The sequence below is a fragment of the Trachurus trachurus genome (assembly GCF_905171665.1).
Source record: "Trachurus trachurus genome assembly, chromosome: 22".
NCBI lineage: Eukaryota > Metazoa > Chordata > Actinopteri > Carangiformes > Carangidae > Trachurus > Trachurus trachurus.
In genome coordinates this window covers 6,524,487-6,646,382 of record NC_139907.1, presented here as the reverse complement: position 1 = coordinate 6,646,382, position 121,896 = coordinate 6,524,487, and the positions used below count along the sequence as shown (strand labels likewise).

The following is a 121,896-nucleotide window of genomic DNA, read 5'->3' as shown; positions in this document are numbered from 1 at the left end:
ATAGACCTATCAATATTAGATTAAAATTGGGTGTGAAATTCAAAGGTCTCCTCCTGGCTCAGCGTTAAAAATCTGATATGACTGTCTTTTTGTTCCAAGCAGATTGACATGATGAACACATGAGGAATATTTCAGTTTCTTTTATTTCAATTTTATTTTAATACACACAGTACAAATAAAATAGACATAACAAGACATAACACATAACATTCAGGTTCCACACGTAGTGCAATGTAGTAAAAGATCATTCAAATAAAAGATATCATGGGTTACATATAGTATCAATGTATTATGTCTTTGAGTTCTTCATAACTCTGCCAGTGTCCTTCAGGTCCCTCATAGTGCATAACTTACAAACATAACCAAGGGGAATGTTTGTTTCTCTAACCAATTTAGAGTACATAAGAGGGAAAAGGGGGAAAATATTAAATAAAAATAGAAATAAAGATTGCATTACAAGTAGAAAAGAAATTATGAAAGGTTTAACCCATTTCCTCCTGTATTTTTCACATTTTTCGGCAGCACACCTCAGAGTCATTCTTTCCATAGTGTACCCTACATTTCTTGAACTATTTCTATCCATTCCACTTCGACAGATTTTTTATTACTCATCATCAGTCATATTTACAACAAATATCTACCATGTTTTTTTTTCCAGTCCTGATGGCAAGTTACCCAGGTATATGGTGATAAAAATTGAAAGTAAGCTTAGGGCTGATTATAAATCTAATTTCTGTCATCGTCATCTGCCCAGAACAGGGCTACAAGCGGGACACTCCCAAAGGAATATTTCAGTTTCACGTTGCTTTATATTCTATCTCTAACTTTAGTTTGTTATTGGTTTGTTTGTTAATTTGTTCGCACCAAAAAAAAAAAAAAAAAAAAAAAAGACAGATTAAAATACATTGGCAGAAAAACAAGAGCTACAACAGGTGCAAGCTGAGACAAGAACCCAATGGGCCTACACAGGGCCTCAGCTCAGGAAATTCAGAGTTAAAAGTACATTACAAGAAAAAAAACGTATAAAACAAACATATATCATTAATGTAATATATTACTACAATACATCATTTATATATATATCACTCTATTAACACATATCAATAATATCTCATATCAAAACCATATAAATATAATACAATAATACTATCAATAATGGAAACTTTTATAATAAGAATTAAGTTAAAATAAAAACAATAATCAAAATATGCAATAAACAAGGCAACTCAATTCACTCCAGCAGTAACAAACAGTGTATAAAATCATCTAACATTGACCCGGAGATGTTCAACCCGAGCGAATTAACACTACAACACTCCAAATTCCGAGCAGCGTTGCGTGCTCCTGAACGCACCGCCGAGCTGCAGGAAGTAGCAGCGTGAGTTTCACACCAGGGGCCGGATGTTCAGTGAGCAGACAGGAACAACAAAGAAGGGAAAGCGCCCGGGTTTATTAAACCTACTTCAAAAAAGCACGAAACGCCAAGGAACTAATCAACTACTTGTTTTTTATTAGTAGGTGAGTTTAATTCCGTCTAACTCGCTCTTCATGTTGCTTTATTTTGTCCCGAGCTGCTGCGGCTCAGTAGCGTTAGCGTTGTTAGCCTCCCAGCGCCGCCGTTATAACATCACGGGCTAACTAACTAGCTAATGGGAGCAACAGATACAGTTAAATAATTATAAACTAAGGCTTTTATACAATATATTATTAAATAACCTTAGCAGATAAATCTCATGTAATGTTCAGCTGGTTCAAATAGAGATAACTAGATGTGATTTCCCGGCGTTCAATTTGACTGTTACTATATACTCCCGCTATAATGGTTAAAAAAATCTTATTTATTGATCAGCTTTTATCAAACTAATGTCCACAGCATTATACCTAACTGTATTTTTTGCGTAGGTTCATAAACGAATTATATATTCATATTTTATCAATGATACTTTCCCATTTTAGCTTGTTATAAAGCCCATTTACACATGTTCAAATCTCAGGTACTTGAACGTCACTTGAGTGTTTTTCAGATTTTGTCATTTTCTATTCCTACCACGTTACCTAATATGAGCCTTTTCTAATATATAACACTATAATATATAGTTGGAGGCCCACCAGTCCAATTTAATACAATTATCTCTATGAGAGACACATCAACAATAGTTAATTAAATTTGAATTATAGTTTAAAGCACAAAGATGAAAAATGACCCAGTGTGAATCTCAAATGTCAGGGGGGGGGGGAATTAGTGAAGAGGCCAAAATATAAAAACAGATGTTTTTCCAGAACTTTTTAGTCTCTTTTTTCCTTTCTGCCTCATTAATCACATTATCACCACCACAGAGATTTATTTTGTGTGAACCTTTCCAGTGGTTCTAGTTTGGGAGCCACTGGATTAATCCACCTATAATACAGATTAAAAGTAGGTCACTGCTCACACATTTGCAGCTGAAACAATAACTACATCTGCTTTTCAATCCAACCTTCTTCTTTTTTTAACATATTATATTAAGTATTGATACCTTTGCTCACATAAAACATCTGTGTTTACTTGTACTCCTCGCTCCACCCCGGCTCACATTATGTCCTTATGTGCACTGGTTTATCAGGTTTACCGTACTAATTATGCTTCTAATCAAGTTGTAAAATGCACTGTGGTAAGGTGTGTATTCAACAAAAGCAAAAAATAAGTTACATTAATAATAATATAATGATTGTATAAGAATTTACAGGATTTACGTTATGAATTAACGACTCTTACTGTCTGTTTAGTGCAGAATTTTTCACACTCACTGTCTTGTCTTCACTGCAGCAGCTTTGAAAGGAAACAGAGGGAATATCATGTTATGAAAAGGTCGCTCACCTAATTTGAGACTGCAGGAACTTGATAATGTCGCCACGTCACTGACACTGGCTCATCTTTTTTTATTTTAAATGCATTTCATAATCTGGACCGAGGAGTTACAGAGAACTGCGGGTTGTGCAGAAGTCGCCCGAGGGGAAAAAACACTTGATGAGGACAGTGGACCGGAGTAGGAGGAATGATTACACATAGATTTTTTCCCAGGGATTCAAAGAAGATTGTGAATTAGGCTAATCCTTATAAAATGCAACGCCCTGCTCTTTTTCTCTTTTTTATCAGTGGAATTTCTTGTAAAAACAACTCAGCTTTTATCCAGAATAAGATACTCTCTCATTATTTAACTGTCAATTGAATTATTGAATATGAGACCACAGCTTATTTTGCCTTTTGGAGGACCTCTCTGTTTAGTTTACACCCAGGATTTGATTTGTTGCCACTTGATACGTATCATTTTTTAAAACATTTTTTCATTGCATTGCTATTTCTGGTGCCATGAGCTTAATTTCTGTCCCCCTCTGCTCTCGTTTCATCAGGGTTTCATCAGGAATTTGGTTTGCATGTGAGGACAAGTGTCTGCCGGGCCCACGATGGCGAACAAAGCAGAGGATGTTGAAAACAATATGGTGAGTACGAAAGAATGTGTCACCACCACAACCACCATTAGTTGCTCTAACGCTATCTGTGTTAATGTATTGGGTAATGAATGATTAGCCAACGTTTTGACGACTGAGTCAGCCTGTGACGACACGCGGTCTCAGCCCGATAATAACCGTGTGGTTTTTTAGGCCTCTCATATAAAATAAATGATGTTTAAAGATGGTTATGAGCTGATAAGGAAATATGTTAGACTTTGATTTTTACTATTAGGATCATAAAAAGGAGTGTCGCCGCTCTGCTTCTCGCTCTTCCTGTAAATAAAGGTGTGGCCTTTTCCAGCATATTCCCAGGATCAAAGTCTCCTCTACTGTCCCAGTCTGTTCAGCAGCCCTGATCCCGGTCCAGTTTTTTTTTTGTTTAGCCCACAACAGCAGCGCAGCCAGCGCGGTTGTGTTTTCTCAGTCTCAAATGGCAGATTATTCTGAAGCGATCACTAACTCAGGCCAGTTTATGAGAGATGAGATGAAGTGAGTGTGTGACTATTTATTATTTAACGCACATTTTGTTTGATTTACTATCACACGAAAAAAAAAAAAAAAAAAACACAGAAAACTAATTCACTAAAGCGGTCTGTCGCTCGCTCGCTCGTCTCGTGTCCTTGGTTCTATAACGTTGGCCTTATTCCCAGGACGGAGAAACAATGCAGTGTACCGCTGCACACTGAGGTCATTTTGTGCAGCAGCTTGTTGTGAGAGCCGGCGAGCAGCTTCCACTATTCAGATCGGCCTCTGGAGACCCCCAACCCCTCTCCTCCTCCTCCTCCTCCTCCTCCTCCTCCTCCTCCTCCTCCTCCTCCTCCTCCTCCTCTTGTCTTCGTTTCTGTGTTGTACCTGGTGGTTGGTGAGATTTGCTGCCACGTGTCTCGACTCGCCAGGCTGTCTGTCTGACAGTTTTAGTTCACAAAGTCTCCTTGAATTTCCTCCTTTTTTTATTTTTTTATTGTGTTATCCTTGGAGGTGTAAATGTGCCAGTTTAACCCTGAAACATTGGACGATGATGGCCTGATAACAGCCTGTTCAGTGTTTGTTTGCTCAGTTTCTAGGAATCTTTTTGTGTTTCATCTCATAACACAGTGGCCTGACCTCACGTGTGTGTTTGTAGACGCCTTTTGCAGATGGATAGAAGAAAGAGAGAAAGATATGGACTATTATTTTTGGCAAATAGTGGGATTTAATTCTTTTTTTTTTCAATTATTCCAGGTTCTTAAAGGGATAGTTCAACATTTTAGCATTGGCCCATTGCCATAATCGCTGTAGTCATAGCAGTAGGTTCGTTACCTTTAATTGTCGGTGCAAGCTATTTTTAGAACGGTGGAGCAGAGCCGTGAGCTGCTCAGAGCTACGCTACCGGAGGCTCATGGGATTTCTTGGTTTCCCTCATCAAACTCATCAAATACACAATCCAACAACAACGGTTTTGCATGAATTCACCTCTAAAACAACTCTGTCTGGTAACGTTCTGTTATTGTCTCATAGCGTGGTGAATGTGCAGGTCACAACTTGACCACCAGAGCGTTTTGGAGTTGTTGGATTGTGTATTTGATGAGTTTGATGAGGGAAACCAAGAAATCCCATGAGCCTCCGTAGCGTAGCTCTGAGCAGCTCACGGCTCTGCTCCGCCGTTCTAAAAATAGCTTGCACCAACAATTAAAGGTAATAAAAACCTACTGCTATGACTATAGCCATTATGGCAATGGGCCAATTTGCCAAAATGTTGAACTATCCCTTTAAGCTTTACACAGCCTTAAACATCAAATATAAGGAGAAGATTTCAGTAAAAACAGGCACACTGGTGGTTTAAATGTGCAAGGGGCAAACTATTAACCACCGCTACATGTTTGATGGCACATTTCACAAGTTACTGTAAAAATTTGTGAGTCCTACAAAAGCTTTTATTCCTGCACGGCTCATCAGTACGCTGTTTTGTTCTGAGTAGTGAAACTTTGAGAAGTGAAATTGAGAGAAAGAGAAGTGGCAGAAATTAAATCTAGCAATTCTTGTAAATCCGATGATTTAATGTAGCCTGATGCATCAGCCGCTTATTTCATTACATTTCAAAAAGCGTCTGAACACGAGCCATAGGGATTCGTTTGCTTCCGGGAGGCGGTTGCTTACATTTGCTTCAACTAATCGCTGCTGCTTGGTGGTCACGTGTGCTATACACCGGTTAAGCTCATAGGTTAATCTTGAGCGCTTGAGTTCAACGTCATCGCCTTCACTTACCCGTCTGTTCGCTGATTGGTCCGTCCGCTCTGGCGGACGGAGCAAACCGAAACGCATTGCTAGTGTCCTGACTACATTGTTGAGGCAAATGAAATTTGCCGGAACCAGTAGGCGGCGCTAGCCTGGCTAGATTTAATCAGCCTTCAGCAGGGGAATTTTTCATTCTTCAATATCTGTCTTCTCATTTATTCATGCCCATACTTTCACATAAATGCCCCCAAATATTTTACACTCACAAATGGCAAATTATTCAATATTAGCAACGATTTGTGATTATTTATGAGGCTGCTTTTTAGTGATAGTTTAGTGCTTCAAGTGACTGGAGCATCACGACGACACAAAGTGTTTCTCTGTTCCCTTGTTTTGTTCTAGGGATCTGAGAACGGCAACTTTTCTTAATGTTTTTAAAACACAATAAAAAATCTATCTGTTTTTAACTTGGTTTTAACTCTGATTGCCTTTGTTTTATAGTTAATCGCTTGTCTTGTTGCCTTTGATTGTTTTTGATTCATATTGTTTTTCATTGTTTGATGTTTTGTTTAAACACCTTGAGATTTTTTGTATGAAAAGCGCGATATAGATACTTATATAATATATAAGTTATATATTGTAGAAACACACAGTTTAATCCGTCCCTTACATCAGTATCATTAAAGGTGTTCAGAAACGGCTGTTTGTCCTGTTTGTTGCGCCGAGTTTCAAATTTACCCGAGTAAGGAAAACAAATTTGATTGGTCGTTATCGAGCAGGCGAGATATTTGTTTGGGGCGAGACCGAGCTCCGTGTGTGTGTGTGTCTCTCAGACGTTTGGATGACGGATCCAATATCAGTGGCTGATGAATCGTGAGCAACGTGACGTATAATCCGTGCGCCTGCATTATCCAATGCGGAGAAAAAAAATACCACACTTTCATCCCGGATTTACTCGAAAATAGAATTTTGCACAAAGTTTGGGCTACATCGTCTGATAGAGTTATTACACTAATGTTAAGACCCACAGTGGGCTCAAATTCAATTTTCTTTTCTGTACAGCTTTAATGGTTTTAAAACACAATAAAAAATCGATCTGTTTTTAACTTGGTTTTAACTCTGCCTAACTTTAATTTGTATGATTGCCATTGTTTTATTGTTTATCACTTGTCTTATTGCCTTTGATCGTTTTTGATTCATATTGTTTTTAATTGTTTGGTTGCATTGAGATGCGTTTTTTTTGTATGAAAGGCGCTATATAAATACAATTATTATTATTATGTTTTGTTTTCATGAATTTAATTATAGAAACACACAGTTTAATCCGTCCCTACATCAGTATCGTTAAAATTTGTAAACTCTGAATAATATGATTGTCTCCTCTCACCGACAGAGCCAACAGGAGTCCAGTTCGGCCCCTCAGCCGCCGCAGCAGCCGCAAGAAGCCGGGGGACCGAGAGCACGGTCCAGGGGCGGCTCAGGCGCTGGAGGAGGAGGAGGAGGAGGAGGAGGAGGTGATGGAGATGGAGGAGGAGGAGGAGGAGGAGGAGGAGGAGGAGGAGGAGGAGGAGGAGGAGGAGGAGGAGGAGGAGGAGGAGGAGGAGGAGGAGGCGGAGGCGGCAGCGGGCCGGAGCAGAACGGGCAGCCTCCCGCCCCTCGTCCTCCTCCTCCTCGTGTCGTGGAGACCGACGACGAGGAGGAGGAGGAGCTGACCTTGAAGTACGGGGCCAAGCACGTCATCATGCTGTTCGTTCCCGTCACCCTGTGCATGGTGGTCGTCGTGGCAACCATAAAGTCTGTCAGCTTCTACACCCACAATGACGGGCAGCGATTGTGAGTGTTACCACTTTTTTTAAAATATATATATATACCAGGCAGATGTTGACAGATGAAATGATACAAGACTAGTGCCAGAATCACAGCAGCGCCGCAGTTCACCCTCAGTGCCACTAGGTGGAGATAATGATTTACTGTACATCTAGTGTCCTTCCTACATAGTTTTTTTTTTATTTTTTTTATAAATATGTTTATTGATTTTCAAGAGAAAAATTAAAAAGAGAGAAAAAGAAAGTAGAAAACATAGAAAAAAGCTCACAAAACATACAGAACACAGCACATCTTGAATACTATATGGTCATAGTTAAGATGGGTTAGGGTACTATAAATAAAAACGTCTATGAATGAGACATATGCAGAGTCATTATTCATTTTCTTTTAGTAACATACACAACTGGGCACAAAACATACAATATAACATAACATAATATAACATAACATAACAAAGGGAGGATTTTTGGCATTAGACAAAACATAGTCAGAGTCAACATAAGCACAGCACATATAAAACATAATAAGATGCTGCTTTGAAATAGGGAAACACATTTCCTATTAAAGGGTTTGACCTTATCTTTGCCATAGTTGACACATAACTGAGCCATTTTGACCGGTTCTCTTCAAAAATATCAGTTTGGTTCCTTAATTATATCAATTCACTCATTTATTATGTTGCTTTGTCTTTCTTAAGCCATTTTCTGGTCAAAGCCACTACCAACAACACCCTTAAAAGGTGTTTGTCCTGTTTTTGTATATTCAAGTCCATCCAGGTCACACACATAAGCTCACATTTTTTAAGATAATTCAATAATTTATCTCCTCTATCTTCGTTATAGAGTCTCAATCTCTTATTTCAAATGTATTAACAGAAGAAAAGACACTCAGAGAAACACAGAAAAATACACTTCCAATATGAAAAAGTTTACCACATGCCCAGAAGGAATGTGCTAGAGTACTGACTGCATTAGATCAATACAACAGAATACTTTAAACATTTACATATTTTCCAGAGCAGGTCACACAGATTATACAAGGGAAATGTTTGTGCATCTTTTGTCATTCCTGTTCGACTGAGGCCTGTCTTTGTGACGTGTTGTTGAAATGTCGCCCCCCTCAGGATCTACACGCCGTTCCCCGAGGACACAGACACAGTAGCACAGCGAGCGCTGAACTCCATCCTCAACGCCACCATCATGATCACTGTGATCATCGTCATGACTTTGGTGCTGGTGCTGTTATACAAGTACCGCTGCTACAAGGTACAGGCCGACGACACGTCACACTGCATCACACTTACTGATAAATAATATATTGTTTTAAACTGGGGTTAAACACAGGAGACTCTTCTTTTCTTTGTCTAGTAGAAAAGCTCATGTTTTATTTATAACATTAACATTGATTATAGATGGATTCAAGCACCTGTAGGAGGAAAATCTGGATCATATTAAGATTTTATCATCCATCACCAATGTATGAACACAGCCACATAAAAGCGGCCGCTTGTTAAGGGCCTACAATTCTGCTGAAAACATGCAATGCTTTACTTTTATAGCATGAACATATTAAAAGTTATGGTAACCAGGGATGCAAACAGCGCGCCGAAAAGCGAAACACGCTTTTTTCATGACCAATTAGGTGACTTGTGTGAATCGTTCAGATCCGAAGAGTTTTTGTTTTTGGGAGGGGGGGGGGGGTCTCAGCTGGGGTCAGTAAAATGTTTTTCTAACAGGCTGACAGTGACAATCACGTGAAACTGAGGCGAACTCATTCATGGTTGTCTCTGGTTATAGCACATTATATAGGCCTATATGTCCATTACACACTTTTAGGCCTTAAAATGTCTTAAATTTGTTGAATTATTGTGTTCAAGACTTAAATAAGACAGCTCTTAAATTTTCGTATGCCCACCATGGGCGAGCATTTCGCTCGCATTTGCCCCTAAAAAAAAACAAACATGTGTGAACCAGGAAAATCACAAAAAAGAAAGAGCACAACCTGCGATTGGTCAAAAACTACAAATCCCACAATCCTCTGGCCTCAACAATAACAGTAGTTAGTGTAAGTGGGAGAGTGGAGCTGTCGGTGAAAAGAGGAAAGAACGCCACGTCTGGTCCTGTTCTATGTTGTTCGTTCACACCGTCACCGTTTATTCGTTACGTCCGCGGTGTAAAAGGCCGTGACGCAAAGACGCGATTAGGCGCGAGACGCGGTAGACGCGACTTTTTTTTTTTGCGACGCTACACCCGATTCTTTTATGGCGACGGGACCCTCGCGTCTTCGTCTATTTCATCGTGTTTGGTGGGAAGACCCAAAGGGGCTTCCCACTCAAACACGAGGAACGCTTTTTTTTCGCGCGAGCTTTTACGCGCAACCAAACGCGAGATACGCGAGATAAGCGAATTAGCGCTCGTTTTCACTCGTTTCAAAAAAAATTCACGAGCCCGCCTATTTTCACTACAACAATTTTTTTTTTTTTTTCAAAGGAGGTTAAATCGAAAGCAACTGGACTTAGTTATTTACATATTATAACTAAGTCCAGTTGCTTTCGATTTAACCTCCTTTGAAAAAAAAGTCTAGGAAGACGTTTCACCTTCATCCAAGAGGCTTCATCAGTTCATGTAGCATCTGACCAGGCTGGGACTGGTCCAACTATCTGGTGTGGAGACTCAGTATAAGTCCAGTTGCTTTCGATTTAACCTCCTTTGAAATACTATGACCTGGACAAATGAGAATATGCACAGGCCTACAACAACATTTCTGCTCTCACCAACCATGGTTGAGGTCACAACGCTGCGCTGTAGCTGCTCTGGAAGTCCGAGACACTGAGGCCAAACGCCGTCGCTTCTGGTCCATGAGGCGAGTTCCGGGCTGATGAGCTACAGAGACTTTAGAGTCAAAGAGGAGCAGTGCGTCGCTGTGTCGGACTGTTTGGATTTAATGAAGAAGCTGCACAGAGTCAGGTGAGCAGAAGCTGCCCCCCCCCCCCCCCCCCCCCCCCCCCCTCACCGTGGAGCCGCTGCTGTCTCACAGCCGCCACCGACCCCTAGAATAAAACACCACCGACCCCTAGAATAAAACACCACTAAGCCGTGGACGGTCGCTGCGTGGATAAAATGCTGACGACCAAAACAGCCGCCACCAGGTCACTGACTGGAGAGTTTTAAAGTCGGCACATGAACGCAGCTCAGACCGGCCGGTGCCTCAGCGCGGTGATCAGCAGGACGCTATAGCCTACCCAGTACCGGCCAGCTCAGTACAGAGGGGGGGGGGGGGGCGATAACGTGACGCACAGTATACTGTTATGAGACACATTATGCATCCCAACTGTCTTTTTTTTTAGAGGATTTTTTTTTTTTTTTACCAAGAATGCGCCCAAAAAAATCATGATCCAGGGGCCAAAATTCGAAACAAATATATATATTTTTTAATCATAATTCTCATTATTCTCCTGATGTCGGTTTAATGTAAACAGATTGCGCTGATATGCGTCATGTGACAGCGGGGCAGAGCTGCAGCTGCTGTGCTGTGATGGACCTGATCAGACTGGTGGTGGTCCACAGTCAATCAGTCCCAGAGCCTTCCTATTCACCTCCAATGTAGACGCGACGTGCGCGCTCGTTACCCAAAGCGGCGCGTATCCGCGTGCATTCGGTGCGACGGCGCCGCCGTTTTCCCCCCCGTGCATGTCCGTTGCTGTGTCAGGCAGGTGTCTCCCACGGAGCTCTGCCCCGTTTCAGAGGTGAAGGAGAGACGTCGCCTCCGCGATGTAGAATGTGTTCAATTAAAGTGAAACTAACACATTATATAGGCCTATGTCCATTACACACTGAATGGGATGTTAAATCCCATGTCTTTATTTCTTAAGTTTATTTTAATAGTAATAATTATGACTTACATTCAGTGAAGACCTAAAAATAAGTATCTCCAAAATTGAAATATTGCAATGGTTTTTATTTTTTTAAAGCATTTTTAATATAGAAATGTTGGCCTTCTGAAAACTGTCCATCTATATGCACTCAATACTTGGTTGGGGTTGAACTACTGGAAATAGACTTTTCTGTGATATTGTTGACTTTTCTGTGATATTGTTAATATCCCCCCCCCCACGACAATTCCTCTCTTTTTTGGTCCTGACCCGTTTGCATCCCTGGGTAACACTTTATAATAAGTACACACTATTAAGCATTAGTTAAGCATTAAATATTGAATTCCTCATTTATAACACATGAATACTCATTAGTATGTAGTTAGGGTTACAGGAGTTGTTTTAGGAGAGACTGCTTGCCGAAAAACTGTCCCTGTGGGCAACGCGCATCAGCGCTTTTGCATGAATTTACCTCTAAAACAACTCTGTGTGGTAACGTTCTGTTATTATCTCATAGCGTGGTGAATGTGCAGGTCACAACTTGTCCACCAGAGCATTGTGGAGTTGTTGGATTGTGTATTTCATGAGTTTGATGAGGGAAACCAAGAAATCCCATGAGCTTCTGTAGCGTAGCTCTGAGCAGCTCACGGCTCTGCTCCGCTGTTCTAAAAACATCTTGCACCGACAAATAAAAGTAACAAACCTACTGCTATGACTATAGCGATTATGGCAATGGGCCAATTTGCCAAAATGTTGAACTATCCCTTTAATATCCAGATAAAAGAACAAGAAAAAAGGGGGGGGGAAATCACATCTGAGAGCTCTAGTGTCATACAGTACAACCATTTAAATAGGGAGGATGGCTGTGCTGCATCAACAAAAAACCTTAAGTTGGCTTAATAAATGTTTCAAGTGAGAAGAAAGTGTGCGGGAGTTTCTCTAAAAGTCTGATACTGCTCTCCTCCTTCGACGCACCTTTCTGAAAACTGGTGTGCAAAAGGTTACCACACACTTAAAAGCTCAGAATTTGGACTCTAACATAACAGAGGAGATGTAATGAACAGGGAGTGAACCCAGCCATGTTCATGTTCACAGGTGACGTTTTGAGTTGCCAAACACCGGTGCAGCGACCATTGAAATGTCTGCGTTACATTTAGGTGCGCCCGGCCCGTTCCAGCCCTCCCTCTGCTCTCACGTTCTCTCTACATGTCGGGACACTGTCGCTGCGACACTCAAATGGAACGGCCTCGTCATTAATGTTATTAGTACTAACACCTGAGCTCTTCCTGCTCTGACAAGCCAACATGTCTCCTGTGGGAAAAGAAAAGAAAAGGGGGGGAAAAAAGCTTCACAATGAATGATAGAGTTGTGTAAGTCGTCCTCTCAGCTCTTAACAGCTGCAGTTAAACTAATAGAGCGGAGGAAAAAAATGTCAATAAAGCACTTTTCTGTAAACCTGGACTGTTCATCTAAGTCCTGTGAAAACTGCACCACACCTGGAGCAGCAGACAGGTGGGGCGCAGCACATCAGGACAATGGATTTTCACTTTAACCAAACACTGCTGCACTCATTGTATTTATTATACTCTGTGGTAAACCCCACCCATCTGGGAGTCGTGGTAGTTTAAAACAAACACTATTAACAGGTATTTGCAAGTACTGACAGATTACTGATTAAACCAGGGCCTGATATTAGGAAGTAAAAAAAACCTCAGATAACTGATTAATCAGCAGATATCACTCTTATAGAGGAACTATACAGGATTTCTACCTTAATTAAACAGCTTCAGAGTAATTGTGATGGTTTAACGACTGGTTACAGTGAGAACGGAGGCTCAGTCTTCATCTCAGCATCTCTTGGCTAAAAACCAACCTTACAGGATCAGAGTCTCCGACCCAGTGTCCCAGATCTCGTCTCACATGGACTGCTTTACGGCACTACAACAAAAACACACTCCATAATATGGAATCTATGTATTAGAGCATTGACAAATACTGCATTATTCGTTGAATACTTTCCAATAGTCGACGAATAGTCAAATATTCGCCGGAAAGTTTGCCTCTGTTAATGACCATAAATACACATTGTATTTGGCCGGTGCATATTCTCATTTTTCCAGGTCATAGTATTTCAAAGGAGGTTAAATCGAAAGCAACTGGACTTAGTTATTTGTCTAGGAAGACGTTTCACCTCTCATCCAAGAGCTTCATCAGTTCATGTACACAACTGACCAGGCTGGGCTGTCATACATTGTGGATAAGCATTCAGAGTGAGAGATAGAGAAAGAAAGAAAAAGATACCATTCCACCGCTTTATTACAGCACCATGCTTTTGAAAAAAGAAAAACAAGAAAAAGACGAATACTCAAGTCGATTAGTAGTTTTGATTTGACTTGATTTCCTCGCATCCACTTTTACATCAATAGAATTTCAACATCCAGCAGGACAATTCATTTCACAAGTGGTCTTAGTTGACAAACTACAGGCAAGGCAAGGCAATTGTATTTGTATAGCCCGTTTTTACAAAAAGTTTGTCTCAAAGGGCTTTACATCGCATCGTAACAACATCCTCTGTCCTTAGACCCTCACATCGACAGTCAGCATTATTTCAAAAACCAAAATTTATAATAATCAAATACCTTAAGAAAAAAATAAGCAAACAAAAAAGAACGAAGAAACAACAACAAACAAATTTGTATTCCTCTGTAGAGGAAAAAAAGCGACCGACTTGCACAGTTCCCCTTTAAACAAACAGTTTTTTTGTCACAAAAATGCGACAATAAAAATCTTTTAATTATACAAAATGCAGAGTTGTCAGTGTAGCGGACAGTGTACCGTAAGTCCGGTGGTTTTTTCCGCTGTGTTGCCAACCCTCCTCCCGGCCATGTGCATTTGTTTCCAACAAAGCCGGCGAGAAATCAGTCAGTAGAGCGGTAGATAACGTTATTTATCATATAAAATGTGTATATTTGTGTAGTCTTATCTGTCATAAACAAGAGATTACAGGTTACGGGGCGCGTTACGTTCGTGTCACGGTGCCGCAGAGACGAGAGCTGGGACACCGGGTCAGAGGCTCCGATCTTGTAAAGTTGTATTTCAGCCAAGAGACGCTAAGTGGAAGGCAACAAGTTACAAGTCTTTTATTTAACCATCAGAATGACTCTGCAGCTATTTAATTAAAGCAGATATCAGCTTCACGGCCGTTTCGGCTAATGCTGCGTTCAAGGCAGGCTTTTGAAACCGTAAGTTACAGCTTCAAGTCACAACTACGACTTGGTAGCGTTCCAGGTAACCCCGTAGCTCGTGTTTTTACCATCCTGTTGTCTGTGAAAGTTCCCTATAACGGCCACTCGTAACTTCCGACCCGTGAACTCGTACCAGATCGAACTGGTATGACTTCACAGGAAGGAAAAACACAAAGTACGAGTTTCTTTGAACGCACCATGAGTTAGCAGCCCCCGCCCTTGTCAGGCATCAATTGGTCCTCGTGCTACGTCACCACATTCACGCGCATCCCTTGGCTGCACACACAGCCCTTCATGCCGTTCTCTCTCCTCATTGGATAACACTTGTATCCCACAAGGAAAATTTTCTCCTCGGGTTACAGCAGAGCAGAGTGACGGAGAGACTCGTGTTTAGGCTGAAATACTTCATGTAAGTGATTGCTGACGGAAAATAGGACTATTTAGGACTTATATTAACAAAAACATTCCACTGATATCTGCTTTAAGGTAAAAATGGAAGCTAAAAATCCTGCGTAGTTCACCTTTAAGTTAAACCCCATGTGTCCGTCTCCTCTGACAGGTGATCCAAGGCTGGCTCTTCCTCTCCTCCCTCCTCCTGCTGTTCTTCTTCTCCTACATCTACCTCAAGTAAGCCACAGCACTTAACATGTTTTATCTCCTTTCCTTTCTCCCCCCCCTCACCCCCACAAACTTGCCCTTGATTCTCATAAACCTCACATAAAAGTCGTCCGGTTGTTTTGTTTTTTTTACGACGATACTAGATACAGTCTAACCAAACACATCACGTCTCCACTTTTGTCCGACAGAGAGGTTTTCAAGACCTACAACGTGGCCATGGACTACTTCACGCTGGCCGTAATCATCTGGAACTTCGGGGTGGTGGGCATGATGTGTATTCACTGGAAAGGGCCGCTGCGGCTCCAGCAGGCCTACCTCATCATGATCAGCGCCCTCATGGCCCTGGTTTTCATCAAGTACCTGCCAGAGTGGACCGCCTGGCTTATATTAGCTGTCATCTCAGTCTACGGTAAATCCTCTACTATCATCGTCCTCTTTTCTTTCTTTTTTTTTGTGCTTTGACCCTTTGTGCTTTTAAGGAAGAAAGCCGAAGTCTCGACCTTGATGTGTTTTTTTTTTGTCTTCTTTGTGTGCACTAACAGTCGGTCATCTGGTTCCCGTTAGAGTTGCAGGAAAAAAGAGGGCGGGGCGGGGGGGGGGGGGACTCTAAATGTATAATCAAACTTTATTTGGAAATGACAGAGCTGATGTTCAGAAGTATTTCTAAAAAAGCGCTTTTTTAAGAATCATAAAAAAGCTATGACATTTGAACCCTCCCTAGTTAAGTGAAATTGCAGCGTAAATCCTTTAAATAGAAACATGCTCATTCATTGTAAACATGTAGTTTTCTCTCTAGCATATATAGTATATGCATACTCTGCAGAAAGTCAAAGTCCTACCAAGAATATATGTCTTATTTCTAGTCAAAATGTAATTTCTAGTCAAAACAAATCTCATTATACTTAAAATAAGACTCATCACATAAAAAATAGCTTGTTTTTAGACACTTCTACTTCTTTCAACCATATTTTTACTTGAAATAAGTAGAAAAGTTTTTCTTTCTTATTACAAGAACAAAAAAGTTGCTTTCACTGGCAGATTTTTCTACTTATTTCAAGTGAAAATGTGTTTGAAACAGGTGAAATTATCTAAAAACAAGTTGATTTTTAGGTGATGAGTCTTATTTTAAGTGGAAAGAGATTAGTTTTGATTAGAAATGAGACATTTTGACAAGAAATACAGCAAATATTCTTGGGTTTTTGCAGTGTATATATAAAGGAGGAGGGACAGATGTCATCATTAGGGGACAGCATGTCTCAAGATCTGAAGCCGTGACACAAATGCTCTCAGGAAATGTGCAATGAAAGACAAATCTGTGAGGAGAGGAAGTCTGGGGGAGACGAGGTTGAAAGCTGAACCCGAGTCGGTCGCTGTGCCAGCAACAACAGGCAGCGTCTCAACAGCTTCCCTCCGGTTGATGGACGGGGTCGATATAAGGGAGTGGGCAAATGATAATTGTTGGTAATTATAGTTGTTTGTCATCATTGAGCATTGAGCTTGTCAGACAGGTGAGGATTAACGAGCGTCTCAGATTAATTATCAGACTAGTAAATATTTTCACACATCCTCTCTGTTCTCGGTCAGAGCCAGAGACTGTGTGTTTTGACTGAACTCCCGGCCGCCTGTTGTCACAGATGTCGCGTCCAGCTGCTGTTTTTGGCCTCTTGAAGAAGTCGTCTGTGGCTCACATCACTTATCTCCCCTCTGTTTTCTCCTCTTCTCCTTCTTCTCCTTCTTGTTCTTCTCTCAGATCTGTTAGCGGTGCTCTGTCCCAAAGGACCTCTGAGGATCCTGGTGGAGACGGCTCAGGAGAGGAACGAACCCATCTTTCCAGCTCTCATCTACTCTTGTAAGATAAAAACCTAAACATGTTGGTATTTTATTTGAATAAAACAGAGGAGGGAAGTGAAATACTTGACTTTGACTCTTCACCTTCCTCTTGTGTTAGGGTCGGCACCAACACGTTTTTAGGTTTTTGAATGCATAAAAGTACCACATAAATTTGTTTATTGCATCAAGGCTTTTTGACTTTGTCAGTAACCTCTATTTAAACAAAATAAAACCAAACTTTTTCTTTTTTTTCCCCCACAAAATTCTAAATGCCCTAGATTAAAATTATGACATTTGTGTTGTTATGGTCGGTTTCAACCCGGTTATAACGATGAGAAGAGTAATAAAAGTTAAAACTGAAATCATAAGTGCAAAAACAACCTTTTCATGGATAAGGAAGCCTAAAAATGAAACGAAGAGACGAGAAACTCTCTAAAAATAATTGTTTTTAGGGACTCGGGTCAAAACCGACCCAAACATAAGAGATGGTAGCAGAAAGCTGCCAAGAGGAAGGTTAAAAGAAAAGGCTCAGGGGTCCACACCAAAAATATTAAAACCAACATTTCATGGATAAGGAATCCTAACAATGTAAACAAGAGTTAAAAAACTAATTGGATGGATGAAAAAAAAAAAGTTTTTAGTGTGTTTTACAGCTGATTCAAGACACGGGTCAAAACCAACCCTCATATAAGAGATGGTAGCAGAAAACTAACACAAGACTTGGACTTAGAATAAAGAAAAGAAAAGAAAAGAAAAAGACTAATCGTCTCCCGTTCTTCTTCCCCAGCTACGATGGTGTGGCTCGTCAACATGGCCGACACCGAATGGCCAAAGAGGAACTCGAACTCCGCAGAGGCAGCGACGTTTCAACAAGAGTCTCCACAAGGTGAGCGGACGACGGTCAAGGTGTTTTTATTATTTTACAATCGAGCGGCTGCATGCTTCATTCATTCAGTCTGACTGATTGTTGTCCCTCTTCAGCAGCCGTGGCGTCTCCCGACCCGTCGAGTCCGTCCCAGGACGACGGCGGCTTCAGCTCCAACTGGGTGAACCAGCAGGAGCACCAGCTGGGGCCGATGCAGTCCACCGACGAGACCCGGCGGGAGATCCAGCAGCTGCCGTCCGCTCGTCCTCCTCCTCCCGTCGACGACGACGATGAAGAGAGTGAGTGATGTCGACACCGTGGTGGTTTACGTTTTTAACATTTAGCCGATAACTTGTATCCAAACGAAGCTGTTGTAAAAGCACACTTTTAAACACTAAACCAGGGTCGTGTGACTTTGCAGTCATCCACCATATGTCCTGTTTCTGTGATAAACCTGAGCCGCATGAATCTGATATGTGTCATAACAAACATATATAACAAAGGTATAAACTGATATTGTTACAAGGGATCTCAAAAAACATCTTCTATAAGCTCTATTTCAGAATGTATTTTTCATTTCAAAGTGTTTATGTAGCATAAAAAGTAGAAGAAACAAAGAAACATTTAATTCTTCATATCCAAACACAGGCATCGTGTATTGTAGATTGATAAAAAACATACATTTAAATGATATAAACCAAATAATTCAGCTTGTAGGCCGCATTTAGCCATCAACAGCGTCTTTTTAATTATTCTGTTTAATGTTGTGATTCATATTATTTAATTTGCTAGCTAATTCAGGGCTCCAGACTAACTTTTTCCGAGGAGTGCACACTGTAAATCGATTTCCAAAGCAAAATATTCACATTTGTTTTTCATTCATGATCCTCACACACATCGGTCCAACACCTGTAATGACAAATACCAGATTCTTTGAGTCGCCTCTCAAATTTACTGGTTAAGAGTAGGTAGACACACGCACATCCATGTTACCAGGTACCGAGCCCAAAAAACGTGATCAAAAAGAGAGAAAAAGACTAGCGACACTATAACTGCTCCCAATAAAAAAAGAACTTTATTCTATCATAATATAATATAAGAATTTACTGGTTGCACATGCAAAATGCCCAAACTTAGGGGCAGTTTGGAGCCTTGTGATTGATTTATTATGTTTATAATGAAGGAGAGTTAAAGTGTTGCGTGTTGTGGGGGTGAAACAACAAAAATATTGTTTTCTCATCAAACACATGAGTAAAACTGGATGATGATGATGATGATTTTGGATTTTACCTCTCAGCCCTAATATGAAGCCTCGCTCTGTAATTCCACCTTGTGAATTCCCAGTTTGTCTCTCCTCCTCCTCCTCCTCCTCCTCCTCCTCCTCCTCCTCCTCTTCCTCACTGTGTAATCATCATCTCTCTGCTCCGAACCCATAAAACATGCCAACATGTTTTATGCGTTCCCCTGTCCTGTGAAATTAGTGTGTATCTGAGCTCTTGCTACATACGAGTCTGTCTGCGGACTGTTTTTAGTCAGTCAGAGCAGATTAGGAAACAATTATTCGAGGCAAATGCTAGGTTTCATAGTCTGTACTATTTGGGGGCCTTCCCTGCCCTGCGCCCTTTTTCTAACGTAAAGCTTCGGTAAATACGGGGTCGGAGCTCTTGTTTGTACAGTAATTACAGTAGAGGAGAGGTTTTTTTTTTTTTTTTTTTTTTCTTTCTACGGGCGGCTGAAGCGAATCTTGTGTTTGAATCGACTCCACCCTGACTGTGGTGTTGGTGTTTTCTCCCGTGTGTTTTTTCTCTCAGGGGGCGTCAAACTGGGCCTGGGAGACTTCATCTTCTACAGCATGCTGGTGGGAAAGGCCTCGGCCACAGCCAGCGGCGACTGGAACACCACGCTCGCCTGCTTCGTAGCCATCCTCATCGTGAGTCGACCGCCGATGCTTATTTTGGTGTCAGACTCGAGTCGACCGCAACCCTCATCTCTGTCTCTCTCTCTGAGCACATTATCTAACCCCCACGTTATGTGAACCACCACTTGATTGTATAATAGTATAACAGCAGCGCCCGTTCTGTTTTCTTTTTTTTTGACAATCGCTGAGTGTTTTGTTTCCTCTTGTTGCCGCCGCAGGGCCTGTGTCTGACCCTGCTCCTCCTCGCCATCTTCAAGAAAGCGCTCCCCGCTCTGCCCATCTCCATTTTCTTCGGGCTGGTCTTCTACTTCGCCACCGACAACTTGGTACAGCCCTTCATGGACAAACTGGCGCTACATCAGTTCTACATTTAGCAGGACGACGACGGCGGCGGTGTCCCCCCCCCTTCCCGATGACGCCTCCACCCACGTAGCTCTCTGGATAACAACAACACAGGAGCGCAAATAGGTTCTTAAAAAAAAAAAAAAACTCCTGATGGGGACACAAGTTGTTTTTGTTCTGCCGTTTTTCTCCTTCTGGCGCAGAGAGGGAGGCGTTCTTAGGTATTTTTTATTTCTGTTTTAAAAACCAAGAAGTGACATTTCTCGCTCAACTTGGGACCTCATGATCATCATCTTCTTCATCTTCCTCCTCGCCGCTCTCAGGCTCGGTCTGACGAGCCAAGTGAGAGCGATTTACCTTTATTTATCCAGGGAAGCTCCTTTTCCTCCAGCAGCAGCAGCAGCAGCAGCAGCAGCAGCAGCAGCAGCAGCTCCCTGCTTCACATCCACACACCTGCAGATCGACGAGCGACCACAGTTTTTCTGCCACTGGGGCTTTTTTTTGTTGTTGTTTTTTGTTTTTACAGCAGGTGCCTTGCTCATGGACACCTTTCGCCGGTAGCTGTTCAAGTCCCCCCCGTCGTTTTCACGGCTTGTGAAGCTGCCACCAGCCCCCCGCACACACTTAACCGAAGAGTTTAAAATGAAAAAAAAAATAAGAAGAAAGAAAGAAAGAAAGAAAAGCCTTCGTCAAAACTAACAGACACTCGAAATTGATATTGATTATATGTTGGTAAATGTGTTGTTTGATTATGTATGAGCTGTCAGTCACCAGAGCGTGCTTTCCTCACCGCTGTTAAAGGGATAGTTCAACATTTTGGCAAATTGGCCCGTTGCCATAATCCCTGTAATCATAGCAGTAGGTTTGTTACCTTTAATTGTCGGTGCAAGCTATTTTTAGAACGGCGGAGCAGAGCCGTGAGCTGCTCAGAGTTACGCTACGGAGGCTCATGGGATTTCTTGGTTTCCCTCATCAAACTCATCAAATACACAATCCAACAACTCCAAAACGCTCTGGTGGACAAGTTGTGACCTGCAGATTCACCACGCTATGAGATAATAACAGAACGTTACCAGACAGAGTTGTTTTAGAGGTAAATGCATGCAAAACCGCTCCATCGGGGGCAGTTTTTGGCAACAACTCTGTCTCGTAACGTTGTGTTATTATCTCATAGCGTGGTGAATGTGCAGGTCACAACTTGTCCACCAGAGCGTTTTGGAGTTGTTGGATTGTGTATTTGATGAGTTTGATGAGGGAAACCAAGAAATTCCATTAGCCTCTGTAGCGTAGCTCCACCGCCATTCTAAAAATAGCTTGCACCGACAATTAAAGGTAACAAACCTACTCCTAAAACTATAGGGATTATGGCAATGGGCCAATTTGCCAAAATGTTGAACTATCCCTTTAAGACACAAAAAGCTCCAGACATCAGAATCAGAACAAGAAGTTTTGAATGTGGATGTTACGCATGTGGAAAAATGGAAAAATTCATATCAAGAATTTAAAATATTGTGTTATTTTTACACAGATTGACTAATTTCACCATGATTTCTGCCCTTAGATTTGACCATGAGTCACATTTGAATTCACAGCCTGCAGGAGGAGGAAAGTCGACACACACATATGCACGCACACACACACACTCACAGCTGAGACTTGCCTGCCATGTTAGCCATGTACTGTCAGCCACTGAGCAGTTCTGCTGGAGCGGTCGGAGGTTCAGTGCCTTGCTCAAGGGCATTTCAGTCGTAGTTGTCGTCGTTTCTTCGATGTTATTGTGGGACAGAAATGTGCTTTTCATTCTCTACCCTGGCAGAGATTTGAGAGTTTTTATTATTATTATTTTTATTTTATTTTGTTGTGTTTTTCTTTTCCAACCTGTCCAGGGATTGTAACCTGTGATCATCTGGTCACAAACTCTGAACCTTTAGGCTCTAGCTGCCCTCATGATGCTCGCCTGGTGCTGTCTTGAAACTATGCTACATCCAACACTAAAGTAATTTAGTCTATATACACACACCACACAGATGTTGTTGTGTTTTTTTCAAGATATGCACAAGATACAAAAGAAAAAAAACTTTGTACTTTTTGAAACATGGGGGTTAAACGTATAACAAGGGTTCCTACACAGATAAAAAAAAAATGTTGCGAATACGAAACAAAACTTTTGACAAAAGCAGGTGTTGAGGAAAAAATAATAATCTAAGCACTCCTGTGTCCTGGTAAATGAGGGCGTTGTAGATCTAGTGAAATTTGATACTTGAATTTGTGAACATTTTTGGAAAGCATTATCTCCTGTCACCATGCATTATAGAGTTAGGGGGTTAGATCATTATCGCATTATTAGCTGCCGAAAAGCAAACAACTACTACACACCAGGAAGTTTAAGCTCAGAAAAATCAAGGAAGTGAATAATGTGTAGGAACCCAAACTCTATATGTGTGTGAGGTGGAGTAAAGACGAGCTGCACTGATTGCTCTTTTGTTGTTGCACTCGAGTTTCACGCTTGCAGAGAAAAGAAAAGAAAAAAAAAACAAGAGGGAACAAAATAATAATAATAATTTTTGTTCTGAGACTGTTTTTTTCCCTTTTTGTTTTTAGGGACCATGTTGGGTGACCGGCTTTTTTTTCTGTCCTTCACATGCATTACGTGTGTTATGCAAGGATATTAAATTCAGATTTTGTTCTCTTTTTCTTTTTTAAATAAATAATGAAACAGAAAATTGTTGTTTTTTTTCCCCCTCCTCCTCTTGTTTATGTCGTCGTTGCTCATCTCACATGTGCAGACTCAGCACCACAGTGTGGCACTTTAAAATGGCAGCCTGTGAAATCATAGCTCAGTTTGGATTTTTTTTTTTTTGGCTCCATCTATGATGCCAAGTGGTGACTGTGCATGTGTTTATGGGTTTTATGCTCCTCATCAGCTAAAGTTAGACTGTCAATCAAAGTATGAACGTGACTTTAGCTCAGTCACCTCCCTGTTGACACAGAAAGAAATCCACGTATCCATAGATTCACTGAAATGGATCACAGTTTCATCTCTGTTCAGTTAAAATGTTTAAAAATCAGTTATCACAGCCGTATATTTGTAAAACAGGCCGATAAATCTGTGATGACGTCGCCACATCTCCAAAGAGTCGACTATTCAAGAGCTACACAAGGAAAAATCCGTCATATATATCAAAAAGCGAAGCATAACAGGTAAAAGTGTGAAAAAATATGCAAATAAAAAACAAAAAGAATGTCTCTCACTCTCTTTTTGTTCTATATTTGCATATTTTTCTACCTTTTTACCTTCTTGTATGCTACTGTAACAACAAAATTTCTCATGTGTGGGATGAATAAACGGTCAAATGGCTTATGTCAGGCCGATAATCATATAATAAACTGTATTTTTGGGTGATTTCTATTGATAAATGAATGCAAAGAAGCATTTTAATGTTGTGATAGCTGAGATCGACACACTGTTGTAGCTTCCTGCACTGCATTGTTTAGAATAATTTGTATTTTGTGCAAGATTTTCCTTTAAAATTGAGTGAAATAGAAGCACAAACATCTTAAAGGGATAGTAGCATTTTTTTAAAGTGAGGTTGTATGATCTACAAATAGCCCCTAACACTTTAATTGCAGTAGAAGACTCTCTGCACCAACCAACTGCTGATCGGCGGGCGCTAACCCTGGGCAGAGGGATACGTGAGTTGGTTAGGTCCAAATAAAAACTGCGTTTTTCCTGCACTTTGAGGGGCTGGAAAAATTATATTATAGCAAACAATGGAACTGTGTATTTTTTTTCAGGTAAAACCTCTTTTAGGCCGCGAAAATAGGCCGTTTCTTTGGGTCTGTTCACAACACTGTATGTTGTAAATCTCTGGGCAGGGCTATGGGCTGGCGTTGCTAACGGGAGGAGTGCAGAGAGTCTTCTACTGCAATTAAAGTACTTAGGGGCTATTTGTAGATCATACAACCACACTTTAAAAAAAAATGCTACTCTCCCTTTAAAATCGGCCATAAAAAGTAAATTCACTCAGTTAAACTCCACTACTGCTCCTGATATGCAACGAAAACAACAGATAAAAGAGAACAGATTGTATTCATTTTAAACTACCCTGTTCTTTATTCTCTCCACCTTCTCCACAGAGGTCATAGGTCAAGCCCAGCTGGCCTGGACTTGCACGTTCAGTCCTTTCACACAGCGACAAGACGCCGTTCGTTTGTCTCTCATGCTTCTTCATCTGCACTGATTTCTGGTGAGCCGAGCCTCCTGGGAATTGACGCACACTCAGCATCTCTGCAGACGGTGGGAACATTGTGGGAATTCCTCGGCGTGCTGATGCACTGGCTGGCATCCCGCGCTCGCTCGCTCGCTCGCTCGGTTCACCCGCCCGCGCACCCACCGATGCCAACTGGCCTTTGACGGGCGCTGGTCTGTTGGCACCTCGCCTGGAGCGCTGGATGCATCCCTCCGCCGCCACCGTCGTCGTGAGGACTGTTTGGCCTGGCTGGCCGGGACAGTGGCACAGTATGGCACTTCACCCAGAATGTTTAGCCTCATACTGTGACTTACCTAACAAGCCCTTAGCGAGGCCTCATTCCCTCTCTGGCATGTGAATCCTGCTGCAGCTCGGCCCGTGAACCGCTAGTACCGAGTTAAAGCAGAAGTAAGCAGAATATTTGTGTTAATTTAAGTCTTAAATAGTTATATCTTCTGACAGCAATCACTTACATAGAGAGTTTGGTCTGAAACAGGGTCTGTCAGTCACTCTGCTCTGCTGTAAGCCGAGGAGAAAACTTTCCTTGTATCCTACAACCTTTATCCAATGAGGAGAGAGAACGGCATAAAGGGGCGGTCCTCTCTGTGTGTGCAGCCAAGGGATGCGCGTGAATGTGGTGACGTAGGGACGAGTGCGGGGACTGCTAACTCCATCGGCTGACAGGAAGTTAGCCAAAACCACCGGATCGCTTACTTCTGCTTTAATGCTATAAGGCCTCATCTCTTCTCTTGCACCGAGTCCAGACACCTGCTCTCCTCAGATTATGTTACACCACCACAGGCTTGAAACTCTGGCGTTCTCTCTCTCTCCGGGACCAGATTAAGAGACTTAAAGGGATAGTTCAACATTTTGGCAAATTCTCCTCTCACCATAATCCCTATAGTCATCACAGCAGTAGGTTCGTTACCTTTAATTATTGTTGCATGTTGTTTTGAGATCCGCGGGGCAGAGATGTGAGCTGCTCAGTGAACACGATGGAGGTGAACGGTACAGGTCCATCAAACTCATCAAATACACAATCCAACAACTCCAAAACGCTCTGGTGGACAAGTTGTGACCTGCACATTCACCACGCTATGAGATAATCATGTAACATTACAAGACAGAGTTGTTTTAGAGGCAAATGCAGCCCGAACTACATTCAGACACGGCTGCTGGTCGGAGTGACTTCAGAAGATAAATATTTCGAAGTATTTGCTTCATGTGCATAGTTATACATAATTATTTCATAGCGTGGTGAATGTGCAGGTCACAACTTGTCCACCAGAGTGTTTTGGAGTTGTTGGATTGTGTATTTGATGAGGGACAGGGGACCTGTACCGTTCACCTCCATTGTGTTCACTGAACAGCTCACGTCTCTGCCCCGCCGATCTCAAAACAACATGCACCGATAACTAAAGGTAACAAACCTATACTGCTATGACTATAGGGATTATGGCGATAGGTGAATTTGTCAAAATGTTGAACTATCCCTTTAATTTCCATGGAACGTGTCCCCTCTCTCTTGTTTCGTTCACTTTTTCAGATGTTAAATTAGATGTCTTATTTATTTTAAGGCCTTTAAACTCATTTGCTGACGAGTGGATGACACGACCACAGCGTTAATCTGCCAATCACTGTCATCCTCTGTAGAGAGGCTGGACTTGTGACTGTGTGTCACACCTGTGTGTGCGTTACAGTGTTTCCCAGGATAGCTCTGCTAAGGGGATTACTGCACAGGGTTAGGGATGTCTGCTCCATGTGAGTCTTGTAGGGAATTGAGGATTAGAAGTAAGTAATCACTGCAGACAGTCGACATTTACAGGCACGAACACTCAACCCACTTAAGGAGAGGAGAGAGGACGAAAGAGCAAAAAACTACAACAAAAAAACTCCCTGAAGGTGAATTAAACATCTCAAAGATGTCTAAGGACAAGCTGGAGAGCCTGGTGAAGCGCATGGAGGACACGCTGTCGGAGATGGAGCAGCTGAAGCTTCACTGCGGGAGGCAGAGCGAGGAGCTGAGCCAGCTGGTGGTGGAGCTGCGGAGAGAGAACCAGGAGCTGGTGGAGAAGTACAACCAGCTCACGGTGGAGATGAAGGAGGCCAAGGAGATCATAGAGCAGCTGCAGGACACAAAGTACGCCTTCAACGCCAAGGAGAGGCAGGCGCAGAAGCTCAGCCGGCAGCTCTGAGAGAAAGAAAGAAAGAAAGAGAAAGAAAGAAAGAGAAAGAGAGAGTGACTGAAGGTGGACAGAAGCTGGGAGGAAAACAAGAGCGAGACCGAGGCCGATGGAAAAAACAGCTTGTTGCAGAAGATTTCTAAAGACTGGGTGGGCACAGGAGCTAAACTGGGCACAGCTGTTTTCTTTAACATATAGAAAGAACGAGTTGGGTTTTTTCTCTTCTGGTCCCAGTTTGTGTACATTTTAAGTCCGGAAGAGCATGGGTGTAAGTTTAGTAATTTGAATGTTAACTTAAATCCTGTGGTTTAGGGCTCCTTTAAAAAAAAAAAAAGAAACCATGGCTACACTTAACAACCGGGAATCAAAACTTGGAGGTCTCCAAGAAATGTGGATGTGGAAAATGTGGAATCTGGTTGAAAAGGGGGGTTTATTCTGTTTTGTTTTGTTTCCAAAAGTGGAAGATGAAGATCTTGCATAAGACATTGTGCTTATTAGGTTTCTATAATTTAAAAAAACGTGGGCCTGGAAGAAAAGCTGCACTGCCCCCTGTAAAAGATTTCATTTGATTACGCACACTGGATATTATCATTATTATCGTTACTATTATTCTTTTTTTTTTGGTTCAGCGACCAGAAGTGGGTGGTCGCCTATTTTTGGACTTTGAAGAATCTAAAAATACCTGATTATCCAGCTCAGGTGCTTTCCTCCACACTTAGCCCATGGAAAAACAGAAAATGGAGCAAGTGTGGCTCAATGTGTATTATACCACAATAAAGTATTTATGTATTTAAGTGTTTATGAAACTGGAAATTAATCGTGTTGAACTCTTTCATGTTTCGGGTTAAGGTTCACTAGATCTGAGTCGACGTGGTTTTACGTTTTCTGCAAAGACAAATGAATGAAAGTAATAACGATAAGTCAAAGAACTGAAACTTAACTACAACCAAAATGTTACTATATCATTGTTTCTTTGAAGAGGAGGAGAGCGCACACCTGTATTGATGAGGTGCTCACAAGCGAAACAGAGGAAAAGAAAAGGGATGTGGCACACTCGTAGCCTCAGATGCAAAAATATTTATTGAAGCTGTGTTAAAAACCAACGTTTCGACCAACAATATGGTCTTCGTCAGGCTATATCATTGTTTGACATCTTCAGAGACTGTACAAATGTACAAAACTGATGATCAGGTGTTACAGGGATGGTGACTGATTGAGATCTACAAAGTTGTCGTTCCATGACACACCACACACTTGATGCTTTAACAGCTTTCACTTTCACTTAAGGCCACTTTAAGCCTCTTCTCCGCTGCAGCTCAGGTGGAAAGTTTTACCTTTCTACTCCGTTACATTACTCAGGTTCAGTGCAGGTTCAGGTTCAGTTTCAGATTCAGGTTACTCTTATTTATTTGTCCCCTCAGGTAGTTTTGATTTGAGATCGGAAAGTACACGGTTCCCACACACCACACCACACCACAGGCACCATGCATGATCAAACATGATGATAAGATAAAAAAGATTAAGCAATAAATGTGCTCCATTGCCAAACAAAAATGTTAACAAATCCCATTTAAAACACTTTAAGTACATAATCAAATCCTAAAAATGAAACTGACAGTTAGGCCTATTCCAGTAACAACTCTTTTATTCAAAGCCGTCTTTATTCTTTCATGCGCTAATTTTAAGGATGTGAGCTCTTCCTCCATCTTTGCCTCATACACTAATGTGACTGTCCTGTGGTGATTGAATATTGCACGAAACCACTTGGATGATGCTGCAGCAGCTTCTCAGAGACATTGGATGGACAAGATATACTTTTCATGGCAGTTATATATAGACGCTAAAATGTACTTCTTTATATGACGAGTCTGAGATGAAGCTGCAGGAGGTGACTGAGCTCGTGTTTGATGGTCTGTTGAACTTTAGTGGTGGTGACTCTGGTTCGCTGTTCACTAACCCCAGACTTGTGAGTCATGCAAACATGTGAAAAAAAAACCAGATAAACAAACATGTGGGTTGAATGTGTTTGGTTTTAATTTGGCGTTATAAAGCAGTTTTTTTTTTCCCTTTAGGTGCATTCACATGTGAAAAAGTCACTGTGGCTGTTTCCACACACCCATGTCTGAACCGATCTGAGCCAAACTAAATCGTCAAAGTTGTAAACAGTAGACAAGTACACACTACACCCACCATGTATTTTTATTTGAACCCACAACTACATAAATGTGCATGATTTCTTTGAGTGCATGATTTTCTTTGAGGCTGCTGGGATGTTTTTAAAAAACCTCACCCCCAAAAGAGAAGAGAAGAGAGGCGTGGCGAGGGGAGGGGTAGAAATTTCTAGGGGCAAATATACATGGGCAGATGTTTAAACATAGCTCTGGTAGTGATGGTGGCGGTGGTGGTTTCCTCTTTAGAGCCCAAAATTATCACTTTTCTTTGTTGATTTCATGCAATTTTAACATGTTCAGGATGAAATAGCAATTAAACAGCCAAATTCCTCAAGGCGTCTCTGAGATTTGTGTAGTTTGAGATCAGTCTTTTTGAATTATTGACGAGACAGAAATTAAAGATCAACTTTGGAGGATGTTTTATTTATTTTTAACTTTTTTTTTTTTTTTTTTAATTCAAACTTGCTTGTTGGGCCTAAGGACTTGCCTTTTTCAACATCTCAATAAACACACAAAACATCAACTTGATGACTTGAATTTTAGCATAATCACTTGTAAACATGATGCAAAACATTTTCATTTGCTTTGTGTTGCTGCATCTGTCTGTGCTGGAAATTAGACACCAAACATATTGAGTGCACATTTATTTTTCCCCGAATTAGTTTTGGTTGTTGGTGACAACTCTCCTTACATCTGGAACATTAAACGTTTCAAATGTAGCTACCGGTAATAACACATACTCCTACTTTATTCCTACTATATTCCTACTTTTGCAATTATTATGCTACAGATATGATTCTAGAAATAGCGATATCAGGCGGTTGGTCAGAGTGGAAATATCGGAAAAAAACGTTATTGGGTTGTCATAAACTTTTGTCCAAATATTCGTAATAAAGTTCATGGCACTTTTCATAGAAAAACTTCACAAAGTCAAAAATGACCCCTAAATTACTCATACTGGATTAAACCGCAGATAAAAGATGTCCAAAATGTTTCCTTATCGCAGTGACAACCTTCTCTGGTTCAAGCTTTAGTCTTTCCTGTATTGAACTGGAGATAATTTGATGGAATTAAAACAGTAAAAAAAAAACTTTGTTAACCTAAAAACCTCACTGGTATTGAATGAGAGATGGATTTGGATGTCATCTGCATAAAATTTATGTGCAACATCAGTGTACCCAGACGCAGTACAGAGAAAATAGTAGCGGCCCTAGAATTGATCCTTGTGGGACACCATAAGACAAAGGAGAAGGGTCAGATGTAAAACCATCAATGAGACTGTAAACTTCCTGCCATTGCGGTACGATTTAAACCACATCAGAGGAGGAATCCTACAGATTTAGTAGATCTGCTGATGTTTCATTTTAGTACCTCCAAGAGAGAGGCTTTTTTTTAAAGTTCAGTTTTGTTTTTCTTAAATATCTCAACAGTTATCGGACTAGCGTGAAATCCAGTAGCTAGACACTCATGGTCCCCAGATGATGAACTGTAATAACCTTTATCTCTGATTCAGTTTGTACAAATAGCTACTTGCAAAACCATCTACATTTGAACACAACTTAACTTTTGTTTAGCCGAAAAAGAAGAAAACGAGAACATTATGAATCTTTTGCTGTGGCTTAACATACACAATGTTTAGTATAACATTTGTTGATGCAAAGCCCATTTACACAGATTATTCCTTCATGTGGTGCAGGAACAAAGCTCTAGAATGAGGTTATTTCTGTATTTAATCAGCTGTGTGAGTCCAGTCAAACCATGAGGTTATACCACCTCCATCATTTTCTACTTTTTTTTTTTTTTTTTTAGGGTTTTAATGAGGGGGAAGAAATAAATACGTCAAGAGAACACAAGTGTTAATTCAACATAGTGAGTCCAGCTAAACCTCCAGAGAGGAGAAGTTTCCTTTTTAACAGAGTAAGGTAACACTTATAGGACCCATTTTCAGCTACAAAAAAATTACACCCCAGCATTTCCATTGGACCCAATTGCGTTTCAAAAGGATAGCCTGTGTGTCTTTGGATGATTATGGAGAGAGCATTGGGTTACAGCATAGTCATCTAGGACGAGCTTTCAGGGACCTGACAATAAACGCACACGCTGATTAACTGTTATATTTACAGCCTGAAATTACAGAGTCCGCGTTTTAAGAAAGAAGAAAAAAAAATCCCCCCATCTGCTGCTGCGTGACGCTTTGGATAAAAAAAAAAGCGCGGTGATGACGCAGCGGAGGAGGTTCAGCCAGGAGGACTTTCTCCTCTTCCTGCCTGTTTCCTGTTGGAGAGAGAGAGAAATAGAGAGAAAGAGGGGGAGAGAGAGAGAGGACCAGCCACAAAAACCCTCCTCTTATATCCAGGATCCACCGCAGTTCCGCTCAGACGCATCACCGTCCAGTCGGAGCTCCGGAGAGAGGAACCAGCTGTCAGCTCAGCTCTGCACGGACCCGATCCAGCGAGCGGCCGGTGGTTCAACTGGGACTCGGGAAAAGAAAGAAACCGCATTTTTAAAAACCACTGAACAGGGTGAGAGGAGAGTTATTATGATTTTCAACCTCAGTGATAATGGAAGTTTGTCTTGTGCCAGGTTTCTTTTCCAGAAGGGAAATGTTCACTTTTTAGGATTGGAAAGACTCTCTCTGTGTGTGGATATTTCAGTTTTAAGGTTAATGAGAGGGCTCCTTCATTGATTTTTAGGAATCATTATTTACTTTTTCACTTATTTTAGTTGGTATAACTTCAATTATGCTGTGCAACAGGACACATCAACACATCTGAAAGTTTAATAGACTTATCAGAGGAGAAGAAACAGTTGATTTATCATTGTATCTATTTAACTAGCCTATTATAAAGCCATTGATGATTTTTTCTAAGACTGGCCCATAGTTGGTAGCAGACAAACCTCTCTCGGGGCACAAGACACTGCTTGCCCTCACCGACTGATGAATAATTATTAATTTGGTTGAATAAAAGCTTGTACAGCCCGAGGCTAAAGACTTAATGTGCTGGTGCAATAAAAAAAAAAACCTGAGTAATGCAGAAACCTTATGAGGTTAGTTGTGTTCACATCAGTGGCTGGTGAGGTTTTATGGAGCTGGAGGCTTTGGTTGGTGCTCACTGTGACTTCAGCAGTGTATCTGAAAGGATGTGTTGTTTTATTTTGACATATCTCTGGGTTCATTCACTCTTTTTAGGGCACTTCAGTTCCTAAACAATGGTTTCCTAATGTTTATCTGGCTTCTTTATCAAGTGAAAAAGCCAAACATTGATGTGGTTTCAGCTTCTTTAAGGTTTTTCGATTTAAACTTCATCACGTCACCTTGGACTGTGGAGACTTGTTTTGCTCATTTCTGACATTTCATACATGTAATGATTAATTAAAGAGCAGCAGATGATTTGAGGATGATGATAATGATCAAACAATAATCGTCGAGGCAGCTGCCTGTGATCAGGTCGAAAGGGGGGGAACTTCCCCCTCTTGATGTACTACACACACACGCAGAGTTACAGATGTAAATTCCTGTTGGCTCAGACTTAAGAGAGCATTACAACCACCACCACCACCACCACCCAGGGGCGATGACACTGTGAAGTTGCTCAACATGAGTGTTTGAGAGCGACGACGGACGGATCAGACATGCTGACTGCCGGTTGTCTCTCCTCTCTCTGACGTAACCACACGTCTGTCTGTGAGCTGTGGGGTGTTCACGGCTGCACACTGGAGGCATTTGGTGGCTGCGGCGGCTGACAGGTCAGAGGTGGGATGGGAGCTCCAGCCAACCCAACCCCCTCCTCTCCTCCTCTACTCCCCTCCTCCTCCTCCTCCTCCTGCAGTAAACCCCCACATTTGCCCTGGAAAAAAAAAAAACAAACAGCCTCTCCACATGCAACAAAAGGTCCATTTTATGTCAGTTAAACAATTAAGTGGTGAGATAGAGTTATGTGGATTGATTGAGTGCTTCATTAGTGATTAATGGGCTTATTATTTTCATTATTTATCCATTTTAACGCCATGGTGACACCTTCAAATGCCTTGTTCTCTGCAGCCACACAGTAGCTCATTATATTAATCACCTGTTTAATGATCCACCTGATTGAAATGTAATTGTAAAAATGACATTACCTTCCCTGAGAGACTGTTATGTAATGGTCCCGTGTGGTGATTTTATTAACCTCTCTGTCACTAACGAGGCCCACAGAGGTAGCTACAGTAAATCCAGCTGTTGTGGTCGGTGGCTTTAAACCAAACCACAGAACAAGCTGCTGCAGCTGCGCATCAGTTATTGTATCTAGTTTGATGATATGATCGTGTCTGAAGAAGATCCACGATAAAATCATTAACTACACACTCGGAAATGCTGCGGGGCAACAACAGCAACACAGATGTTTACAGCTGTTTACAGCCAAAACTGAAGCTGCATGGTGTTTATGGTTAATTTATTTTTTGTCAGGAGGAGGAAGCTCTTGCTTGTCTTTTTCTATCCCTATAGGTCTTTTTTTGTATATGTTGGCATGCGTCTTGCATCAATTACTGTCTCCACTCTTGTTGCCCTGGCTTGTTTCTGGAAAAGTTGCTCAATGTGTAATAGCCTCTATTAGTCACAGTGACTAACTCTGGATGTCTTTCCTTTTTTTTTTTTTTTTCCTAGGGAACAATGAAGATGCTCCTGCCCCTGGTAATCCTTCAGCTGTTCCTGGCTCCAGCTCTCATGGTAAAATCCCAGTGGATCCACTGAATAATACTATTAATCACCAATAAAAGATAGAGTTACAGTTGTGTGCAAAAACACAAGTGTCTCAGTCAGATATTCATTATTGTTTTGGAGTACTCACTGTCTAATTTGTATAGATTTTTGCTCTAACTGCTTTAGTGTTTCATGTGCAATTTAAGGAGGTCACAGTCTCAGGTTTATGTCGGGAAGCCATGCCTGACAGGTGTTAGTCGGCATTAGTACCAGTCCCCACTTAAGTTTCATAACAGAGGAAGACAATTATTTTTCCTCGGGGGCCGTACGTGAAACCCAGATTGTTGCTAGGGCCACACAAATCTTTGTCACCCTGTTATATAGAAAACAAACAGTGCACTCAATGTCATTCTTATACATTTATTGTGTCAAAAATGCGAATATGCAAGAGTCTTATATGTGAAACAGCAAAGGTAGATCTACATCCTAACCTAACTAGAACTGCCGTTTAACAGATAAAAGTAAAATGATAATAATAAGATTAGTATAATAATAATAATACAAACCAGTTCAACTTCTCCTTATCGGACCTACATGTGTACATAGCCTACTGTTGATTCTCTACAATCACAAATGATTAAAAAAAAACACACCTTCAAACAACAGCCTCACCAGTTAATTGATAGCCTAATAATAAAAAATGGTAATTGCTTTGATTTACATAGTGCTTTTCATTGTACTCAAAGTGCTTTACACAAACCATTATTCATTCATAATACCACATTCACACCAGTGGTGGTAAACTAGAAACAAACATTCATACACATTCACATGAGCCAAAGTAGGTAACATAACAACAGTGACTGGGATGGGATGGGATGGAGCGGGATTCGAACTCACAACCCTGTGGTTACTAACTGACTTACCCTACCCAGTTTAGATAGTGTTTGATACCGGCCGTAACATGTCCAGATCTGGTAGATAGTGAGGATAAAAAGTGATAAATAATAGAATAGAATAGAAAATACTTAATTAATCCATAGGAAAATAAATAATATAATAAAAAATAGATACACTTTAATAGAGAAAAAATGGGAGGGGATTTGCCACAGAGGTACTAGAGCTTACCTTTCTCCCACCTTGCGCATTGTGAACATCTACAATACCAACAGTGGGAAATATCAGTGTATGTGGTTGTATGTATGTGATATGTAGTAGAGTCTGTTCATATGTTGCTGAGTGGACAGCACAGAGAGGAGAAGCAGACAAGGAAAGCTTGAGTGACAGGCTTGATTGTGTGTGGATGGAAGTGGTAATGGTCATTGCGATGATCACTTTGCGCTCGGCCTCTGTTAGCTCACCTTCCTCCCACCAAATATTCTACGTTCTACGACTGGTATTTAAATGCTGATGGCGCACTAGCAGTCTCTGTAGGGGTGCTATTTAAAAAAAAAAAACACTTACTATTTTAACAGTGAGATAGAGGGCATAAAATAAAATAGGGTAGGCGTGGTAAAATCTCTCATTTTTCAACCTGTGCGTTTCAATCCTCGCTAGCATAGCCGCAAAATGGCCGCCCGTTGCATGAAGGGAAATAAAGAACGTTGAACCTGAACGTTCTTCTCCGATAAACACACAACAGTCCCCAGCTGCCACACCTGTAATATGACACAATCTGCAGGTGAAAGCAGACTCAATGAACAATTTTCACTTTTAATTTTACTTTTAAAAGGCTCAGATCCCAACTAGTCCACAAAAAATAAGCCCCCCCCCCAGCCCCGTCAATGTTACGATGATTATGTCGGAGTATCGGTTTAGCTTTAGGTAACGTTACAGCTTGGTCATGGACGATGCTAACGTTAGCCTCGCCAAGATGGAGCTGCTAAATAGCCTCAGCTCGACTCAGAACGGGCTTTTCTTTTTACTTCTCCTCGGTATGTGAGTAATTTGAGGACTTACTGTATGTTAAGTGTCTGTTTTCATCTGTGACCGGTGAAAAAAAGCAAAAAATAATGTTAGCTAGCTTGCTGTTACTGCTAGCTAGACTAGCGGGCTAACTTCCGGTGCGCTCGGCAGCAACAGCTCGAGTTACCGATTGTGTATTGAGCATGAGTCTATGGCGTTTTGTTTTGTGTATGGTTGTCCCTTTCACTAGGATTTTTACTTCCAAAAGGTGGCGGTTCTTTTAGTGGCAGTGTCCTGTAACTTAGTTCTCCAAAAAAATCATCTAATCAGGTGATCGAAAGAAAATCAATCGTGTCGATGTCGAGCCATTAGCTTTATCGGTTGATGTTAATGCGCAAATGGCAGAAAATATGGTTACAGTTTGTAGAAACAAGACACATAATGATATGTTTGCTTACAAGAAATTTAGACAACCAGATTTCATTGTTTCCTGATATTTAATTGACAGTAATGGCTTATAAGGTGTTTATTGGCATAATAAACAGTACAGTACAGTACAGTACTCAATTTACTGTAGCCCTAGAATAATGCCTACATGTTGTGCAAAGTTATGTTACTGGCTGCAAATGGTAAGTAACTTTAGTAAATGTAAATGTATAGGCTATATTACACAGATTTGTGATGAATGTTTTTATGTTGTTTAGAAGATAACAAATCAATTCAAAGGACTCAAGACTGATATTTTCTGAAAAGACTGTTCTGCTGTCTCAGATAAAGGAAATACTTTCAAAATAAGAGTTAAAACTGACTTTTTGTGCTAGATAATTAGTATATTGACCTTACAAACAGTGTCTTAAACTATTTAACAAATAACCAGTGTTTGATATGGTCTGAAAGCAAAGAATAAACTTGTTGTTGATTTTTCCACTCACTGTGTATGTGTATAAACTGCTTTTGTGTATGTGTGTGTGTGTGCAGGTGCCAAGTGGAGATCACTGGGACGCATGGGGTCCTTATGGAGAATGCAGTCGCAGCTGTGGCAGCGGTGTGACCGTGAGAACCAGACGTTGTATCACTCTCAGGTGAATTTATCTATTTTTCATCTACACATCTGCTGCATAGGTGTATAAACACACACACAAACACACACACACACACACACACACACACACACACACACACACACACACACACACACACACACACACACACACACACACACACACACACACACACACACTGCACACAAACTCTCAGCCAGTCTCTCTTTCTTTGCCAGCCCCGGCTCATTGTGAGGGTCATGAATACACCGAGTTTTTCTTTCCTGGGTGAATAAGGCTAATTGTGAGGTTCATGGGCACAGAGTGTATCCTGATTGTACAAGAATGCCTTGAAGTCACAAGGACATGGGCTTGTCTTACTCCTCGGCAGACTGCAGGGAGGGGCCCTGCAACATTAAAAGGACTTCTCCTTAATGGGTGTTGTCTGTTGGCTGCCGAAGGAGCTCAAATAGGGAGTGAACATTTCTATTTTGGCTGAGAAGACTTTAGAAGTGGTTTGTTTAAATAATTCAACACCAGATCATCTTTTTCCTGTCCTGCAAATGTGTTTTTTTAGTTGTTGTTGTAAAATTAGGTTTGTCTTCTCTAGCACCTGGCTGGTAAAGTGCAAGGTCATGCTTGTTGCAGCCAGTTTACATTGTAAATGTTCTGTACATAGTTGTTATTGCTGGAATCCAGCCGACATGTTGCCTCATGTAAACGCATAAAGCGATCCGTATTAATCAGGAAAGAGGTGGTGTGTGTGTCACGTTTTAGGTTCACATTTTATTGCTGTTGTACATCATGTACAGTTTAGTCATCGTAGCCCAAGGTTCACGGCCTCTCCGGTGGATCACAACAAGTTCTCCACACAAGTTTGGATTCATTTTTTTTGTCGGACAATTACATTTTTTTCCAGTTTCTGAAATGAAACCACAATTTTTAACTTTAAACTTTTAAAATGTGCTTTTTTTTAGTTAACTCACAAACTAACAGGCTGATAAACATAGTCAAATCAGAAGAAGAGCACTATTTCCCCGCATTTGTGAACTTCCAGGAATGTCATATTGATGTCACAGCTGCTCGGATTTCTCCCTGAACTTCTAAACTAATCTGATAATTTTCTGTTTAAAGTCATCTGTCATTCATCGTCTACAATGTTTGCAGTCCCTTTTCCAATGAAATACTCAACAGAATGTAGGTGTGTGTGCCTCGGTAATTGGGCAATAACTCGCAGGGAATTTGATTTAAAAAAATGTTTTGGGGGGGAAAAGGAAGATGCCCACCAGACAGAACATGTCTATAATCATGTTTCCCTGACATGTCCAAACTGTTGTCTGATTCACTTTGATTGATATTTACGTGACGGTAGGTGTAGTTCTTACATGAGCGATTGTTTTAAGAGGAAATAGTCTCTGCTGAATGAAGTAAGTCCCAACAGATCTAGATAGATAGATAAATAACTGAACAGGGTGCTTGATATTTTCTCCAGTCAGATGCTGCCCCTCTCAACATGTCCATGCAGCCAGGCAGTGAGTCAGTCAGTCTGATACCGAGTGTGTTTCGAATGAGTAATAGACAAGCGGTCCTACTCACTGCTACCTAATTGGATGAACTCTGTCACATCTTGCCTGCCAGGTTTCCTCGAATTTACACCTTCAGCTGCTCTGAACCGGCTGAATCATTGTGTGCTTTACAGGAACTCCCATTTCACAATATAGTCACTTTTGTGTAAGAAAAAAGCCTGATCTTTGTCCAAAGCACTCAGACTTCAAAGTGGCTGTAATTAAATGAAATCCCTTCCTTCTTGTTATCTAATAATATTAATTTAAAGTACGTTTCTACACTTTATATGTATTGTTTTCCCTTACGAAGTGAAACGTTGAGGGCTGGATGTTGTGAACAACTGTTTCGACATGTTTTCGTTTCAGTTTTGGCGTGCTGACAGGAGCGTGTCTTGTTTTCAAGGCTTAAGGGCAGGTACTTTTTTGGAGGTGACTTAATCATGAGTTATCAGCATGGCTGGGAGGGAGGGAGGGTGGCGAAACCATCCGCCGTTTCAAGGTTCACTGCTGTGAAAGAGCGCGGATGTTTGTGCAGAGTTTGGGTTAAACCGTGTTGATGTTGAGGCTTCTGCTGTGCTGAGAAGTCAGTTTTTTTTTCTTTTTTTTATAGACACAGATTAAACAGGAATGCCACTTAATGTCAGAGCTGAAAGTGGTTATTTCTGCACCTCCAGACAGGTTGTATTTGCATATATACTGCGGTTTCACCCAGTCATTATCTGCCTCTGTGTCACAGTGATGACACATTGTTTTAATGCAAACTATAGTCAGGAAATATTCAAGCTGGTTTTAACAGCACCCAGGATAATAAAAAAATGTATTTGTGGCCTGAAGATACTCTCTGCTGACAACTCATAAGACCACACACAAGGAAAAGGAAACCTTATTTCATCTTTAACCTTTAAACATGAATTACATTAGATGTGGTTACTGTATCTAGGAGGCAGATGGGATGTTCAATGAAAGAAGCTACTGTGGGAAATGTAGGTTGTTTTTGGCTCCTTGAATTGAGCTGGAGTCTAAACACCAGAAAACTTTCTCTTCTCACCTGTGACCCTCTGGTCCTCCAACTTTATTTAAAGTAAAGTTTAAAGTCTTAAATCAGAGAGGAGATCATTACGTCATGTCTGACTAGGGCTGCTCGATTTTTCCTCAAAAATAAAATCCAACGTTTTTTCCTTCTCTCAAAAACCGATTTCCAATTACGATAATATCTATCTATCTATCTATCTATCTATCTATCTATCTATCTATCTATCTATCTATCTATCTATCTATCTATCTATCTATCTATCTATCTATCTATGATGCCGTGATATGATGACCCCGCACCTGCTTAAGAACTCAGCTGTAATGGTAAAATACCTAAATCGACAGTAAAAAAGTGATTTTTACATCGTCCTAACTAGATAATCATGATTACGATTTTAAAACAATTAATTGAACAGGTCTATGTCGGACTTTACTCAGATACTGTCAGCTTTATAGTAAGAGAAATGACAACATCTGCAGCAGGTTGTAATACAGTAAGATGAGGTCATAAATCTGCATAAAGGTCCGTCAGTCTGATGTGTACGCTTTATTTTCTACAAACAGGGCGGATGGAGGACACAACTGCGTCGGACCAGAGAAGTCCTACCGCTCCTGCAACATCCAGGTGGGCAAACAAAACCCAGAACCACCCTCCCTTATTAAACATATAAAAATCTCTTTATATTGTTTTTACTTTGAAGTCTTTTTTTCTTTCTTTCCTTGACCTTTTGACCGTATCTCCTCAGGACTGTCCAGAAGGATCCAAAGATTTCCGTGAAGAGCAGTGCTCGGCGTTCGATGGGACCGACTTCCAGGGGAAACTCTACAAGTGGCTCCCGTACTATGGAGGTGAGCAGCAAACTGTGGTAGAATATAGATAGATACATAGATGTTTAAATGGTTTTACTAATAAATAACCTTTCTCACAGGTGAGAACCCCTGTGAGCTGAACTGCATGCCCAGAGGAGAAAACTTCTTCTACCGTCACCGCAGCTCCGTGGTCGACGGGACACCGTGTCACCCAGGACGGAGGGACGTCTGCGTGGGCGGAGTCTGCAAGGTAAGGAAAAGGAAACCGGAATGACATCTAATCAAAGGCAGGGAAATAAAAAAGTGGAAAAACTCAAACAGAGAAGCAAAAAGAAAGTTTTCTCTCACCACCTGTGGTTCGGCCTTAGTGGGCAAAATGTATTTTATCTTCAAATGCGACTATAATAACTTCCCGCGGTCTCCTCTTGTGTCTTGCCAACTTCTTAGAGCCAGGAAATAGTTCAGTTCATAAGCCTCTTTTAGGTCTTTTGTAACGGATTAAACAAATGAGACATGACCACAGTTCGGTGGCTTTTAAAGAGGCTGTTTGTGATTTTAATACGACACAAATACCCACATAGAGAGAGAGAGATCGGTATCGACCTTGACATCAAACTCTCTGCCAGTAAATGTCCCAAAATCTCAAATTATCACTGGACCAGAGTTTGACCAGAGCAGCAGTGAGTCCTTGATGTGCAGTACATCAAACCCTGTGTGTAACACAAAACTGCCACCCTTTAATCATTTTACATTCATCATCTTGATTTCTTCTCAACACCTTAAATGTAGAGTCATCCACTAATAACTCAAGTGAGCAGTTTTAGTCACACGACCCATGATTGTAGTTTTAATAACCAAATCAACTCGTATGTAAAGTTTTCTATCTCACTCTTTAGCGCTTTTTCTTAATATCAGTACGTCAATATCAGTATGTGTGAGATCAGCCGACTCCACTGCAGTTTTTAAACAATGCCTTAAAACTCACTTTTATAGGATGGCCTATTCTTAACTATTTTCTGATTTTATTCAATTATTTTAACAATTTATCTGCCTTACAAGAGCACTTCTGTCGTTTTATTCATTTATAAATACAGATTCATTTGTATTTGTACCTTTTTATATATAACTTCATTTGCACTTTTCACTGTCTTTGTGGGCACAGTGCTGCTTATTGTGGACTTCTGATTGTAGGTCATGTGACCTCAAAGGGAGGGTTTTTCCTTCCTCTTTTATTCGTTTTCTGTAATGTTTCATCTGTAAAGCACTTTGTGCATTTGCTCGAAAAGTTCTATATAAATAAAATGATTATTATTATTAATATAAATCATCTGGGCTGTGTGCTGCTACAGTTCATAAACACTAAGAATCAGTGTTAAACCAGTAGATGTATAGAGGCAAACAATTACAACACATTTCTGCTGACTCTTTTGTATTGACAGGATTAGTGCAGCTGTTCGATTTCATTTAGTAAATCAAACACACAGGTGTAAAATGTGTGAGTTCACACACACAAACTCCTGGTCCTGCTTCATTAATCAGAGAGGACACAGTCAGAGGAGCTGAGCTGCAGGGTAAAAGATTAGCTTCACTCTGTGCTAATGTCAAACACTTCTCCTCGTCTCATTCTTGTTCCTGTGTAATTATGCCAGCAACCTATTAACCTTTTCCTCATGAAACACCTCGTCTATTTAACCTCTCACCTCCTGTCTTCAACACCTCGCCTGCGGATGGAGAGCAGTCCACCCTGTTAGACTTATTTTTTAAACGTTATTGTTCATTTATTCTCAAAAATTTACATAAACAACCTCTGGCTCCAGACTTTTGTCGCCCGGTTTGAAGATTGGTACTTTCCCCCTTGGCTCACATTTTATTCTTATCTTGTTAAATCGTGTTAGTTTTGGCTCTCTGCTCTGTCATTTGGTGATTTCCACTGTTGCACATTCACAGGGTTTATTTACAGTAGTAAAGTGGACTTGACACCCACTGGACATTTTTATTCTTGTGTGGATTATCTTTGCTTTGCCACATTTTTTCTTTCTATAAAACGTTTTCCTCCCACAGGAATTACTTAAAATGAAGCGATGACGCTGATGCTTTTCTTTAAGCCAGTTTCAACACCAGTAAACTTAATTATACTAAAAATACACAATTATCAACATATTATCATTGCTGTAGAGTAAAAATCAAATTCTATTGTCTTTTTCGCTAATGAAAGAGTAATTAAACACTCAAAGGTTCGACTTAGCTGTGAGGTTGAAATGTTTCTGTCTCGTTTTCCTTCTCCAGCGTCTCGGCTGTGACAACATATTCGAGTCTAACCAGCAGGAAGACCCCTGCCTGCAGTGTGGGGGCAACGGACAGTCGTGCCACCGCGTCCACAACACCTTCACCGTCCGCAGCCTGCCAAACGGTACGAAGCACAGGTTTATACTTAAAACCAATAGATAAAACCGATTCTTCAGCCCTTTTCTTAGTTTATATGTGGGAGATTTGAAAGTTGTGTCTCATTTCTACATCAGGCTACAACCAGATGTTCATCATCCCCGTCGGAGCCACCACCATCAGCATCAGGGAAACTGTGGCCACACGCAACTACCTCGGTAAGAGCGTGTTTTTTAGAGAATGCCATCAAGAATAGTAAGTTAGAGTTTGTTACAGGAACTGACTGAAGTTTTACCTACTACTACTGCATTTCCAGCCATCAAGAACCTGCGTGGTGAATACTACCTCAACGGTCACTGGGTAATTGAGTTTTCCAGGGCGACTCCCATCGCCGGCACCATGCTGTACTACCAGAGAGGAGCCGAGGGCGACAACGTCCCCGAGACCATCATCGGCCGCGGCCCCACCACTGAACCGCTGGTCGTTGAGGTAAGATCACAACAAGATAAAAAACTGAACAGACTGACGGAAATCTGTCCATTGGCTTTTCAGAGTAAAGGAGTCAACCTATGGAGTAATTTAGAAATAGAAATGAAAATATGTAACGCACTTAATAGATTCAAAAACGTCTCTACCTTGCACAAGGTATGTGATTATTATTTCTTTACTGTGTTTCAATTATTTGTTAGGTCAAGTTGAGGTCTTGTTATAAGCCTTTCGGGTTTCAGACCTCACCTGCACCTTTCTTTTCATATCTTTCTCACTAGTAAGAGAGATAAATAAATGTTTTGTTCTATTTTATGTGCAAATAAATAAAAATTAAAAATGTGTTATTAATACATTTAAAACTGAATTATGAACACCAGTGTGCTCAAAAACTGCCTACTGTTTAATATACACATGTTTTGTTCTGTCTAAATTTCTAAAATGAGCTGACGGAAACTGTTAATTTACATAAGAAGGGAAGGCAAAATAAGATGAAGCTTCACACCTTTTCGGTCTAGGTACAATTGTAATTGTTTTGTATTTATATTTTAAGGGAAAAAAAGAAATGAAATATTGCTTGTTGTTTATTTATGTTTAAAACAAATGTGTATAAAATGTTGTTAATGTTGTTTATTGATGTGTGTAGACCGAAATACGCTCTTTAAAGACCCACTCCCGTGAAAATCGTGTTTTTTGAGCTTTTCACATATTCCTGTGGCATTTTTCTTGTGTAAGAGGACATATCAGCAGAAAAGGAAGTGCAAAATTGCATTTCTGAGTTTTTCTGCCTTCAAACTGCTGTGAACCAATGGCAGACGCAAACTGGCAGTTTCAGGGAGACTGGAGTTGAGGGTGTCACAGCTCCAGGGGAGGGCACTAGTGCTACAAGCTCCCACCCCGCTCTGCATCTGGCTCAGAGGTGAAAGGCTTAACAGCTCGGTGTAGCTGTCAAGGTATAACAGGTGTAGCTCACCTGGTAGAGCAGCTTGCACTGTGAGCAAGAACTATGCTCCAGTCTGGGATCAAATCCCAGTGTGGAGTTTTACGCTAAACGCGCTGAATCTGTAATTGTACAATGTCCAGCTGTCAGCAAGCGGGGGGTGGGGTGCGAGGAGGTGGCTGGGCGGGTGCAAAACAGCGCAGTCTCCGCCCACCCTCCAGAGGTGCATTGCTAATGTGCATGGCTAGTGAGCTGGTTTTAAAATGGCCGAAAAGGGTCGTGGGAGTGGGACTTTAAACTAAGATATATACAGTATATATCGTCATGGGTGAAGTTGTGACCTTAAGGTGGCGTTTAAGGAAAAATTTGCGCATCTGACTGAATCTGAGCCCATGAATGTGGCTGATTGGTCGATATATTGATTATTAATCTCCCTCTTCCCCTCAGGTGATCAGCCAGGAGCCCAACCAGGGCGTAGAGTACGAGTATTACCTTCCTAACGGACGCTCCAGGGACGGATACTACTGGAGCTTTGGGTCCTGGTCGGCCTGCAGCAGAGAGTGTGGATCAGGTGAGAGTCTCACACACACACAGTGCTGCTCACGGAGACACTAATTTAAATACTGACGACGAAATGATTCAATTCTCTGTCTTTTGTCTTTTTACCCCTTCGCCAGGCTACCAGTCTCGCTTGGTCTTCTGCACCATTGACAACGAGGCCTATCCCGACTATCTCTGTGCCTCTCTGCCGAGGCCACAGACCAACCGCACATGCAACCCACACGCATGCCCACAAACACGCAGGTAAATGACCACAGTTGTAACTCCAATGATGAAATTACACTTTAGTAACTTATGATGAGCTCTTCTATTATAGTTTTATTGATTTTTTTATTTCTTTATTTTAAATTGTTGTGGGTGTGTTATGACTTGTTGAAAGGATGGCGTACCTGTATCCACCACAGTTGTGGAGATCCTCAAAAAGAGCCCGAACCTATGTACTCAGGTAACTCAGGGTCTGTAGTCGTAGCGATAGTTAGTAGAAGGTGAAGGGGAGACCTGGATCACCACCACGCTGTTTGGCCTCGTCCACACGAAAACGAAGCTTCACCCAAAACGATCTTTTTCCTGTTCGTTTTGAAAAAAAATGTCCGTAAACACGACATTGTTTCAAGAAATAGCCACTGAAAACGACTTAAAACGCTGCCGTACGTTGCCACACCTAAAACAGAGAAGAAGACAGAAAGTTTCCCCGTTCTATTCAAACTCCAAACATCATAAGTGGTCGGCCGTCGTTGTTGTTGTTACGTTAACGTCCATAGACTGTAACGTCTAGCGGTGTGTCTCAGGTTACAGGTGAATACGTATGACATCAAAGTTTCACATAAGATCCGTTTTGGGCGTCCAGGCGAAAACACTGGAGCAATGTTTTCAGATTTTACCACTCAAAATTCAGTTTTCATTAGGGCTGCCCCCAAATAGTCGACCGAGCATTAGTCGACCAAAAATTCATTGGCTGATTGGTTGGAGGAAAAAAAAAAACAATTGAAGGGCCAGATACAGGAAGACGCTCACTTGCTGTCAGTTTTTTAGTTTTTTTTTCACGGCACGGCAGGTCCCTATTTGATTAGATTTTTTGTCAAAAGCGACTTTTTCCGATGCTGTTACAAGCATTTCTGGTTTGAAGACTCCGACGTGAAAGCACACGTGAAAGTCACTGCTGGTTTCAATGATTAGCGGGTGCTTAACGCCGAAACGATAAAATACTTCTGCGGATTCATTAAATCCGTTTTCGTGTGGACAGGCTCTTAGTTCCTGAGCATGTTTCAGTTCGTCTTTTCGTTAGACTCTAACCTGTCTTATTTTGTCACCTTAAAAAAAAAAAGGGCCTAGAATAGTCATTTATAATAAAAGTATGATTAAATGTCTGTCATGTGTGTCTGTCTCCCTCCCCCTTCAGAGGAGTTTGACTCTTAGCGTCTGTGTTTGTTTCGTGAAGCCCGTTCCTCCATGTGCGGTGTGAACGAAGGCGTGGGGCAACTGTCGAGCTCAGAGATCTCCTTTCAACCTTTTTTTTTTTTTTTTTTAATGATGCTCATTTGTCTTAAACACACTCAGAGTCTCTCCCCCAGAGAGACGGAGCGGTGATTTGACACCAGGTTTCCTCCAGAAGAATCTCCTCCTCCTCCTCCTCCTCTTTAACCTCTGGACCTGATCCCTGAGCTCGGCTGCTGCCCGGCCGCTTTCAGCTTCTAGCAAACTTCAAATCTCTGTGTGTTAGTGAAGCTGATGTGCTCCGAGGTGTTTGTAGTTTTAGAGGTCATCGTGCAGGAGGTGTTGGGTTTTGTGTGCGTATGAATGGGACACAGCAGCAGCAGCAGCGGCAGTGTGGTGGTGGTAAATAGCCGGGGCCTCGTTCACTGACTCTCTGGTATTTCCTGCTTCTTTTCTTTTGATGCTGCTGCTGCTCAGAAACCTGAGATGTTTATGAAGCTCGGGTGACGCTAAGTGCACCCTCATTAACCCCCAATTTAAAGATGTATCCTGCACGGAAGACCCACAGAGACGGTAGACATTCACTATTCAAGCTGAATGTGCAGCAGAGCTTTGTGTTGTGTTGTGTTTGTGTAATTACTGTAGATAGTAGATAGTGAAACTAACCAGGAGATGAAGATGAAGATGAAATACTTGTGTCTTTCAGCTTCGAGCAGCTGGTTTCCTGGGTTTCTCTTTAACACTACAGTCTCCAAAAGGATGTGTTGTTTTAACATCATAACGTAGTCACTAGTGTTTTTAGCAGCTCAGGCTAAAATGATGCATCCTTTGTTCAAACATTTAAAGGGTTTCATTCCAAAAACAAACACTTGAACTACCAGGAGTTGGCACAAAGTAAAAAAAACAACCACTTTTCAATTAAAAACATTATTCACATCAGTTTAATGATTTCAAGACGTCACCTTTTGCTTTGGGGAAGCTGTGGTCATTGTATACTTCACTATTACTTGATGTGAAATGATTGATATTGAGATTATGGGCAATCATGAACATAATCTTTCATTTCATTTCATTTTTAATTTGTTCCATAAATGGACATTTTCAATTCATACATTATTGAGAAAAATAATAATCATAATTCACGGAAAGGAGCAGGATGAAGAAAACTTGAATTCGATTTTTAATCTTGAGTTGTTCAACACAAACCTTATACCTTAAAGCTGCACAAGCCAAGAGTTTGTATGTTTAAACAATTCCCACATGAAGCTGAGTGAGGTTTCGATCAGTAACTGTCTCCACTCACTGAAATGCCGTTGATCCTCCTAAAGTTTCTGAAGGAAATTCCTTTAATTTCATGTTGATTCTACTTAGAAATATTTAGAAAGAGGAAATTTAAACACCTGATCCAAACAGAGTTGCATCTGTCATCTTATATATTTCAAAATTTTTTGGAATGAAACCCGTTCAGCATCTCTTCACCACCTCAGTCCTGATCTCCGTCTCCTCTCTCTCCTGGTCGTTTTTTTCTCCCAGCTGGAAAACCGGGGAGTGGAACGCCTGCTCCGTTACCTGTGGCGGGGGATCCCAGATTCGCAGCGTGCAGTGCATCTCCCATGATGCCTCGGGGCCCCGCGTGGTGGATGACGCCACTTGCGCTGCCTACGCTGAGGCGCCTCCATCTCTGCAGACCTGCAACATGCAGAAGTGTGTCGAGTATCGAGTGAGCAGATGGAGCGCGGTGAGTGAACCAAACGACTGGAGGCAACAAGAGGAGTGAAATTAAATTAAATTAATTTTAAAAACTTCACTTAATCTCCAAAAGACAGACTATTCAAGTGAGAAATGCTGTTTTTTTCACTGAAAAATTTAAATAACTGAAGATGAGATCATTTGAAATGATGGGAACAGGTCAAAAATCGTCTTTACTGAAATAGAAATCAACTAACCTGTGACTTTGTTTTGTATTTTTTGTTTGTGAAGTCACCAATGCAAAAGTTTGGTAATTACATGAGAAGCTAAACCGAAGGTAGAAAAGTCTTATAAACCTGAAACACAACAGTAGATACAAAGTGGAGTCATGCAGTGGAAGAGGAACTGACAGATTAACCTTAATTTGTCTCTCATGTTTGCACTTCGGCTGTGGTTTTAAATTTAGTAAATAACATTTTTTTCACTTTAATGCAATTACAGACTCAGCCAGAAGAGAAACTAAGCTCTGTTCTTGTGTAATGCATTTTTAAAATGGAATAAAACAAAGAAGTCGTAAAAGCAGCAGTGATATTTAAACAGATTGTTGTCTTCTATAACTACTGTCTTCTTATCAGTTATGAGGCATTTAAATGCAAAGTTTGTTATTATTGCATGCAATGCATCAGTGTGAATCAGGAAAATCTTTCTATCGCACATTATAATTTCATGCTTTATAATCAATGTTTTAATAAAATCTGTGCAGTGCTCTGTGAGCTGCGGTTCAGGCGAACAGACCAGAGACGTGACCTGTGTGGGCTCAGGTGGGATGAGGCTGGAGGAGTCGTCCTGCAGCGCTCTGCAACGCCCGACCGCCGTCCGGCCCTGTGAGATGGCCGCCTGCCTGAGACAGACCAGCTGGCACGTTGGGGAATGGGGACTGGTGAGTTGGGAACGGCGAACACGGCAAACACGGCAAACACAACAACAATACAGAACCGCTACAGTGGCTGGTGGTTGCATGTGAAATATTATGTCATCGCACTTTTGTCGAGTCATGTTTTTTTGTTTTCTCTCTGTCTCACCAACTGAGACCGCTCTGAGCTTTAATACTTTCTGTCCACTTTACTTTTCGCTCCAGTGCTCCGTGAGCTGCGGCACCGGCTCTCGCGAGCGCCAGGTGATCTGCTCCGACCAGGACAGGAACCAGTACCACGGGAACGAATGCAGCGCCGAGCCCAAACCCGCCACCATGCAGCACTGCAACGCCCAGTCCTGCTACAGCCCACAGGGTGAGTGTGTCGGCTCGACTGTAACAAACACACATGCAGCTCCATGTTCACATAGAAACACTGGAGTAAAGATATTAAAATAAATGAAAAAATAATCTGCATCACCAAAAAAGGAAGAAGCTCCTTGTTGCCATAAGTCATGTTTCCAACTAATTTGTATCACAAATCCTAAGTGAATTTTTATTAAAGAGGGACTACGCTACATTTTTACCTTAAAGGGATAGTTCAACATTTTGGCAAATTGGCCCATTGCTCATCAAATAATACACAATCCCACAACTCCAAAACGCTCTGGTGGACAAGTTGTGACCTGCACATTTCATTTCATTCACCACGGCCAACGTTTCGGTTGTTTAACCTTCTTCAGGGCGTCCTGACGCTGTTTTGAAGGTTAAACAACCGAAACGTTGGCCTTTTAATATATAGAAAATATTGCAAGTGAGAAGAACAACGTGTGCAGGAGTTTCAGCATCAAACAACTGCAGTGAAAAAACAGAGATAAGCAAATAAATACATTCATGTAAAGAGTATAAAAGGAAGAAAACAAAGAAAAAGACAACAACAATAACAAAAAAAACTCCAGATAACAGCAACAAAAAAGGACATCATGTTGTATATTGTCAACACTTCCTGGATCTCTAGTGAGTTATAACCATAATGCCATGATATTTTAGTTCAGCGAGATAGATTGCATTCTTCCACCTCCTCTTTGTGCAAAAAGAAGTTGTCGTGGAAATTTTGGTTCTGCCGGTGGCGAGTCAAAGAACAAGACAGGAGAGGTAGGGGAATAGCAATCACAGCAATTTTCCACCACAAAGTGATGTGCATTTTAGAGTTGGTTTTGGGTGTTCCCACTTTTTGGTTTTTTGAAGAGCAAATTCAAAATACACATTAAAATAGTTGGAAGGAAATATGACAATTGTTTGTGTGACTGACTCAGTCTTCTCTAATATAATTCATCTACACTTAAACTGGGCTCTTACTGGTTTGTGTTTGTGTTTGTGTGTAGTTGTCCCCAGCGTCCAGGACCCACGAGGACACGACAACTCTCAGACCGGCGGCTTCCAGCCCTACGTGCCAGATCACACCTCAGGTCAGTTAATCTCTGTTTTGAAACGGTATCATTTAATTCATCTATGACTCAGAGGATTGGTTCGACAAGCAAACATCTTGTTATGAGCGTTGGGACTGATGATCCGACGTCCGTCCAGGGTTTCTTAGCTGGGATCGGCTCCAGCTGCACTCAAAATGATAAGAGCTAAAGTTAATGGATGGGTGGATGTGTACGATGTTGTACAGTCACTCAGGAAGTCGAGAACAACATAATTAACCAGATCTAAAACGATCTGACTTCATCACATATTATTAGATATGTAAGGTTTGCTTAGTTGGGAAAATCATCTTAGCTGCTGCACTTGTAGAACATAATAGGTGGTTGAACAAAACAACATCAAACAATTAAAAGCAATATTAATCAAAGGCAGTTAGACAAGTTATAAACGATAACACAATAGCAATCATACAAATAAAAGTTAGCCAGAGTTAAAAAGATCGATTTTTAATTGTATTTTAATAGCATTAAGACAAATTGCCATTCTCAGATCCCTAAACATACTTTATTTATTAAAAAAGGGAAGGATTTTAAGCTTATTCTTGAAAATAGAGAGGGTGTTATACATTTCCAGGTCTGGAAATGTGAAGTATGGAAAATGAAAACTATTGTATGGAAATATATTTATCTTAATACTTATCTGGGTTTGGTCTTATCTGAAGTTATTTTGGTTAATTGTTTTGTATGTGCTATTGTAGCTACAGTCTCCTGGAAATGGTGACATAATGGCACACAAATTCAGAATAATGAAAACAAATGATTAATTGCATGATTTTTATTTATGATACACATCTAATTACTCAAATATCACAAATTATTTGATTTTTTTTTTACAGAGAAGTCTGAAAATTAGGGAATTTTGAAATGTCAAATGTGTAGGAACCTGCTCCTCCATCATAAACGCTTTCTCTCTTTTATTTTGAAAGTTTTTTGTTTCTACTTCCTCTTTTTTTTTTTTTTTTTAAATAACATTTAATTGTGTGTGTGGCTGCACCCTGATAATTTCCACCCTCCAGTTCTCCTGCACCCTCCCCTCCCTCCTCTCACACCTGTCACTTTGTACCCATCAGCCCCCCCCCCCTCCTCCCTCCCCCCCCTCGGCCCCCACCGCTGTCCCCGTCCACCCCCTGTCCCAGCACTAATTATCCGGGCCTGATTGACATGTTTTCAAGGGCCCGTGGGCATTCGCCGGCCTGATTAAAATATTTCCGAGGCATTGAAGTGTGCTGGTGCTGGCTGTGGTGTTTCTGGCATGTTCTGGCATTTTTCAGAGCTGTGTTTGCTGTCCCAGTGATCAGGAATTTAAACGTCGTCGAGGTCCTTTTTTTTTGTTAAATTATTCCTTCTGAACACTTGTTCTTCTGGTTTATTCTCCACTCTTCCTGCTTCATCTTTCCCCCCAAAAAAACAAATTTCGTTGAAGTTTCGGTGACTGTTCCTGTTTGTTTTCCCCCCTTTTGTGTTTGAGCTCCCTGTGTGGCCCCCTCGCAGCACAATAGCTCAGACTCTATTGTACATTTTTTTGTAAAGCCATGTGTGAACTTCTCTGTTGCTTTGTGCCGTCTTGTCGATTTTAAATAACGCGAGTAACGCTGTGGGGTCTCGTCTACATGTGCGATGTGTGAACTGAACTCCCCCTCTTTGTTTGGTTCCATCCCCAGTCCGCAGGCCAGAGACCGATCCGACTCAGACCAACACCGTCCATGACCCTCACGGCTCCGCCCCGGCCCTCCACTGCAGCCAGTCCTATTACGGCTGCTGCCCGGACGGACGCACTGCGGCTGGCGGCCCACAGCGTCAGGGCTGCCCGCGGGTCCCCGCTGACCCTCCCGCCCAGCCGTCCTGCATCCAGACCAGGTACTAGGGGCTGTACCCGAACCCGGCAAATACGTATTCGGAAGTACACGAATAATAGGGCTGGGACGATATGCTTTTCTCCCGATTCGATTCTTCTACGATTTTTTGGATGACGATTCTATTTAAATTGCGATTCTACGATATTGCAGATTCTCTCAATTTTTAGTCTTTAGCATTTTTAACATTTATCTGCACACAAATACTGTAGGAGCCTATAAATTAACATACTCCATTATAAAGTGAACCTAAACCCTTTTCAAAACCTGGACTCTCTGTATGTAAAAAAGGCTAACAAATGCACATTGCACAATATAAAAACAAAAAAAAAAAAATTGAAAAATTGAAAAATCGTCAAAAAAGACATTGCGATATTTATGTGAATCGATTTTTTCTCCCACCCCTAACGAATAATGCTTTGATCCCAAATAGTTTTGCTGTCTGAAGTTTCTCCTCATTATTCGGGAGCTTTTTTCTAAAGAAAAAGCAACGTTTGGATCAGCAACAGCACATAACCAGTAGGGGTGGGAGAAAAAATTGATTCACATAAGTATCGTGATATTTTTTTTGACGATTTTTAAATCGAGTTTTAAATCGAGTCCAGGTTTTGAAAAGGGTTTAAGTTCACTTTATAATGGAGTATGTTAATTTATAGCCTCCTGCAGCATTTGTGTGCAGATAAATGTTAAAATGTAGCAGTTTACCTCAGTCTATATCTCATTTTGTCAGAAAGGTTTCAGAAGCCTGTTTTTTCTACTCTACTACTCTACTCTTTTATTTTTGCCTCTTTTATGCAGTCCAGAAGAAGCGGCTATAAAACGGTGGATACATTTTTTTTTTGAGTGTCACAACCCCCGCAAAACAACTCGTTTCACTACCAGAATTAGATCCATTCAGTCTGATTTACGTTTGGAAAGTCTAGAAGAGCCGCACGATTAAATTATTTTATTCCCGTTCTAGTTAGCAGAGAGCTAAAGCGGAAGTTAGCCGGCTAGCTCGGCGTAGCACTAGCTCGGCTGAAGTCAGTGCGCCCACTTCCGGTTTCTTCCCGAAAATAATTTTTTTTAAAAGCCTGAATCTGATTACAAATAGTGCACTGGCTGTACACCCCTACCAGGTACCCAGCTCCAAACCCTGTCATTACTCTGCGGCTGCATAATATGGAGTCTGTGTGGGTCTTTGTGCCACTTTTACAGCTGTGTGGTCGCGTTTACCCGGTGGTTGTGTGACCACAGGAACTGCCACTAAATGACCAGGCTTAGGCTGAGGTTTCCTTTAAAAAAAAAACAAAGTTTCAGCACGTTTCAGTACAAACTGTCCAGAACAAACTGTTTTACTGTGTGTACCTCTTCTCTCTCTCTCTTTCTCCTTGTCAGTTATGGTTGCTGTCAAGACGGCGTGACGGCTGCTCAGGGCCCCAACAGGGAGGGCTGTGCTGAGTTTGTGGCCCCTGCACCCACCGTAAGCAAACACACGTGACGTTTAATTATACCTGTGATGTTATGGACCTACACTTAAGCCCAAAATTATTCATACCCCTGTCAAATACAAAGAATTTCTTAATTTTTCTAGTATTTCAACTCAGATTTGACATAAATAGGACATGGAGGAAAGTCTGGAGCCATGACCAATTTATTGAAGTAAAGTTACAGTGTTAAAGGTGTTTATTTAATTGTTGAACAAAAACCCATTCATACCCCCCCCCAGTGATACCAAGACAAATCAATCAATCGGACTTTATTTATAGAGCACTTTTCATACAAATAAAATGTAGCACAAATTGCTTTGCACCATAATAGCAGACAAAATAAAGCAAAAATAAAACCAAAAGTCATGCAACTACACACACACACACACACTCATATATAGAGTTTGAAAGAAGGAAACTGAAGCGCTGTCTTACTCTCAAGAATTTGCCGTGAAGAAACACCAGAGACTGGATAGAACCAAATAAATAAAAGGAACTAAAATTTGGCACAAGTGCAAGGACATGATAAAAATAACTAAAATTATACAATAAATAGGCTAAGACTAAAAAGACTAAAAAATAAACGATAAAAATAGTAGATTATCTGAAGACCTGAGAGTTCTGTGACAAAAAAACTTGTACCTTGGACCTTTAAGAGCACACATTGTAAATGCCAAGAAGGAAGGAAAAGGATACAAAAAGGTGCCAGTATCAGAATAGGATAAAAAAAAAAAGTGTCAACATCTGTGACAAAAATATGAATTATATGAAAAGACAAAAATATTTCCTCTAACTTTTTAATCTGTGGTGACGTGTCGTGTCGTGTCGTGTGTCCTCAGGCTGCTCCTTCTCTCCCCACCGAGAACGCCGTGCAGTGCCGAACCACCACCTACGGCTGCTGCTACGACCGCACCACACCTGCAGCAGGACCCAACGGGGAGAGCTGCCCCAACCCACCAAACCACAGTAAGGAGCCAGTAACACACAACCACACACATGTCGTATTGAGCTCCTATTTGTGCATGTCTGTTACTTCTTACTTGATCATCATATTTTAATAATCAAGATAAGACAAAATAGGATAGGATGGGATGGACCTTTATTGAACCCCTTTAGATGAAACTCAACTTGACAGAGCAGTGCAAGGGGAAACTTATAATAAAAAGATTAAATAAATGTTAAAACAATCTGAAATGAATAAAGATAAATGGGAAATACTGTATACAATTACATATACAAATGCAATGCAGACCTTATGTAGCCAATTAACCAATTCCTTACAACCGTATATTGCTTTTGGTCATTGAGAAGCTCCATATCAGAGCTAAAGGTTTGTTCCTAGATGCTAATTATTGCTAATTAATGCCAACTAGTAAACAAACTTGTGGTGCTGGAGAACTGTTTCTGTAACATTCATCTTCATTCATCTGACGTGACCTCATTTTAGATTTAGATTTATTTTGCACAGTTAAAAAAAACACAAGTAAAAGGAACAATTTGATAATTTACAGCGCTGGTAGAGGCGAAAACTCAAAGAGCTTATTAGATGCCTCCGCCTGCAATGAAATATAATAAGAAAGCAGAACATACAAATGAATCAGAAATGTATAAATGATAATAATAATAAAAGAAATTACACAAAGAGATAAACAATCAGGATATATAAATAACAAATCAAAGAAAATCATTTATCTAACTTCACCTGCTGTCTTTGTGTGTTCGCTGCAGTCGAGCGCTCCATCTGCTCGCTGCCCCGCGGCGCCGGCTCCTGCAGCTCCTGGGTGTCCCGCTACCACTTCGACGTCATCACCTCCAGGTGCGTGCAATTCTGGTACGGGGGTTGCCACGGCAACAGCAACAACTTCATGACCCGGGCCGAGTGCCAGAGGGCGTGTCACGCTGCAACGGCGGCGGCGGCTCCGAGCCAGCAGCCGACGACCCCCAGGAGAGGAGGAGGATCATCCACCCCGGCTGTGAGGACCCCGGCGGCTGGAGGAGGAGGAAGAGGAGGAGCAGGAGGAGCAGCAGGAGGAGCAGGAGGAGCAGGAGGAGCGACAGGCGGCGGCCGCAACATGGGGAGGATCTTCACCGTCCAGGGGGGTTCGAACGGCAGCAGCGCCGCCACGCACGCCCACAGAGCCAGAATCTACCTGCGGGGACGTCGGCCTTCATCTGGGACCGCCGCTCAGCACAGCGGCCCAGCTGCGAGGTAAGAGACCCTGAAGGAACCAGGGAGCAGGAGGAGGAGCAGGAGGAGGAGGAGCAGGAGGAGGAGGAGGAGCCACCGCCACGCAGCCGCCTCGCCTCACTCTGCTCCTGAGCAGGAGAGTGAACTGACACAGATTCAATATAAAACACACCATCCAAAGACAAATTATGTGCATCATTCACTCACAACCTGAGGCGCACCACACACACTACCAGTCAAATGTTTGGACACGCCTTCTCATTCAGTGGTTTTTCTTTATTTTTATCACTTTCTAACATTGTAGATTCAAACTGGAAACTATGAAGGAACACATCAGGAATTGTGTAGTAAACAAAAAAGTGTTAAAGAGGAACTATGCAGGATTTATAGCTTAACTATGCTACATTTTTACATTTAATTAAACAGCGTTGGAGTAATTGTGATGGTTTAAAACAGTAAATGGCTAAACTTGTTAAGAGGGAGAATGGAGGCTCTCTGCCTTCACCTAGTGTCTCTTGGTTGAAAAACAACTTTGTAAGACCAGAGCCTCCGACTCGGTGTGGCACAAACGCGCCCAGTAACCTGTAATCTCTTGTTTATCACAGATTAAACTACACAAATATATGATGATGTTACCTAACGCTCTATTTATTAATTTCTCGCTGGCTTCGTTGTAAACAAATGCACATGACCGGGAGGAGGGTTAGCAAAACAGCGGGACTTACATAGTTCCTCTTTAAACGAAGCAGAATATGTTTTATATTTTTGATTTTTCGAAGTCGCCACCTTTTTTGCTTCGATGGCAGATTTTTGCACACTTTTTGATTCTGTCATCAGCTTCATGAGGTCGTCACCTGGAACGGTTTTCCAACAGCCTTGAAGGAGTTCCCAGAGGAGCTGTTTTGCTTTCACTCTGCGGTCCCACTCATCCCAAAACATCTCGGTTGGGTTTAGTTTATGTTTACTACACAACTTATACGTGTTCTTTCATAGTTTTGATGTCATAAAGTTTGAATCTACAATTTAGAAAGTAATAAAAATTAAGAAAAAACATTAAATGAGAAGGTGCGTCCAAACTTTTGACTAGTACTGTATATTTCCAAATAATACAACAAAAGTCCAAATGAAGGAAACCAGTTCTCAATCTGAAAAGGCTTGTTTTGTACTGACCCCTGGTGGTTTAACTTCACCACTGCAGCGGTATAGAGAGGTTTACAGTATATATAATTCCCATTTTCATATCACATGTGATTGATTTCATGCAACAGGCTTTTTGTGTAGATGCATCGTTCATGTGGTGCTATGATATAATCCTAACTCTTGCTTAGTGAAAACACACTGCAGCTGCTTCTAGCTCCACAGACTCTCACTGTCACGCCTGCTTTAGCGGCATCGCCTTGTTTTTTTTGTTTTTGTTTTAACCTCAACGAAACACGAGGAGAAGTTGACGACCTCACAGCGACCCCACATGGACAGATATTCTTATTATTATTATTGATGCACCTGGGACTTTTCACTGTCTGTCATGATAAATTCACCTTGTCGGTCAGTTTGTGCTTCTTTGTGCCTTGTTGCTACAGTTTGTCCTCACTGTGTTGTCACTCTTTGGGCTTTTTGTGTCTTCATGTTGTTGTCATTAGATCAAACTAATAAAGGTCCTGCTGTGATGCTTCATGTCACCGTATGTGTGTCGTCACTAAATCCCGTCCTCATGTTGGTGTAGTAGCTGTCTGTGTGTGTTGAAGGTGGTGGTTACGCTTTCTTAGGAGACTGTGGTTTTTTTTTTTCTGGTGCAGAGTAATTTATCCTCCTTTGTGTGTCATCATCACCTCTGATTTTTAACATCTGTTGTGTCTCTGGGTGTCACGATTACTTGTTTTCACAATTAATCGCGGTATTAAACGCCACAATTAATAAATCGTATAGATCCCTAAACACCGTCACTTTCCAAAAAAGATTTTGTCAGAACCGTATAGGCAGATGAGCGCCAAAGAAACTGGCTTAAATTACGTTAATGTTAATTTACCTAAAGTAACATTGAATTGTGTCATTTGTAATAAAAGAAACTATTAAAATAAACTCCAACATTTGTTATAGATGACAAAATGACTTGAATATTTAAACATTTCCCCTGGGGGATTAATAACTTGTCCTATATTAATAGATATTTTGAGAATATAATTAGTAATGTAATTATATTTTGACTTTTCTGAGACTAATTAATGCATAATAATTGTGATAATCGTAATGCGGTGAATATTTTCTCTGAGAATAATCGTACTATGGTCGTGACATCCCTTAGTTGTGTCTGGATTTGTGTTTTTTAGGGGGAAGTTTGCAGTTTGTCTCGTCACTTTTCATGTTGCATGAGCCTCTTGTGCACCAAAGCTTTTCTTTTCCTCTCTGAGCTTTTCATCTGAAGCCGGGTTGTGGGCGCTCTTTATGTCTGCTTTGGTGGCTACGGATATGAAGTACCAACAGTAGAGCATAAAGTGACTCTTCTTCTTCTTCTTCCTCCTCTTTTCAATCTTCACTTCCTTTGTTTTCCAACTTTTGTTCCTTCCTCCTGTTCCTTACCTCCTTACCTCCTTCCTTCCTTCTTTCCTTCCTTCTCTCTGTCCTTGTTTCCTCCTCGTGTCTCCTCAGTTTGACCCTGGGAGGAGTGACCATCGATAAGACCGACCCGTCCACGGTGGAAGCGTTAGCCGGACAGACGGTGGTGCTGCCCTGCAGAGTCAGCCCGCCGCCGTCCTCCACCGTCACCGTGGAGTGGAGGAGAGACGGCGTCGCTCTGTCCACTCACAGGTCAGTAAAACACAAACACACAACAATTCAAACACACACATTTCATTCTGCCGCCTGTCCCAACTAAGTTTGTTGTGATTGTTCTTTGTGTGTTTTTATTTTATATTCTCTTCAGGCATCACCAGCAGCCCAACGGTTCCCTGTTGGCCGGTCCGCTCACTAAGGCCGACTCCGGCTGGTTCCTGTGTGTGGCCACGCGGGAACGTGAGCGAGACCATCGCTACATTTACCTCTCTGTCTCAGGTAATGTCACATGTTGCATTCACTTAACAAATATGATAATACAGTATATTTAATTCCGTAAGTCTTTTGACCAAAGTCCCCTTTGTATTGACGGTACATGGTTTTAATGGGCTTTAAAAATTGATTACTATTGTTGAGTGTTTTTGAGACAACTATGGACATATTGCTTTTATTTACAACTTGCAACATAAGTTGTTTGTTAAGATATTAGTTATCAAGGTAGTTAAGATTAAAAATAATGCTGTAAATTCCAGTTAGTCTCTAATTTAACTCATAATAATCAGCTAATTAATATAATAATAAATATACAGCTATAAATATAGATAATAAACATACATGCACTGATGCACATATCATGCCATACACACTCATTAATTCACAACATAAAGTCACACACGCATCGTTCCTAATCAATAATATGCGACGCAAGACTAGCAATAAATAACGTGTGCTTACCTCAGTTTATTTGTTGAAAACTCCCCACAAACCATCTATAGAAACTTATTCCTATATCCTTACTTTACTATATGGCTTTAGTTGTGTCATTTTGTTTTCCTCTTTTCCTGCTTTCCTCTTTATTCGCGGTCAAAATTCACTGGTTGCGTCATTGTGTAGCCGGATAATTGACATCTGTCAATCAAATTTTTTTCCCCTTCCCCCCTCTTTTCTTTTTCTCATATTAAAATGCATCCAAAGTAGGTAAACCAGCGATCTATGAGTAACTTCATAGAGAAATAAAACACAGACAGAACACAGATACAATGAGATAGACCTGTTACATGCAGTTTATTTACATATTTTGATTGAGGATCCGGCACAAATTAAACACTGTTAATATGACAATGCAAGTTAATTCAATTGTGTTTCTAACTGTGTGTGTTTGTCTCACAGAGGGACCGTCTCAGGTGATTCCTACCTCACTCCCCAGAGACGGACCTATCCCTCGGTAAGAAACGTCCCCGTTGTCTGTCCATATGTACAAGGACATAAATGATTAAATGGTCAATGACGCCATCTCTCTCTCTCTCTCAGGTTCAATATCGACCGCTCGGGCTCTTCTTTGCTGGAAATGCGGGCGGGACAAACTGCCCAGCTGCCCTGCACCATCGTCCCTCCGTCCACCCTGCAGTCCGTCAGGATTCAGTGGACGAAGGACGGACAGCCCGCCACTGACTCCAGGTAATCCTCACTCTGCTCTGTTGAATCATTGTATATCCAAAGAGTCAAAATCTAGAGATGATGTGCAGGTTACATTACCCTGGTTTCCCATATTTAAAGGGATAGTTCAACATTTTGGCAAATTGGCCCACTGCCATAATCCCTATAGTCATAGCAGTAGGTTCGTTACCTTTAATTGTCGGTGCAAGCTATTTTTAGAATGGCGGAGCAGAGCCGTGAGTTGCTCAGAGCTACGCTACGGAGGCTCATGGGATTTCTTGGTTTCCCTCATCAAACTCATCAAATACACAATCTAACAACTCCAAAACGCTCTGGTGGACAAGTTGTGACCTGCACATTCACCACGCTATGAGATAATAACAGAACGTTACCAGACAGAGTTGTTTTAGAGGGAAATGCAGAGACTGCTTGATGAAAAACTGCCTCTGACGGGAACGTGCAACAGCTGTTTTGCATGAATTTACCTCTAAAACGACTCTGAGACAGATTCTGTTCTTGGCGATATATGCAAATGTGTGCATATCTAATGAGTTGATGCCTCATTTGCATATGTAAACATAAAATTCAGAAAACTTGCAATTCTTAATTAAGGTAAAAATGTAAAATAGTTACGGTAAAAACCTTGCATAGTTCCACTTTAAACAACTCAGCTAACTGCAGCTAAATCCCAACACCAGTGCTGTTTTCCATCTAGACAGTGAAATTGATATTTGCAGTTCAATGTCTCAACAACTGTTAAATGTACAGACATGAGATTCAGTGCAGATGCTCTTGTTATCATCAGGATGAATTGTTATAACTCTGGTAACTATGTTAATACTGTGATGTTGCAGGTTTACCCAGCACTCAGATGGCACGCTGATGGTCGGCCCTCTGCGGTCCGACGACTCCGGTGTCTACACGTGTACGGCCTCCAGTCCTCATCAGCTGGAGCAGAGACAGCTGCAGCTCAGAGTCCAAGGTGTGTTTTAATTAAACATCCTCATTATTATACATTATGTCTGTTGTTACTGCCAGAGACTGAACTCCTGAACTTCTGCTCTGCTCGTGTTGTAGTATCACACAGATACCAGCAGGAGGCAGTAATGAGTAAAACATTGTCAGCAGGAAACATCAGAATAATAATATATGAACTTAAAATGGTGCGACTATTAGTTAAATTAGTTTTATCTGATGTTTATTTCTGCTTTGATCCTCCAGCGGACCTGAAGATCACGACAGCTCCAAACAACATCCAGGTGACTGAAGGCAGCACAGCTCAGCTCCCCTGTGTGGTGTCGGGGGAAAACATTAACATCGGCTGGTCCAGGTAAAGAAACAAACAGACAAAAAAAAGACCATAATCTGAGTTGTTATCCTTTGTTCATTAGATATCATGTTGAGCCAATCATTAATGCTGAGAGCCATAGAATTAAAATAGCCAGAGAAATATTCCTTACTCAAATAAAATGATGCTTTAAAATTAAATTAAACCTAAATTCCGGGCAAATTCAACTCAGGGCTGTATTTTCCTAACATTTTAGGTCTCAAAGAAGGAATCTGAAGATTTTCAGTTTAATGTCTCCTGTTTTGCGGTAGTTGTGTCTGTCCCCGCATCACCACAACAGCGATGAATGGGAGCGTATTGAAGTTTCGCTGCTTAGGCTGTTTACATCCCTCAAAGCCGCAATTTTTTTCCACAGACAGCGTCAGGTGGCTACTCAAACATGCACCGAGAAGTTTATCGGTACTTCAAGCAAGTCAAGAGTTGATATTCCTGTGTTTATGACACAAACGGGAGCTTCCGACTGCACGTAAACGCACCGAGCACGGCAACTTGGGTCTCGCGCGAAACTTTGAATTAGATCTAGTTTTACAACAATGTCGGCTTGCTTGAAGTAAACAAGCTTCTCGGTGCCATCTGACGCTGTCTGTGGAAAAAAATGCAGCTTTGTTTGATTTGATTCCTTCTTTGAGACCTAAAATGTTAGGAAAATACAGCCCCGAGTTGAATTTGCCCAGAATCGTCCTTTAAATACGATCAGTTCTTGAAATGATATTTGAATTTACATGACAAAGCTCATAAGAGTCAATGTCCAGTAATGTAAAGAAGACAGGCAAAGCTTTAAGTTACCTCTAAAAGAACATTAAATTCATCAATCAAATCAATTTTCTAGGGTCTGAGTAGTTTCTTTGCTCAGGAGATGTTGATGTGACCTGATTGTTTTCCTTCGTCCACTCCCTCCTGCTACAGGAACGGTGTACCGGTGCGTCCGGACGGTCGTAACATCCTGATGTCGTCTGACGGCACCCTGATCCTAAACAGCGTCAAACCGTCAGACGAGGGAACGTACACCTGTAACGCATACACAGGCATCTACTCGGTGAGCGCCACGGCTGAAGTGCGGATCATTAAAGACACACAACAAGGTGAGGAAGAAAATACTGTGACTCAGCCGTCCTCTCGTTTTCATCATCACATCTGCAACAAATAACACATTTAGAAAAAAATATATAATTTGTGTGTTTCATATCCGAATAAAATTGTTTTTTATGGAAGCGTATTGCTTTATATTTTATTATTTATTTTTCTGTTTTTCTGAGTAATCATTTTTCTGACTTAACAAGATTTCAAACTCTTGCGAGAAGCTCAAACCTGCAAGTAACGTTTTAACCGCTGCAGTCAAGCCAGCCTCCACTTCATGGATCTATTTGGATAGATTTGTCATTGATCTGTTAGATTCATGATATGTTATATGTTCCACTATGAAAATTTCAGTCAAGCTATCAGGAAGGGGGAAAAAGCGCTTTGAAAAACAGAAAAATTAATTACTCCTCAGAAAAACAAAAAAGTAAATAAATTACTCAGAAAAACTGAAAAAATTACTCAAAAGTGCTTTTTCCCCCAAGTGAATGCAATATGCTTCAGTATGTTTTAGTATAAGAACCAATATTTACATTAGAAATCAAAGGGAAAACTTATTGTGACCGAATCAGACTGAACTGCCATTTTATTTCAATTCGTTATTTTGAGTTGAATTCGTGAGAAAAAAAAAAAAAAAGATCTTAAGTGTTTGCAGTAATTCTGACATTTTCAGGATTATGAGGCTCCTTATGTTTTATTTGTATTGTGATGAAAAATATACCTTGTGTGTGAACATGAACTGATGAAGCCACTTGGATAAGGGGCTTGAATAACATCTTGAAAGACAATAAGCCTGTGAATATTCTCATTTATCCAGGTCATAGTTATCTCAGGGAAATTGAAATCGAACGCAACTGGACTTGCTTATTTGTCTTGGAAGACGTTTCACCTCTCATCCAAGAGGCTTCATCAGTTCCTGCTCGCATCTGACAAAAACAAAGTCCAGTTAACCTGAGACCTGAGAAGTTGCACAGACTTAAACTCAGACCTGCTTCATGCACATGTAAAAAAACAGGGAGAAAGAAGAGGAACTGCACCGTGCGTGTTGGTCTCTACTGATCTTATGAATTCATGATGCACACTAAAAAGCAACCAGATTGACTGTGTGTGTGTGTGTGTGTGTGTGTGTTTGTGTGTGTGTGTCGTTACTTTGCTGCTGCAGGTATTGATTTGCCTCCGGAGTGCGTGGACCAGCCCGATCTTGCCAACTGCCAGCTGATCGTTTACGCCCGCCTGTGCTCCAACTCGTACTACTCCAGCTTCTGCTGCGCCAGCTGCGCCCGGCATTCGCAACAGAGGAGCAACAGGTTTCGTCGGCTTGGCTGAAACCTGCAGAAGGAGAGAGGGAGGGAGGGTTTTTAAAAACTACAGTGGGGAGGGGAGGTGGTTTGTGTTTGTTGTTGTGTTTCTGAAAGGACTGCATTTTGAGAAAAAAACTGAACTTTTAACACTGAACTGCTGCATTTGCCAAAAGGACTTAAAAGACTCTCAGAGGGCAATAATAATAATAATAATAAAAAAGGGACTGGTTAGTGTCGATGTAGCTGAAGCTGTGAACCAGGAGTTGTTCCACAGTGGGCGCTGTTGTTCAGGGAGTCTGTGCCTTCAGATGTTGGCAGCATATAATCCTGTAAAGTCTGTTGAATGTGAGGAGGCAAAGCTTCTTCTGTCATATTTTTTGTATTATTTTAATTAAGTTATTACTCACTGGACTGACAGTAAATGTTCTCTGTTTTTAAGAGAATCATATAGCTTCTCCTCCTTTGAGCTCATTAAAAGGATTTAACATTATTGTGAAACTACTTTATATCTGCTGTAGTTTTGGCTTCGACTCGTGTGTTTTAAGCGTTTCATTGATGCAGGATTCAACTTGTTCTGTGACATACAAGGAGCTTTTACCAGACAGTTTATTTTTATGTAATTATTTGATAATAAAAATAATATTTTGCTAAAACACTCTGGTGGTTGAAATTACTGAAAACCAAAAACATGACTCCACTTCCCAGGCAGCACCACAAGGGGTTGTTCAACATGACAAACTAACAGTATAGAGATGGGACTAGTACGTGTAAGCACCTGCATGATTTTGTTCCTTTATATCCCAGCATCAGGTACTTTTAACAGCATACATTTGTGCCAATGTATGGGTTTAATAGGTCTGCCAACAGAATAGTCAATGGTGGATTTATTTATTGTATTTCATTTGAAGCAAGAAAGTATTTCATATCTTAAAAACCAGGGTATTTGATTTAATGTTGAGAAACACACAGAGGTTATGACTTGTCTATCAGTTTAGGCATATGCACTTAAAATTCTTTAAACAATAAGATTAATGCAGTTTAAAATGACCTTCATGTAAAGCAAATGATATATGAAATGCATTTCCATGATTGTACTGTATACAGAGGCCTGCTGTTGTCAGTGAACGACTGTAAATGAAAACACGACATAGCTGGCTGTTTTAGCCAGATACACCGCTAGTCCGCTACATGTATGAAATTAATGTTCATATGCATAAACACATGTAAATATTGTGCGTATCGTAACCCCATTTGACCACCAGGTGTCTGCAGTGCAGTGAAATGAGTGAAACACGCGGGGGGATGCAAAGCTGGCATTCCCCTAGCGACCTGCAGATCTCAGATTTAATAAAGTTTCTAAAAAAAAAAAAAAAAAAATCTCGGCAAGCAGCGGGCACTTCCGGGTGAGATCATGTTCTTTTTACAGTCTATGCCGTTATCCCGTCCAGCGCGGAGGGCGGCTTATTTAAAGATACAAAAAACAAAACGGGGTTTTAGTCTCTGGCTCTCTGTTATTACGGTGGGACAGATAAGAGGCATCATTTATGTTGAAGGTTTGAACGTTTCGCCTCAGGTTGATTGATCCCAGAAGTTCGAATTTGCCCAACTTTATCTCTTCATCTCCAGATGCGCTCACCGCGTCCTATGTGAAAAGGGCTGGTGCAAAAGTCACTCAGAAAGTGAATAAACGGCTTTAAGGTAAGTTTTAGTTTGGACACATACTTTAATTCATTCAGTTAACGTTATTTTTTATTGTTTATCGTTTATTAGTCTCTTGTCACCTGTTGATCTCAAACGTTAATCGATTTTATTCCTATTTTATTATAATTTTATTCCAGACGTCAGTCCTCCTCCTCAAGTGGGCTAATAATAGGCTACAATCACTTATAGGCTACTTTCTTACTAACATCATCGCAGGCTGCTGTAGTAGATGAAACTGCAGTTGAAAAAACACTGTCCATGTATCAGTCACTGCAACATGATGAGTTTTGAGAAGCCTCATCATCAGTGCTTCTCAAACTACTTTCGCTTTTACCTCGAAGTTGTTCCCACTTTTTTCTCTCTCTCAGAAAGTTGAAAACGATTCATAAAACTCAACATGTCTTGTTAACAACATGTTTTTGACAACAGCATGAGATCCACAGACCCATATTGTCTCCGTTTTGTATCTTGTTACTGTAGGTCAAAGTGAAGTTCAAGATGGCGATTCTGTCTTTTTTTCTCTCTCATTTTACTGTCTTTTACACGTACACCACCGTCACTCTTTATTTGCTGTAGCTATTTAATGATCTATCGAGACATTAAAAGACACATAGCCTACACATTAAATATAAAGAAAACAAACAAGCAAACGAAGACATGGAGCTACCCCCCACCCCTCCTAAAAAAAATAAAATAAATAACATACAGTAGGTCAAATCTTGTCAAGTTTATTTCATTCTAAATTAGGGAGGACAATAAGAACATTAATATAGTCTAAATAAGCAAGATTGATAATACAGATGTGATTATTAAATGCCTAAATAAATATGAAATATATCAATTGTGGTGATGAAAATGTCTTTATTTAATTATTTATTTGTTTCACCTACCTCACACTATATGGACAGATTAGCTCAGCATCTAGTGGACGTATAGGACGAGGTAGCCTAGCCTACGGTCCCTTTTAACTGTGTCAACTCCTGTTTTCTCTTCAAGAGTTGGATCTGTTTGTGTGAACACTACGGCTGCAATGAATCAGAGTGTGGATAGAGGGGAGGTGGTCATTCCTTTGGAAATCATTCAGCTGCTCTTGAAACGAAAAAAGCATCCTCCGAGGTGAGGACTCATCATGATTTCTTTTTTATCACTTGATCAGATAAAACAAGTTTTTTTTAATGAATGAGCTCAATTACCTCTTATTTTATGAGCACAGCATGATCTCTCTCTGTGAAATGATGCTGTGTCTGGTGTTAGTATGACCATATTTTGTCATCACCTCAGAAATAAACAAAAGTTCAGTTAAGCTGAACTGATTCATAAGTATTTAATTCATTTAAACTTTAACGGGTTAAGGAGGTTAATGTATACACCTCTGGATGGAAACAGCTTTGCTTGTACAAGGTGAGGAATATGAACATGAAAACCTCCATCATTACTTCATCACTCACTCTCATACCGCAGCAGTTGGTGAAACAAATTTATTTAGTCACTATGTTCGTCTTTTCTTTTCCACTAGAGCCCGTTTGAGAGCAGTTTCTCCTGCTCTCAGCTCTGTGTCCTCTGGGTCCATGAAGAGTGACAAGTCAATGGAGCTACCTCTGACATTCATACCCAGATATAATATACAAAGGTAAATGTGTGAATATATCATTACATTTATTATTTACTCACATACTGCAGCAGCTGGTGAGACAGGATGGCTGAGACATTATTTGGTCACTATGTTCGTCTTCTTCTTTTCCACTAGAGCCCGTTTGAGAGCAGTTTCTCCTGCTCCCAGCTCTGTGTCCTCTGTGTCCATGAAGAGTGACAAGTCAATGGAGCCACCTCTGACATTCAGACATGGACACAACTCTGCTGATAAAAGGTGAATATGTAAATGTGTGAATAAGGAAAGAAATGAATCATCTTTAAGCGTGCGTTTGTTTTGGCCAAACTACAGAAGTCCAATAACAGAGCACACCTCTGGTTCAGATCAAGTAAAACTACAGGGTAGGCCTGTGACGATAACAAATTTTGCTGGACGATTTATTGTCCCACAAATTGTTGCCGATAAACAATATTATTGTCAACAATATTTTGAGACCAAATTAACCACTAATGTTTATTAATGCACTTTACTAATGCATTTATTGCTATTTTTAAAGGGATAGTTCAACATTTTGGCAAAATGGCCCATTGCCATAATCGCTATAGTCATAGCAGTAGGTTCGTTACCTTTATTTGTCGGTGTAAACTATTTTTAGAACGGAGGAGCGGAGCGTCAGGCTGCTCAGAGCTACGCTACGGAGGCTAATGGGATTTCTTGGTTTCCCTCATCAAACTCATCAAATACAAAATCCCAAAACTCCAAAACGCTTTCGTGGACAAGTTGTGACCTGCACAACCATCACGCTATGAGATAATAATGGAACGTTACGAAACGGAGCCGTTTTCGAGGTAAATACAGGGTAAATACAGAGTCTGCTTGCTGAAAAACTGTCCCTGAACGCAACGCGCATCAGCGGTTTTGCATGAATTTACCTCTAAAACAACTCTGTCTCGTAACATTCCATTATTATCTCATAGCGTGGTGATTGTGCAGCTCACAACTTGTCCACGACAGCCTTTTGGAGTTGTTGGGTTGTGTATTTGATGAGTTTGATGAGGAAAACCAAGAAATTCCCTTAGCCTCCATAGCGTAGCTCTGAGCAGCCTGCCGCTCCGCTCCTCCGTTCTAAAAATAGCTTACACTGACAATTAAAGGTAACGAACCTACTGCTATGACTATAGGGATTATGGCAATGGGCCAATTTGCCAAAATGTTGAACTATCCCTTTAAGGTCCAAAATAAGTAACAAAGAGCACTATTTGGTCAGACTAAAATAGCTTAGCTGCCTCCCTCCTTCCCTTCCTCCACCCAACCTCTCTCTCTCCCTTCCTCACTCGACGTCTGCAAACTCTCTCAAGGCTCTATACCCACAGTACCTGGTACCTGGTTCTTTTTTTGGTAACGCCACAGCGGGTTCCAAGCGAGCCGAGCCAAGCCGATTATAGTTATGACACAATTTAACATGAACAGACTAAAATGATGATGTCATATAGGCTATCCAAAAGTTCAAAGGTCAACTTCAATGTGATCTACTTACTTACTTACTTACTTATCTAATGTTCTGCAAAATCCCATTTTCATGAACAGAAATAAAGATTGTGACAGTATTTCCTGCAACTTGACAAATGTGTGCTGGCAAATATGAATAACATTATTTGGTCACTATGTTCGTCTTCTTCTTTTCCACTAGAGTCCGTTTGGTGAGTCGAGTTCCTCCTGCTCCCAGCTCTGTGTCCTCTGTGTCCATGAAGAGTGACAAGTCAATGGAGCTACCTCTGACATTCATACCCAGATATAATATACAAAGGTAAATGTGTGAATATATCATTACATTTATTATTTACTCACTTACTGCAGCAGCTGGTGAGACAGGATGGCTGAGACATTATTTGGTCACTATGTTCGTCTTCTTCTTTTCCACTAGAGCCTGTTTGAGACCAGTTTCTCCTGCTCTCAGCTCTGTGTCCTCTGTGTCCATGAAGAGTGACTGGTCAATGGAGCCACCTCTGACATTCAGACATGGACACAGCTCTGCTGATAATAGGTGAATATGTAAATGTGTGAATAAGGAAAGAAATTAATCATCTTTAAGCGTGCGTTTGTTTTGGCCAAACTGTGACTAGTACAGAAGTCCAATAACAGAGCACGCCTCTGGTTCAGATCAAGTATAACTACAGGGCAGGCCTGTGACGATAACAAATTTTGCTGGACGATTTATTGTCCCACAAATTATTGCCGATAAACAATATTATTGTCAACAATATTTTGAGACCAAATTAACCACTAATGTTTATTAATGCACTTTACTAATGCATTTATTGCTATTTTTAAGGTCCAAAATAAGTAACAAAGAGCACTATTTGGTCAGACTAAAATAGTTTAGCTGCCTTCCTCCTTCCCTTCCTCCACCCCACCCTCACCTCCCTCCCTCCCTCCTTCCCCCCTTCCCCCCTTCCCCCACCCTCTCTCTCTCCCTCCCTCACTCGACGACTGCAAACTCTCTTAAGGCTCTATACCCACAGTACCTGGTACCTGGTTATTTTTTTGGTAACGCCACAGCGGGTTCCAAGCGAGCCGAGCCAAGCCGATTATAGTTATGACACAATTTAACATGAACAGACTAAAATGATGATGTCATATAGGCTATCCAAAAGTTCAAAGGTCAACTTCAATGTGATCTACTTACTTACTTATCTAATGTTCTGCAAAATCCCATTTTCATGAACAGAAATAAAGATTGTGACAGTATTTCCTGCAACTTGACAACTTCAAATGTGTGCTGGCAAATATGAATAACATTATTTGGTCACTATGTTCGTCTTCTTCTTTTCCACTAGAGTCCGTTTGGTGAGTCGAGTTCCTCCTGCTCCCAGCTCTGTGTCCTCTGTGTCCATGAAGAGTGACTGGTCAATGGAGCCACCTCTGACATTCAGACATGGACACAGCTCTGCTGATAATAGGTGAATATGTAAATAAGGAAAGAAATTAATCTTTTTTAAGCATGTGTTTTGTTTTAGCTAAACTGTGACCAGTACAGAAGGCCAACAACAGAGCACGCCTCTGGTTCAGATCAAGTATAACTACAGGGTCCCTGGGTGGAGCCCCCTTGAAGTCACACAGAAACCCTGAGGAGGCTGGCTTGTTTGATGCTGATACAGTATTCAAGCAAAAATGTATGAAAACCAGAACAAATTGAAGACCATGTTTCCATAGATGTGAACACTGACATTAAAGGATCTGCCTCATTTCAGTAGAAGTCATTCAGTGCTAAACTAAATGATTACTTTACACGAAAATTAAAAACAAAGCCTGGATTATAAACTGCTACACCTCTAACCTGCTCACAGTTTGTTTGTTGTGAGATTTCCTCTGTTATTTATTTAGCAAATGCAAAGTCTTTCAGCCAAGCAGTTGCCTCCTGGTCTGCTGTGTGGAGGGTGACCAGTCCTCCTCTCGGTCGTTGGAGAGGGCAGGCTTTAATGATGTGTTCAATTGTCTGCTCCTCTCCACAAGCACACAATGGGCTAGGGCTGCTGCCCCATCTGTGAAGGCTGGCCAAGCACAGGCCATGTCCAGTCCTGAACCTGTTGAGGGTTGACCACTGTCTCCTTGGGAAGTCAGTGCTGGGGACCTGTTGAGTATAGGGTCTAACACCAGGTGTTTATTAGGGACCTCCTTGGACGCCCACTCCTTTTTCTAGGCTGATTGGGTGGTGAAGTCAGCTGGTGGGGTGTTCTTCCAGATAGGGTGTCTGGATGGGAGTCGAGCAGTGGGTGGGTTGAAGATGTCTTCATGAATTGGTACGTGGGGGGAGTCTTCAACCTTTTAATGCATCTTTTGAGTGGATGCTGCTCACCGGATGTGTGGTAGGTAGATGTTTGATAGAACGGGGAGCCAGGGGAGTGGTGTTGAGCGTATTGTTCCGGTAATGATTCGCATGGTTGTGTTAAGATGGGTGTCCACATGGTGTGTGTGGGATGACCTGGACCAAACAGGGGCACAATATTCTGCTGCTGAGTATGCAAGGGCCATTGCTGAGGTTCGTAGTGTGGAGGTTAATGCTTCCCATTTTACGCCAGCAAGCTTGCTGAGCAAGTTGTTCCTTGACTTCACCTTGGCCGCCGTTCCTTTTAAATGATCCTTTAAGGAAAAGGTCCTGTCAAGGGTCACGCCAAGGTAGGTTGGATTTGGGACATGCTTGAGTGGGAGCCCGCTCTGGTGGATGTTAAGTTCTCTAGCAGCTTTTGCGTTGTGGAGATGGAATACACTGGAAACAGTTTTTGCTGGGCTTGGTTTTAAACACCAAGTTTTGCAGTACTGGTCCAGTTTGGTAAGGTCTTCAGCACCCGTTCCAGTTGGTCAAAGACTGGTGCTTGGAGTGCCAGACAGATGTCATCTGCGTAGATGAATTTGCGGGATTCGGTGCTGGGTAGGTCGTTTGTGTAGAGGTTAAACAGTGTTGGGGCTAGAATTGAGCCTTGAGGGAGCCCGTTTTTCTGTGTTCTCCATGTGCTGGTGTTCTGTCCAAAGTGAACTCTGAACCTCTGATTGGTCGAAAGGGTTTTGATGGTTGCTGTTGCCCAAGCAGGAAGCACCTTTGTGCCAGACTGTATCATAGGTGGCTGTGAGGTCGAGAAACACAGTCCTGTCTTTAGTCTGTTCTCAAAGCCATTTTCGATGAAGGTGGTTAGGGCCAGTGCTTGTTCTCCTGTGCTGCAGTCTTTCCGGAAACCTGCCTGATCCGTGCAGAGAATATCCTCTACTCCTGGGGATATACGCTGTATATATATCTGTATATAAGTATGAGCCGTTCCAGTATTTTGTAGGGAACACAGAGTAGAGATTGGTCGATAGCTTGCAGGCAGTTGAGGGTCTTTGATGGGTTTTAATATGGCAATGACTTTGCTCTTCGCCATTTCTTTGGAATCAGATTGGTTTGTGTGATCCTAGTAGTAGTACTGGGTCAGCCAGGTTAGAGCTTGGGGGCCCAAGCTAAAACCAGAACCATTCACTCTTCAGCCATTGTTTCCACCATGCAGGAATCAACTGATGAGCCCACCTTGCGCCCAGGTCAGCCCTAATTCCAGGTGCTCCGCTTGGCTAAAGGATCATCGTGAAATTGAAAAAACTCCTCCTCTGAGGTGAGGATTCTTCTTCACCCATCATGGTTTTCTTTTTATCAGACAAAACAAGTTTTTCTAATGAATGAGCTCAAGGACCTCTTATTTTATGAGCATAGCATGATCTCTCTGCTCTCAGTGAAATGATGTTGTGTCTGATGTTAGTATGACCATATTTTGTCATCACCTCAGAAATAAACAAAAGTTAAAGGGGAACTACCGTTTTTTACAATCTGGACCTTATTTCTAGCATAAAATACGATCATTTACTCACGCAGATAACTTTGGTGTCATTACAAGTCGTTCGGACGAAATTAGATCCAGCTGAGAGCTGCGTATATCTGTATAATGCAAGTCTACAGGGCAGCGCAATGCAGTCTCTAACACATTATCTGCCGCGAAACTTGATCATTTCACCAATACTTTGTTATGATATGCTAGTGCTATTCCCCTCTGAGTCCGGGGTGACCTGTTATCAACATCCGGGGTCTGTAGGTTGACCTACTAACCTCTGACCTGGATGATATAATCTTTGAGTGTGGCGCGGCTTGTTGCTACCGCTAATACTATGGTTCATTTCTGTGTGTTTCTGAGTTGTCAGAACAAAATGACCAACTGGACGAAGTTCAGCTTCCACAAGCTTCCTCTCCACAACCTGGGGCCTCATTTATCAAAAAGGGTGTAAAACTGCTACTAAATTTTTGCGTATGGTGAAAAGCCAAAAATGGCGTACACCCAAAATATCGATATAATTTTCAGATCTATCAACCTGTGCGTACGCACAGGTGTCTGCAATTTTCCATTGATAAATCACACCGGACCCAAGAAACTGTATGATCACTTCATCTTGTGGTGTATTTAGGAACAAGAACATATACTGTAAGTAAGAACACATAGAGAATCACAACAGATGAACACATGTTGGACCAAACAATTTCTTGTCAACAATCTCATCTAATCAGCCACAGCCCCAGCCTCACCAAAAAAAGGAAGACAACCGAGTCGCAGGAGGTGACGAGGGCTGTAAACGCGGCAGGTGCCACGGCGAGGACGGAGATGGAAATCCGCAAGAAGAGGGCCGATTTGAAAGTGGGTTTTAATCTGCAATATGGCATAGTCTGTAATACAGCATAATCTGTAATGCAATAATGTCAACACTGTCACTACCATTGTTACAGAGGGAAGCAAAGAAAAGACTGCCCGCCCACCGCCAAAGTGTGGCGGCCACTGGTGGGGGACCAGCAACCCCCGACCTCACCCCGGTGGATGTTATGATAGGGGACATCATTGGCACCGAGTCGGTGGAGGGTGTTGTGCCGGTCGAGGAGGGGGACTCGGACATGACCATGAGGGAGACCCAGACTACAAATGAACCTGGTAAATCAAAGTTTTAATCATTCATCCACCACTATGGCTGTCCAGTGAAAGAAAATTAATTCCAATGACTACATAAGCAAATAATGTGCACAGACAGACATGTGGATTTTAACACACGCATGTTTCCTCAGACTCGAAGGTGGATGACACCGAGGAGGGGGAGTTTGTCGTCCCCGACCTCACGGTCATTCCAAGCACTGCACCCGGCCCAAGCGCAGTCCCCGGGCCCAGTGCACCAGGCCCCAGCCGTGCATCCGACCCCAGCAGGGCAGGGGGAAACCGGTTGGGAGTCCTAACGGACGCGGTGCTGGCAGCGCAGCGGGACACTCTGCATGTACAGAGGGACACGATGGCTGCAGTCGGTACAGTTGCGGAGCAGCTGACGAGTCTTAACCATCGACACACCTCCATCGCTGCATCACTGCAGTGCATTGTTGCGGGTCAGCAGCGCATTGCTGATAATATTGCGGCCCTCACAGCTGCGGTCACTTCACTGACTGAGGAAATAAAAAATAAATAAACAAACCAAAAATCAGAAAATCTCCAATGTTGACTTCCATTGGTCACTGTATCCATATGTCTATCTCAAAAACGTAACCTGTCTTTGTCAAAATTAACGTACAGTAACATAAGGTTTGGTGTTTTTTTGAAAGACTCGAAGCTGGAATTTCTCTTAAATAACCTCATAATATTGGCAAAATATTTTATTCATAAATGTAAATTTCTAAATGTAACCCCATTGTTTTCTATTTTCTTAAAAGAGCTCTCTATTTTCTGTGACTCACTCAAAAACATTAATTCCAAGAATGCACAACGTTTATATCAACATTTATTTGATCTCTCTCTTCATAAGACCCCAGAAAACTAATGTGAGGTATGTTGTATATGATCCTAATTTCCTATATTTGTAAATTTTAATTTATGTTCTTTGTATCAAATATCTATTTATTTGAATTTTTACCTCAAATTATAATTTTTATATATCTTTTTTATTTTTATTTTATTATTTTTCATTTTTTTTTATTTTATGGCTTTCCTGTTCCATCTGTTACTGTGTTAAATCTTTATTGAAATGCTGACATGTTAAGCTCGGTTTCAAAATGTATTTTATACTGAAATTTGCTGCTTGTAAGATTTGTATTTCTAATAAAAAAAATAATTAAAAAAAAACAAAAAAAAAATGTAAGCCTGTTTTGCTCTTCCGGTGGAATTTTATGTTTACGTTTCCATGGTTTCGGTAGTCGCGGTAAATGCATGGATTTTTTTTTTTTTCAATGAAAATCTGTAAATCTTCTTGTCGAGTCTTTTGTCACAATTCAGGATTTGTTTTAGTTGCATAAAGGGAAAAAATACAATGTCGTGTTTATACATTTTATTCACACACACATTCTTTTGTCTATTAGATGGGAGGGGTGGGTGGGGGCTCACAGACGGTGCAGCACAGCATCTCGTGCCCTTAGTCCCCGTTGGAAACCCTCATGACGGGGAGGGGGCTGTGGGTCTGGATCAACATGCTGGGGTGGAGGGAGGCCCGGCGGCAGCGCAACCCCACGCCTCTCTGCCACATTGTGCAGGATTGCACAGGCCCAAATGATCCTGCAGACTTTTTTTGGGTGGTAGAGGAGCCTGTAATATATATGTAAGAAAAGATGCTAACACAATTTGTATGCTGTTACAAGGTTGAACAAAACTGAGGGACATGATAAAATATTGCTATTTGATAGATAATTGATAAATGTATGAAGATTTTTGTATTGTTTGGGTCAAGTAGTCAGGAAAAAAAGTTACTTTATTCAAAAATCTAGATCGAAAATTACCCATTTAAGTTTTATTCTATGCATTGCCTTCACACCAAGTCAAAAACACTGGTTACCTGTTAGATTTGTTTGGGAAGCATTTTGTTTATCTGCTTATAAGACATCAAAAGACACAACTAAATAAAATTACTGTGTCCCCGAAATAACTGAAAAACAATTAACACAGCTAATAGCCCAATAGTCCTTGTACTCTGATTGGTTAATGGCTCTAAATGACCTCATGACCTCTTATTTAATGTGGACAGTTAGGCACGATCTCTCTGGCCTCAGTTGTGCCTGATTGTAAATATGACGACATTTTGTCACCACCACAATAAACAAAGTTCTGTTGGGAGGACAAGACCACATGGCTTCTTCTTTTCCCCAGACAAAAGCCATCGAACTCAGCCTCCCAGCATCCTTCACCTTTTCACTCCTATGTGTGAAATCTCCAATGTTGACTTCCATTGGTCACTGTATCCATATGTCTATCTCAAAAACGTAACCTGTCTTTGTCAAAATTAACGTACAGTAACATAAGGTTTGGTGTTTTTTTGAAAGACTCGAAGCTGGAATTTCTCTTAAATAACCTCATAATATTGGCAAAATATTTTATTCATAAATGTAAATTTCTAAATGTAACCCCATTGTTTTCTATTTTCTTAAAAGAGCTCTCTATTTTCTGTGACTCACTCAAAAACATTAAGTCCAAGAATGCACAACGTTTATATCAACATTTATTTGATCTCTCCCTTCATAAGACCCCAGAAAACTAATGTGAGGTATGTTGTATATGATCCTAATTTCCTATATTTGTAAATTTTAATTTATGTTCTTTGTATCAAATATCTATTTATTTGAATTTTTACCTCAAATTATAATTTTTATATATCTTTTTTATTTTTATTTTATTATTTTTATTTTTTTTTTATTTTATGGCTTTCCTGTTCCATCTGTTACTGTGTTAAATCTTTATTGAAATGCTGACATGTTAAGCTCGGTTTCAAAATGTATTTTATACTGAAATTTGCTGCTTGTAAGATTTGTATTTCTAATAAAAAAAAAAAAAAAAAAAAAACGTAAGCCTGTTTTGCTCTTCCGGTGGAATTTTATGTTTACGTTTCCATGGTTTCGGTAGTCGCGGTAAATGCATGGATTTTTTTTTTCAATGAAAATCTGTAAAAAGCATGGATCATCACACCAGCTTTTAACAGTGGATATCACACAAATTGACATCCGTGTTAAAAGCCAGCGTTAATAGATCCATGTGTTTACCGCAACTCTGGGATAGATGACAGTTAACCAGACAGCAGTAACTACGCAAACAGTGAAACTGAGAAAAATGGCTTTAAAGTTTTTTGATTTGCCTTCCAAATGTGTTATAGGTAGATTAGTGAAAATACACAGATTTGACAGGTTTTCATTAAGTAATATTCATGCAATTAAATATATGACCACATATTTTACATTTTACCCCTAAAAAGCAGATACTGCCTCTGGTGCCAGGTTTCACAGATAGACAGGTAATGCTGAGGCAAAGTGCAGTAACTACAATGTTGTTGTTTTCTTCCAGCTTCCATTACTTAATTACTAACTTTGGCCACCTCAAAAATGATTAATAATTTGACAGTACAAACTTTAGTGAGCTAACATTTAATGTCCAGTGTTTAGCTAAAGTGTTATGCTTGTGCTAACCTGCTGAAGCTAATGTTAGCTAGCTACCGTAACTGGCTAGCGGTGTGCAGAGCGATAGATATATCGCTCTGGCAGTGTGAGCGCAGTAAGCTGGAGTACAGGGAAAAAGAGGCAGAGTGCAGTAACTACAATGTTGTTGTTTTCTTCCAGCTTTCATTACTTAATTACTAACTTTGGCCACCTCAAAAATGATTAATAATTTGACAGTACAAACTTTAGTGAGCTAACATTTAATGTCCAGTGTTTAGCTAAAGTGTTATGCTTGTGCTAACCTGCTGAAGCTAATGTTAGCTAGCTACCGTAACTGGCTAGCAGTGTGTAAAAGAGCGCAGTAACTGCAGCTGAGGTACAGGGAAAAAGAGACAGAGTGCAGTAACTGCGCAGTTACTGCGGTTTGGCTCAGTTTTTAGTGTGATTTTGTACAGGGAAACAGATACAGAGTGCAGTAACTGTAGTTACTGCGGTTTGGCTCAGTTTCAAGTGTGATTTTGTAGTTACTGCAATTTGTCATACCTCATATCTCTAAAACTGAGCAAAACTGAAAATTTTACACAAGATAAAACATTTATTGACAAGTTCAATTTCACAAAAAACTAAATTTGGAATTTTCACGTAGTTAATGCGGTCTGGCTTAACAGGGCAGAGTAGCAAGTGAAGCCACGCCCCCACAGGACCTCTGAGGTCACCAGGCCCTATAAAAAGAGAAGTGCCCTTCTCCTCTCCATTCTTCTCTCCTCAAGGAGCTGCCACTCGGAGCTCTTCTCGACTCTCACCTCTCTTCCCTTCTCATCTGGAGCATCTGGCTTCAGCAGCATCCATAGACTGAAAAAAGACAGCATTCCAGTCCTGACATCTGGACAAATCACGAATTGCAGTCTTTCCATTTAAAGACAATTTACATCATGACAAGCTGTTATGTTAGATGCGCTGGGATGAGAATGTGCTTCCTTGACTTCAGTGGATTCCAGCAGACAAGAAACGTCAATTCACTCCAGTGACGCAGTTTTTCCACCTCTGCAGGTAAAGTGACGACGAATGTATAATATTATATAATGTTATAGAAGTTGTAGTAATTGGTAGGCCTAGAGAGAGAAAAAAAAGTTGGGGGGGGGGGGAGTCCCGTTCGTCAATCGGGCACTGCAACTCGACACAAGTTTCGATTTTCTCCAGAGGTTTAAAAAAAAAAAAACTTTCCGTGTCTGTTGGTTTCTAACACTGAGTTATGTGTTATGTAATTGCTATTTAATATGACATCAAAGCTTTCTTCATTCATTTATTTATCCATATCCTCATAAAATCATTGAAATCACCGTGGAGAGATAGGGGTGCAGTTGTTTTTCGGCAAGGCCCCGCCGAGACTGCAGGGTGATAGTTTTCTGGAGGTAGTAGATGGCACCAGATGCAAGTAAAGTGATGGTCGATGTCCCCCCCCCTGCATTCCTGAGGGAGTGGGGGTAGTCATTTTTCGGCAAGACCCCACCGATAAGGGCAGTCTCTTTTCGGCATAAACACCACATATGGCAAGCCATTTTAACATTTAATAGCTAAATTTGACTATCCGGAATTAACATTGTAGATATCAACAAAGTCTTTCTGACTAGTCGTTATTACATTTTGAATAGGGGAGAGTGGGGTAAAGTGAGACACTTTTTTTTTTTTTTTTTTTTTTTTTAACATTTTCTCCCCTCTAAGCGAGCTAAAATGATTTATCAGTAAAATTTACACATTTTCCATTAATTCAGGATGTTTCCTAGCAATGGAAATTATCAGAATGTATTCAGGACGAAGGACAGTGAAAATATGATTGAGATGAGAAATCAGTGGGGTAAACTGATCCACTTACTTTTTCCACTCTGAAACTACCATAACTACACATGAAGAGTTCATTTGCAAAAGCAGATAAGTGCCATTTTGAAAAAAAATGAGCTGGTGCTTTTGAATTATTCTTTACATAGTGTTGTTTTCAATAAAGCTTTATTTTTTTGAGTTACATCTGTTTTTGTACATCTCATCTCCTTGGTCAAAGCCACTCAACTTTGGTTTGACTGATATCACCTGGTGTAAATAATACTTAATTTTTTTTAAGTTTTGCAAAAGCAGAGTTATCTGCTTTTGCAAATGAACTGTTCACATGTTGTCACAGTTAGAATCCTGACAGCTAGCTTGACAACCACACTTCCCAAAACTAATGTCGGACTAGTAAGTTAACAGAATCATGGGGATTGGTCAATTAAGCACTTTTTTTTCTAAACACAAAGTAACTCAAGAACAAAATAAAATACAACACAGAATGTTTTAATTAACATTCAAATGACAGATAGAACCAGTTAGATAGTCTGGGGGTCAGATTGTAGCCTCGTAAACCAGCCTCTCGCGGAAATGCATTTCATTTCATTCCGAGGGAGAGTCTGGCCCATAGACTGTAAAAAAAAAGGCTTCATTGCCGTTGTAAGCGTTTGGCCTGAAACCCTCAGAAGGCCGAGCCAATCAGCGTCGCCGCTGTGATTGACACAGCACGTTGGCCAATCAGGGACCGACTGGTGCAAAGCCCCGTCACTACACCAACTTGCTGATTGGCTGAATGGGGTTGTCTGTCAACGCTACTACTCCCATCCAGCTCCCGCCCACCCCAAACGCTTACAACGGGGATGAGGCCAGACTCTCCCGAGAAATGAAATGAAATGCATTTCCGCGAGAGGCTGGTTTACGAGGCTAGTCAGATTGTAGGACCCGACAATTGTGACCATTGGATCAAAAGTCCTCTTGTGTGTGGGGGGAGCCGACAAAGTGGAATGTGAGTCACTAAAATTGAATCTAACCAATAAAGAAGTGAGCTGACTGAGAAATGACCATAAATGTGTTCCGTTTTCTAGATATAGGGGGTGTCTCACATTACCCGGTGTCTCACATTACCCCACTCTCCCCTAGTTGGATTTTTTATTCAAGATATCTGTAATTCAGTTTTGCCGAGTCAAAAAGAACATTTCAGATATCCGCAACTACATTCTTCCTATCCACAATTGTGATTTCAGATATCCACAAATACATTCTTCCTAGGACAAATGACGTCACTTTTGCCATGTGTATGCGGTTTGTCATTACAGATATCTACAATTCTGCTATGTGCATTACGGATATTTGTAACTGAATTACGACTAGTACTAATTCCAGTTTGAGATATCTACGACGTCATTTTGACTAGTCATAATTCCAGTTACAGATATCTACAACGTCATTTTGACTAGTCAAAACTTAATTTCAGATATCTGAAAAGGGACATAATTGAGGTGAATAAAGATATCTTTAACTGGAATTATGACTAGTCAGAATCAAATTGTAGATATCTCAAACTGGAATTAGTACTAGTCGTAATTCAGTTACAGATATCCGTAATTCACATAGCGGATATCCGCAACTGAATTGTAGATATCTGTAATGACAAACCCCATACACATGAATGCCAAAAGTGACGTCATTTGTCCTAGGAAGAACGTAGTTATGGATATCTGAAATGACAATTGTGGATAGGAAGAATAAAGTTGCAGATATCTGAAATGTTCTTTTTGTCTATAGGCAAAACTGAATTACAGATATCTACAACACATACATCATATTTATTTATTTATTTACGTCATATTTAGCATGACGAAAATTATTTAAATAATTTTCACGGGAGTTCGCAGCCGTTTGTTTGATGTTGCCTAGGGAGATCTGTGCCAAATCTCGCGAGAGTGCTTGGTTGAGCCAGAGACAGGTTGTGAACAAAGTTTTTCTCCCGTTGTGTCCGTCTGAAAATCGCCATTTTTGTGTCAAACTGTTCAGAAGAGATGTGGCTTTTGAAAAATGAGTTCAAAATTTAGGACTACTTTAGTGACTGTGGGGCAAAAGGATCATAATCTGTGTTCACGTTCAATTTTCCCATTGGAGTCAATACACTCAAGGCGGCCCCTAGTCTCCTAAAAAGGCGTGGCCGTGCAGAAACCCACGCCTTTTTAGGAGACTAGGGGCAGCCTTGAGTGTATTGACTCCAATGGGAAAATTGAACGGGGTCTTGGTTTAATAACCGTCTTTGATGGCGTACATGAGCTGCAGGAAGCTATAACGCCCTAGAAAACATGCAATCTAGCTGTGCCTAAACCCAACCAATGGCACACTTACTTTTTTCTTTTCCTATTTTACACCTGGACATGTCAGTTTTACTAAACTTAACCAGTCGGGAGTTCTCGACAAGATTTGGTAAGATTCTACGTCACTTCTTGCAGCTCATTTCCGCCATCTAGCCACAACCCCACCCGCAAATCGCCCATGACCCCACCACCACATGGTCGAAGGTTCAGACAAGCAGAAAAACCTGCTTCTGCAAAAGTTTCGTCCCCTCTGCCATTACAGCTCTAAACAACAAGCGGTAGATGTATGGTTTTTGTTTATTTATGTATTTTTTCTGGTGCTGTATGTTGGCGCTTGCTTCCTGCTTTCTTACAGTGCAGACGCTTTTGCTGCTTGCTCCCTGCTCTGCTTTCAAATTTAACTTATCTTCCAGCTATCTCTCTAACTAGTCATAGTTCCGAGGTGCATATAAATCACTGGATCTGTAATTTTTTCCCCTAGATATAGGAGGTCTACTGCAATTTTTCAACATTTTTTATGACCTCTTCAGCGGCAAAGCGTGGCCTAGCAGTAGCAAAAGCCTGTACTGCGTTGGTGGCTATTGCTAAGCTAATCAGATATGATGCCTCCCCTCTCATCGGACGACTGCCAGAAGCTTCTGCAGAAGATTGCTGTAGGCTACTTGAAACAAAAGTTCACTGTTTAGAAGTGAATGCAGAAGTAAATGATATGGGAATGACACAACCCTACCATTATCTCACAGCAACGACCCACAGCATGCTAATTCAGGGCTAATGAGTGCTAGCAAAACTAGCTGGAACCTGGAGGACTCTTTGCTTGCCCATGAATCAAAATCTGTAAGTCCTCCCTGGAATTATCTCGGCGCTAAGCCAAAGAATAAATCACACTGCTTGGATACGGGAGGGAGAACAACAGACAAAACACAGCGCCCAGGGATCTGTGATGCGACAGGTTGACCAGCGCTTCCATCCAGACACAGTGCCTCATCAACCCCAGCGCCTAGCAAGAAGCAGTCGTGGACAGCTGTGAAAGGAAAGATCAGCAACAAACCTCCCCAACAACAGAGTTTGCCATTGGATAATCGATTTGCGCCACTGTGTCAAGACCCTGAATCTCCATCTCAAAACCTGGATAAAACCTCACCTTCAGGCAACAGGGTAAGGGCTGAAAGCTCCTTTAAAAAAAGGCTACAGGGAAAGCTAAAGCTTGGGCTTTGATTGTGGGCGATATTGCTGTAAAAATTGCATGCTCAGCAATAACACTAAAGTCCTCTGCTTTCCAAAAGACCTGGTGTCTGACCTAACAGAAAAAATTGCACATATTGTGGCCTCACATCCAACTGTTAGAACCTTTGTGCTTCACTTTGTGTCAAATAATGTGGCTGCTATGTTGAAAACTGTAAGCTCTGTGAAAGCCAAACTGTACATTCCCAGTGGCCAAAGGAGGAGATGAGAGATTCAGCAGGCTGCGGGCTCTGAACAGGTTTCTTAGGTCTGAATGTGAAGCACCCTGTGCATTTTATTGAAAATTCTAACATCTTCTGGGGACGACGACACCTTTTTAAGGCAGATGGGGTATGCTTTAACAAATCGGGAGTAAGATTGTTTGCCTCTAGCCTATTTTACTTCTTAAATCACCCATCACAGTGGACAGGCTAACAATCCCTCCTGTGTCAGTTGCCCCTGAAATGATGTCCAGTAGGGCCTGTAATGAATTTGCTTTTTTCTTATAGCAACAAAATAGAAAAAATCAGACAAGCAGTCATTGCTTCGTTACCGCATACCAGGTATATGTGTCCACCGAAAACCAATACATATACCATAGCACAGTTCAATCCACTTAACCATAAAAACTTGGAGGACATTGTACAACAGCTGAAGTCTTATTCCTGTTGTCTCGACATTCTGCCGACAGGCTTCTTCAAAAAAGTCTTTAATGTAATGACTTCAGATCTGATACAGATTGAAAACATGTCTCTTCTCTCAGGTGTTTTCCCACAAGCCCTCAAAACTGCAGTCATCAAACCATTATTAAAAAAGAATAATCTAGACAGAGGTGAAATGAACAACTACAAGCCCATATCAAATCTGCCATTCGTAGGCAAAATTATTGAAAGAGCTGTGTTTCAACAGTTACATGAGTTCTTAGCACTGAACAGTTGTTTTGACTCTCTGGCACAGCTCTACACTGGTTTGAATCCTACTTAAAGGACAGGGACTACTTTGTGTCTATAGGCAACTACACATCTGAGCGAACAAAAATTACACGTGGGGTTCCCCAAGGCTCCATTCTAGGGCCTCTTCTGTTTAATATCTACATGCTTCCCCTAGCCCAGATTATGGAAAGCAACAAAATAAATTACCATAACTATGCAGATGACACACAAATCTACATAACCATATCACCAGGGGACTAATGGTCTCATACAAACACTGTGTACCTGCATTGATCAAATCAATGACTGCATGTGCCAGAATTTTCATCAGTTAAACAAAGACAAAACTGAGGTCATTGTTTTTGGTGCCACTGCAGAACGATTAAAAGTTAGCAGCCAACTTCAATCAGTAATGCTAAAAACCACAGACCAAGCCAGAAATCTAGGTGTAGTCATGGACTCAGACCTGAATCTGAACAACCACATTAAGACCATAACAAAGTCAGCCTACTATCATCTTAAAAACATAAGGATAAAAGGCCTTATGTCTCAGCAGGACTTGGAAAAACTTGTCCATGCATTTATCTTTAGTAGGCTTGACTATTGTAACGGTGTCTTTACAGGTCTCACTAATAAGTCCATTAGACAGCTGCAGCTAATTCAAAACGCTGCTGCTCGAGTCCTCACTAACACCAAGAAAGTGGACCATATCACCCCAGTCCTCAGATCACTGCACTGGCTTCCAGTTTCTCACAGAATAGATTTCAAAATACTGCTGATGGTTTACAAAGCAATAAATGGTGTAGGGCCAAAATACATCTCTGACCTCCTACTCAGCTATGAGCCGTCCAGACCTCTCAGATCATCTGGTACTGGTCTTCTATCTATACCTAGAGTCAGAGGTAAACAAGGTGAGGCAGCATTTAGTTTCTATGCTCCCACTATCTGGAACAAACTCCCAGAAACCTGCAGGTCTGCCAGAGCCCTCAGTGCCTTTAAATCAACATTGAAGACTTTCTATGTTTGCTGACGCCTTTCATTAACTGCACTGTAACATTATTCTTTTATTTTATATCTTTTTTACTATGTTTTAGTTGTTCTGTCTCCCTTTCTGTTTTACTTCTTTTTATATCTGTTTTAATTCTTTCTCTTGTCTGTTTTTAAATAATGTTTGCTTTTTATGTGCTTATTTTGCTAATATGTAAAGCACCTTGAGCTGTCTTGTTGCGGAAATGTGCTATACAAATAAACTTGCCTTGCCTATTTTTTCAGGGGCATGTGTGTAGTTGTCTTTGTCTGGAGCAGAACTGTGAAAATGAATTTCCCCTCGGGGAGTCGCGTCATTAGGCCTATTTTAGGCCTAATGAAGCCACCCTATTCATAAGCCCCCCCAAATAATTTGGTGTTTTTTTTATTTTTTTATATATATTCTCCTTTTAAGAACCCCAGCTGTCACCGCATCTGTCTCTTTTTTCAGATTTGTTTCATTTAATTCGTTTGATTGATAACGACATTATGTCTGAGTTGATAATGACTCATCCAACATGCAAGCTTAGGAAATGGTGGATCCCGAGATACAAAACACATTATTGTCCCTCGGACTTACTTTTCACTGACTCCCTCGGGAGTTTACTGCTTACTGAGAACTAGCGTCTGTTCAAAGATGAATGAATGAGGTCTACTCTAAAAACGACTTTATTACAGTTTTGAAATCTGAACAGGCTTATCTCACACTCCTATACTTATAACGTAAGTGCAACAGAACAAATTCCCTGTAGCCTAAATGTTTTCTTGTGTTTTCATCCAGAAAGATGTGGGGAAGATTTGGTTCCAGTCCCATATCTCAGATGTCTCCCAAAAAGAAGTGAGTTTTTACCATGGACTGTATATAAAAGACTAGCACTTTTTTTTTTTCCAGCACTGCAATCCAACTATAGAGACAAGAAAGACAAGACAAGATGAGGTAAGGATTTGTAATATATGAAATGTATAGCACAGATAGAAAAAGCAAAAAGCATAGCAGCAAAAAGAAAGAAAAAATGTATGTAAAGATACACATTCCAATCCATACACTCTGAATTGAAATAAAGAAAGATAATTAACATTGAGTGTGTAAATAACGAAATACGCTTCAGTCTCAGTGGCTACTGTGTGCAGTGTGAATGTTTTCCTTTGTTTTTATTCAGAAAAAGTAGTAAAAACAGAAATTAATATTAGTATGAGCTGGAGCGGCTCGACATATTTGGATTTCTTGGATGCATTATCACAAAATAAGTTCACAAAATAAACTCAGTTAACCCTACCTCAGTCTTAGTGCCAACTGTGTGCAATGCTTTCTTTCAGAACAATGTCGAGAAGAGCAGTTTCTCCTGAACACAGCTCTGTGTCCATGTGTAGTGACGGGTCAGAAGATCATCTCATCAATCCTAGAAAAAGCCTCTACCCCAATAAAAAGAAGTAAGTTTTTACCAACAGTACAATCCACCTACAGAGACACATACAGTCTGAAATGAAATGAAGAAACATACTCTCAAGATGGGTGTTTAAGTAAGTTTAACCAAATACACTTCAGTGTCAGTGGCTACTGTGTGCAGTGTGAATGTTTTCCTTTGTTTTTATTCAGAAAAAAGTAGTAGTAGGATTATAAAAACAGAAATTAATATTAGTATGAGCTGGAGCGGCTCGACATATTTGGATTTCTTGGATACATTATCACAAAATAAGTTCACAACATAAACTCAGTTAACCCTACCTCAATCTTAGTGCCAACTATGTGCAATGCTTTCTTTCAGAACATTGAGAAGAGCAGTTTCTCCTGCACCCAGCTCTGTGTCCATGAGGAGTGACAGGTCAGAGGAGCATCCACTGATGTTCAGAGATGGACACAGCTCTGCTGATGGAAGGTGAGGATGATGGGAACATTAAAACCTCCATCATTACTTTCATCATTTACTCACATGCAGCAGCAGCAGCAGCAGCAGCAGCAGCCGGCCCACGTCAGCTGCAGATGGACTGTGTGGGGCGGCAGCAGCTGTTACTAGTGTAAAGTCAGGTTTTTCAGGTAATCACAAGAGGGCGAGCACAGGAAGACAAGACACAAATAATTTCACAATAAAACAGGAAACAAGAGACAAACCAGTGGCAGAATGGTACATGTTACATACAGTATGTAGAGCAAACTCCTCTGCAGCTGTCCCATAAGTGGTTATTTATGCAAAAATGAATTTGGTCACTCTGGCTGTCTTCCTGTTTTCCCCCAGACTTGTTTTGGAGAGGGGTCCTCCTGTAATCAGCCCTGTGTTCTTGAGAAGTGACATGTCAAAGGATCCTTCACCGACATTCAGAGATGGACACAGCTCCGCTGATCGAAGGTGAGGATGATGGGAGCATAAAAACAGAAATTAGTGTTAGTATGAGGCTGGAGCGGCTTGACATGTTTGGATTTCTTGGATGCATTATCACAAAATAAACTCTAAAGTTAACCCTACCTCAGTCTTAGTGGCAACTGTGTGCAATGTTTTCTTTCAGAACAAAGTTGAGAAGAGCAGTTTTTCCTGCACCCAGTCCTGTGTCTATAAGGAGTGACAGGTCAGAAGATCGTCTCATCAATCCTAGAAAAAGCCTCTGCCCCAATAAAAAGAAGTAAGTTTTTACCAACAGTACAATCCACCTACCGAGACACATACAGTCTGAAATGAATTGAAGAAACATACTCTCAACAGACTCTCAAAGGTGTGTAAATAACGAAATACACTTCAGTCTCAGTGGCTACTGTGTGCAGTGTGAATGTTTTCCTTTGTTTTTATTCAGAAAAAAGTAGTAGTAGGATTATAAAAACAGAAATTAATATTAGTATGAGCTGGAGCAGCTCGACATGTTTGGATTTCTTGGATGCATTATCACAAAATAAATTCACAACATAAACTCAGTTAACCCTTCCTCCTTCTTAATGCCAACTGTGTGCAATGCTTTCTTTCAGGAAAATGTTGAGAAGAGCAGTGAGGAATGACAGGTCAGAAGATCGTCTCAGCAAGCCTAGAAGAAGCCTCTACCCTCAGAAAAAGAAGTAAGTTTTTACCAGCAGTACAATCCACCTACATACAGTCTGAAATGAAATGAGGAAACATACTCTCAAGATGGGTGTTTAAGTAAGTTTAAAGGGATATTCCAACATTTTGGCAAATTGGCCCATTGCCATAATCCCTATAGTCTTAAGGGTAGGTTCGTTACCTTTAATTGTTGGCGCAAGCTATTTTTAGATTCACAAGGGAGAGATGTGAGCTGCTCAGCTACCACTACGGAGGCTAATGGGATTTCCTGGTTTCCCTCATCAAACTCATCAAATACACAATCCAACAACTCCAAAACGCTCTGGTGGACAAGTTGTGACCTGCACATTCACCACGCTATGAGATAATAACAGAACGTTACGAGACAGAGTTGTTTAGAGGTAAATTTATGCAAAGCACCGATGTGCATTCCCGTCAGAGCAGTTTTTAGGCAAGCACAAACAGTCTCTGCATTTACCTCTAAAACAACTCTGTGAAATAATAAGGGAACGTTACGAGACAGTGTGGTGAATGTGCAGGTCACAACTTGTCCACAAGAGTGTTTTGGAGTTGTTGGATTGTGTATTTGATGATTTGGTGAGGGAAACCAGAAACCAGGAAATATATTAGCCACTGTAGCGGTAGCTGAGCAGCCTACGTCTCAGCCCTGTCGATCAAAAAATAGCTTGCACCGGCAATTAGAGGTCACGGACCTACCCCTAAGACTATAGGGATTATGGCAATAGGAAAATCCCTTTAACAAAATACACCTCAGTCTCAGTGGCTATTGTGTGAAGTGTGAATGTTTTCTTTCTTCTTTCTGTTTTTACCCAGAAAAAAGTTGAGAAGAGCAGTTTCTCCTGCACCCAGCTCTGTGTCCATGAGGAGTAACAGGTCAGAGGAGCATCCACTGATGTTCAGAGATGGACACAGCTCTGCTGATGGAAGGTGAGGATGATGGGAACATTAAAACCTCCATCATTACTTTCATCATTTACTCACATGTTGTGAAGAAATGTGTCACAGTTCGACGAGGACCTGACCCCAAATGCAGACTCAAACACAGAAACTGCTGTGGTGAAATGAAAAAAGCTGATTTAACTCAAGGGGAAGGAACTCAGGTAGGAACACTGATGATGAACCCAGACCAATGAACAAAGTACAATGAGGAAACACTGAGGTTAAGCACTCGAGTGAGAAAGGAAACACAGGTAGGTCAGTCAACACAGGTGAGACACCTGAGATAATCCCAGGAGGGCGAGCACAGGAAGACGAGAAGACACAAATAATTTCACAATAAAACAGGAAACAAGAGACAAACCAGTGGCAGAATGGTACATGTTACATATGTAGAGCAAACTCCTCTGCAGCTGTCCCAAAAGTGGTAATTTATGCAAAAATGAATTTGGTCACTCTGGCTGTCTTCCTGTTTTCCCCCAGAGTTGTTTTGGAGAGGGGTCCTCCTGTAATCAGCCCCGTGTCCACGAGGAGTGACATGTCAAAGGATCCTTCACCGACATTCAGAGATGGACACAGCTCCGCTGGTCAAAGGTGAGGATGATGGGAGCATAAAAACAGTGTGAATGTTTTCCTTTGTTTTTATTCAGAAAAAAGTAGTAGTAGGATTATAAAAACAGAAATTAATATTAGTATGAGCTGGAGCGGCTCGACATATTTGGATTTCTTGGATGCATTAGCACAAAATAAGTTCACAACATAAACTCAGTTAACCCTACCTCAATCTTAGTGCCAACTGTGTGCAATGCTTTCTTTCAGAAAAAAGTTGAAAAGAGCAGTTTCTCCTGCACCCAGCTTTGTGTCCATGAGGAGTGACAGATCAGAGGAGCATCCACTGATGTTCAGAGATGGACACAGCTCTGCTGATGGAAGGTGAGGGTGATTGGAACATTAAAACCTCCATCATTACTTTCACCATTTACTCACATGCAGCAGCAGCAGCAGCAGCAGCAGCAGCCGGCCCACATCAGCTGCAGATGGACTGTGTGGGGCGGCAGCAGCTGTTACTAGTGTAAAGTCAGGTTTTTCAGGTAATCACAAGAGGGCGAGCACAGGAAGACAAGACACAAATAATTTCACAATAAAACAGGAAACAAGAGACAAACCAGTGGCAGAATGGTACATGTTACATATGTAGAGCAAACTCCTCTGCAGCTGTCCCATAAGTGGTTATTTATGCAAAAATGATCAGCCCTGTGTTCTTGGGGGGTTACATGTCAAAGGATCCTTCACCGACATTCAGAGATGGACACAGCTCCGCTGGTCAAAGGTGAGGATTATGGGAACATAAAAACAGAAATTAATATTAGTATGAGCTGGAGCGGCTCGACATGTTTGGATTTCTTGGATGCATTAGCACAAAATAAGTTCACGAAATAAACTCAGTTAACCCTACCTCAATCTTAGTGCCAACTGTGTGCAATGCTTTCTTTCAGAAAAAAGTTGAAAAGAGCAGTTTCTCCTGCACCCAGCTTTGTGTCCATGAGGAGTGACAGATCAGAGGAGCATCCACTGATGTTCAGAGATGGACACAGCTCTGCTGATGGAAGGTGAGGATGATGGGAACATTAAAACCTCCATCATTACTTTCATCATTTACTCACATGCAGCAGCAGCAGCAGCAGCAGCAGCAGCAGCAGCAGCCGGCCCACGTCAGCTGCAGATGGACTGTGTGGGGCGACAGCAGCTGTTACTAGTGTAAATTAACTTTCTTGGTTACACTAGGTGTACCTGGGTCCTCAGTTGTTTGAATTTAGTTATTAAGTATGAAAGCAGACATGTTTGGAACTGTTGAGTTAAGCCCCACCCCAACGTTGTGAAGAAATGTGTCACAGTTCGACGAGGACCTGACCCCAAATGCAGACTCAGACACAGAAACTGCTGTGGTGAAATGAAAAAAAGCTGATTTATTTAACTCAAGGGGAAGAAAACACAGGCAGGAACACTGATGAACTGATGAACCCAGACCAATGAACAAAGTACAATGAGGAAACACTGAGGTTAAGCACTCGAGTGAGAAAGGAAACACAGGTAGGTCAGTCAACACAGGTGAGACACCTGAGATAATCACAAGAGGGCGAGCACAGGAAGACGAGAAGACACAAATAATTTCACAATAAAACAGGAAACAAGAGACAAACCAGTGGCAGAATGGTACATGTTACATATGTAGAGCAAACTCCTCTGCAGCTGTCCCAAAAGTGGTTATTTATGCAAAAATGAATTTGGTCACTCTGGTCTTCCTGTTTTCCCCCAGACTTGTTTTGGAGAGGGGTCCTCCTGTAATCAGCCCCGTGTCCACGAGGAGTGACACGTCAAAGGATCCTTCACCGACATTCAGAGATGGACACAGCTCCGCTGATCGAAGGTGAGGATGATGGGAACATAAAAACAGAAATTAGTGTTAGTATGAGGCTGGAGCGGCTGGAAATGTTTGGATGTAAAAATTAATTTGGTCACTCTGGTCTTCCTGTTTTCCCCCAGACTTGTTTTGGAGAGGGGTCCTCCTGTAATCAGCCCCGTGTCCACGAGGAGTGACACGTCAAAGGATCCTTCACCGACATTCAGAGATGGACACAGCTCCGCTGGTCAAAGGTGAGGATGATGGGAGCATAAAAACAGAAATTAATATTAGTATGAGCTGGAGCGGCTCGACATGTTTGGATTTCTTGGATGCATTATCACAAAATAAGTTCACAAAATAAACTCTAAAGTTAACCCTACCTCAGTCTTTGTGGCAACTGTGTGCAATGCTTTCTTTCAGAACAATGTCGAGAAGAGCAGTTTCTCCTGAACACAGCTCTGTGTCCATGTGGAGTGACGGGTCAGAAGATCATCTCATCAATCCTAGAAAAAGCCTCTGCCCCAATAAAAAGAAGTAAGTTTTTACTAACAGTACAATCCACCTACAGCGACACATACAGTCTGAAATTAAATGAAGAAACATACTCTCAAGATGGGTGTTTAAGTAAGTTTAACCAAATACACCTCAGTCTCAGTGGCTACTGTGTGCAGTGTGAATGTTTTCCTTTGTTTTTATTCAGAAAAAAGTAGTAGTAGGATTATAAAAACAGAAATTAATATTAGTATGAGCTGGAGTGGCTTGACATATTTGGATTTCTTGGATACATTATCACAAAATAAGTTCACAACATAAATTCAGTTAACCCTACCTCAATCTTAGTGCCAACTGTGTGCAATGCTTTCTTTCAGAAAAAAGTTGAGAAGAGCAGTTTCTCCTGCACCCAGCTTTGTGTCCATGAGGAGTGACAGATCAGAAAATCGTATCAACAATCCTAGAAAAAAACGCTGCTCTTGTAAAAAGAAGTAAGTTTTTACCAGCAGTACAATCCATCTACAGAGACACATACAGTCTGAAATGAAATGAAGAAACATACTCTCAAGATGGGTGTTTAAGTAAGTTTAACAAAATACACCTCAGTCTCAGTTGCTACTGTGTGAAGTGTAAATGTTTTCTTGTGTTTTTATCCAGAAAAAAGTTGAAAAGAGCAGATTCTCCCGCTGATCAGTCCACCCTGCTGAAACAAATGGATCTGGACTCTATATTCACAGTATGTAAATGTGCAATAATACACGTTTTATCTGTTAGAAATGTTAACTTTCACTATATTATCTGAGTCAATATTAAATCAAATTTTATGTTTTTAGTCGCTTAAGAAGAACATTCACACTTTTGTGGAGAATGAGCTGGAGATGCTGAGGAGGACCCTGACACCAGATTATTTAGGCAAAGATAAGGACGTGATGCATGAAGAGGAGCAAAAGCAAAGGAGGAGAAACTCAAAGACATTTCTCAAAATCACGGTGCACTTCCTGAATACAATGAAGCAGACGGCACTTGCTGACGTTCTGGAGAGAAGTAAGAGGATTTTTAATACACTTTAATATGAAATAAAGAACAAATAGGGGATAGAGCTACACATCCAGAGACATCTTGAAACTCAGCTATAGGATAGAAGAATAAATCAATGACAGCTTAGTGTGTCTGGTTTGTACCCACATAATTACATCACTTTAGACATTTGATAGTCTAAATATTTAAAATGTTTCAGCAGTATCATGACCTGTGGGTCGACACACAATCATGCCTAATACACAGATCAGGGACTGGTTTCCCAAAGCCTTCGTAACGCTACGTCGTTCTTAATCTTTACTTTTTCTGTCTTAACATTTTTCCCGAAGCATTCTTTGCTAAGAATATTTTTCCCGCGACTTTCATTGGTAAGGTTGGTCTGGAGCTCTCTTAGACGTGATATTTCAACTCACGAAGTTTGGAAACCGCTGATCATCTCCAGTTGAACAACTGTAGAAGAGCTGTAGTTGATAATAACGTAAGCATCCAGTTGACGTTTTATTTGCAAAGGATGCACATGCTGTCAATCATGTAATGCTCCGCTTGAAATGATAGAACGATTCCTGAGCAATCGATGTCAGCCAATTTCAGCACCTTCTCGTGGACAGCGCACCTTACATCATTCGTAGTGTAACGGAAAGTCCGCGGTGCACTCACTCACCCATAAAAAAAAAGGACGTGCAAACCAGACAGCCAAGCGGTCATTGACCTCTTGGCAAAACGGTTTGCATCGTTGCCCGCGGTGCAGGAGAGCAGGGTTCGAACCCCACCTGGGGCAGTCCGTACCAAAACACAACGCAGAGGGCCAGATAACATCGGCTACAGTAGCAAAGTCATTCTTGAGGAACCTCCTGAGAAACAGTTTGGGAATCAGACATAGGTAGGCAAACAACTTTGGAAAGATAAACCTTTTGAGTCTTCTTAGCGCTAAGAAAAAACGTTATCGGGAAACTGGCCCCAAATCATCTGTAGAATTGCCAGCACTGTGCTCAGGTGCAAACCTTGTTGCACTTTTAACTATAACTAACCTTACACAAATACTGACCCTCTAAACTAAATTTTCATAACTCTTCTATAGCGTTTCTTCTTGAATTTATCCTGAACTCATTCCTCAAGAAAATTCCTGTCATTGTTAAATGTAACCTCAGCTTATTGATTGTCTTTGTTGTTTGCCCACTCAGACTGGCCTGCTGCCATTTGCCAGCGTCACGTCAAATCTAACCTGGCGAAAAAGTGCCAGTGTTTGTTTGAGGGAATCGCAAAAGCAGGAAACCCAAGCCTTCTGAAGCAGATCTGCACAGAGCTGTACATCCCAGAGGGTGGAAACCAAGATGTCAGTGATAAACACGAGGTCAGACAGATTGAAACAGCATCCAGGAAACCCAACAGACCAGAAAAAACCATCGGACATGAAGACATATTTAAATGCACGGATGGTGGAGATAAACCTGTACGATTGATGTTGACGACAGGAGTGGCTGGCATTGGGAAAACAGTCTTAACACAGAAGTTCACTCTGGACTGGGCTGAAGACAAAACCAACCGCAGTATACAGTTAACATTTCCATTCACTTTCAGAGAGCTGAATCTGCTGAAAGAGAAAAAGTTCAGCTTGGTGGAACTTGTCCATCACTTCTTCCCTGAAACCAAAGAAGAAGGAATCAGCAGGTTTGATCAGTTCCAGGTCGTCTTCATCTTTGACGGTCTGGACGAGTGTCGACTTCCTCTGGACTTCCACAACACTGAGATCCTGACTGATGTGACAGAGTCCACCTCAGTGGACGTGCTGCTGATCAACCTCATCAGGGGGAAACTGCTTCCCTCTGCTCACCTCTGGATAACCACACGACCTGCAGCAGCCAATCAGATCCCTCCTGAGTGTGTTGACATGGTGACAGAGGTCAGAGGGTTCACTGACCCACAGAAGGAGGAGTACTTCGGGAAGAGGTTCAGAGATGAGGAGCAGTCCAGAGGGATCATCTCCCACATCAAGACATCACGAAGCCTCCACATCATGTGCCACATCCCAGTCTTCTGCTGGGTCACTGCTACAGTTCTGGAGGAGCTGTTGAAGACCAGAGAGGGAGGAGAGCTGCCCAAGACCCTGACTGAGATGTACATCCACTTCCTGGTGGTTCAGACCAAACTGAAGAACGTCAAGTACGATGGAAGAACTGAGACAGATCCACACTGGTGTCTAGAGAGCAGGGAGATGATTGAGTCTCTGGGAAAACTGGCTTTTGAGCAGCTGCAGAAAGGAAACCTGATCTTCTATGAATCAGACCTGACAGAGTGTGGCATCGATATCAGAGCAGCCTCAGTGTACTCAGAAGTGTTCACACAGATCTTTAGAGAGGAGAGAGGCCTGTACCAGGACAAGGTTTTCTGCTTCGTCCATCTGAGTGTTCAGGAGTTTCTGGCTGCTCTTCATGTTCATCTGACCTTCGTCAACTCTGGAGTGAATCTCTTTCTTAGGGGTGAATCAGCCTCTCAGAAACCTAACACAGAAAACACAAAATCTGACCTAAAATGTCTTCACCAAACTGCAGTGACCAAAGCCTTAGAGAGTCCAAATGGACACCTGGACTTGCTCCTGCGCTTCCTGCTGGGTCTGTCTCTGTCGACCAATCAGACACTTCTACAGGGCCTACTGAAAGCATCACCACAAACCAAACCACAGACCAATCAGGAAATGATTGAGTACATCAAGCAGAAGACGAGGGAGAGTCCCTCTGCAGAGAGAAGCATCAATCTTTTCTATTGTCTGAATGAGCTGAAATATCACTCTGTGGAGCAGGAGATCCAACGGTACCTGAGTTCAGGAAGACTTACCGACAAAAAACGGTCCCCTGCTCAATGGTCAGCACTGGTCTTCATCTTACTGTCATCAGGAGAAGCTCTGGATGTGTTTGACCTGAGGAAATACTCTGCCTCAGACCAAGGCCTCCAGGAGCTGCTGCCAGTGATCAGGGCCTCCAAAAAATCTGTGTAGGTTTAGAGATAGTAGATCAAATTGAATGTGTTTTAAACACGTCTCTTAAAAGCAGGGGAAAAAAACAAATAATACTGTTTTCTGTCATTTCCTCTTAAGGTTGAGCAGCTGTAACCTGTCACAGAGAAGCTGTCAAGCTCTGGCATCAGTTCTCAGCTGCCGGACTTCCCGCCTGGAAGACTTGGATCTTAGTACCAACAACCTGCAGGATTCAGGAGTGGAGCAGCTCTCAGTTGCCCTGAAGTGTTCAGATTGTAGGCTGAAATCCCTCAGGTTAGATTTTTGTTTTTTGGGGGGGATCCTGTGGGATCCTAAATCTCTTAATTAATGTCTGTGTAATCATCATTAAACATTGCAAAGCTAAAAGCAATTCCTAACCGACCAAGTCAAAAGGAAAGTGTAATTCAAAGGACATTTTGGTGCAAAAACAAGCTCCATTCACCTCACAAACCAGTTGCTTGTGGAAGTTTTGTTTAACTAAATTCTGAATTGTGGAATGTTTTTATTTTGATGTTCTGATGTTATTTGGCTTTTCTCTGCTTCTCCAGGTTAAATGGTTGTGAGCTTGGAGTGAAGAGCTACACAGCACTGGCCTCGGTTCTTAGCACCAAGTCCTCTAACCTGAAGGTGCTGGACCTGAGTCGCAACACCATGGATGAATCAGCAGTGGAGCTACTCTGCAATTCATTGAAGAGTCCACACTGTACACTGGAAACTCTCAGGTTGGAGCAGCTAATAACACTTCTTTCTAACATTTATTTGTGCAGCAACTACAACTCAAATGTTGTAGTTTGCATATTGAAAAAATGTTTTGTTTTTGCAAATGCAGATCAGAGATTTTAATAGAGTGTAGTAAGAACTTAAGTGATATCAACATGGTTGGTGTAAGGAATTAGCAGATATTGAATGGATTATCAGAAAAATTGGTTCAGTCATTCATGTTTCTTCAAGATGTATATCTCAATAATTATGTCAATGTTCAGTTTGCCCAATACTCTTATTTATGACTCAACACCTACAAAACTAAATGGCATGAAAAGTTGGAAATCCATCTAGTAGTTGTTGAGGTATTTCTGTCCACATTAAAGTTGTGCACCTAATGACACACATTGCTGCAATTCATAAAAACCTAGCATTAGCATAACTAAAAATTGTAGTAATTGTCCAACCTTTTTTATTTTGGTTTTCAATGGCAAGGAAGGTTCGAATAGTTTTTTTTTTTTTTTTTTTACTTTATTTGGAGAAAGTTACTCTGTTATCCTGATAATAACAATGAACATTTCTACTCTCACCAGACTAAACCAAACCAACATCAGGGCAGAATCTGGTCAAAACTTCTCATCTGTTCTGAGCTCACAGTCGTCTTGTCTGAAAGAGCTTGACTTGAGCAGCAATGACCTTCAGGATTCAGGTGTGGAACTGCTTTCTGTTGGCCTGGGGAGTCAGCACTGTAAACTGGAAACTCTCAAGTAAGGGCTCATCAGCTTGCTCACGGGATGAATGGGAACAATGTACTTTGGAAATTTACTTTCAAATCTGTAAACTTTTTTTGTGTGTTTGCAGGTTGTTTGGTTGTCAGATCACAGGGAAAGGCTGCGTATCCCTGACCTCAGCTCTGAAGTCCAACCCCTCTCATCTCAGAGAGCTGGACCTGAGCTACAATCATCCAGGAGAGCCAGGAGAGAAGCTGCTGTCTGCTGGACTCAAGAATCCACAGTGGAGACTGGAAAAACTCAGGTACAAAGAGGCTTTCTGGCTTTTCCCAGTAGCAGAGCTGTGAATAAAGTAACTACGTCATGTTTTACCATTGATTTTTTTGCTCCAGGAGTTTAAGATAAGTTAGCAAGGGAGTGTACAGGTACACTACTAGGGGAGATATATCATGTTGCTTTGAACCATTTGTGAGATAATGTATATATACATATTGATCATATATCACATATCATCACACAAGGAAAGGGCCATGTTTCCATAAATGTGGACACTGACGTTACCCTGGTCTGTCTTATTTCAGTCTGGATCATTGTGGAAAGGATGCGTTGAGTCCAGGTCTGAAAAAATGTAAGTCTGTTTTCAGTTTATACAAGGAGACAATATAACACATACAATTGTCTTAGTTTGAAATCTCTCATCTCATCTGATGAATGCCTACTAAAAGTAATGCAGTCTAATAAGTTTTTATTTGGTAGAGGAATTATGTCCATCCATCCCATTCTTGTAAAGGTCATATCTCAGGCACACCTTGGGGAGATTTCTTTCATTTAGCACAAATATCCACTAGGTTTCTCGGATTAGATGTTTTTTGGTGGTCAGACGGTCAAGGTCTTTCTTGAACCCATTGAAATCAGTGAGGGTAGGCTAGATAACAGACACACTTCTTTGTATAACGCAGTCCAGCTCAACAATAGCACAAACTGCATCTTCCAAAATGACCACACAGTTGAATTGAATAGAATTTCCTCTGTTTTGCCAACCCTCCTCCTGGCCATGTGCATTTGTTTCCAACAAAGCCAGCGAGAAATCAATCAATAGAGCGAGAGAAAACGTTATCATATACAATTTTACAACGTTTATATTTGTGTACAACTTTTGTGTAGCTACTTGATAATAAACTGCTACAGATTTATGTATTGCTCTCACCCTCAGATGCCAGTACGCTCACTCCGGACCTCAATACAGCCCACAGAAACCTCAAAGTGTCAAAAGACAACAGATCTGTGACGAAGGTGCAGGGGGCCATGGATTACTCCGATCACCCAGATAGGTTTGACATTTGTCAGCTGCTGTGTAGAGAGGGTCTGAGTGGCCGCCATTACTGGGAGGTTGAGTGGGAAGGACTTGTTGATATAGCAGTAACTTACAGAGGAATACAAAGAGGCAGCGGACCTAACAGCAGGTTTGGAGGGAATGACAAATCCTGGAGTTTGTGCTGCTCTGGTGGTAAATACTCTGTCTGGCACAACCACCACGAAACAGTCATACCCTCCTCCTCTGTCTTTAACAGAGTAGCACTACATCTTGACTGTTCTGCCGGCATCCTGTCCTTCTATGGCGTCCGTTGGGACAAAGTGATCCACCTCCACACCTTCAGCTGCACATTCACTGAACCTCTGTACGCTGGGTTTGGAGTCGGGTCCTCGGTGACTCTGTGTGAAATTTAAAAAGGTGCTACTCACTCACAACCCACTGCTGCAGTCCTAGAAAAAAACACATTGTCATCGTAATAAATGGCCCCAGTCTTTCTGAGCATTGTACGTTTTTGACACCAGCGTGCACAGATGCCATACTAAGCACATAAAATTTGAAATGTGCCTCCATCACATTTTTCTTAAATGTGATATGACAGGAATGCTTTGAGGTCACAAAGCATAACTCTGTCCTCTTGAATGTGATATCTCAATGTATTTTTCAAGACAGTAAGTGTTAATGTTTTATTTTTTTTGTATTTGATACTGTTTACTTAATACTTATAATACTTATATCAGGATTTGGTAGTGTAGGATTATTCCATTTTTATACTGTAGTTTACACTCATTGTTATACATTGTGTCATGATATCTAACTGGACTGTGTGCTAGTTGTTGTCTTCTTCAGGCAGCACGGTGGTGTGTTGTTTAGCGCTGCCACCTTTAGTTTGCATGTTCTCCCTGTGTCTCCTGGTACTTAGGCTTCCTGGCTGCCACAGTCCCAAAAAATTGCCCGTAGTATGTGAATGTGAGTGAGTGTGCATTGTTCGGCCCTGTGATAGACCTGTCCAGGATGAACACTACCCTCACCCTATTTCAACTGGGAGCAGCTCCAGCCGCCCTCACGTCACATCAGTGTTGTAGTGTTTTTGCCCGTCTTTGCCCCTCACTCACCTTCTCTGCTGCCAAAACCCTGATCCATGCTTTCATAACATCCAGACTTGATTACTGCAACAGCATCCTATACGGCTCATCGTCCAAACTCCTCAATAAACTCCAATACATTTAGAACTCAGCTGCCCGCTTGGCGCCTGCTCACCCACACCCGCTCCCGAGAACACATCACCCCCGTCCTCCAAAAACTGCACTGGCATCCCCATCTCACACCGTATACAATTCAAAATCGTCCTGCTCACCCACAAATCACTTAAAGGGATAGTTCATCCAAAATTGAAATTTCACTCATTATCTACTCACCCTCATGTGGACTAAGGGCTGGGAGAAGTTTCAGAGTCCTCCGTGGCTTCTCTGAGTTACAGGGGGTCTCGGCGTAGCAGTGCATGTCCATATAACGGTTGCAAATGGACACCAACTGTCTTCGTAACAAAAAGACACACCAAAAAACATCCAAATACCTCCATGCTTCTCGAAGCTCCTCTTCCCGGTTTGTCAAATTTGGACGAACTGGGAAGAGGAGCGTCCGCTACAAACAAGCTTGAAATATAGACTTATTTAATTTTTTTCGGGACAATTTCGCATTTCGGGGCTTCAATACAAGACGGACATTACATACGAGCAGCATGGAGGTATTTGGATGTTTTTTGGTGTGACTTTTTGTTACGAAGACAGTTGGTATCCATTTGCAACCGTTATATGGACTTGCACTGCCACGCCGAGACCCCCTGTAACTCAGAGAAGCCACGGAGGACTCTGAAGCTTCTCCCAGCCCTTAGTCAACATGAGGGTGAGTAGATTTCAATTTTGGGTGAACTATCCCTTTAACAACCTGCCCCCCTCCTGTTGTGTTTGCATGTGTCAAGGAAGGAAGGAAGGACGAAGGGAAAGATGGGAAGAAAGAAGGAAGGGAAAAAGAAGGAGGGAAGGAACAGATTGGGTCAAAAAGGAAGGAAGAAGTAAGGATGAAGGGAGGGAGGGAGGGAGGTAGGGAAAAAGGATTGTGAAAAGAAGGAAGGGAAAAATGAAGGAAAGAAAGATGGAGGGAGGGAACAGATTCACTCAAGGAAGGAAGAAGAAGGGAAAGAAGGAAGGGAAAAGGGAAGGAAAGAAAGATGGAGGGAGGGAACAGATCAGGTCAATTGGATCAAAAGAGGAAGGAAGAAGAAATAAGGACGAAGGGAAGGAAGGAAGGAAGGAAGAGAAAAATTATTCTGGAAAGAAGGAAGGGAGAAAGGAAGTATGGAGGAAGGGAACAGATTGGGTCAATTTGACCCAGAAGGAAGGAGGGTTAAACTGGCTTTTAATCTGTAAACTGTTCTTTTTTACTGTCTTTTTTTTTTTACCTTCCACATTGTTTGTGTATCTTAATTGTGTGTTATCCACATTGTTCTATATTTTATTGTGTTATGCAAGCGTGCTTGAGCACTTGTAAAAGTGCGTTATAAATACAATTTATTATTATTATTATTAAATATGGAGGTTTTGTTTGACTGAATTTATAGTTTTTCCATTATGTTATGTTATGTTCTTTACTTCCTCTGTTCTGCAAACATCTGTAAACCACTGCATGTATGCCTTTATATAGGCTATTTACTCAAAATAAACAAAGTGTCATGTTTGTTTTTGTGTGATCTTGTCTCATTAACAGTTTGTTTCCAGGCAGCAGCCACTGAGTCCCCTGGTCCTGTGATAAGTCTCACTGTCAAACTATCTCATAGGCTATGTGTTGCACGATGTTATCAGTTATTCTCTGTACTGACTCTCTCTTCATTTGGGGTGAAGTAACTGTACTTGTTTTCAAAAATGATTTATCCAGATTTTGCTCAGCAGATTACAGAAACTGACTTTCAAAAGTTAAGATAAGTTAAGAAAGTTTGCTTCTCTGCACAGTAGATGTGCAGTTTTATCTGGAGGTTTTCTTAGTCTCCAGCACACCCTGTGTTGACTTTTTCAGTTTCCATTATGCGCTTTTTCTATTAGCTACAATTCAGGCGGTCAAAATTTCAAACTGGAAGTGCTTCGACACCACAGAATCTGAAAATTTCTCCTCAGATGAAAATTATCTAAATGTTTCCAGCCTGAACGAGCCAATTAAGCCCAGATTAATTGATAAAGCCTAGAGTGTTTCATAAATTGAAAGGTCCCCAAACGTTTGCACAAGTAAAAGTTAACAATCCATAAATATCTGAAGAAATTAATTAAAAATACTGTGGCCCCAAAAGATCTGAAAATGATACCCTATGTGAAACAATTGTTCATCTCAGAATAAGGTCATAACACTATCACATTTCCTACATGAGTTTCAAGGGCCTCTATCTCAAACTTTTGCTAATTTTGTAAAGTTCCTGTAAAAAATAACATACTGTCACTTACAGTTCATATAGCCTACTTACTGTCTGCATTGAATCAAATAATGTTATAATTAAACTTATCTAATAAAATATTAATCAAATAAATGTTGTGATAATTTGATGATTTGATCAAGCTTCACAGGGTTAATATGAGATTTAGTGAAGACGCTCTTATGTTAACCTCTCTCTTTTGCCGTTGTGTTTTCAGATTTGCCGTTGTGATTTGCACCTCGGGGCCACCATAGCGGTTTTTTTTTTTGGTTCTGCTCTGGTTCTGCCGAGATGCATCCCACGGCATTCCACGAGCGACATCTCGGCAAGCTGGCACTTCTTCACATCTTGCTCAGATCAGTGTTATCCGTCCAGCTCGGAGGACGGCTTATTTTTGTAAAACAAAACAAAACTAAACGGGGTTTTGGTCCTTGTAGCTCATAGTCTCTGCTATTACGGTGGGACAGAGGCATTTTTTTTTTTTACGTTTCGCCTCAGATTGATTGATCCCGGAAGTTCGAATCTGTCCAACTTTACCGAACTCCAGATGCGCTCACCGCGTCCTATGTGGAAAGGGCTGGTGTAAAAGTCACTCGGAAAGTGAATAAACGGCTTTAAGGTGAGTTTAATTCACTCAGTTATGTTATATTATTGTTTATTATTGTTAACTGTTTATCTCAAACGTTATTTCCTAATCGAAGATAGACATCCTCCTCAGGTCACGTAGATGATGTACTTTCTAAGTAACATCATCGCAGGTTGCTGTAGTAGATGAAACTGCAGTTGAAAAACTTTGTTCATGTATCAGGCACTACTTGGGCACTGCAATGTTAAGTTTTGTGAAGCCAGTGCTTCCCAAACGGAGTCCGTCCGTACGTCAGTCCGCCCGTCCGTCCATAACATTACGTCAGTCTGACCCATGGATGTATTATGGTCTGACCGCTCATTTGTCCGACTTCCGCGTCAAAATCGCGGTTAGGTTTAGGGTTACTGAGGTCGGACAGACGTCATGCGCCCTTCTCAAACTACTTTCACTTTTTTACCTCGAAGTACCACAAAACGATTCATAAAACTCAACGTGTCTGTTGGTTTCTCTCAGGTTTTTGTCAACATGATCACGAGACCCACAGACCCATCAGTGTCTCCGTTTTGTATCTTTTTTTTTTTTTTTTAATGCTTACGTCGATAAGCATCTTAAGAAGTTCAAGATGGCGAGTCAAAACTACAGCTTCTGTGTTCTTTTTTTTTTTTTTTTCATTTTACCGTCTTCTTTTGCTGTACTGTATGTAGGGTAATCATTTATCGATACATTACAGTAAAAGACACATAGCCTACACATAAAATATAAAGAAAAAAACAAACAATGAAGACAGGTAGGCCTACCCCCCTCAAAACACAAACAAACAAAAACAACAAAAACAAAACAACAACAAAAAACAAACAAACAACAGCAAAAACATACAAACAAAAACAACACAATGTCAAATCTTAAGGTTTATTTAATTCTGAATTAAGGAGGACAAAAAGAACATTAAAGGTGTGCAGAAAAGAAAATTGAATTTGAGCCCACTCTGGGTCATAAAATTAGTGTAATAACTCATCTTTCAGACGATGTAGGTCAAATTTTGTGCAAAATTCTATTTTTGAGTAAATCCGGGGTGAAAGTGGGGTATTTTCTTTTCGCATTGGATAATGCAGGCGCACGGATTATACGTCAGCCTGTACACGATTCATCAGCCACTGATATTGGATCCGTCATCCGTCATTCAAACGTCTGAGACACGCACACACACACACACACACACACACACACACACACACGGAGCTCGGGCTCGCCCCAAGCTTTGAATATCCCGCCCGCTCGCTAACGACCAATCAAATTCGTTTTCCTTACTCGGGTAAACTCGTGTTGCAGCTCGTGACAACTCGGCGCGACAAACGGCCATTTCTGTACACCTTTCAGCAAAATTGATAATACAGATGTGAATGATTAAAGGCCTAAATAAATATTAAATGTCTTTATTTAATTATCTAATTCAATTAAATTCAATTAAATTCAAAAAAACTTTATTTATCCCCGAGGGGCAATTTAAAGCAGAAGTAAGTGATATTTTTGTGTTAATATAAGTCTTAAATAGTTCTATCTTCCGACAGCAATCACTTACATAGAGTGTTTGGACCGAAACACGGGTCTGTCAGTCCCTCTGCTCTGCTCTGAGCCGAGGAGAAAACTTTTCTCGTATCCTACAGTTTTTATCCAATGAGGAGAGAGAACGGCATGCAGGGCTGTGTGTGCAGCCAAGGGACGCCGTGAATGTGGTGACGTAGGGACGAGGACTGTTATGGTGCGTTCAAGGCAGCCCGTAACTCCTGTTTTTCCGACCTGTGAAGTCGTACCAGTTTGATCTGGTACGACTTCACGGGTCGGAAGTTATGAGTGGCCGTTATAGTGACTTTCACAGGTAAAACAGGTCGGAAAAACACGAGTGGGTTGCCTGGAACGCTACAAAAAGCGTAAGTTGTGACATGAAGCTGTAATTTACAGTTTCAAAAGCCGGCCTGGAACGCAGCATTAGCCAAAACGACCGGATCACTGTACTTCTGCTTTAAGAGCAAGCTGAGCAGTTCAAGTAAAATCACATAGACAACAAACACACGCACACACACACACACACACACACACACACACACACACACACACACACACACACACACACACACACACACACACACACACACACACACACACACACAAACATGAAATAATAAATAAATAAATGCAACTTTAAAGTGCAGTGCCTTCATGTCCTTCAAGTCCAATCAAGTCCAGTCCAACCCTCCACACAGTTCATTTATTCACTGAGTTTCACCTACCTCACACTATATGGATGTAGAAATGTGGAAATGATTAAGTTTTTATGCATTCAAAGACAGATTAGCTCAGCGTCGCTGTCTAGTCGACGTTAGCCTCGCATCACCAGGCTTTTCAGACAAGCGAAGAGCCTGGTGTCTGTTACCTCCGAATTTTGTCTGCATTCTGGTTCCTGTCTGTAGCGGATACCGAAATCACCAAATTCACCAAAATAAAATCGTTCACCAACATAAAACTTATAAAATAGACATTAACTTGTAATACAATAAAAGCGAAATGTTAACTTAATGACTCTGGGACTTTCTTGTAAATTATATTCCTTAAATGAAAGAGTTTCACCCCATTTTATTAGCTCGGTGCTTTTATTTTGACGGAAAGGCCTGTTTCTCTCGCCCTGGTTCCGTTGCCTACCAAAACAGCGAGTCAACGGCCCCAGACTAAATGGACGTATAGGACGATGTACGGTCCCTTTTAACTGTGTCAACTCCTGTTTTCTCTTCAGGAGTTGGATCTGTTTGTTTGTGTGAACACTACGGCTGCAATGAGTCAGAGTGAGGAGGTAGATGAGTTGATCCCTTCTTTGTTAACCTTGATCAAAAAACAAGATGAGAACAAGGCCACAGCTCAGAGGTGAGACTGGATCTCTAAACTACTGTGCGATTTTCTCTGTTCACTTAACTTCTTTAACCACTCACTCCTCAGCTGTTCTTTCCATCACACAGGAAACAAAAAAAGAGACACGCCTTGCTAAAGGATCATCCTAAAATGAAAAAAAATCTTCCTCTGAGGTGAGGACTCATCATGATTTCTTTTTTATCACTTGATCAGATGAAACAAGTTTTAATGTGTATTTGCCCACTAATGAATGTAATAGTGCTAAATTGAATGATTACTTTACATGGAAATTAAAAACAAAGCTTATAAATGATTATAAACTGCTACATGGGGATCTTACACCTCTAATGTGGTCACAGTTTTTTTGCTGTGAGATTTCCTCTGTTCACCAAACTACCCACTGTTCAGCTGTAGGAAACGAAAAAAGAGACCACTCTACGTCCGCATCCGCTCTAATTCCAGGATCTCCGCTTGGCTAAAGGATCATCCTGAAATAAAAAAAACTCATCCTCCGAGGTGAGGATACTTCACTCATTGTTTTATTTTCATCACTCACTCAGATAAAACAAGTTTTTTTAATGAATGAGCTCAATGACCTCTTATTTTATGAGCACAGCATGATCTCTCTCTGCTCTCAGTGAAATGATGTTGTGTCTGGTGTTAGTATACTATGACCATATTTTGAGAAATAAACAAAAGTTCACTTAAGCTGAATTGATTAATAAGTATTTAATTCATTTAAACTTTAACGGGTTTATGTATACACCTCTGGATGGAAACAGCTTTACTTGTACAAGGTGAGGATTATATGAACATGAAAACCTCCATCATTACTTCATCACTCACTCTCATACTGCAGCAGTTGGTGAAACGAATAACATGTTATTTGGTCACTATGGTCGTCGTCTTCTTTTCTACTAGAGTCCGTTTGGAGAGACCAGTTTCTCCTGCTCTCAGCTCTGTGTCCTCTCTGTCCATGAAGAGTGACTGGTCAATGGAGCCACCTCTGACATTCAGACATGGACACAGCTCTGCTGATGAAAGGTGAATATGAGAATAAGGAAAGAAATTAATTGAATTATGAGATGTTTATCTATCTATCTGTCCGTCCATCTATCTATCTATCTGTGTGTGTGTACAGCCATACACACTGAGACGGTCATAGACACTGACATCACCACAGATTGAACAAAGTTCTGTTAAGCTGAACTGATTCATAATGATTTAATTTATTTAAACTGAAACAGGTGTAAGAGGTCAATGGATCCACTTCTGACACTCAAACAAATGTAGCCGATGTCGATCTGGCCCTCTGCGTTGTGTTTCTCACGGCCTGCCCTATGTGGGTTTCGATCCCACGACCTCCCGCACCGGAGGCGACGATGCTAACCTCTTCGCCAAGAGGTTGACAACCACTTGGCAGGTTGGTTAGCACGTCTTTTATGGGTGGAGTGAGTGCACATCCGTTACACAAACAAAGGATTATGTGAACATTAAGAGACCCCCAACATTACTTCATCATTCACTCTCATACTGCAGCAGCTGGTAAAATGATTAACATGTTATTTGTCACTATTTTCCTCTTCCTCTTTTCCACTAGACTCCGTTTGGAGAGACCAGTTTCTCCTGCTCTCAGCTCTGTGACCTCTGTGTCCATGAAGAGTGACAAGTCAATGGAGCCACCTCTGACATTCAGACATGGACTCAGCTCTGCTGATGAAAGGTGAAATCTGTAAATGTGTGAATAAGGAAAGAAACTGATCATCTTTGAGCGTGTGTTTGTTTTGGCCAAACTGTGACTAGTACAGAAGTCCAACAACAGAGCACGCCTCTGGTTCAGACCAGATAGGTTTCTCTTACCCAAATATAACTGCAGAGTCCCTGGGTGGAGCCCCTTCAAGGTCACCCAGAGACCCCGAGGAGGCTGGCTATTCTGAAGTAACTAACTGATTACTTTGCATGAAAATTGAAACTGCTACACCTCTGCAGTGGTGTAGTGGGGATTTTTTTACTGGGTGGACGCCATCGAAATACCAAATCTGTGACGTCATTGAAATAAATGTGTGACGTCATTGAAATAACATCCACTGCCACACTAAGTTTAGTGTCACTGAACAAGACTGTAATGTTCAATTGTTATCTAGCCTAATGCCACTGTCTCATTCACTCCAAAGTGTTGAAAGTCCAAGCCAAAGTGTTATAATCTCTAGACAAACAACTTTTCGACCAGACCTAGTAGGCCTAGTACCTAATCATAACACATGATGCATGAAACTGACACAGAATTGAAACAAATCGCATCCAGTGGAAATTGCCCGTTACTTTGCTACACCTCTGCCTGGCCATGTGCATTTGTTGACAACGAAGCCGTCAAAAAATCAATAGATGGAGCTGCGGATATATACAATGTTAGACGTGTATATTTGTGTAGTCATAAACAAAAGAATGCAGATTACGGAGCGAGTTTGTGTCGCGGTGCTGCAGAGAGGACAGCTGACACTGGGGGGCGACCAGGTAACTACACTGATGTTGCAAGGTTCGCAAGGCAGAGAGCCTCATTCTCACTCGTAACAAGTTACAAGTCATGTAGTTAACGATCACAATTACTCCAGAGCTTTTAAATTAAGGTGAAAATGTAGCAAAATCCATCTTAGTTCCTCTCAAAAAAAAAAAAAAAAGACTGGGGGGACGACGCACCCTCGCGTCCAACGACCTCTACACCACTGCACCTCTGACCTGCTCACAGTTTGTTTGCTGTGAGATTTCCTCTGTTCACTAAACTACTTGAACCACTCACTCTTCAGCCGTTCTTTCCACCATGCAGGAATCAACAGAAGAGCCCACCTTGTGCCCAGGTCAGCTCTAATTCCTGGTGCTCTGCTTGGCTAAAGGATAATCCTGAAATTAAAAAAAATCCCCCTCTGAGGTTAGGATTCTTCACTCATCATTGTTTTATTTGTATCACCTGATCAGACAAAACAAGTTTTAATGTGCATTTGACCACTAATGAATGACCTTAAAGAACTAATTGAAGACCATGTTTCGATAGGTATGAACACTGACATTAAACTGACCTGTCTTATTTCAGTAAAAGTTATTCAGTGCTAAACTGAATTATTACTTTACATGAAAATGTACAGTTTGTTTCCTGTGAGATTTCCTCTGTTCACTAAACTACTTGGACTACTCACTCTTCAGCCGTAGGAAACGAAAGAAGAGACCACCCTGCACCCAGGTCCGCTCTAACATGAGGTTGTCCGCTTGGCTAAAGGATAACGCTCTGAGGTGAGGATTCTTCACTCATCACGGTTTTATTTTCATCACTCACTGAGATAAAACATTTTTTTTTTTTTTAAGGGTAGTTTAACATTTTGGCAAATATGCCAGTTGCCATAATCCATATAGCCATAGCAGTAGGTTCATTACCTTTAATTATCGGTGCATGTTGTTTTGAGATCAGCGGGGCAGTGACGTGAGCTGCTCGGTGAACACAATGGAGGTGAACGGTACAGGTAGGGGACCTGTACCGTACCTGTACCTGTCCCTCATCAAACTCATCAAATACACAATCCAACAACTCGACAATGCTCTGGTGGACAAGTTGTGACCTGCTAATGTAACATTAAGAGACCTCAATCATTACTTAGTCATTCACTCTCATACTGCAGCAGCTGGTGAAATGATTAACATGTTATTTGGTCACTATGTTCGTCTTCCTCTTTTCCATTAGACTCCGTTTGGTGAGACCAGTTTCTCCTGCTCTCAGCTCTGTGTCCTCTGTGTCCATGAAGAGTGACAAGTCAATGAATCCACCTCTGACATTTAAACATGGACACAGCTCTACTGATGAAAGGTGAGGATTACTGTATATGAATGAAAACAAAACCGAATAGAAGTATGAGATATTTCAGTTGTTGTTTCTGTGTGTAGAGACAAGTCCAGTATATCTATCTGGTATCACTCCACAGGTCCTGGTGCACCGAGCTCCAGCCAACCAGCCTCCCCTCCAGAGCTCCAGCGACACACAAACCCCCCCCTTTGCTTGGCACCGTTACCAGCAACTTCACAGGCTCTGGCAACAAAGCCATGTAGGGTACTGTGTGTTTTTCCAGGGAAGACACAGGTAGCAGACAGTCGCCCCTCTCAACCAGAGTACAAAATCTTACATTGTGTTGCTTTAAAGCAATACTTAAAGGACAATTCCAGGCGAATTCAACTCGGGGCTGTATTTTCCTATCATTTTAGGTCTAAAAGAAGGAATCTTCAGATTTTCAGTTTAATCGCTCCTGTTTTGCGGTAGTTGCATCTGTCCCCGCATCGCCACGGCAGCGATGAATGGGAGTGGATGTAAGTTCCGCTGTTTAGGCTGTTTACATCCCTCAAAGCCGCATTTTTTTTCCACAGACAGTGTCAGATGGCGACTCAAACATGCACCGAGAAGTTTATTTACTTCAAGCAAGCCGACATGTTTGTAAAACTAGATCTAATTCAAAGTCTCCCGGAGTCTCCCGCGAGCCCCAGTTGCCGTGCGCGATGTGTTCAGGAGCAGTGGGAAAGCTCCCGTTTGTGTCATAAACACAGGAATATCAACTCTTTACTTGCTTCAAGTAAAAAAAAACTTCTCGGCGCATGTTTGAGTCGCCACCTGACGCTGTCTGTGGAAAAAATGTACACTTCAAGCAAGTAAAGAGTTGATATTCCTGTGTTTATGACACAAGCGGTAGCTCCGACTGCGCCTGAATACACCAGCACTGCAACTTCGGGCTCGCGGGAGACTCCAGGAGACTTTGAATTAGATCTAGTTTTACAAACATGTCGGCTTGCTTGAAGTAAATAAACTTCTCGGTGCATGTTTGAGTCGCCATCTGACGCTGTCTGTGGAAAAAAATTGCGGCTTTGAGGGATGTAAACAGCCTAAGCAGCGGAACTTGCATCCACTCCCATTCATTGCTGCCGTGGCGATGCGGGGACAGATGCAGCTACCGCAAAACAGGAGCGATTAAACTGAAAATCTTCAGATTCCTTCTTTTAGACCTAAAATGATATGAAAATACACCCCCGAGTTGAATTCGCCTGGAATTGTCCTTTAAAGCCCCTGTACAGACAGATCTTCACACTGATGGGCTCATTTGCTGTTGTAGGTAACAGAGACACATCAGCAGAAACCAGAGACTTTTGCATATCCAGTTAAAAGCTCCGTACAGGGGCTTTAAGAACTTTCAGTTTTGGTTGAGTTTGGAGGCGCCAGTGGACCAAAGTGGTAGTGTTTTGCCTGAAGGAAGACCCGATTTCCCATGAGCACTAGCATGTAGCGTCATAAACATCCTGATCTCCCGGTCGCATGCAGCAACTCGATGCTGACCTGTTGATCTGCTTATTTTGTGATTTTACAATCAGTATCTCCTCGTTCATGGTGTCAACAGGGTGAAACAGTATCTGAAAACCTCTGACCTGTTGACTTCAGGTCGGCCTCAGCCCATTACAACGTTTTCAAGGTGTAGTGCGGGAAATATGATCCGCCATAAACACGGTGTATTTTATTTAGAAAATCAACCAGGTGTTTTGTTTTTTTCTTTTACACGATTTCCTTTCCCGTGCGAGCTGCTCTGTGCTGACTTTATGCATGGTGCTCCAGCATCCGGCAAAAATAGAAGCTCTGCGTGTTGCGGAGGGTTGCCGGGTGCTGGAGCCGTCACTAGTGGAGCTGCAGCTCCATGGGTGGCAGCTTACGCATGACAATAATAGAAACGTATCGGCTCCGCAGCCATTCCACATAACTCTCCCTCTTTGGTTTTTTAGTCTCCTCAGACAAAACTTAGTTTTCTTGATGCTTCTGCCATGATAGCGGTAAGCCACCGAATGGGGAAAAGGGGAAGTGACGTATGCTATAAAGCAGTCAGCACATTTGTAGTTTGGGGTTCCTACCATCCACCTGAAAGCTGCTTAGTGCCAGTGAAGGTGATACAGACCATAATGATACAGACCCCCGCAGGCCATGACAGAGGTGTAATTCAACCTGTTGTAAGTCGATGTACCATCACAAAAGTTATGAAAATATTAGGCTATATGAAGGTTGAAAAGTTACTTAGTGTTGGTTTAAAAGCTATTTTTCATCTCAAGTGATTGGGAGTGTAAGATGATCTAGCTGTTATTGTTTACACTCATTCTTATACATTGTGTCATGATGTCTAACAACTAGACTGTGTGCTAGTTGTTGTCTTCTTCAGGCAGCACGGTGGTGTGTTGTTTAGCACTCTCACTAAATTTTGCATGCTCTCCCCATGTCTCCTGCCACAGTCCAAAAAAATTGCCTGTACTGTGTGTGAATGTGAGTGTGTGCATTGTTTGTATCTATCTTTGGTTGTGTGTAATGATGTAAATGTGGAGGTTTTGTTTGACTGAATATGTTACAAGTGTTTCCATTATGTTATGTTACATTCTTTACTTCCTCTGTTCAGCAAACATCTGTAAACCGCTGTATGTATATGCTTCTGTGTATTTACTCAAAACAAAGTGTCATGTTTGTTTTTGTCTGATCTTGTCTCATTAACAGTTTGTTTCCAGGCAGAAGCATCTCATGTGTCACATGATGTTATCAGTTATTCTCTGTACTGACACTGTCTTCATTGGAGCCAAATAACGGTTTTCAAAAAATGATTTATCCAGATGTTGCTCTGCAGATTTCAGAAACTGACTTTCAGAAGTTAAGATCAAAATTGTGCTTTGTTTGTCTGCACAGCAGACGTGCAGCCCTGTCTTGACTTTTTCAGTTTCCATTATGCACTTTTTAATACTTACTGTATGCATTGACTCAAATATGTTATAATTAAACTTGTAATAAAATATTAATCAAATAAATGTTGTGATGATGATCAACCTTCACAGGGTTAAAAATGTAACCTAAATAAGCCTGGGCTTGTCAGAGTAATGACATATTGATAATGTAGATTTTTTTTCCTCCTACCATTATTTATTCATCAAATTAAAAATAAGAACAGCACGAATATAAAGCAAGATTTATTTTATTATATATTTTAAATGTTCCATGTCCATTTGACTTCACTGTCTATTTAAAAGCGGCGACGTTCAGAAGCGTGCTTACGTCAGCGGGGGTGTCCGTCAGCGCCGTTAGCTCTCTACATGCTAAAATTTGTCGTTGCGAGCTGATTTTATCTTCTTCTAACACTCATAAATTATTCTAGAAATATTTATATAAAACTTTTCCAGAAGAAAATGTACAATTATATAAACTTTATTTAAATCAAACATTAGCTCCATCCGGCTCCACCCCCCCCGCTCCCGGCTCCTAATGGTCTCGTCCGTGTCTCCCTACTAGCATCAAACGCACATGTTGGGTGTGTTGTGCAGGCTGTGCAGAGGATTGCGCGGTTATTACGGCATTAAACGAAGCTCGGAGGGGCCACACAGCGGAGACACGATGAGATAAATGTCGCATTTACCGAGAGGAGCTTTAAAAACCACCGCAGGTCACACAGGTGTGCGGAGGAGAGGAGAGGAGAGGAGAGGAGGCTGACACGCGACTACTCGGCGAGCGTGGCTGGCTGGAAAGACTTGAAGGCAGGTAGGTAGGTCCACTATCCACACCTCGCTGTCGGTTATGTGTGTGTTAAACCAGCCGGTACAGGTCGGTCCAGGGAAACGCAAACTCTCTCCGTGTGTGGGAGCGGACGTGTGGGCTCAGTGAAGCCGGTTAGCAGCGCCGCGTTAGCCCGCAAAACAGCTGTCAACAGCCCCCCCATGTGACTCTCACTCCAGCTGTTGGACCGAGACAACATCATCATGAACCAGATGTGTGCAAATGTGTGTGTGTGAGATTCATACTGGGACTCTGGTGGTCCAACATCAGTCGTGTGGACCCGGGCTGGGGGAAGCTCGACGCCGGGTTGGCCTCCTCTCGGAGCGGCGCAGTGCCACGTAGCGAACCGGTGAAGTTCTGCACAATCACTGCAGGAGGCTGCGGCTCATCCATGTCATGTCACCACGGTGAGGAGGAGGAGGACGATGATGATGATTTCCCCCCCTGTATTGTAAAAAAAAAAAAAAAAAAAAAAAAAAGGCTGAAGGGTAGCTTCATTTGCTCAATTTGCTATGTAGGACTGACATAAATAGTCACTATACCTTGACAATGTTGTAGCTTGTGTTGATAGTTGTTGTATTAAAGACCGAAATCAAAAAATCTGACCAAAAAAACCCCCAAAACATTCAAGAAGCAAGCTTTTATCTCAAATACATGTAGATACATGTGGATGAAATGCTCTCCATCATCATCATCATCATCATCATCATCATGGCCGGACCGACCCTGCAGGCGGCCGCGGGGCGGAAGTGTGTCACTGGGGCCCCCCCTTGACCCCCAGGTGGCTTCATTAGGTCCATGATGGACACCAAGAGACTGAGGCCTTGTCCACACAAAAATGGCGCTTCATCCAAAATGATCTTTTTCTTGTTCATTTTGAAAAAGATCTCCGTAAACACTAGCCTAGAAATCTAGATGCACCCTAGCGTAGGTGGTTCTAGAAACGAGCCATAGGAACTTTTTGAGTCTCGAACACCGTTTGTGTTCACCAATCACAGCGCTCTATCTGTTTAGAGAGTCGTTGGGCGGGCTTAAGGCGATGGCTACATACACTTTAATTGGCTTGTCAGGCTAACGACATCTTGCTCTTTGCTCTGATTGGTCGTAGCGCTACCCTATTGGTGCAGAGGCAGTTTGAAAGACAGCCTTCATCCCGCCCCCTGGATTGAGCCGAGGTCTACCGGTCGTTTCCAGACTTGACATTTTAGTGATATAGTCTGGCTTGTCAGGCTACGTAAACATGGCATTCTTTCTAGAAATATCTGCGTACACACGGATCCACTGAAAACGACTGAAAACGCTGTCGTACACACTCCAGGCCTGTGTGTGGCGCTGTAACGCTGCTACACACCAAAAACAGAGAAGAAGACGGAAAGCTCCCCGCTCTGTTCAAACTTCAAGCATTATGTGGATTAAATGTTGACTGGGAGTCGTGTCAGTGCAAATATGATGATCAATGTTGATTTAACGCGTTTCAGCCGCAGTGTCAATGGGACCAACAGTAGTCGGCCATTGTTGTCACGTTACGTCCATAGACTGTAGGTAGATCTGCTAGTGTGGGAGCAGTGTGGCTCAGGTTACAGGTGAGAGCGGTGGGGGGAATGACATCATTGTTTCACAAAAGATCTGTTTTAGGTGTCCGGACGAAAACGCTGGGACCTGTTTCCAAAAAATTCAGTTTTCAACCCCTGAAAATGCCGTTTTCTGTCCGAACAAAACGCTGAAACGATAAAAATTCACCCCTGTGGACAAAAACAGTTGTTTTCTGTTTGCAGATCCTATCCCAGTATCATATCATCAGCCATAATGAAAATATAGCGATGAAATTGAGCTTGGTTTTTACTGGCTAGCATAGCAACAACAACTCAGTGCTAATTTATAGCCTCATCAGGTGTGTGTCGTCTCCTCCTGCCGTAAATCGTTTAGGACCGACTTGACCCGACCGCTGCCTCTGGAAGGTAGATAGAGTTACACTCTTTAGAAATAGCAGCTTGTCTTCCTTCCCACCGATGGCCTCGTTTGCAGTTGTAGGTCAAACAGAGACTTCTGCAGAAATGTTGAGAGACTTTTGCAGATCCAGTTAAAAGTTCTTTGTAATGTTGTGTCTATGTGGAGTTTGCATGTTCCCCCTGTTCTACAGCTTCCTTGACCACAGTCCAAATACACACACAATAAGTCAGGTGGTGACTCTAAAGTGTCCTAGGTGTGAATGTGTGTTTTCGTGTGTGTTGTTTGGCTCTGTCCAGGCTGATATGGGATGTTGCAGCCAACATTGATACCGATATCCGATAAATGAAAACCTCAGATATGAAAGATTTGAGGTTAATAAATGATGCTTATTGTTTATAGTTTGCTGTCAGAGTTTGTTCACATCAGATCTTATTAGTTATATCGTAATTAGGTACTCAACTGTTCAGGTTGGACTCGAGCCCACTGCGACCATGCACATGTAAGAGCTCAAGAGTAAACTCTAAATTTTAGATTTTCAACACCTGGTCAAACAGAAAATGGGCCACTGAACTCAAATTAACTGAAGGTTTTTACACCAAACAATCAATTTTATTAGAGAAAATAATTATCAGATGAACTGATAATGACAGTAATTGTTGGTTTCAGCCCCGAATGATGGACTGATAAAACCATGCCGGAGGTTTTCTCTGTTAATTCATCTCTGTTGGAGACAAAAATGAAACACAAGTTCACAATAAATGAGTCGTAAAACAATTGAAGTCCTCCTCAACAAGACAAAAAGTTAATTAAGGACCAATTTTCTTGATAACTGAACTGATAAATCGTTTGTTTCTTCATATGTTGAAAATAATGACTATGATAAGCAGCTGAGAAAAAGAAGCTGGGATCGGAAAATATTGAACTTTTTATCTTTGCTCAGTGACTGAAATTGAAAATCAGTTCCTCGACCAATTGATTAATTTTTTCAGTTCATTGATCAGCTCAAAGGTGTTTGGTTTCATCAGCTGACACATTTTCCTCTCAGGTATGAGATGTGTAAAAGTTTAAAGGTCGTGTTGTTCATATGAACGTGTCAACGCTCAGACTCTCTTCTCCGTTCCTCCGTCCTCAGGTGTATATTTGATCATCGCCATCGCCGACCGACGCCATGAGCTCCAGGGTTTGTAAGAACTGCGGCTGCTCGGACATCGACGTCGACCAGGCCCGCGGAGATGCCGTCTGCATGGGCTGCGGCTCCGTGCTGGAGGACAACATCATCGTGTCCGAGGTGGAGTTTGTGGAGACGGGAGGCGGAGGCTCGCTCGCCGTCGGACAGTTCGTCTCTGCACGAGGTGAGAGGACGACGACGACCAGGCGGTTCACCTGAGGCGTTGACGAGAGGTGGAGATATGAGGTCACTGTTGTTTTAAAGGGATACGCCAAAAAAATTTTTTTTATGTGTCTTGCCTCACTCCCGAGTCCATGACAAGCAGATAGACACCATCCTTTTGAATGTGCGTGCAGTAACGAGGGAGATAGAGCCGTATCGCCCGTAATTAGCTTAGCTCAAACGCTGGAAGTGCATAGGTAGTGTTAGCCTGCCTCGACCTAAAGTCATCAGAGAAACTCTTCAGCAACTCTAAACCAGATCGATCTTCGTATCAGAGCTGACAAAACTCTCCGGTAAGGCATCTTGAGCGGTCAAATGCCGGTAACGGGACGAGATCGGTCAAAACGGAGGGTTCAAGCAAAGACGGTTTATTTTGGTTCAAGCTAGCTACATCGAGGGTAGGTTAGCTTCCTATTTCAAAGTAAAAGCACTTCTGTATGTAAAGGGCAACGGGTGTTTTATTTTGTTAAAGTAACCGGAAGTGCGTTGGTCACAACGGCTAGCTTGAGTAGCGCCGAATTCGTCCGAACAAAATTGTAAACAGCTGGTATTTAGACAAATTAACAACACACTGCTGATCTACTGAGCTACTTTCTCGCCTAAATATGTTTGAAATGTCGATAAAGTGATATATTTACAGAGTTTAGAGCTAAAATGAAATCAGCTTCTGACTGCTGGTTTCGGCTCGGGTAGGAGGCAGGCTAACACTACCTATACACTTCCAACGTTTGAGCTAAGCTAATTACGGGCGATACAGCTCTATCTCCCTTGTTACTGCACGCACAGTCGAAAGGATGGTGTCTATCTGCTGGTCATGGACTCTGGAGTGAGGCAAGACACGAAAAAAAATGTTGGCGTATCCCTTTAACATCAGGGGAGGTCAATGGAGAATAAAGTTCATTGATAAAAAAGCTGCTAATATTCAGGAAATCTGTGGTTTATTTAAAGCTGAGACCGAGGAAAATCCTTGGTGTTTTCTCTGTATTTGTTTGGATGTATTTGATCAACACGGATCTGTGTTATCTCCTGAATCCAGTAAAGTTATAAGTGATAAACATTCAGACTAGAGGTGGGATTGATCCTATTTTTGACGTTATTTATTGACTGAACCAGATTCTGTCATTGGTTCGTTGCAGTCGAAAGTGGAAATCATGATGAGTCATGGTGCTGACAGCTGACTCGTGATTTTTAGCTGTTTATGCCCTGTATTATTTAAAAAAAAAGAACAAAAACACCACACAGACACTTGATTTTCATCGAGAATGAGCTAAAAACCAGTTGTCTGAGGGTTGTCTGTGATGTTTGCTGGTTCTGTTGCCTGTGGAGGATTAAGAAACGTGGATCTTGTGTTCGATCATATTAAAACAGAGAGGAAGTGTTGAAGGACCAGCACCGACACACAAGGCTTCACTCATTTTGACCATTATTAAATAATTATGAAATCAAATGACAATTATTTAACAAGAAAAACAAGTAACAATTCTTGAAATGAAACATGTATCATGTGTTTCGCTTTGGATAAAAGTAGTTTTCACCTTAGTGAATAAGAAATGTAGATTTATCTGTTTTCTCAGAAACAACAAATAAATCCTAACCGTTGTTTTCATGTTCAGTTTTTTAAATATCACAGAACGTGATCTGACTTTGATCCCAGTGGCTCAGGAGGAAGTCTTATGATGTTATGTAATGGTTTTCTATGATTTACACTCTGTGTTGTTGGTCCACCGCTGCTTATCTGTCTGTGTGTGTAAATTGTACCGTTGGTTTATCTCTGACCTTCAGCCTGTACAACTTTTTACTCCTGAGTGCACAAGTCGATTTGTTAGGTTTTACTGTTGATGCTGTAGTTCCTCTGTTTGTCCACTAGGTGGCGCTGCAGACTCACTCTGCACTGACACTTCTCTTCCATTAATTCTATTACTATTAATATTGCTGTATATAATATTGCTACAATGGTAGATTTCTACTATTATTACTAATACAACTACCATTCTTCTTATTATTACTACTACTAATATCAATATAAACTTTATTTTCCCCAAAGGGAAAGTTGTCTTGTACAGACAATGCCACAACTAATACTGCTATTACAACTACTACTAATATTTCTGTTATTTCTACAACCACTGCTACTACTTTTACCACTATAACCAGTATACTAGTTATAGTATACACTATATATACTATACTAATATACATACTAGTATTGATTATGATGATTTACGTTTGTGCATCTTCTATTCAATAATTCAAAATATATACATGAATGTTTTGCAAATAGATGATTTATTGTTGTGATGATCAGTGAAATCTCTTTGAGTTGTATTTGTTGTTGGTTGGATTAAAGTTGTAATTCTAAGACGTGACTCTGGGAGATTGCAGTGGATGCAATGTCATGCTTATTTCTTTTTGTGTATATTTAAACACTAAACAGTTGATCAGTAAACAAAATAACCATAATTTAATTGGCAAATTAATCTATAATGTGAATTAAAGTTGGTCACAAGTTTTGGGAGAAACTATAGAACAAAACAAAACAAAACTTGTGCTCGTAAGAACATGTAAAGTCTTTCTGATGTGTAGAAAACTAAATATAATAACCAGTTTAGTAAATATTTCTGTTTCTAACCTGAACGTCTCTCCTGTGACTTCAGATGGAGCCAGAAACCCGACGTTCGGAGACTCTCACCTCACCGGGATGGGCAGGGAGTCCCGGGCCCAGACGCTGCAGAGAGGTCAGTGACCAGCAGAGGGCGCCGCACAACAACACAACACAACAACACACAAAACACATACACGTCTGTGGAGTCTCACCTGCACATTTACACTTCTGTTTTCTCCCTTTTTCATCTGTGTGATGGAGGTTTGTTTAGTTTTGTACAAGTTAGAAAATAAGTTTCTTCACTCTCCAGCTCTGATGAATCAATAGTTTTGTTGTGATGAACATAATTTGATGTTTATTAAACGTGCTGAGGAAGAAAAAGTTTAGTTAGAGGAGGAGTTTTTCAGTCAGTGGTCAGTTTTTTTAAAATAACTTGTTCACCTTTTAGTTCTCCTGCGTCGCCCTTTTGAGCTTTTTCATCTTGAGTCACAGCTGCGTCGGTGGAGACAATCAGGTCTGACGTCATTAATTAGGAAAGACAGAAATGATTAATTGATTATCAAAGCAGCTGCTGAACCAACTGATCGATTGATCCACTGATCAGTGCAGCTCCAGTGGGACTAGAGGAGCTCGTCTCCCCTTAAAGGGATAGTTCAACATTTTGGCAAATCCTCCTCTCGCCATAATCCCTATAGTCACAGCAGTAGGTTCGTTACCTTTAATTATCGGTGCAAGCTGTTTTTAGAAGCCATGAGCTGCTTAGAGCTACGCTACGGAGGCTCATGGGATTTCTTGGTTTCCCTCATCAAATACACAATCCAACAACTCCACAACGCTCTGGTGGACAAGTTGTGACCTGCACATTCACCACACTATGAGATAATAACACAACGTTACCAGACAGAGTTGTTTTAGAGGTAAATGCAGAGACTGCTTGCTGAAAAACTGCCCCCGACGGGAGTGCGCATCAGTGTTTCTGCATGAATTTACCTGGAAAACAACTCTGTCTCGTTATTATCTCATAGCGTGGTGAATGTGCAGGTCACAACTTGTCCACCAGAGCGTTGTGGAGTTGTTGGATTGTGCATTTGATGAGTTTGATGAGGGACAGCGAGGGGACCTGTACCGTTCACCTCCATTGTGTTCACTGAGCAGCTCACGTCTCTGCCCCGCCGATCTCAAAACAACATGCACCGATAATTAAAGGTAACGAACCTACTGCTATGACTATAGGGATTATGGTGAGAGGAGAATTTGCCAAAATGTTGAACTATCCCTTTAAGTAATCCAGTAATCGCGGCCGGAGCCCCTTGAAACAACCTGTAGACGGTGACAAACCGCTGGGCCGAGGGGTCGAGGGGTCGACAGCGGGTTGATGACGGGTGGACAGGTAGACGGAGAAGGGAGCTCGTCAGGTACGGAGGAGGCAGCTGGTTACCACGGCGACAGGCAGTCGTCTTCTCAGCTGACTGACGGAGTCGTTCAGCAAACGGAGCCGCAGAGTCACAGAGCTGTCACACTGCAGCAGACGCTGAGTAATGACGAGTGTGTAGATGCAGGTGTGTGTGTGTGTGTGTGTGTGTGGATATAAAGGGGATTAGTTTAGTCACAGTGTGTGTGTGTGTGTGTGTGAGAGAGAGACAGAAGATATGAGGAAGAGGATTGGGGAATACTTCTGTTATATTTGCTGTGTGTGTGCATGAAGAGAAAAAGTTTAGTGTGTGTGTGTGGAGGCTTTGGTGATTGATGCTGTGTGTGTGTGTGTGTGTGTGTGTGTTTGGGGGTTGCATTGGTGTCGCACACAGCTTAAAGCAGTAGTTTGAGCTTCGTAGGGAAACACACACACTGACACACACACACTCTGAGCATCAGTGTCGTCTCTCTCCAACATGTGCAGCTTGTTAACGCTCGTCAGGAATTTTTATGAACCGGCTCCAAAACGATTAAACTGTAACTGTGTGTAACGTATTTGGGGCTAATTAGCGACGTGTGTGTGTGTGTGTGTGTGTGTGTGTGTGTGTTTGACTGGAGCCAAAACGGCCCCCAAGTTCCCACTAGTGGAGCGTGGTTGTATGGAGGTGTTACCGTGGAGACACGAGGAACGGTTGTTGGAAGAAGGAAAATGCAAAAAAAGACCCAAAATTTTTTTTGTAAAAGCTTATATTTATTTATTTATTTAAAATCTTATTGTCCATGTTCATATTACTATTTCCTACATCCATCACATCGTCCATCATTCGGCCTGAGCTGCTCTACTAAAAAATAACATTTTTGCAAATATGATAGTCTATATACTAATTATTGTTATGAAAAAACATGATTTTAAAAAATAAGATTTTTATTTTTTTACTATTTATCGACAATATTCTCATTTAAGGCAGAGAAATACATTTAAAGGTGTTCAGAAATGGCCGTTTGTCCTGTTTGTCGCGCCTCCTTCCACGAGTTTCTACGAGTTGCCGCACAAGTTTACCCGAGTAAGGAAAACAAATTTGATTGGTTCTTATCGAGCGGGCGGGATATTCAATGTTTGGGGCGAGACCGAGCTCGGTGTGTGTGTGTGTGTTTAGCTAACGTAGCTAACTGTTAGCTAGTAGGCTTTCTACGTTATAGCTTGCTAACTTAGCTAGCGAGGCTAAGTGATGGAGCGCAGGGATCTGGAGGAGGAGAGTGGAGGAGGGACGGAGGAGAGTTTGTGTTGGTGGTGGTGGACGAGTCTCCTCGTTTCTCTCAGACGTTTGACGGATGACGGATCCTGATATCAGTGGCTGATGAATCGTGAGCAACGTGACGCATAATCTGTGCGCCTGCATTATCCAATGCGAAAAAAACAACCCCACTTTCACCCCGGATTTACTCAAAAATAGAATTTTGCACAAAGTTTGGGCTGATAGATGAGTGATTAATAGGGGTGGGAGAAAAAATCGATTCACATAGATATCGCGATATCTTTTTTGACGATTTTTAAATCGATTTTTTTTTTCAAAAATCGATTTTTTTTTTTTTGAAAACATTTTTTTTTTGAATTTTTTTTTTTTTTTTGAAATTTTTTAAATATTGTGCAATGTGTATTTGTTAGCCTCTTTTACATACAGAGAGTACAGGCTTTGAAAAGGGTTTAAGTTCACTTTATAATGGAGTATGTTAATTTATAGGCTCCTACAGTATTTGTGTGCAGATAAATGTTAAAAATGCGACTAAAAATCGAGAGAATCGGCAATATCGTAGAATCGCAATTTAAATCGAATCGCCGTCCAAAAAATCGTAGAAGAATCGAATCGGGAGAAAAGCATATCGTCCCAGCCCTAGTGATTAAACAAATGTTAAGACCCATTGGGCTCAAATTCAATTTTCTTTTCTGAATACCTTTAAAAAAAATGCAAGAACAAATACCAAAAGTTGAGAAATAGAGTCCGCACACTAGATTCAGCTCCCGAATGTTTTAATGTGAGTGTCACCACATGTCTGAAGAAGAGCCCGAAACGGGAGCTGAATCTAGTGGGCAAACCCTATTTCTTAGGGTTTTCTTTTTAGTTTTGATTATTTTTGGAGGATGTGCGTGCTTTCTGATTCTCTCAAGAACAAATACTGGTACCAAAACACAGAATAATTGACCAAATATGAATAAACCCAGGTGAGTTTGTGTAATACAAAAATAACCGTAACCATAAACCAAACATGCAGGTATTATAAACAGTCTGTCTCATTGGCGTAATAAGCACAAACAATTTTTTTTTTGGCATTTATTCGTATTCAATATAAAAGTGTAAATGTTTATTATTATTCAGAAGATAAGGATGCATTCGAGGGATTTACAAACCGGTCCCAGTCCTCTCTCTCTCTCTCTCTCTCTCTCTCTCTCTCTCTCTCTCTCCTGTGTGTCTCTACCTCTCTCTACCCCCCCCCCCCCCCCCCCCCCCCCCCCCCCCTCGGTTCAAGCTTCCCTGTAGCGTGTCCCAGTTTTTGTTCATATAAAC

General features: G+C 41.4%; 3 protein-coding genes across 5 annotated transcripts in view; all 3 read left to right on the top strand.

Moving 5' to 3' along the window:
* The first annotated feature begins 1,391 nt into the window (after nucleotides 1–1,391).
* On the top strand, nucleotides 1,392–21,092 carry psen1 (presenilin 1). Of its 3 annotated transcripts, none has more exons than XM_083998970.1 (12): nucleotides 1,392–1,518; nucleotides 3,391–3,480; nucleotides 7,100–7,220; nucleotides 7,293–7,539; nucleotides 8,657–8,798; nucleotides 15,209–15,276; nucleotides 15,456–15,676; nucleotides 17,018–17,116; nucleotides 17,885–17,983; nucleotides 18,082–18,261; nucleotides 19,774–19,892; nucleotides 20,099–21,092. In XM_083998970.1, the coding sequence occupies exons 2-12, from the start codon at nucleotides 3,445–3,447 to the stop codon at nucleotides 20,252–20,254; spliced, it is 1,488 nt and encodes a 495-aa protein (XP_083855096.1). In that variant the 5' UTR covers nucleotides 1,392–1,518; nucleotides 3,391–3,444; the 3' UTR covers nucleotides 20,255–21,092. The 3 variants fall into 3 exon arrangements, with proteins under 3 accessions (XP_083855096.1, XP_083855094.1, XP_083855095.1); XM_083998968.1 differs by having other exon boundaries at nucleotides 18,079–18,261; XM_083998969.1 differs by having other exon boundaries at nucleotides 1,408–1,514; nucleotides 18,079–18,261.
* Nucleotides 21,093–39,469: 18,377 nt separating this feature from the next.
* paplna (papilin a, proteoglycan-like sulfated glycoprotein) lies at nucleotides 39,470–63,218 on the top strand (the record flags this gene model as incomplete). Its single annotated transcript, XM_083998534.1, has 25 exons — nucleotides 39,470–39,492; nucleotides 39,614–39,674; nucleotides 39,796–39,898; nucleotides 39,979–40,109; nucleotides 42,146–42,269; nucleotides 42,379–42,459; nucleotides 42,558–42,730; nucleotides 44,115–44,238; nucleotides 44,345–44,471; nucleotides 47,196–47,400; nucleotides 48,115–48,291; nucleotides 48,490–48,640; nucleotides 49,650–49,733; nucleotides 51,413–51,608; nucleotides 52,982–53,066; nucleotides 53,913–54,039; nucleotides 54,802–55,282; nucleotides 57,908–58,066; nucleotides 58,182–58,309; nucleotides 59,201–59,255; nucleotides 59,342–59,488; nucleotides 60,322–60,449; nucleotides 60,689–60,797; nucleotides 61,722–61,897; nucleotides 63,055–63,218. The coding sequence occupies 25 exons, from the start codon at nucleotides 39,470–39,472 to the stop codon at nucleotides 63,216–63,218; spliced, it is 3,519 nt and encodes a 1,172-aa protein (XP_083854660.1).
* Nucleotides 63,219–111,725: 48,507 nt separating this feature from the next.
* brf1a (BRF1 general transcription factor IIIB subunit a) overlaps nucleotides 111,726–121,896 on the top strand; it is a 118,196-nt gene continuing 108,025 nt past the window's right edge. Inside the window, exons 1-3 of the mRNA XM_083998930.1 lie at nucleotides 111,726–111,962; nucleotides 115,060–115,279; nucleotides 117,972–118,052. Coding sequence (XP_083855056.1) covers nucleotides 115,096–115,279; nucleotides 117,972–118,052 — 265 coding nt within the window. The 5' untranslated portion in view covers nucleotides 111,726–111,962; nucleotides 115,060–115,095. The remainder of the gene's footprint in view (nucleotides 111,963–115,059; nucleotides 115,280–117,971; nucleotides 118,053–121,896) is intronic.

Coding starts and splice junctions, on each gene's coding strand:
- psen1 (XM_083998968.1), top strand. CDS start 3,445: ATGGCGAACAAAGCAGAGGATGTTGAAAACAATATG. Junction 7,540..8,656: donor CACAATGACGGGCAGCGATT/GTGAGTGTTACC, acceptor CGCCCCCCTCAG/GATCTACACGCCGTTCCCCG. Junction 15,677..17,017: donor AGCTGTCATCTCAGTCTACG/GTAAATCCTCTA, acceptor TTCTTCTCTCAG/ATCTGTTAGCGGTGCTCTGT.